At 46.3% G+C, this 112,131-nt stretch overlaps 1 protein-coding gene across 1 annotated transcript; it reads right to left on the reverse strand.

Annotated features, from left to right (window-relative positions):
• Nucleotides 1-477: 477 nt before the first annotated feature.
• Nucleotides 478-60,064, reverse strand: zeb1b (zinc finger E-box binding homeobox 1b). The gene is given in 9 exon segments (XM_012871198.3): nucleotides 478-3,463; nucleotides 5,787-5,967; nucleotides 8,769-10,316; nucleotides 10,318-10,466; nucleotides 10,914-11,019; nucleotides 12,064-12,266; nucleotides 13,117-13,278; nucleotides 20,733-20,888; nucleotides 59,935-60,064. Coding segments are annotated over 9 exon segments (3,234 nt in total). The 5' UTR covers nucleotides 59,993-60,064; the 3' UTR covers nucleotides 478-2,792.
• Nucleotides 60,065-112,131: the final 52,067 nt, after the last annotated feature.

Below are 112,131 nucleotides of genomic sequence, written 5' to 3' on the forward strand. Positions count from 1 at the left end.
TGGTCAGTTAGAAATCCTATCTCTTTTTGATCAAAATAAAGAGCATTATCTGCTGCAGGTAAGATGCTGACTGCTAATAATTACTAGAGAGAATCCCGCTTCCAACTAAAATCTGAATCATGCCCTTTGTGAACAAATAACCTAATACTTTAAACTCACACTGAATTAAATAAATATGAATTCCTCAGTATTTATGTTTAACATTTAACATATAGCTATATAAACTTTCATATGATTTTTTTCATACCACTTAAAATTATTTCATTTTCATAATGTAATCAAGGTAAAACAAAACAAAACAAAACAAGAATATAATCAAATCGTGTGAAATAAACTGTCAACATATTGTTGCCAACCATGTTCTTCTGGCTATAGATGCTAAAATTTCATTTAAAATTCTAAACATCATGACAGTGTACACATGTAATTGATGCATTTTATTGTGAGATGGGGAATCATAAAAAAATGGAAAAAAAAGAGAAACAAAAACATTTATTATAAAAAAGATGAGGGTGTTAAAAGGGGAGGGGCATAGAAAACTGGGCGTGGTTGTGACACTGATGAAAAGTAACAAATTGGCACAATAAGAACATAAGAACATACGGCATTATTATTTTGGCTTGGCAAAAACGACAGTCTATGTGGTTAGGGATCATCGTTCAATACGACAGCACACACTCATGCTATTAGACATACAATTAGTTTTCAAAGTTCAGTAGCTTCATATTGGGAGAGGGCAAAGAAAACTGACATGAGAGTAGATGCAGAGAGGTCACAGGTTCCACATTTTCTGGCTTGCATGGTGAGAGCTTTTTTTCCCCCAGAAGAAAAAAACTTCATTCGTTCAAAAAAAAGAAGAAAAAAAAACATACTTCAGTATGCCGGAGTCTTGTTTTCCAGAGTTGCAGTTATTCGCCTTTTCTTCTTTTTTTTTCATACTAAAATATATTATCGCATTAATACAAACTACAGTATTGTACACTACATTGTGTAATAAATAAGCGTAAAGAAATGTAAAAAAAAAAAAAAAGAAAAGAAAAAGAAAATAATCCGACACATAAATACAAAAGTTTTCTACAACTAAACAGACATACCCATCTTGTCGGGGGTTTGGGATAATACTGCCACTGTAGAACACGTACAGAACATAAACCAACACGAGGGACAAAAATAATACTGACAGGTAAAAACAGGCTTCAATGAGACTTCATTTAGTTACCTGAAGAGACAGCTGAGGATTCTATGTGTTTAAACAAGTGCGCCGAACAAGCTTAGGGAAGGCAGGATGCGGTTAACCGCGACAAACCAGTCGCCTTCATTGGAACATGCTCGGTGATTATTAGTCGCTCAGATTATGAGAACGAAAGACGCAGCTCTAAAATCCCATGTGTCAATCTGCAGGCTAAAACTCTACTCTTCCCGCAACAGTGTTCCGGTTTATTTGACCCAGACCCGGCACCGGCTGATCCCAGCTGTAAGCTTCAACAGCAAGATCCAATGGCACTTCTGATATGCATGCTTTCTTACACGTTTTTTTTTCTTCTTCTTCTTCACAATTATTTTTGCATAAGGCTCTACGTTTGTGGATGGGATCAAAGGAGGTGGCTAAGAAAGCAGACGTTTTGGCTTTTGAATTTTTGTTTTTGGGAACGACCGGTTAGCCAATTGAGACTGACCTGGCCTGAACGAGGCTTCCCCCCCATTAGCATCTCCTAGCTTCAGTAACTTGCTCATGTAATGTGCATGCACATGTAAAAAAGGGGGGAAAAGAGATAGAGAGAGAGAGAGGTTGCACCTTTTGGGAGGTCATAAGCCAAACTGTTTTAGTGTCCGCATTAAACAAATAAGACAAAAATAATAAGTTTATTAGTGGCTTTTAGTGATTCTGGCTGGTGGATTTAGTTCAGGGTTCCTACGCCGTCTGGAAAGGTCAGGAAGTTCATCCCTCCATCCTGTCCATCCATCCATTCGTCCATCCATACAGATTTCAGGTTTCATATTGGAGTATTTGTCATATTTACTTCTGTTGACTTTGCTTGGGAAAAGTGTGGAGTTCATGCCTGTTAGTGGCGCTCACGTTTATCAGACGGACGTGGAGTCGATCATGATTCAGCCAAATCTTACTGAAAAAAAAAAAAAAAAAAAAAGCAGACACAACACATCTGTGATGACATCAACACTGCCTGGTTCCAAAAACACGTTTGCTCTCGGTTGTTTTTCTTCGTAAGGCTCCCGGTCCACTCCGAACACCAGAAATGAGAAGCGTAATGCTAAACACGTGCGAGCATGATGGCATGGCGCGATAATACTGAAGGGTACAACGAAACTCAGGCCGTAGGTAAACCAAGCCACTTGTAGTGCACAGGATTTGTCTTTTTTTTTTCCTTCCAACTTAACAAAATACTGACTTTTTTTTGTTCATTGGCAATAAAAAGATATAGAAATATCTCCCAACTGTACAGCTTTTAAAGGTTAAAATATGAGTGACAAAATTAGTAACACTGATAAAAAGAAAGGACCCAAGGTTGTTTTAGTAATAAAACATTATCTAAAACGTGTCGGCTCTAGCTTCCATAGTCTGTATAATGCATGTCCTTCGTTCGTTAAAATTCCTCTTCCTCTTTTACGAGCAGTGAGAAACGCTCTCCTGCGCAAAAGTCACTAGTATTTTTTTTTTCAGGCACACCTGGATTTCTACACAGTAGTGAACTGTCAGAGTGAGCGGAGGCTGTTCCTCTGCGCGCGGCCACCACCGGTCTGATTGGGTCTCACGGAGGAGTCTCCTTCCTCCTTCAGTCTGTGTCTGCCTTCTCCTCCTCAGAAACGCCGCTCATGTTTCTTTCACTTTTACTTTCCTCTCGGACCTCCTCCTCCTCCTCCTCCTCGGTTGCACCTCCCTCTGTTTCCATCCCCTCCTCCTTATTGATGTTGACTTCCTCCTCTTGCTGAGCGCTCCCCACCGTCTCCTGCTGCCTTGTGTCAGCCTCCTCTTTCTCCTCCGTCTCTGATGTTCCTTTTTCCCTCTCCTCCTCCATCTCCTCCTCATTCCTCTCTTCTTTCTCCTCCTCCTCCTCCTCCTCCTCTATCTGCACAACCTGAATATCATTCATGTCCACCACGCCCTCCTCCTCCTCTTCCTCGCTCTCTTCGTCCTCCCTGGTGCTGCTCCCTCGCTCATCTGAGTCCAGGAGGGAAGGGGCCGTGTCCTGCCTCTGCATCTCGGTCGGGACCTCGCCGTCCTCCTCGGCGATCTCCCGGCCTCCTGCTTGGCTCTGCGCCTCCTTCTTGCAGTAGGAGTAGCGGTGGTTCATGTGCTGGGAGTAGGAGCCCGAGTGGGAGAAGCGCTTGCCGCACTTGTCGCACTGGTACGGCTTCTCCCCCGAGTGGAGTCGCATGTGTTCGATCAGGTGGTGCTTGTGTTTGAAGGCCTTGCTGCAGATGCCGCACTCGTGAGGCCGCTTCCCTGCCAAGAGAGGGGAAATAAATAAGCTCACCACAATCGCCCTCAAAGTGGATTCAGTCTGAGTAAAAGTGTTCCTGGTCTGAAGTACGCCACTGACGCTGAGTGGTGTATAATCCACACAGGCCAGAGATCCAGCTGGAAGCGCTTTGCCACCATCTGGTGGCGTTACGCCCCACTTTAGCAGGTTCAGTGTCTAAAGTGTGCTACATTCAAATGACCGCTAGCTACTAGCCCAGTCAGAGCAAAACCAAGACGCATTTTTTATAGAACTACATAAATCCAGGCAGGAAGGGGTATAGGGGTTAAACTCATCAAAAAACTAAGCAGTGGATCTTAAAAGATTGTGTGACTTATAAAATATTAGCTCATATTTTTCTCAATTCCTGCATGAGGCGGCTGTGCTGCAGGGCTAACACTGCCGTTGCCATTGGCCCTTAAAATATGGACAACGGCACATGAAGATGGGTGTTCCATATTACATGAATAAGTTCTGTGTCTTTAGGCTAGATTGCAAATCCACACTGATCTGGCATAACATTATGACCAGCTTTGAACAAGTTTGGCAAGCACAGAACTGACTGGGCTGTTTGCACGACACGCTGTGATGTCCTGTGTGTTGGGACATCAGTCTATCAGAACCAGCTTTACCTTCTTTGGTAATTTGAGCTACAGTAGGCGTTCAGACTGAGTCCTGATTTACATCATAGACACTGAACCCTGCAGACCAGAAACACACTCATGCCCTTTTGGAGATGTTCTGACCCAGTTGTCTAGGAATTGCCACTTGCTCCTCGTCAAACGGTACAGCTGTTGTTTTCTGGTGACTTTTTCAAGGTGTTTTTTATGTTTCACATCAGTTGTCAAAGCGACGTGACCTACAACTATCACAAACCTTGGCCACCAGAGTTCCTACCACATACCACCGTTCTGTTGCTTACAAGCACAGCTCCCAAGCACAGCTCCCAAGCAAAGTTCCAGTCACGTTACCCGTGACTGGAAAACAAAATACTGTTCTCTGCTGACAGACAAAAAAATAAACCTGCATACACATATTTACTACAATATGTATCTGCCTTAGTGATTGCCACCAAACTCACAAAGCGCCTCTGAAACAACTCAACCTGTTCCCAGCTCACACCAAAATGAGTCCAGAGATGGCTGAATACAGGTGTGAACGCACTCATGGCACATGGAGGACGTCTTCCCTCAGACCACTTTCATAGACATCACTACACGCCCCTATGGCAGCTGAATTACCTGGACAGCTGTGAGCTAAAACAGCTGTCTGTAAGCAGCTGTTGCTGCACTCATGTTGCTCTCCTTTACCCCAGGACAAGCCATCAGCCATCTGCCTGAAATACTGTTTACTTTTACAAGGATGATTCTTACACCTGTAGCTATCGGGTCGCTGTATGGGCGTGTTAGTCTTGCTCTCCAATTTGATTCATTCTGGAGCTGATTAAGCCTAATGCAATCATGCCTTTCTAAAAATACTCATGCAAAACACCAAACCTCTATATTCCCTCTATCCTCCTGTCTGCCTTGCATCACATCTGTCAGACAATGGTCCCAGTTAAGCCTACGGAGTATGTAGCCGATAAATGAAACTCAAACCAAGTTACTGTCTGAATAATGATGTGTGTGACATTACAGCAGACCTGTTGGTTCCAGGTCTGCTGTAATGTCACTGTTCAACACTGTTCAATGGCAGGTCTGAACAGTGCCCAGGATACAATCAGCACCGACACTGTTAGAAAGGTTCTCCTAAAGGAAGGGATGATTGAAAGACAACAACAAGAAACAAATCCCCCGCATTGCTGCATAAAGCGTCTCTCCACCCTGAATGCTGAGAGTGAGCTCTATCATCAGCGTATCCAAGGAGAACATTTCAACACAGGCAGCTAGTTTCACCTAAGATGAGGTCACTTGGAGCTCAAAACTGTGCTTCGGAGCCAGGTATCGGAGTAATAAAGAAGAAGAAAACGCCTCTGAGAGTGTTGACCTGAGCTTGGCCGTGGAATCATCATCTTGAAGTGCTCCAAATCACTACCAGAGATCGCCTGTTGCAACACACGGAGCTGTACATGGGAAACTGGCAGCGCGGCGTTGGGGAGTTGGTGGAAATAAATCCTCAGACCTCTTCTGTGAGTGTTGAGTAATACCTGCTGGAATGGAGGTGTCCACCCTTCTTCCAGCCCAAAATCCCCCTCTGCATGCACTCTGACTCATGTTTCCAAGCACAACAGCAAGTGATGGGTTCCGGTTCTGAGAAGCGGCCTGGTTTATGCTCTGCTCGTGTGTGTTTGATTTTTGCCACATTTACCTGTGTGTTCATATTTGTGTCTCAGCAGCGAGCTGCTCTTCTGGAAGATCTTGTCGCACAGGTCGCAGGCATACATGCCGCTGTCCGTCTTCTTCATCTTCTTCCTCGCCGGGCCGGAGTCGGAGTCGTTCTGCTCGTCCAGGGCTGAGTAGCCCTCGGAGCCCAGCTCCAGCCTCTCCTCCTGGGAAGTGAGACATCACAATAAAATGCTGCTCATACTTCGTTTTCCCCCAGCGCCGGTTCGGAGAAGCAGTGACGCTTTGCATGAAGCGATGCTGAATCACACCCTAGTCATGGCTCTCCATGAATAAACGCAACAAGCACTTCCTGTTGCGGACACACGGCTGCACCACGTGTATCCGCAACATCGATACTCCTTCCTCTCTGCCGCTAAAGCCTCTGCTGGAGCCAGAGGATGTTGGCCATCGTTTGTGTTGCATTTTACAAGGCAGATCTATGCCAATCCACTTAACACAAAAGTATAATACAACAACAGGAAATCGATGCAGCAGGCAGAGGTGTTGCCTTCAAACTGATCCCAGCAGATCAATGGGCCGTGTGCAGCTAAGGGTGGCCATGTGTCCTCCACGTGACAGCAGAGGCACAGCCCAGACGACCTCACATTTACACCCGTCGTTTCTGCTCTCATTACGTTTCTGGGCGCCAGGTTTTACAAACACATCTGCATACAGTGCCTTGCAGAAGGCAGATAAAAATCGGAACCGTGTGGCGCACATTTCCATGCAGCCCCGCTGAAAGGAAGCCCGGTTAAAGCTGCAGGCCTGCTGATGTGCCTCCCCGCCAGCTGTCCCCACGCAGGGACCCATAGGGTTGAGCACTCTTGCTTGCAACATGAGGCGGCAAAGGCAGATTAGAAGGACAACGAGCAGCAACTTGTGTTTCTGCAGATTTGGATTTGGATTTAGGCCTGGACTTTGAGTGGAGCAGTCAATAACATGAGCAGGCTTTGGTCTGAGACCGTAGCTCGGCCTGAATGTTGTCGAGCTGGAAGCTAAGCCTTCACCCCGCTCTGAAGTGTTTTGCCGCCTCTAGAAGGTTTCCTTAAATAATTGCTCTATATTTATTTCTATTTTAAATTCACACCCACACTGACCCTGGTTAATAAAATCATCCAAAAGCATGATTCAGCCACCACCTTGTTTTGTGAAATGGACCGTGTGTTAGGTAGAGCTGGGTGATATAGAAAAAAAAGATAGAACAGGAATCATATTGGTTGATATTGATAATAATCAAAATATTCAACACATACACTATATTGCCAAAAAGTATTCACTGCCTGCCATACTCATGTATGAACTTAAGTGACCTCCTATTCCTGATCCATGGGGTTTAATCTGATATTGGTTCACCCTTTGCAGCTAGAACAGCTTCAACTCTTCTGTCCACAAGGTTTAGGAGTGTTTCTGGGAATTTCTGACCGTTCTCCCAGAAGCACATTTCTGAGGTCAGACACTGATGTTGGACCAGAAGGCCTGGCTCTCAGTCTCTGCTCTCATTCATCCCAGAGGTGTTCTATGGGCTTGAGGTCAGGACTCTGGAGTCCAGAGGCGGCGTGCTCTACACCGCTGCAGCTGACGCTTTGCGTTGCTCTTGGTGATGTACGGCTGGGATGCAGCTGATCACCATGGAGACTCACTCCATGAAGCTCTCTGTGCTGTTCTTCATCTGATCTGATGCCACATGAAGTTAGGAGGTGTGTAGTGACTGACTGCAGAACGTTGGTGACCTCTTCCCACTATGCGTTCAGCGTTCACTGACCCCGCTCCCTCAGTTTATATGGCCGACCACTTGGTGGCTGAGGAGCTGTCCTTCCCAAACACTTCCATTTTCTGATGATACAGCTGACTGTGGAATATTTAGGAGCCAGGAAATGTCCCTACTGGACTTGTTGTACTGGTGGCATCCCATCACAGAACCATGCTGGAGTTCACTCAGAGCGACCTGTTCGTTCACAAATGCTTGTAGAAACAGTCTGCAGGCCCACGAAGGTCATGGAAGGGACAGGAACACCTGATTCCTATCATTTGGAAGGGGGAGCAAATACTTTTGGCAATATAGAGTATATTTTAAGTGCAGCCCTGGCCATTTTATGTTTAGATAAAGAACACTGAATTCAAACTCAACCCTTTATTCAACCAACTTTGTACCAAACCGCAAGTTTTAAAAAAAGAAAGAACGTGTGCTCTCTGAACTCTTTGAAGGGGGCGGAGCTTGATGATGCGTTCATGGTTCTGTGTTTGTGATTGGTTGGGAGGATGTAATGACTGTAGTATCAACCTACATGATAGGCTAGAATGCAAGAGAAAGGAAAGCTGCTCTTATATTTAACTTTTTATCGCACCACACGTCTGTCGACCGATATATATTGCTAATGAATTATCGTCCGGCACTAGTTCAAGATGATGTAATATGTTACTTTCTGTCAATAATATCCGTTTGCATTTTGCCCAAAAGGTTGTTCTTGGTCTCATTAGATCATAGCATCTACCTCTACATTGCTTATTTGCTTAAGTCTTCACAGAACCGCCTCCACTGAGTCAAACATTATTTCCCCTCCACAGTTATGCACTACTTTCCAGCATTTAAAATTCCAATTAAATATATCTGAATGTGAAAAGGTGTAAAGGGTTTAGATACTCTTGCAAGGCCCTGTACAGATTGGATTTTTGATATTTGTGGCCCTGAACAGTAAGTTTTGATCTGGACCATATCTGGACTGCGTAGCGTCTTTTCCAGTCTGCAGAACTTCTACCAGAGTTGCTAAATTCAACATGGAAGCCCCTCTGTAGAAGCTCTAAGTCAATGAGCTTAAAAAAAACAAACTGAAGTTGTTGTTAATAAACTGAACACAGCATAAGAATACTATTTTTAATACACAAGGCCATATGTTACCAGCAGACACCGTCAAGTCTAAATAAACCCCTGTTATCTCTCTGGCCTGCGCCACCAAAGGCCACGTACCTTGATTCCGTTGAGGTGGATGGTCTCGTTGGTCTCCGTCCCTGCAGGGCTGTTAGCTGTAGTGGTGTATGTGTAAGCCAGCTGGGGGATCAGGATAGTCTGTTTGCTGTTGTTGGTGGTTAGTGCTCGCAGGCATTGCATTGTGGTCACAATATCGAGGGGTTTGGCACTTGGCTGGTTGGCGTAGAGTGCGAGGGGGCTGCCCTCCATGGCTGAGAGTGGCAATGTGTCCTTCTTTGTGCAAGTTAAGTTCAGAGGTTCTTCCCCCTTGGTGGAGCAGGACGACGCAGAGGGGTAAACCCGGGCTGCAGGCACCATGCTCTCTGCTTCTTCTCTGGCTGGCTTTGGCAGTGACAGGTCCAGGGGTCCGTCAGTGCTCTCGGGGGTATCGGCTTGGGCGGGACCATGGGCTGTAAGGTTTAGTGGCGAGGGCGAGGCCGGCGAGCTGTGAGTGCCGTTGACCTCTGCTGGCGTGGCCTCTGTGGGGCTGTCCTGGCTCCCAGAACTGCTTATAGTGGCTGAGTCCTTCCCTGGGACCAGTGATACCACGCTGTGTGCTTCACACGAGTCCTCCTCTTCTGACGGAGGTGTTGGGGCACCCAGGGATATCTGACCCTGCTGCATTTTGTCGAACCACTTCTTTACCACGTGGACCGGCAGACTGACTGAGTCAGAGATCTTGACCAGCTCGTCCTTGGAGGGCTCTGCATTTAAGGCAAAATAGGCCTTGAGAAGGGAGAGGAGGTTCTTGGGGTGGTTGCAGAGTCCTCCGTCTGAGAGCAAGGCGGCGACGGCCTCGGATTTATCTAATCCTGCTCCGTTCAGTCTGAGTCCCTCTTTCTTGCAGTGCTTGAGGGCATGGAGTGCTTCCAGCCCACCTGGACAGTTCTCACACAGGAGACAGCTTTTAGTGGTCTTTTCCTCTTGTTGCTTTGCCTCATGGTCCCTGCCGCCTCGGACGGAAAGATCCTCGGGAAGTTTCTGGGACTTAATGGAGTCAGTGGCGCTCTGAGCCGGAGACACCGGCTCTTTCTTCAGGTTGTGGGGTGTGAGCTGGCCCTGGTTGGGGTCCAAACTGTAGTTTATGATAAGTTTGGCGTTCCCATCCTGCCCCACGATTGGCAGGCTGATGGCTGAGATGAGCTGCTGCTGTGGGGGGTGCAGCGTTCCAGTGGTGAGGCCCGAGTTTACCTGGCCTTTGGCGTTGTTTTCCAGCACCTGCCGTATGACGTTGCCGTCCACTGCGACCTTGAGGGCGTTCTGCAGGTCCGCCAGGTTGATGCTGATGGGGGACACCAGCCCCACTGTGGGCAGGACCACCGCCTGCACAGTGCCCTGCAGGGGGGCGGCAGCACCTCCGCGGAACACCCCACCATTCATAGCAGCCACAGTGGGGGGCGCTATTACCGCTGGCTTGTACTCGTAGTCCACGGGCTCTGTCTTGATCTGGTTGACGGGCAGCTGCTCCTGCAGGGGCTTGCTGTGCTCCAGTTTCTCCCTAAGCTGTCCGCAGTGGACTGAAGGGGACGCGGGCAGCCCTGGCGAGGAAGCCTTGGGCCTGGTTCCTGGTGCTCCCCAGGCGCTGTCTGCTGTTCACTGAGATGACGCCGATGCACTTCTTGCTGCTGATGTGGGAACTGTACGAGCCTGAGTGGGAGAAGCGCTTCTTGCAGTGGGAGCACTCGTAGGGTTTCTCCCCTGAATAAAACCACGGTTGAAGTAGAGGGAGAGAAAGGGGAGGGGGGGGGGGGGGGGGGGGGGGGAGAACGATTTCCATTAGTGAATGAAGCTAAATGAGCAAGCTAGGCCATAAGCAGTACGACAGGAAAAAGCTCTAATGCATTTCAATGATGCTTAAACGTTGGTGTAATGGCACCACTGGGAAATGCCCGTCTCTAATTGTTGTCCCATAATGCCAAAAGAAACATGATTATGGCACATTAAGGAGGAGAACACAACACACCGAGACTAGATGAAGGAGATCTAAATGCAGGGAAACATAAATAAAACATAAAGGCTACTTCGGCTGAGATTTAAGCATCTGTGGCCGGCAGAGGGGCACGACAACAACACACACACACACACACACACACACACACACACACACACACACACACACACACACACACAGATGTGGCCACTCACCGCTGTGGATGCGGAGGTGCTCCTTTAGATGGTGCTTGTACTTGAATGCTTTGCCGCATTCGGTGCACTTGAATTTGCGGTTGCCTCCGGACTGCGTGACGTGCCTCTGTGAGATAAAGGGCGAGGGGTCGTTCAGTCACACAAACAATGACGAGGCAACCTTTGAACTCTGCTAATTCACATCACAATGTCAGAAATCAATCAAGGGCTAGAGTTCATGTTTATTTATCGTTTTTGGAAGCTGGTAAGCTTTTATGGGGAGTTTCCTATAGTCCCTGGTCCTGCAGCACGTCTGCCTGAGTTAACAGCGCTAATGTACTAGAGATGTAAGGCAGAAAAATTAAGCATTGGATGAAGTTTGGTACAAAAATCTTAAGTTGCTCCTTTTACCATGTTGCTTTCACGGAGTCAACTTTTCTCTCAATTGCTGTAATTCAGAAAAGTTCTCCAGTCTTTTCGAGTATTTCCTCAGAGATTTCTTGTCTCTGATTCAAGGGATGAACCTCTGCTACCAGATTCAAAACACTGGATCATAAACAGCCAGGAAACGAGATCTTTGGGAAATGTCGCAGTATCAAAACAGGACGACATACCTGACTGAAGCGAAGCCCGTCATATCCGGGGCTCCTGCTTATTAGGAGCCCCGGATATGACGGCGACTCTTTAAGCTCGACACCCTGCATCCATGTTTCAGACTCTTATTTTGAAGGACAGGACCTGAGCTACACTCAACATGGATTCTTTAAAACAGAAATGTCTTAAATCCTTGTTCTGTTGTTTATAAACGCAGACAGGAGCATGTTCAAAGCTCTTTTGGGATAAGGACCACCTTAGATAGATGTGTGGATGGGTCAGACCATGTCTGAAATAATTCAGTTTAAGGACTCTTGAACAATGTTTGAAATAAAAAAATAGCAGTATTTTTTTCTCACACTGCTGCCATTAATCCAACATTGTATATTTCCTTGTCTCGTTTATTGATGGATTGTTAAAAGCGCACTGACAGCTGAACATAGAAAAACACAGAAGCTCTCCTTCTCTGCCTAGAAAGCTACCACAGAGAGCTCCTTAAGCTTCCAGGGAAGTCTCTCTCCTTGGAAACCTGATGTGAATTTGGCTACCAGCATCTGGGCAGAACAGAACATTTTACCTGATCCCGGCCTCCCTTGTGAACGCTCATGTGCCGCTCTAACTGAGCGCGGTATGCGAAGCTGTAGCTGCACTCGGGGCAGCTGAAGCTCTCCTCGGTCTTCTCGTGCCGGTACTTGATGTGCTCCTTCAGGGAGCTGTAACGCTTGTAGCCCCGTGCACAGTACGGGCATGTGAGCAGCTGGGAGAAGGAATCAGGGGTTCCTGGATGAGACGATAAAAGAAGAAGAGGAGGAGGAGGAGACGGGGTTAGAAACACATGTCAGGAAGCCCTTTGATGTCGCGCATGACCGGCCGCAGTAACACTGCCCTGTGATTTCACCGATCACTGCGAGATCCTCCCCTGCAGGTAAACAGCAGCCAGGTAACCAAACGGATCAAAGCTCACTGCTGATAAGTGTTTGCTGTCCTTGGCTGCGTTTGATTTGTGTTTCTGTAATTCTCGCTGAAACCAGGCAGAGAAAATGACGGCTTCAGACCCTTCAGATCCAATCATGTGATTGCCTATTGTGTTTTGGAGACGCGTGTGAGGGAAAAACGAGGCTGTTCAGCACACGCCGCCCACCTGCACCCGAGCCCCGGCCAACAGAGGGTCTTAGCTGTCCTCTTCCCACACAGGTAAAGCATTACCTTGTTAACACGTGATATATTAAGGCCTCCTGGGACGCAGGTGAGGGCTGTGGCTGGGAATGCACACACATTATCGCCCAGGTAGCTGTGAGTCAGAGCTCGCACAGACATGGCAAATTTACTCAGGTGTTGCTGTTTCTGACCCCCCCCCCACCCCCTCCCTCCACCCCCCATGGGAGCAGGTAAATGGCAAAAGCCCAGGAGGCGTAAAGGCGCCACAATGAGCCGCTCTTAACAACCAGCAGTGGCTGTCATGATGTCAGAGCTTGGTGCTAATGGGCTGAGTTAACACCTGAGGTGCAGCGGGGAGCAGGTAGCGCCGTCCCCTCTGGTGGGGGTAATTACCACGCCGGTGTTGTAATAGTGTGAGAGCCCGGCAGTACGAGCAGGGAGGTGTGACTCCGACAACAACGATGTGCCGTACCGTTCTCGTCGTGCACGCCGGCGTCAGGCGTGCCCTGGCGCTGAAGGTCATCGTCCGGGGCCTCCGGGTAGATGATGGCCGTGTCTCCTTGCTGGAGCATCTCCTCCACCAGGGCGTCCGTGCTTACGTCATCCTCGCCATCTGAAGCGCAGTCTTCCTTCACTGCAAACGAGCAGACACACACACGCGTTACAGACTCTCCTTCATTCATCTTCTGCGCTATTCCGGCATGCTTTTGCCGCGTGTGTGAAACCTCAGCCGTTCTGTGAAAGGGGAGGATCTGACAACGTCACGGGGAATGACATGCCTCTTACAGTCAAAGATCTTCATCGTCACATGTTCAGCAGACTTGAAGGAAAAAAACCCTCCTGACATTCACAAAAGGATGAGAAACCCCATTAGCATCAAAGGCCAGGGCAGAATGGATGAGCATGGCGGTCTGACTCGGAGCTGAATGCTAAGCCTCTATTAACCATGTTAGGTCAGGTACTTGTTGTGACTGCGACCGATAATTAGGTGACGGATCTCCCCCACGTGTGCTGCAGCCTACAGATATGAAGCGGAAACGATCCCACTCTCTGCTCTCAGGTGAGGCTCGGCCCGCAGACCGAGTTTGGCTAAACGAGCCGGACGTGTTCCTCCTCCTCCTCCTCGTCCCACTGGCTCGGCCCGGAAGTGGAGCGAGCGCTAATTACCGCCTCGTAACCCTGAGGACGGCGTTTACCAGGCGCGAACGCTTCCTTCCTTCTCCTGATCTCAGCTCTGCCAGTGCTACCTGAGGTGGCTGCAGGAACCAGGTACAGCGTGTCAGCAATTAAACAGAGCGCCGTTCCTCCGCGGGTGTGTTAGTGCGCCTCGCTGGATCATTACAGAGGATAATTACAGGGGCGAGCTCGCAGCTACGAGCGAAGTTAGCCTGCTGTGGATGCAGCGGTGCTGTTTACTGGCCAGATGTCGGATAGACTCCCTCTGCTTAGCTTAGCGGAGATTGGAGAATTGTGTTATGTGAATTGTGTACAGTATGTGTGTGTGTGTGTGTGTGTGTGTGTGTGTGTGTGTGTGTGTGTGTGTGTGTGTGTGTGTGTGTGTTGAGAGACGGGGCCAGATGTGTTCTCCTCAGAGACGGGAACAGGTGTAGCACTTCATGACTCACCGACACAGCGAATACCAGTGCTCTTCCAAACAGGGCTCGCTCCGGCTTCCTCTGGAGCACCTTAACAAAGCCAGGGAACAATACCACGGCAGTCATTTGTTGCTATGGTTATTAAAGGCTGCTGGAAGAAGCCTGCTGGTCTGCTGCGGCCCTCTGAGAGATCAGGAGGACAAAGAGGCCGTCTTTTTGTGAGCATGTCAGTGTGGGGGTGTGTAAAGCAGGAGAAAGCAGCAGGTGCTGAGAAAGTCCCATCTTAGACCTCATATCCTGTATTTTCCCCCCACACATCGCCGCGCTTCTCCCACGACCCGAGCAACATCAGTGAAAGGCCGACCTCGGCGGTCTGGGAAACATGCTCATTGGCTTTCTCACTGCCTGAGAAAAGCAACAAGTAGATGCGGTGCTTTGAAATATAGGACCATTCATGCCCTGTAGACCGGTCATCTAAACTCAGAGGGCATTAATCGGACAAGCAACCAGGTGACCCGTGGCAGCTCTGGAGGAGCTGTAAGGATCTACAGCTCAGGACAGCAGCAATCTGCCATGAGCAAACCTGTGAGTGAAGGAACTCTGGTCAAACGAGACAAAACAACCCCTTTTGTCCTACAAGAGAAGCCTTTTGTGTGGCTGTAAATCACCCCATGCCCCCTGAGTGGAGCGACACGGTGGATGCAGGATGATGGTCCGGGGATGGCGTTCTTCAGCAGGGACAGGGAAGCTGGTCAGGGTTAATGGGGAGATAGATGCACCTCTGGGGAAAACCTGCAAGAGGCTGCAAAAGGCTTAAGACTGGTGGAGCTTCGTCTTCTGGCAGGCTGAACGTACAGCCAGCCGAGGCAGATCCGGGTAAAACGGCCCAGTCAAAGTCCAACTGGTGAGCTGTGGCTGGACTTAAAAAGTCAAGACACTTGTTGACTCCAGCTGGACTTGAGCTAGTTTACAAAGAAGGATTGACAAAGCTTTCGTAAATCTGTAAAGGCAGCTAAAGGAGTTCTACAAGGTTCTGGTGCTGAACCAGATGAAAGTCTCTTGGAAACAACGCACCAGTTTCTTTCTCCTTCACATTTACGCACAATCCTGTGCTGCTTTCTCCCATAAAATACCAAAACGTAATAGAAGCTGGAGGTTATAACAAACTGAGACAAACGGGTGTGAATGACAGAATAACAGATTCGTGTCCGTTTTTACATAACGGCGGCGGTGAAAACGCGTGGCGTGTCAGGAAGTGCTGATCAGGCTGGGATTTGCTCCCTCGGCCGCAGTCAGGCACACGGATTCACCCCAAGGCTGCAGAAAGTGGAGCGTGTGTGAAGTGGAGTCCCGGTTGGGGCTCAGCGGTGCAAAGGGATGACAGGCTGTTGTTTTCACTCCCCGCCTGTGTGATTCCTTTGCCTCGCTCGGCTCTTTTTCAAGTACGGAACAGGGCCAGGAGGGCTTGCAGCCTTGCTGAGGTGGCTCTCTGTTATCAGACTGCCCCCCCCACCCCCCAACCCCCTCTCCCCCGACATGAAACATCACGCAGGCCGCTCACATGCTGACGCAGGGATGTGAATGCACCGCTGCACACGTGGCGGATCAGGTTAGAGAGCTCGGCAGATGCTTCAGGAGAGAGTGTTCATAGAAGAGCAGCCCACCACCTACTTGCCGTATTCTCATCCCACTCTGCCCACATCTCTGCAGCGTGATGCGGTTCTGCTCACCCATCATGCCTTTCCTGTCCTGACCCACCCGTGGCCCGACTACTTCCTGTGGTCATGCATCCACAGCGCCTCATAGATCCTGTCTCGGGGGGGCGGACATACATCAGTGAACAAGACGAGGCTTTGTAGAAAAGAATTTAGAAAATCTAACAGTGGAGGAGGAACAAACGCGTTTCTTTATCAGCAAGCCACGGCAGACAGAGTGAAGCAGAGACCTGAGGTGTTCTGAAATCAGGACAGGGAGGATTTGTGCTCCTTCTCTGCCCGTCCCGCTGGAGAGCCTTGCTTTCCTGTTCCTTTGTGACGCTGCAGTATCACATCCAGCAATGTAACAGGCTCTTTAATTAGACTTTTTCTTTCTATCACTTTCAAAACAGCTCTCAGTCAACCATTTAAGAACACCCTTTTTCAAGTCTTGCCCCAGACCTGTGGGCCATTCTAACGCAGGAATGAAACCATTCTGTGGTAGCTCTGCTTTCAGCTGGAAGGCGAACCTCCGCCTCAGCCTCAGGTCTCTGCGGCCTCTAACGGGTTTTCTTTCAGAACTACCCGCTGTTAAGCTCCGTCCATCTCCCAACCAGCTCTGACCAGCGTCCCCGCAGCATGACGCTGCCACCATGTTTCCCCGTGTCCAGGGTGATGTGCAGTGCTAGCTTGCCACAATATGAGCAGAAGCTAAACGTGCGTCTCATCTGACCAGCACACTTTTCTCCACGTGGCTGGTGTGCTCCCTCGATGATGTGCTAAACTCAAACATGAGGCGTGAATCTCTGCAGCTCCTCCAGAGCTTCCTCAGGCTTCTCGGTTGCTTCTCTGATGAATGCTCTGCTTTCTCTGCCTCGGCGTGGAGGGGCGGCCATGCCTTGGTCGACCCTCGGCCCTGTCTGGTGCAGCAAAATGTGAAAAGGTCCGAGGGCGGAGGAGACGTTTGCAGGCAGAAAGAGTTTCACCATGCTTTGGCGCCTCTGCTCTGCAGCTCCACCCTGCTCTTTCCCTCAGATGTAATCATTCTCTCCTACTCATTAAATGTAAAGGAGAAGCCCTCCTGGGTCCTCACTCCCTCTCCGCTACCTGTCCCTCCCCCTGTTCCTTAAAGCGCCAACTCTGGGCCACTTCACCGCGACATAATCATTTAGGAGTGAATGAGTAATGACAGTGGGGAGGGGGCCCTTCATACCTTCTAATCAAGAGGAATGATTCAGAACAAGAGCAACGGTGGGGAGGAATGAAAAAGAAAAACCATGTGAGGTAAACAAAGTTAAAGTGCTGAAAAACCACCTTTCTGGGTTTGGAGCTCTGAAGTCCCGGGAGACGGGGTGTCAAGGCTTTAATTTGGAGCAAACCGCGCTATGCGCAGAGCAAGATTGCTGGGTGGTGGTCAGTTTTTCAAGGCCACACCAGAGAATCTGTTCTCAGATTAGACGAAAGATGGTTTGTTTAAAGAGCCGAGGCTTTCCCCGCGCCTCAGCGGCCCGGTCCAGACTGACAGCTGAGATGCTGCTTGAAGTATGAGACGAGGGCTGGGGCGTTAGGAGGAGCAAAAGAGCCGATCAGGCACAACCGTGGAGCGCAGCCAGCTCGCTGAGCTGTCTCAGTGCAGCTCAGGCTTTTGAAGTGTTTAATGTTCTCTAGCCCGGGCCAAAACCAATGACATTATTCTTCCTCCAACTTTCCTCTTATGCAAGGAGGTACAGCTGGGGAGCAGGGCTGAAAATGACAGCAGCGCCTGTGTAGGGTGGGGGAGGGGAGGGGAGGGGGCGGCCGCTCCGTGCACAGCTCTGCGGTCGGACCGTGCGTGTGCAGCCTGGGAGCCAGCGCAACCGAAACCGTGAGGCCGAAACTGAGGCAAATTCATCTGAGTGGAATTTCTAAAAAATCTCTCCAAACCAAAAGTGAGACGTCACTGGATGCTTCAGACGGGTTAGCTGGAACAGACCCCACCCTGCTGCCCACCTATACATGTATACACATATATATGTGCATCTGTTGCCACCACCTACCACCAGACGCCTGTGATGTTATAGCTGATCACCTGCCATGTGTGCCATGTGAGCTGCTGGCACCGGTCTGAAGCTACCTAGGTGACCTCATGCAGCAGAGGGGCCTTGAGCCCCGCCTCAAACGCCGACGTCCTTCAGCGCCCGCCATTGTTTCGGAGACGGCAGAGGGGGCGTGACGTCGGCGCTTCCTGTGGCACTGAGCTGCCCCTGATGCCACTTCCACATGCTGCGGGGCTAAAAGGAGTTCACGGCGGTCCCTGGAATGCCCACCAGTGCTGTAAAGCTCTCCGCCGACACTTGGCCTGAAAGGCTATTCTGTGTGTCTGAAGGTCTCTCTGTGCGTTGGCATTGTCTGTGTTTAATACCACACTTCCTGCCTTAGTTTCAACCCCTCTGCATGGAGTACCTGTTTCCTTACTCTCTGTTTCACAATGAGACAAAGCCGCCATGTAACCGCGCGCAGATGCCAGGGAGGCATTTCTCAACGCAGACTCCATCTGTCCGGCTCGCACCGCAGCGGAGCAGAACCCACCTGCACACAAAGCTGTCCTTCCACGCTGGGTTACGCTGCGCCTACAGACTTCAAGCTGTTTTACTGGGGCTCTTTCTGTGACAGAAACCAACACAGGGTGGTGAATAAACATGAAATGGAATGTTTAAAATGGCCAGCGTCCATCTGCATTTAGTCCTATTTCCCTGTAAATAAAAGGCATTGCAGCCGACCTGCTTCAGGTGCAGCCTAAGTAGTAAACTGTGTGTGTCATTGCATCTCAGCAGGGATGCAGTTGCTCTGTGAAGGGCTCAGAGGTTTGACAGAGAACATCAGAGGACAGCCGCCGTCATGGAGACCGAGCAACACAGCAGACGGGTCAGGGAGAAGGTTGTGGAGAAGTTTAGAGCAGAGTTAGGTTAGAAACCAATGCCACCAGCTTTAAAGACTGACTTCTAAAGGCTCCATCATCTGAACACAGAGACCTACTATAACTGTCTGCATACCTAGACTGACAGGCCAGGCAAGGACAGGATTCATGAGAAAAGGCCCATGGCAACTCTGGGGGAGCAGCAGAGATCCACAGCTCAGGTGGAGGAATGTTGAGAAGACAACTATTAGTCCAGCTTTTCAGAAATCTGGCTGCAGAAGACGTTGAGACGGTGGTGGAGGCTCACCTTCCAGCAGCACCTCCTCCCTACACATACAGCTACACCTACAGTAGAATGACTTAGAATGGGGCTGCAGTAATCCATTCGTCTATCGATTTTCCCCCCAATTAATCGATTATTCTAAAAAGAGATACTTTTAGTAAATGAACATCCCTCATTAAACAAATACGTTGAACATCAAAACATTTAATGCACATTATAAATGCATTGTAACTGGTAAAAACATGTAAAAAAAATATCCAAATATATATATATATATATATATATATATATATATATATATATATATATATATATATATATATATATATATATATATTTGGATATTTTATATATGTATATATATATATATATATATATATATATATATATATATATATATACACACACACACACACACACACACACACAGAAATAACAATTATTTTGCAAGGTAATTATATGATTGACAGCTTAATAATCAGGTAGCAATAGGTGCTTAATGGGGGATTTTGTTTATTTTTACAGAATTTGAACCAGTTAATGCTAACTCTATGCAAATGGAAGAGTTCTGGATAGAGCATCTTAAATGTATAAAAATGTATAAACTTTGTTGCATTTTTGACAGAATACCACAGGTCTCTTGGGAAAAGTCACAGTGAACATGTGTTTTATAGATTACATACTGTATATATCAGCTCAGTGTTCCTTCGCCTCCCATTTTTTCGGCACTGCTCTTCTTGTGTCCTTACCTTATGAGTCAACAGTTCCATTCAATGTATTTTGTTCACTATTTTCATCCAGTCGTCTTGTGTTGCTGATTCTGACTTATTCCATTTTCTCATTATTGCTTTTTCACAAGCTGCCGGTAAATATTGGTCATCTTTTAGATAATTCCTTCTTTCATCCAAAATACAGAAACTTAGACTTACACTTGGATTTATCGTAGCCCAGAATTCTGACAATAACAAGGTGAACAACCTCCCACTTTTTGCACATTCCTGGTTTAATTACCACTCTGCGTGGGCTTTTCTTTCCTTAAACAGCCTGTTTTAGAGTCTGTTTGCTCCAGTTAACAATTATTTCACTACTAAATTATTCGATTATTTCAATTACCATTAATCCAATTAATTGTTTCACCCCTAGTTTAGAATCTAGATCAAAGCATATTAGTCTTACAATGGCCTAGTCAAAGTCCCAAACCTGACTGTACTTGGGAAGCAAAACTTGAGACTTGCCGTTGGCAGATGCTCTCCATTAAACATGAGTGAGCTTGAGCTGTTTTGAAAAGAAGAACGGGCAACATGTTCTGCCCATACATGTGCAAAACCTGACGAGACAACCCTCAGAAGACTAGCAGCTGTTAGTGTGGTTCTACTGAGTACTGAACCAGGGGAGCTGAATACATTTCCTGGTTTTCATTAGGAGGAAAAATAAATCATTCTCCTGCCACTGCTGGTCTGTCACATGAAATGACATTAGTGGTTCGAAGGGGACAAAATGTGGAGAAGTTCAAAACGTGGGACAAACCTGGTTAGTCACAACATTATGACCACCCACGTCATGGTTAGCAGCACCTTTCAGCCTACAGAGAGTGGCGCTGGGTGCAATGCGAGGTCTCACCTGGGTCCCAGCTGGCCACGCCTGGGTGCTCGTCGTCTGGCAGGGTGCTGTCGCAGTCTGCCCCGTCCGCCAGGCTGCCCTCCTCCTCCACGATGTGCAGCTTGTCCTCATCGTCTGACTCCGAGCCCGCCTCCAGCACATTGTTGTAGTTGGTCACTGCACAAGGAGAAACAAGGAGGTCACAGCTTAGTGTGAGCCCCGGGCTTTCTGACTGAGCCGCGCTGTAGTCTGGGTTCTCTAACAATCACGGGGCGCACAGAGTGGGTTCTGTTATTATGAGCGCTGGAAGTGAAGGGTTAAAGGCGGGGCCTGGTCGTTTTAATGCCACAACTAGGACGGGTTGTTGAGGCAGAGGGACCTGGGAGCTTGAACAGATGAAGACCTGAGAGGACCTCCACAGGGAAAAGGGTGCTACAGCCAAGACGCTGACAGCCTGGTGGGCACGGGCCTGTGCAGATGGTTGTGACTTGGACGTGCAGACGCACAAGCACAACTGCTGCGTGAGATCACTGGACTGCAGGCTGAAGTGGTTTCAGTGCTGCGTGGGAGGAGGTGTGATGCGGTCGCCTGTGTCATGTGGCGGAGGAGCCAGGGGGCCCGCGGAGAGAGATGGTTACTGCAGGGAGTACCCTTTCCTCACGCGCTCGTCCGTTTCAGCTGCGTGCGTTTGCGCGCCGAGTGTGTGTTTCCGGCAACTTCTTTTCATTTCCACAGAGGTCCTCCATCTCTCAATTCCACCTGGGTTCCCCTCCTCCTCCTCTTCCTCCTCCTCCTCCCGCTCCCCTCCAGCCTCACTCTGTTCCGCTGAGAGAGCTACACATCTTCTCAGAGGCCAAATCAATTCTCTGGTGAGAGCAGCTCAGTCAGCAGAGGGCCCGGGCTGCGAGCGCTCCCAAACAGCTCTCGCATCGACACTGGCGCCTCACGCAGTGCTGGCACATCCACACACCACCTGCATTCACTCACTGAATGCGGCCTGCCAGTACAAAGCACCTGAGCGTAGTTTTTTTTCCCCATCTATCTCCACTCTCCCCGACCCTCCTCGCCCACCTCTTTCTGAAGTGGCTGAAGGAGGAGGAGGCGTAGCAGGTAGAATCGGGAGCCTACGTTTCAATCAATGAGAATTGTTTCGGCGAGGTCTCTGCCTCTCTGCCAGCGCCGAGCGGGTCGTTACAGCCGGCTGGCATCCGCGGAGGCTCGGTGGACGTGCAAGGTTCAGGCTGAGGGGGAGGTGTGGGGGCGGGAGGGATGGAAGGAGGCCAAGGAGGGGGGAGATGCGCTGTTATTTCTTGAGCTATTGGTAGTGGTCACTGCCGCTGTGCTGCAGCTGTAGCTGCAAAACCTTCTGGGGGTTCATACGGAGAGCAATTTCATTCTCTCCTGGATTCAACAATGACCCTGTACTGTTATAGTTTCAGGTCAGAGATAAAAGATTCCAAATGCTTCCCAAATCCCGTCTCTTTTTACTTTGGCACCTTTCAAAAGTCACCTTGTCAGCAAACAGCACCCCTGTTTGCTGACAAGGTGTAGAAACCTGGTCTCCATGCAGCGGTTCTATGAGGGGCTCGACCCGGAGCTGGGTTATAACCAAAGCTTTGAAAATCTCACCGAGCTCTCTTCAACCCATCTCCTGAAAGTGGGAAGAGAACGGATCAACCGCAAACCTACCAAGACAAGGCTAAACCCACAGGAACGACAAGGCGAGGATTAATCTGAGAAGTAGGCAAGAGGCCCGTGTTTACTCTGGGGGAGCTACAGAGATCCAGAGGCAGGTGGGAGAGTCTGGTGACAGCCTTAGCCATAAACCCAGAGCTGCACTTGGGTATTAGACTGGTCTGGCTCAACTCTAGACCTAAATATAAATGAGAATATGTGGCAAGACTCCAAAATTGTTATTTAAGTTCCATTCAATCTTAATCATATATAGCGCCAATTCACAACACATCTTCTTATTCATATTCATAAAGTAGCGTATACTATTTTGAGTCAAACTGATTGTCTCTAGATGTGCAAAGCTGATAGAGGAATACACCAAAACACTGGAATCTACCTGCTGTGGAAGGTTTCTCTACAAAGAACTGGTACAGGGCGCCTGTGTTCCTTCTTCCTGACACTGCTCCTTCACTAATGTCCTCTAACAAACCTCTAAGACCCTCACAGGGCAGCAGGACTTGTACCAAAAATAAAGTACACGCAGGTGGACTGTACCGCATAATTACGTGACCTCTGAAGGCTTGGAGCTGTAGCTGAAACAGGTGCTTCTAGTAACAACCGACCCAGACGGCTGAATTTCAAGGCACGGCGCACTTTTAACATTTGTAATTGGAAACCATTTCATAAACCATGTTATCCTTATCCTTTCACATGGCAATTAGGTACTACTTAATGTGGGATCATATGAGATCTTGTTGAAACACATTGAAGAGTGTTGTTGTACAATAATAAAAATCTAAAACAAAGGATATGAATCCTTTTGCAAGGCTCTGCGTTTCTTTCCCATGTATTGCTTTTCACACTGTGTGAGTTACATTTTACATGTGTACAGGACTTGTCAGGAGAACAACTGATGACCTGAGAACAGCATCATGTGACACTAGTCCACACACCTCCTTTCTCCATCTCTTGGTGCCTTGCACCACCTCTTTTCCCCCCCTCTACCCTCTTCTCTCTGGGAGCGACTCTGCCAGGTGATGTATTGTCTGTTCAGCAGCCCCAACAGGGCGCAACACTTCAAATTGAAACAGAAGGTACTTTAGAATGAGTCTGAGAGGCTGTTTAGGGCCACAGCCACTCAGGTGTGGAGCTGAGGTCAGCGATTACAAAGGCAACACTCTGCGCCAGCAGTGGCAAGAGAAAATGATCAACTATAAAGCTGTAGAGAGAAAAATCAATTTGCTGGTGTTTGCAGCAGCAGCAAGTGGGACAATAAAGGCAGGTAGCCTCGAAGCGCGGCAAAGGGACTGAAGAAAAGAGGCAAAAGATGGTGATGGTAGTGGTTGGGGGTTGGAGGGGGTCATCCTGTGCCAAATGGTCGGCGTTGTTGAAACAAGTGTGCGTTTCTACAGAAGATGTAACACCTTGCACCAACAAAGGCTGCGTTCCCTTTTGGCTGACCGGCGGAGCGTTTGGACAGCTGGTCTCATTAGCGCTAACATGCTAGCGCGCAACAGGAGGACGCCTCCTACGCATCTCAGAGAGAAGGCATCAGGAGGTGGAGGAGGTGATGCGCTTACTTCTGAAAAGTTTGCTTTTCTACATAGGCTGCAATGTGTTTAACACCTGAGAAAATAGCACGGCTCAGATCCCAACTTCACAACACCCACACGCAAAGATCACATCCTGTAGCTCTGGGTAATAAGACTCTATCAACACAAGCTCTGTGCGGCACATTCCCTGATAGGCTGAGCTTTTAGCTGGTTAATAGCTGCACTTTTGGACTGGACCAGAGAGTCCATGTCAGACACACTTAAATAAGCCTGTGGTAGGGGGAGGAGGGGGGGGGGTGTTGTTATGGCACCTGCCAGGATGTATCGGTTACCAGCACTGGAACGGGTGACAGACTGAGCTGGTCCTAAAACAGGTCTGACATTACTCTGTTGGGTGGGGGGGGGGCACCTTGGCCAACTGTCAGGAGAACAGAAGACGAAACGCCGTATGTCCCTTAGTCCAGGTTCCCATTGTTGGTTCTGCCTGACTCCCCCTGATTGTGTGGACTCTCCAGGTCTCACTGTAGGGTTCTGGTTATTTGATCCAGGCCTGATTGGTGAATCATTTCAGGAATTTAAACGCCCCTGCAGAGGAGGTGTCAGACTGCTGCACATTGCTCAGTTTGGGTTTTCCAGTACCAGATAAGATGGGGATATCTCAACCTCTGTGGGAGGAACCTGTCACAGTGCTTGGAGATTGCTGAAGTGTGAGTGACTGGTCTAATAATTTGGACACAGGAGAACACGTATAGCCTGTGAAGATACACATTAGGGTCTGAAAACAGCTTGCAGTTTCATTCATTACCTTTAAGGACATCTGTTAGCAACTTGAAACCTACACCTCTTCTGTGCAGCCCGATGGTCCTGAACCAGAATGTGTAGGAGGTATGTCTGGAATGTCCAACCAAAACACTTTTCTCTGGGTTCGACTCTTAAAGCCACAGATCAAAGCCTTTGCTTTCTTCCTCCACCTAATTTCATTCAACTCACTGACAAATATTACATATTGTAAGGTCTGCTGCTGCCCTGCCTGTGATTACACAGATTGACTCACTGTAAGCAGCAGTGACTGCTTACTTGCCCTTCTACCTTTCCTCTGTCTCTATATTTAGCCTTGGTACAGGCTCCCTCGTTGAGGTACGCCACTTATCTCATTCTGAGCTCAGGGCCAGGCAGACAGTGGTAAAACGACCACAGACATCCTCATAGAGGGCAGGCTCTGCCGTCACAGAGTCTGCCCTTGCGGCTCTGCAATGCCATTTTCTCAGGAAAGGCAACCACTACAATAAACCCAACTTCTAACCAGAGTAAAACAAAGCCGCGCCATTCAAAACCCTCAAGTATGCCGTCTCAAGGTGAGGCGCCTCATTCAGCGCAGAGGTAAAGGCTGACGGTTTTTGTTGAAACAACAGCCTTCCTCCTGTCGAGCCAGGAAGGTCGGCTTAAGTGCCGATAACGAGGGAACAAAAGAATTGGGGATTCTCGTGATTAGCTTGTTCAAAGGCTCCTTAAGATTTACCAAGTCCCCACACACTGGGCAGACAGAGGGCGCTAGATGGTTTCCGGCAAGTTTAGCTGGATCACAGCTCAGAAGATGTATTGTATGGCCCCTATTTTCACCGCTCTACTGAGACGTCTCTAAAACTTCCCCAGGCAACATCAAGTGATTCTTACTCGTTAGGCTGAGAAAGCAAAAAGCAGAAGCTTTAGGGTAAAAATAGCCCCCAGCACTGCTGAGAATTAGTCACCCTTTCATTCCGCATTTACCTGCTCCACGTCTACAGAAGTCAAAGCCTTTCTGGATATTCACTAATAAACAAATGTTAAGTCAAAATCAAAAACCTGTGGAGCAAAGCTCTCAGTAGGGAGCGTTTTGGAGGTGATCAGGAAGACAATGGACTCTTGTCTTCCTAATGAAGCTGATCAAGGTTCCAGCATGAGAGCTAATGAGCCTCCGTGGGTCATTCGACCACCATCTGATGAGCACTTTTCATGATAACACTAATGCTAATGGACGCTATTGTTTTCTTAATCTGCATGATGAGACTTGGAGCTGCAAAGAAAGTCAGTGGGTGTTAATGAGTGAAAGGAAATGGGAAAAACACTGAAGAGTTTTTCAGATTAAAGAAGAGGTTTAAGCTGGCCTGTTGCTGCGCTCTGCCCGTCAGGCCATGTGTTTTACCCCTCAGGTAGCTAAATGGTACCCAGACTGTATTTCTACCGAAGAGAGGCAGGTGTGAATAAATGATCGTGGCTGCCGACTTTTCTTTTTCTTTTTCTCCAAAGATAATGAGCACACACACATTCTGTTCCACTGGATGTCCTCTAAGGGTTGCTGCTCCTGGCTCCTCATTGCTTTTCTAAATAAGGCCAGGTGGGCTGGTAGAGACCGCCGAGTGTCTTCACACACACATAAAAGCAGCGCCTCGGCCACCAAGTTTACTCCAGCCTCCCAACCTTTGTTTATGTTGGAGGTGAGACAGCCCCATCCAAGGTAATAACTCCGCTACACCTAAGTCAGAGTGTGTGGTCTGCATGTTGAGCTGGTAAGAGGCATGGCATGTACAAGGTTCCCAGTCGTCACGGGTGGTCACATGATCAAGGCTGCAATCAAAGTCATTAGTCTCACGGATTTTCCAAACACTGATTTCCTTATAAACTGCTGACACCCTAAAAACTGGAGCAGAATTACAAAATTTAGCTGATTCTTTTTTTTTTTGCGACTGACCGAAATTAAAACCCCTTTTTTTTATATGAACCCTACCGGGTGGCACTGACAACAACGCTGCAAAAAAGGAAGTAAAAACAAGTCAAATCTTCTTGAAATGAGTGTATGTGTCCCTGATTTGACCACGTAAATAAGATGATTTGCCAATGGAATGAGATTTTTGCACTTAAAATAGGAACAACTCATCTCCATCATCTTATTTAGAGGGCATAATATCTAATTATCTTATTTTAGGGGTCAAAAAACTCATTCCATTGGCAGATCATCTTATTTACCTGCTCAAATCAAGGACAAGTACTCATTTCAAGAAAATTTGACTTATTCTTAGTTCCATTTTTGCAGTGAACACCCTTTGGAGTGGTAGCCATTACTGAGTCCGAAGGACTGAGTAAGGATGAGTTAGGTGTTTGAAAATGAAGCAACACTGCCAGTTCTGAAGGTTGGTCTAAGCTTAGAATAAGAATGAAAAATTAAAAAATAGCTAAGTCTGTAAATAATGCAAAAATGCCAGTAGGCATAAACTCAAAGTTAAAGAGCAATTTGTTTATTTCAGTGTGACAGAATTTCACTCTTTTTGTTGCTGTAATGTTGCAGCACTAACACCGAAAAGTAGAATAAAGTGTTTTGGTTTATTTCAAAAGTAGAAATGAGAAAATACTCGTGGATATGACGACATACTTCCACTGTACTAAAGCATCATTAAACATCTGAACTGTGCCGACAGCAAACTGGCAACAAGATCCTTTTGGTCATCAGAGACGACATTCACTTTGTTTTCATGACTTTAGAAAAAGGCAGGCGTTTAAGATGAGTCGTAATCTCAGAGCAGAACAGCTACACTCATACGGTAGCAGCACTCCTCTGATCGAGCTGCTCATAACACAGAGAGGATGCAGAATACACCACAGGAGCAGAGTTTCATTTGTATTAGTTAATACAAATAAAACTTTTTAACTTATTTGTATTAGTTAAAAAGGTCCAACGATTTTCAATCTCAATGTATAACGTTGAGATTGAACGTATAGCTCACCTAATAGTGACAGTCTTGGCAATCAACAAGCCCCGAGCTGGAAACCAGCCCACAGCACAGTTTTAAAAAGCTTGTCAATCTTGTCTCAAACAGCCCACAAACATCTAGAAGCATGCCACAAAACATTACATTTCACTCTTTGTACGTTGTTTAGATGTATTTTGGTTAAAACATGCTCACTGGTCCTCTCTTTCATCCTTTAGGAGAGTCTAGTTCTGTCAGTCAAGGGGCAGACTGGGTTGGCTAGTTGTCTGCAGTCTTTTGGAAATCTCAGTCATGACATGGGTTTACTTAATCTGCTGGAAACACATGATTAGCAAAGCTACCTGTAACAACCATGCTAACTGTGCTCATCGTTCATTTAAGACACTAAAGACAATTTACATGGTGACCTGTGTATTCATGTTCTTAGTTCTGGAACGTCAGTGATAGCTCTGTGACTCTAGAGAAATTCTTCTTTTCTTTTACTAACCACACTTTAGTATTGAGACAGTTCAAATTTCATCCAGAAACATGGTCCTTGGTGCTTATAGTTTTAAGAGAGTCTTTATTTGACTAAAATCTGTATGGTAAAGTCAGGGCCCTACAGAATGATCCCATCTGTTCTCAAACACACACCCAAACACATGAAGCCAAAGTGGGCTCTGCCGTCCAACACTACCTGGATCATCCCTCCCTCCCCATGTCCATCAGTGAAGAGTCCTGCCCCAGCTGTCCAACACTCAGCGACTGTGTGGGGAAAGAAAGGCGTGTCCAGCAGGTGAGTGTTACAGGAGGAGGGTGAGGGCTATGACGACGGAGAGGCGAGGAGAGCAAACATCTGTCGTGGTCCCACTTCTGCCACCCACCTTCTTCTGGCTCTCGCCTTACTCTGCTCCTCTTTTAATCTGTCACTATCGTTCCCTTTAACAAACGTGCTAAACAAACATAATGTAAGTTAGCTGAGCCGTCCTGTTACAGTGGATCCAGCCCTGAAGAACAAAGAAACAAAACCCAAAACCAACATAACAGAGCGCAGAAAACCTTCAGCACACATCTGGGTAAAGAGTTGCTTCCGTCCTGCCAGCGGCTGCCTCCGCCTCAGCAGGGCTGGTCAGGAGGAGCAGGAAGACGAGCGAACGCCAACCTGCCTGGTGTCGCATTAGCCTCCATCAGATCTCATGTGAGAGTCGCCGGCACCACAAAGTGTCCCTGCCACCTCTGCTGTCAGACTCCATTCAGGCGGCGCGGGCAGACTGATGGCTTTTGAAGGCTGCGCAGTGGTACAACACGACTTGTGTCCTTTGATTTAGCCAGTTTGTGTTTGGGCTTGACATTTTGTGCGGAGCGACTATTATTAGAAAGAGCGCTGAAAGGCATCCGACTCGTTTGAATGTGGCCCGTTTACATCGGTAGCATCAAACTTCATTACAGGGCCTGTTCCCACTTTTTTTCTGCTGTCACTTGAGCTCTGGTGACAGCAGCCCTGCTGGGTCAGCAGGCGCTGTGTGAAGGCAAACGTGTCAAAATGGAGCACTTTAGGGTAACCTCAGGGTAAAGAAATGCTTCCAAGGTGAGACTGTAATGAACACAGCCCCGTATGGGTAGTTAAGCTATGCAGGGAATAAAAACATCGGAACATCGTGTCACCTTTAATGTTTTGTGGGGGACCTGCATGTGAAGTATAAACAGCTCCCATAAATGTGCAGAGAAACTAGTAATTACCTCTAGGGTGTGTTTCCATCCCCACAGCATGTTGCTGCCATCACCTTTCAGGACGATGTTTAGGCCCACGTATAGTGCTAGGTCCAAATGTTCTGTTTTGGTCCCAGCCGACCAGAGCCCCTCCTTCCACGCTTTCGGTTTCCTACTGCTCATTTAGGGGACACTGCAAACAGTACGTCTTTGGTTCTTTTCAACAATTGCTTTATTTTATTTTTTTTTCTTCTCAGGTTTGCATAATGCATGAAAGATCTGTCGACAGAATCTCTTTTGCTGACGCTCTGATTGATAGTCTGTATCCACCGAAGCGGCTCCAGAACCTGTCTGCCTTGCTCCTTGTTCTATACGGTGCTGTTTGTTCTCCAGTGTTCTTCAGCAAACCTCTGAAGCCTTCAGCCTTCTAGAAGCTGACTTCTAGAAGCAGGCTGATGCGCTGCAGCCTGTTTAGGGGAATCGGCGTAAAGAGGGGGAATACAAACGCAAATCCTATTATTTATTACTACGCAACATCTTTAAAAATGTCAATGACGATCCTTTAGCTTCCAATGAATCTCTTCACACCTTTGTGATGGGCCGTGTTTAGGGATGCAAACAAACATCTACCTTCAGCGAGTGGCAGATCAAAATGTCATGGAATATGAGGACGCACCAGACATATGTATGAAAATAACCACAAATCTGGAAAAAAATAGAATAATTGCGCCGAACCGCTCAATTAAAGCCTTGCAAAGATGTGGTGCTGAACAGCAGAAGCGGATCACGGTGAGGTTAGTGTTTAAATATATGCAATGAGCAATAACACTGTTATCCAAGCAGGTTGTGCAGTGCACAGCTATATTAGGTTAGTGTAGCACAGGGCTGTTGCATTTTAGGAGCAGGTGACTGGACATTCCTGCCTGTATTAGGTCTGACAATTTACTGTGGGGGAGTAGCAGGCAGGGAGAGCTGCTCTGGCCTATGAAGTGGGAGGCAGGGAGGGAGCTACAAGACTAAACGCTTCCAACAAGAAAATCTCATTAAATCCTGCTTACCTGGACACATACCTGACTGCACACACTCGCACTAACATCGCTAAGTCAAAGTTCATCTCATCAAGGAGGCCGGAGCTCGCAACCCTCGGCCATCACGTATTTATACACGCCATTCTTCACTCAAGAATGTGTTTGTTAAGGAGATTAATGGAGAGATTGCCAGTCAGCAGCCACGCAGGCTACAGGAGAAAAAAAGGGGGAAGAAAAGATAAACGGTAATGGGGAAAGATGACAAAGGTGGGAGGGGAAGGAACTGCTAATGCCCTAAAAAGACTAAGCTGGCCTGTCACATGCGATGCTCATCGGACCCGATGGCCGCCCCGGGGAGGGAGTGTCACCAACTGTCAGCCTGACTGAGGGAGGAAAAAAGGAGAGAATAGCGCTGGAAGATGGAGGACATGAAAGGTTGAGAGGAGGACGCATGTTGCATGAGGAAGATTAACAGTAGAATGCAACAAAGACTGATCAGGGGGTGACAGGATGAAGGTAGCAGAAAGGTAAAATCTTTCTACAGGTGTGTGAGCAGCTGAGGTGAGGCCAGGTGTAGGCTCAGTGCCACGTAGGGGCGATAAGCAGCACACGGTAACACCAAAACAGACAGAGAGGCACTGACTACATGGATCACTCCGCTTAATCTCTATGAAGAGTCAAAGTTTGACTGGATTAGGGAATATTAGCATCCTTTGGAGCATCCTTTGGAAAATAGCACCGTCAAGCTAATATTCTAACTCCACACAGACGCTAAGCATGCTAATCAGCAATATAAGATGCTAAAAACCATTTGAATTGTCAGCTCTCTATCATTTCACCTTTGTTTTGAAGTATTAGTAAAATCCTGCTAAACTGGGGGGATTGGTACTGACAGCTAACACGGCCTGTGCTCCTAATTGGTGAGACAGTTCTTAAGCATTCTCTATAGTGACAGTAACTGAACAACAAAGCCTTTGGTTGGATGAAAACAAGATGCAGGGTTACATGGAGTTACAGTGAGGCAGCGTGGTCACTGGGTTTAGTTTGAACTGAAAACAGAATATTCTTGAGAGGGTTCCATGTTCGATTTGTCCGGACAGTAACAAGAGGTCTTTGGCTGTTATTTTCAGTACTCACAGCAGAATGAGACAAAAAAAGGAAACGGCGTCAGCAAGTCAGAGCTTTCTAGAAGCGGTGATCAGGAGTTGGGCAGCGCTCACGGGGAGCTGGGGGGGGGGGGCAGGGACGAGCCAGGGGAGCCTTCCTGCATTACGTTTTACAGCGCTCTACGTTTTACAGCAATCAGCACGTCTGCTCACCTCGGCCGACATCTATGCTGACAGCCTAGCGTGGCTTCACTAATTCGGACACTCACACACAAAAGTGGACCGAAAGCCCTTCTCTTTCTGTCGCTGTTGGGAACCCTTGGCTTCTCTTTGTGGCATTCTGACAAATAATGAACGCTCTCCAGTTTCCAAAATGTCAGCTCTGTCACAAGACTCCAGAGGCCAGACGTCCTGTGAAACCCCTGACACACATAATCAAACGCGCCGCCCGAGGGGGGGGGGGGCTGCTGCTCACTTTGTCACACTCGCTTTCTTCTTATTCATGTGAAGCCGGAAGAGAAAGGGGTTAACACAGTAAACTTACATCCACAAAAGCCCCTTTGTCACCTTGCTCCTCCACTCCCCCCCAGGGCAAACCGGCCTTTCCCTGACTGATCACGACTAGTTAGCTTCCCCCCCCCCTTCCCCCACAACATCTCCCTCCAGGGGGACTCCAGCCGAAGAGCGGTCAACCAGCGCCGCTCACACCATTACCCTGCTGTTAAATGACCGTGAGGCTGGAGCGCCTGTCCAGCGGGCGGCTATGAAAACCTGCTCTGCTAAATCAGGCGAGCAGAAGCCTGTGTGTGTACACATGTAGGTGGACCTCATCTAAGGGGGTCAAGTCGGAGCACGGTGGCCGTTCTTCCCAGCTCGTAAACGGGGATTTGTAGAGCGGCGGAGGAGAGAGCCGGGCCGCTGTTAATGCATCCTCTCGGCGCGGCGCTGGCTGAGGCAACAGGTAAAAGCAGCCGGCCGTGCGCTGATGTATTGACCGCGCACCTTTTTGTCCATTACACCCATAGGTGCCGGGATGGTGCGTGGGCGTGTGTCTGGCTGCCAGCAGCGCTGAGAGGCCATTAGTTCAGTGTGTCAGAATACGAAAGGGAGTATCGACAGTCGGGCCGGGATAATCGATAGGAGCAGATCTCTCACTCCCCTCTGCCATCTACGGTAATGGAGCCACGGTCCGGCACGGCTCCTCTGCAGCCCTGCACGGCACACAAATGAACCTTCAGAGGAAGCCCGACTATGAGTGGTTCGGATTGGCAGCTGATTTACTGCCTTTGCTGTTAGTTTCTGCCTTTCCTCTCCCTGGTTCAGCTTTTCTCCGCTGCTATGGTCAGAGGCTGGTTTCTGCTCCCGCGGGATAAAAGATGGCGGCCAGAGTGGGGTTTGTTCGCAGCCAGCAGCCAGCAGGGTGGGGCTTTGATTACTCAAGCACAGTGCAACTGGACTGAACTCTGGGGACTATCCCATCTGATGTCACTGTGAAAGGCTAATCACTGAAACATTTCCATGTTTCAAGGCTAGAGTCACTGTTTTTTTCTTCACTCGGCTCCTCCTGAGCAGAAACATCAAAGGTACTCCGGTCTGAATGGCCACGTCCACGTCGTCTGACTTTTATGTCCCTGCATGAAACGCGCTCGCAAATCTGGGCTGGAGGCGGGAAGTAGCCGGACTGAAGGTGACCAACGGACGTCATCAGCGTGGCAGATGTTGTGAGAGCTGCCCTATTCCACAGCTGCATTCTCTCTGCTCGGAGTTGCCAGTTTCAGCTGCGTCTCCTCGCTGTGAACGTCGCTCTTACAAGCAAATCACATGGAGAGGCTACTCCCTGTTCCTGGAGCTGGTCCCTCTTTAAAACAAAAGCCAGACCGCAACAACATTCACAAAGATTACAGCTAATGCGGGTTTTCCTGCTCAGGTTAACTGGAGCACCTCCATGTTTACCTCTGTAAACAGAGCACGGCGCATGTGACCTCACGTCTCCTGCGCGTACCGGCCACTGTGGCTCGCAGCTCACCAACGGTGGGTTTCAAACTCTAATTGCTGGCGGCCTGCTGGTTGCACACTATAACTGGTCGTTCCAGACCACACGTACCTCCAAACAGCCAGACCTTTCTTGTAAGTGAGGTAAAAGAGCAGTGGCCTTCTTCAAGCCAGCTGACCGGCAGTGCGCAGATACAGGCGGGCTATACTCTGTGTTCCATATAGCCAAAACAAAATGCAGTCACTCTGGCATTTCCTCTGGCTTCTAGCTGAATGGACCTTAAAACATACGAATGGTATGACGGAGACCAAAATACCAGTAACTGGGGATTTCCCATTTCCTGCCTCGTGCCCATTAAACAATTTCTTCCAGGTTGTAGTTGTACGTGCTGATATGATTTGCTTGGACAGACAGACACACAGCAGACAGACAGAGCCTGTTCTTTGTGTCCCTGTCAGAGCGCTGACCATCTTGGGTCACACAGCTCTGTGTTTGGCCTGTGAGGGATCCCTGCTGGGTCTGGGGGAATTCCACTGGGCAGTGCGTGACCCTGAACACTGGCCTTCCTGTCCCACTGCCGTGATGTGCCTGTGAAGCTGAAAGAAAGGGAAGAACCCCCCCACCCCCTCTATCCAAGGACTGGCTCTTCCTTCAGCCATAGAGTGTGAACTGTGCCAGTTGCAGGTATAGACGAATGCAAGTGTGGTTGACTGTTCGTGTCGGGCAGGTTATGGACGACCTCCTGCCTTTTAATAGGCTCAGCAGCAGTGTGTGGCTCGCTGAAGTGGCCTGGGATCGATGCCGGCTTTAGCCCGGTAAACACATGCACATGGTGACAGGTGGAGAAGGTGATGGACATACGTAGCACTGCTGCCATGATTCCTCTGCCCAACACGTCCTACATTGATAAGCCAGGGTGGGGGGCGAGTATGTGACACCTTCACGCATAACTGCGCACGACGGAAGTCACAGTAACCCAGCCTGCTAGAGGTGTTTTTCTTTTGTCTTGCCCTCCTCCAGTTTGGTACTTCCATCATGGGATTATTTCAGAGTGAGGTAGGCTGGAAGAGGGCGGCTGAGAAGGATGGAACGGAGCAAGGGAGCAGGCAGGGAGGAGGAGAGCTTATTTTGGAGTCTCTGAGCTGTAATCACCACCTACAGCTGCTTCCTCCCAGGTGTTGGGGTTGGACATCAACAAAACGAGGGAGGGAGAAAGCCGAGAGGAGCCAGCTCTCTTCGCATTTGGGAAGCGCTGCTTGACCGGTGCCTGCCTTGTTTGCAACTAGCCCGAGTTTCCATCCCTCGCGACGTAGCTGGTCTTCGCTGCGTTTGGATGGCTCCCTTTTCCCCGGCAAACAGACGGCAGAGTGTTTCCACTGGTTTCCTCCTGCTGGGCCTTCACAGGCAAGGAGGAAGTGCTATCTAAGGAGGGAGAGGAAGCTGAGGGGGATATCACAGAGCTGACACAACACTTCCAGTACCTGCCAGAGGAGACGGGACAGTGACTGCTCTCAAGCGACGCCAGTCTGACTGTAAACACTGACCAAAGCACGTGATTCACAGACACTGAGTCATAATTAGTCACCCAAGCTCATTTTTACAACCATTGTTCCATCTGTCATTTATTTGGCTGAATGGCAATGAATTCATTTATATTAGCTATCAAACCAAGTAGCAAACCTGGACGTGAGGTGAAGCTGTGGAGCTACAATGCCTTTCAAAGGTATTTGCAACCCTTGAACTTTTTCACTTTAATCACATTACAACCACAAACTTGCCCACATTTTAATGGGACTGTACATGACCAGACCACAAGGGTTGCCAGGACTGCTCTGCATTTAGCTCCATCCGTCTCTGACCAGCTCGTCTGGCCCTGCTGAAGGACAGCGTAGCCAAAGCATAATGCTGCCGCCAACATGCTCCCCTGTGGGGAGGCTACCTTCACTTTCAGCCAGACATAGCAGCTGAAGCGTTAGTCACAAGGTTCAGTAATGCTTCAGGGCCAGAGCCTGGCCACAGCAGCTGGAAGATACTGCAAGAGTTGCGGGGGTGTGAATACTTCTGCAAGGCTCTGTGCTTGTCATTGTTAATCTAATCACACAATATTGTTTACTTGATCCCAAGACCTTCAGGAACACCGGGCGGTCATAACAAGGCGTGTAAATGTTAAGCCATGGAGCACAACTCCATATGTGGCACCGAGGAAGGGCCCTGACTCTCAAACGCAGCCCGACCGACACAAAAATACGCCGACACGTAGAAATGACTAGATGCATTACTGCAAGCGCTCCAAATGCTTCCAGTATGAGGCATGTTTCAGAAATCTACCACGGTGCACGCACACACCCAACAGCCGCACCCAGACCCAGTTAGACCGTAGGTGTTGCTGTGTGCAGCCGGCGACGCCAGAAAACACATCACGCTGTGGTTCAGACGGCTGTCAGCAGAACCGTCCCCGTTTCTTCACCGCCTCTCCTGTTCAGAGGACAGCCGTCCATATGGAAGGCTGCGGGCGCGTCCCTGTAAGCCCTCGGCAACGGCCCCAGCAGCCTGGAGTTATTGTCCAATAAAAGCAGCTGGCACCATGTGAGCCATGCACGTCGCCACAGAGCGCTACCACTAGAAAGATCACAAACATTTCCAGCGCACAATGTGCTAAATATTTAGATTTATACAAAAAAAAACATCACCACAGCCGGAGTCTGAAATACCTGTTCCTGATGGATCCATCAGTCCTATCATGGATGTAGTGGGAACCTCCACTTCTGAGAGAGGTATCCCCACAGCATGATGCTGCCCTCACCATGTTTCACTGAGCAGGAAGTGTGTTCAGGATGTCCAATGCACTAATGTTGCTCCCTCTATGACCACAGCACCTCCTTCCACATGCCTGCTGTTTACCCTACGCACGCTGCTCTGGGATGCTCTTGATCACTGACTCACCAACACATATCTGCATCCCTACAAAAAAAACAAAAACTCCAACAGGCGTAGGACCGAACGTGCCAAACTGATTCTCCCTCCGAAATGCCTGTGCCTGATAAATCCGCCGATCCGTTCACGCGTGAACCGACAACATACCAGCAACAATAAAAAAAGAAACAGGGCATAGCTGGAAAAACAAGCAAAGGTTAAGCCGGCAGATCCGTTGTCCTGTTAAAACCAGCACTTCCAGCCTGGCCAAACAAAAGCTGTCTGATAAGCACGGCGGCGGCATCAAAGCCTCCCAGATTACAGATTACCATCAAATCAGTGGCAGCGGTGGACGGGCACCTGCTACTTTGCTGTAATGCCCCTGAATGGGAGGGCTCGGTGATTAGGGCGGCATCGCAGTGACTCACTGTGTATGCGTACCTGCGCTACACACAAAAGCCTGGCTTTAATAAAGCAGGGCTCCATGAAACAATGGGGAGTGCGTGATATCTGATTACATCGGGTGTTCTGAAGGTCTTCTGATATTCGCTTTGCTGCGATGTTGTCAGATTTTTTTTTTCCTGTGCGTAAACACGTTGGCAGATGAATCCACGGCTGTTCTTTAATCTGCTATGTGTTTGTTTTGTTCTCTGAAGCTACTGTATGTTTGCTAAATCACCTGGTTCTATTTCTTAATTGGCTTTAATTGGCGTCTGATGTTGTCTCTGTGGCCCAGTGCCAGGGTCCCCCCCCAACAGAAATGTCGTGTTACAGTGAGCCGTCTAGCCGTCCCTCGTCCCCCACCTCTGCCAGCAGCGGTGTGAGGATTAAAGGTAAATCCCAACCTTCTCAGCCACCCCTCCGTAAAGCCGGCGCTCGCTTTAAAAGGCTAGTGCTACAGTATCGGCTTGGATTACAGCACAGGTGTTCACCCAGTACCGCCTCTGCAGGACACAGACTTACAGCACACACTTAAAGCATTTGGGCCACTTGGGGTAAGTGACTGAGTTACTGCCTGTCCAGTGTGGTGGGCAGGATCTGCTGATTGCACAGCATACACACACACACCCTTGTTTAAAAAAACAGAGTGAGGACCGTGTCTTGACTTCCATTCATCTTCAAGCTTTTCTATGTCCTAACCCTAACCTAAACCTAACCCCTAGACCAGAAAAAAGTGAGGACCGACATAAAGGTCCTGGCTTTATATCAAAGTCCTCACTTTACTAGTAAATTGAGCAGGAAAAAGTCTTGCTCAGCTGCAAGTATAAGAACACACACACACCCTCACAATTCCATGAGTGAGCCAGAAAGGCTCGCTCCTGTCCCGTCTTCTTGTTGGAGTCGCTGGTGAAGCACTTTTTTTTTGTTTCGTTTTCATCGCCGCTCATAACCTTTACCTTGATCCTCTCCTCCCATTGTCTCGTCTTCCTTTTTATCAAAAAGCAGACCTCCGGCAAAGGATTATGGCTGTAAAAGTGCAACATGCTGATGCCGTTCTTTGTTCCACGCAGTATGAATAATTCAACGTGGTGGCGAGTGCTCTTAGATTAGGATTTTGCGTTCTAAACAACCTTAAGGAAGCTTGAGACCCGATGTGATGGTCAGACCCGGTCCGTTAACAACCAGAAACATTGCGAATATTTCAGCCTAACAGAACTAAAACTGCTGAATCGTTTTGTACCGCTCACAGCACCCCTCAATCCTTTTTCATGACATCACAAACTCAAACTTCAGTGTATTTCATTGGACATTTATGTGATAAACAACTGCAAGATAGCAGATAATTGTGAAGTGGAAGAAGAGAGAATATGCTTTTGAATTAAGCAATTGAGCAATGTACTGTATGTTTACAGCAGAAAGGCCATAAGGCCCGTGTTATCACACGGCGGACGCTCAGGTGTCAGAGGGCATGTTTCATCCATGGCCTATCATTGGTTATGTATGGAGGACTTTGTAGGAGCACTATCCCAGCAGCTGTTTATCTCTGTAATGGAGGGAGAAACAGCAGAAGCTGCAGAGAGAGAGAGAGCCTCTTATGATTCTATAATGGGGATGAATAAAGGATGGGCTGAGGCTCAGACACCAGGTTAAGGTGCCGTTTAGCACCTCTGGCTCATTGCCCGGTGTTGTAGGACAGGAGGGGCAGACGATAGAGGGGAAACAAAGACGGGGATTAGAAGAAGAATTAAGGAAGAATATCAACACTAATGGATGAGGTGGGGAGAGATAAACTGTTTGGACAGTCGGTACTGAAGCTGCTCCGGATACTACTCAGGACTATATGTGCAGCAGATGAGGGGGTTTTCTAAGCAGCAGAAAAAGCTACTTGTTGACTTGGAGTCTGATTCCATACGCCTCCACAGACCCCTTCCCTTTGATCCACCTTAGAAGAAAATGAAAGGCAGTGGAAAGAGGGGGGAAAACAGAAAGAAACAGCAACCCGAGAAAAAAAAAGGGATCTAAGAAAGAAGTTTGAGAGCTAGTGATCCGAGGGGCAAGGCTGCTAGGACATTGATCCAAGAGAGCCGTGGCTACGGAGTTACTATGTGGCAGTTGTCAGTTGGTACACATGGTGGATTGGGAACAGATGTTGAGCTCCTGACGGTGCCAGTCTGCTACCTCCAAGGCAGTCATAATGGGGGCCACCTGCCCTGAGTTACGACACCCAGAGAGAGCTTGTGGCAGCAGCCGGCAGCACCTGTGCTCAACAGTCAGGTCACCACATCAAACTCAGCCTGAAGGTTCAGGGGGCGTGGCTGAAGAAACAACGAATGGAGAAAAGGCTTCTCCTCTTCTGCACTTGGATCATTGTAGTGAAAGAGGTGCAGAGAAGCCTGAATCTATCTTTAACTATGATTATTTGATATGATTAAACCATATTCAGACGTAGAGTTGTGTGTCTGCCTAAAAATGGGCAGGACAAGGCTTCACACGCCATCATACACCTGACACAATACTGACAACAGAGGAAGGTGGCAGCTCAGAGACGCTGCTCTTGGTGTCATAGAAAAGAGGTACACAGAGTAACAGCCTATGAACTGTCTATCTGGAGCATTTAGAACTTTCATTAGAAATACAGCTTTTGTGAAGGCCTTAAGAGGTTTGATGGAGATCAATAGCGAACAAACTCTGAAAACACCAATTCCAATGTGATGCATGGTGGTAGCAGCATTATGCAGGGGATACTTTTCTTTAGAACGGATAGGGAAGCTGACCAGATTTAATGATCTCCACGTGTTTGTGTTTTCATCATTTCCCTGATGTTTATGTTCTAAAGGTCTTACCATATCCTGTTGATTTTTCTGTGTTCATTATTGTCACATGTTTAGTTTCTTAGTTTATTTTTGCATTCTGTTCTTTGTACCTTTGGATTTATTTAGTCCAGATCTCTGTTAGTCCTTTCCCCTAGGTTTAGTAGTTTATTTGTGTTTTAATTCTGCTCCATTTGTGTTAATAAGTCTCCCACCCTTAGTCTCCCTACTTTTCTTGTACCTCACCTGCTCCACATTATACCACAATTAAGTCTTCTGCATTCAATGTCATTCTCCACTCTTCCCTCAGCATTTAAGCTAATTGATTGTCATTGTTCTTTGTTGGATCCTTCTGTAGACTGTTACTGTTGCTCTATGACACTGCCCGATTTTCGGTCTTTGTTCTAAGACATGTTCCTCCTGCCATTCAGGAGCATTAGGTATTAAGGTATTTGGTTAACCACAGGTGTGCAAAGCTAGTCGACATATGCCCCAAAGACTTGTAGCTGTAACTGCACTGAACTGAAAGTAGTCTTACTGAGTATTAACTACACATGCATGTGGCACTTTTGCAATTTGTATTCATGAAAAATGAAAAAAAAAACGGAATATTGTAAAAACCATGTACCTATTTCTGTTAACGCCATATAGGTCTATCCCATAAAATCCTATTAAATTATATTGTAATGTGACCAGATCTGAAAAGGTTCAAGTGGAATGATATCCCCTGGAAGGCACAGTGTGCTGATGGTGGCCGTGAATGCGATGAAACAGCACTTTCTTCCTTAAAAGAAAATACCAGAATAATAAAAGCACAGCCACATACTGGCATTCTGAAGTGTTTAAAGTTGCTGAGGTATTTCAGGAGCTGTGTGCTGGTGCCATGTGACACGGTGTGAGAGCAGAGAGCATCTTATTTTAGAGTTGAGATAAGGTGTTACAGAAAGGGGTGGGACAGGAATGCCGGGCGCCTGTGCATGGCAGACCTCCGCTCCCATCCCAGGGCCGGCTCTCTGATTCAAAGCACAACAACAATCCTCATTATTACATTTATCCTGATTCAGACCATATACTGCACAGGCCTATCCTCTTGTTTGACTGCATCTCTCTCTCTCTCTCTCTCTCTCTCTGTGCCCCACACACAACAGTTTACTTAGCTGCCATGTTTACATTCCTGCTCAGTCAGCCTCTCCCAGGGGAAGATGACTGGATCTGAGCTCTGTAGCTGAGCCACTCGCTCTCACATGGCTCAAGTCAGACAGAGCATGGCTGCTACGCACAGCTGTGTGTGAAACACGGAGGAGTAGGCTCCAGATTGGCAATACCCTAGTCGACGACGGAACATGTGAGGGCAGACGTGCAGCAGTCCGCCCTGAAGTAAATACATCACTGGATCGCGAATGAAATCACCCAGGCGCTCCTGGACGGTAAAGAGGAGCAGTCTGTCACCGTGACAGCGACGCTGGGCGGGGCCGGAGGTGCCTAATTGGATGGAGCTGTAGGACGTCCTGAGCACTAAGGTCCCCGGCACTTCACTGGCCTCATCATTAGACTGACTGGCTCCTGTGGCCTCCGGCAGAGTGCTGTCTGCGCGCCCTAATGACCGCTGACTCACTCGGCACGAAGCACCGCCGCTGCATTAGCCCAGCCCAGAATAGCGCCAAATAAAGAGAGATGAGAGGAGGGCGGGGATGTTTGGCGCCCCCGCAGTCATGTAAGACATAACTCTGGCCTGGCTATGTACAATATTTGTAGTTCTTGCTTAATCAGATTACAAAGTCTGTTTTATTAACCCGAGCAAGTCCAGTCCACCCAGCCAATGACTGGAACTGCTGGTTAATGAAGAAGTCGGTTGATGTTTGTGTCGGGAGCCATAATGACTCCCTGCCATGGTCAGACATGTTAACCAGCGAGCTTCTACTTGTTCAAGGTGCTTATGATAATAAGATTCCAGCAAAAGCTAAATAAAAAAGATGGAACCGAGTCCCCTCGACTCCCAGAACAGCTTCCTGCAGTGCCCGGCCGAGGAAGAGAACTGCCACAGCAGGCCTTCTGAATGAAAGCACTGCCCGGAACAATATATAGAGCCTGGTGGAGGAGATAGCTGAGGGTTAACGAGGCCGTGAAGCCCACATGACGGCCGGACAGAGGACGGCTCTGTGTTCAGCTGACCACACAAGGTAGGAGGAAGCAGCGAAGTGGGCCGAGGACAGGGAGAGGGTTTGTGCTGTTGTCCTCCCCCCGCCGGGCAGAAGAGAGAAAGCGGTAAATCGCCTCCCTCAACACAGCTTCTGCCACTAACAAGTGTTCAGGTCGCACAGCAGGTGGGGACGTGAAGCTAGGCTGAATAACTCAGGGTTCCTACAGTTTGTCCTGTTCAAAATCTCATCATAACATGAAGGCTGACCTGACCACAGCAAGGTTCTCTCTTATATATAACTGAGCTCTCAGCCTCTATGTGTCATGGAACATGCTGGATGTGGAAACGTTGTACAGCGTTTAGGGAAGCTCATTGTTAGGGTACGGATCTATACTCTAGAATGTACACGTTTATATCAATCCTAGCTGCGCTCACTAAGCTAACAGCTAATAGATTATCATTTTGTCTTAGTTTCAGAGCAGTAACGCTTGCTTTGTGTGATACCCCTTGTACTCTTAATATCAATAACGGATGATTTTTGACCATTGTTTTTGCACATTCCTTACTTATAGCTCTAACTGAGAGCTTGCAATGGGCTGAAATCAGTGTAGAAGGGATTTAAAGAAATTGGCAATCAGCGTCTCTTCATTTTTTGTGTAATATTACCTTTTTTCCTGTTCCACCCTTATCCATACTTGGGCAAGGATTCAACCTACTTCTATACTGTTTGTAGACTTCCCAGGACTGCATAAGACGCACGTTACCTGATAGCCTCAACAACCAAAGCGGCTGAGACAGAGAAAGCAAGAAATAAAAAGAAACATGACCTACGTAAAGTGAGTGCAGTATCAGCGATGGATACTCCTCCTACCAAATCAATGCGACATATTGATTACTTGTGCACAGAGCTTACGCAACATCACCACTTCAGAGTACAATTATGGTGTAATCACAATCCACCAGGGCTCTGGCTTTGCTGTGAAAAAGGACAATTCTAAGCTTTCTGAGTCCTTAAATGAAGATCTGGGGGGTTTGTCCTCTCAGAGGAGCGAGGAGAGACAGGGAGACGCAGCCGTGTTAAATGTTAGTACAGCTCTGTGAAGGCCCCGGGGAGGAGAGTGGCTTTGGGACGACAAGCCGTAAATCTGAAAGTAATTCACGGCAACGTGGGGATGAGCAAAATGTTTACTTAAGGAGGAAATAGAGACACAATCATCTTTCTTCCTCTGCTACTCCTTTTCCTCCTCCTCCTCCTCCTCCTCCCTTGAAACCCAATGCAGAGCCATTTCCACCGGGACCATGATGTGAGCTCGGAGACGGCCGTGCTTAATCGATAGTGCCAGGTTGCCAAGACGACGTTGATTTCCTGTCGCCGGTTTTGCCGAGCGCCGGTGATTGCACCGGGTGTCCGTTGCACCTGCCGCCCTCTCCTCTCCTCTCCTCTCCTCGCCCCCTCCTCCTCTTCCCCAGTATCATCGAGCTCCCCTGTCCCCCCCGCCTCCCCACCCAGCAGTATACATCCACCGCGCACAAAGGAGGACGACAGATATACAAAAGGGCAAAACGGATCCGACCCGAGATGTTGGCTTTGAACAGTCCCATCCAAGTGCTGGGGCAGCGGGGCCGTGTGCGCGCAGATGGAATCTGAACAAACACCAGCGCCTCCCCAGTCCCCACAAAGGCGAGGCGATTTGACAGCTATCATGTCCACCTTTGCAAGATGATGTCAGTGCACCTGGGGGAGCATTTACTCTTTTAGCACCCTCCCCATCCTTCCTGCAGGAGGGGCTGGCACCTCCACTTTTTTTTTTCCATTAATGGAGAGCTCATTAATCGTGTCTGATAACGAGGATGTGGGACAGGGACATGATTAAGGGGATCTCTCTCCTTTAGCTGGGCGCCCTTGGGGATAAGCAGCCCTGCATGTGTGTGTGTGTGTGAGTGTGTGTGTGTGAGTGCTGCATGTTAAAACAGGTAAAGGACACACACACACATACCCGCTATCTCTAGGACATCTGCGGGATAGGATACTACACATGTTTTCCTTTTTTCGTGACGCCAGCCAAGGTCGGTTTTATTCACTTAAGTCCCGCTGAAGGTTCGCTCGTGTCTGTGTGTTCGCTCACCTTCACTTCAACCAGCGAGTTTGGCCTTAGTTTGCCTTAAAGCTGCGGCTTAACAGTCAGGGAAGTGAAGCAGAGGCTCAAACATCTGTTAGGTATCTCCTCTGTCCTGGGGAGTGTAATAGCAAGTCATAGAAATTGCTGACTTTGATCTAATAATGTGTCACAGGTTTTATGATCAACGGGCCTAACTCTATGCCATTTGGATCTAAATCTAAGTGGTTTCTACTCAGAATGATTTGTATTGTATTTGGACCAAACCTAGTCTTGAAAAGTGCCCTGAGATCACATTTGTTGTGAACTGATGCTATATAAATAGTCTGAATGAAAAGGCACAAGCCAGCCAAGAATGGGTAGCTGCAGGACTCGGCCAGGACTGCGTCAAAGCCGTGTAGGGTCGGACAGAGAACGCATTACTCCCAGCTGATGGCGACTTCATGCAGGAGAGGATTTACAGGTGTTTTATTGTATTTTTGTGTGCCACAACAGAAAGTGAGAAGATGCCCTGATCTGAAGCACTCCACACCAAAGCCAAGCAAGCAAAGGATTGTTTTAAATGAGCTGGGGGTAAGATCTACTGGGCTCCTGTTGATCTGTAGCAGCAACAGGAAGCAGGCAGTGTTCGTGCAGTGTTCCTGAAGCCTAATAACATTAGTGTCATTCATTTGGGGGGTTCACTCTAGAAGACATTTCAGTTATGTGTTGCACTTTGCTTTGCTTAAAGTTGAAGCCAGCCTGATTTAAACCTTCATTTTTTTATTTGTATTATTGTTTTCTTTATAATTTTCCCACTTGGAAAGAGACTTTACACTTTATACTTTTGCTTGGGCTGCAGGTGCGCTTAGTTCAAAATGGAAGGAGATTTTCAAAATGTTTTCAATATGCTATGGGATCATCAATATGGTGTAATAAGTAAAAAATAAGTAAAAGTCATGTGGGAAAAATGGGTGAAGGCAGGGGTACTATAGCTGGAAGATCTATTTGATGGGAAACCCTCAATCTCTTTTGAACAATGTATTTCTAAATGTGATATCCCAAGCAAAGATTTGTGGAAGATCCTTCAGTTAAGAAGCTGTGTCTGTTGTACTGAAGAGCTATGGCGATCAGGCTGGAAAATTAAGAGGGACACCCTGATTATATGACGTTTAGAAAACATCAACCCCCAAACTACGAAGGTGCTAAGCTAGCATGGGAGAGCGTTCTTGGAGCACCTATTGACTCAGAGGTCTGAGAGAAAGTACTTAGGTCTTGGTGCACTATAGCCACAGACATGCAGATCTACTGGAGCCCAGCAACAGTGTCTAAGTTGAGACTTAGGGGGAATGATGAATGCTGGGATGTGAGAAGGAAAGGGTTACATTGGTACTATTGGTACCATTGGTACCACTCAGTTCTATGAATATGAGATAGTGGCGGTTCTCCAGTGTATCAATAAGGTACTGGAGGTAGAGTTCAGGTTTATGCATTCTGGGTATTTTTCTGATGAAATCTGGCCTATCCACACAAAAGCACACATGGGTGAAACTAGCTCTCGCAACAGGAAATAGGGTAGTCTTGAGACACTGGAAGTCAAAAATAGATCAGTCTTAAGGAATGGAGAGACAGATTAACCAAGATAGCTTCTTTTGAACAGCTAATTTACAAGATAAATAATAGTATTTATCTATTATCTTATTTAGAAAAGATTGGAAAGTGATAATCATAATGGCTATTGCCCCATATATCTTATATATGTGTGGGTTCAAGGAGTAGACATGCCATGTAACATTATTTGATGATGAAAATAAGAATGTGCACTTTATTACTTGTCTTTAAGTTTCTTTTGTGTGTTTTTTGCTTGTTACTGTTATGTTTGTTCTGTTTTTTTCTCTGAATGTTAACTTAAACTTATTTGTAATGCTTAAGTCTATACACTGGTTCTGTATTTGAAAAGTCGATAAGGAGGCTAAATCAAAAAGAAATTCTCAGTCGGTTGAACAAACAGTAACACACAGCTGACCCTCCTGCAGGCTGAAACAACTACATGCTCTCCTTCACGTCCAAGACAGCTACATTCTAGAGACAAAAGATCAGCATGTTTGGATCAATTAGAACCAGTGATTTCTCCCAGCCTGAATGAACTCTGTAGATATGGCAGAGGAGGCCGTTTCCTTACATCTCTGTGCTCCCCTGACTTCATGGCGAACACTTTACTCATGCTGAAAGTTACTTAGAATCTTCTCGGCTCAGTCAGAGCTTCCACACCGCATGCTGTTGCCAGCGCCACCTGTTGGAGCTTAGTATGGTGTGTTCACTGATCGGAAAAAAATATCTGATTTTGCAGTTTGTGCTGGTCGCCACTGATTGAGCTAACATTGACTGTTCACACAGAATCTCACTGGACATCTCCGATAAACATAGCAGTTTGTTGGCTGTTAGCGGGCGTAAAGAAAGCACAGAGAGTTCAGAACCAGAGCAGAATCAGCTTTATTGGCCTGGTAAGTGTTCACATACGAGGAGTCGGACTCTGGATTGCACAATGCTGTAATGTAGTAAAATCAAACAGTCTCCAGTATAGACAGCAGTATACACTATAAACAGATGGACAGATTGGGACAGTAATGCATTGGTAAATAATTATCACCATTATAGTTATTATTATTATGTACATGTAGGAGCTGAAAGTGACGTACAGGTGCACATACACATACAAACAGGAGAATTCTGCATTCAATATTATATGCAGTGTTATGTATGTGAGGAAGTTGGATATGGTATACATTTTTTATAATCTGACAATATGAACAGCACTGAAGTAGAGAATAATAGATAAATAACTGGTAAATGGTAGCCGGCAAACAGCAGGCTGAACAGAGGCATCTGGAAACGAAAGATGTGCCACCCCTGTACCTTCTAGGTAATGCTGTTAATAGCATGACCAATAACCAGCCAGCTAGTTATACTGGTGATACGCTTTGTCTATGTCCCAAAATAAAACAAAGGTAAACATATGCCATGGATGACATTTTACGCCGTCACTCCATGTAAATCCCACGGCGGTTTTCTCAAGGTCCGCTGTGTGAATCTCCTAATTGATATGCAACAAAAACCGTGATTTTGTGGCATGTTACGGGATGTAACTCATCCCCAAACACAAACAGGATGCGACTGCAGCAGAGCCAGAGAGCAGAGATCAGCCTGTACATCCATGCGGGCTTTGTGGCGCAGCCATCGTTTAGTCTTCCACGCGCATTAAATCCAATCTGTCTGGACCAGGACCCTAATCCCCTCTGCACGGCCCCGCACACAGCAGACACTAATCCTCCATATTTGTATATTAATAGCAAAGAGCCACTGAGGGGCCGCTCTATATGTCGCGATGTATGTTTTATTAGCGGCTTAATCTGCTTGTTGATCAGAGGGCTCGTCTATTTGAACAGCGGTTTTAATAAAACGCAGCCGGCCCCGCCGGCGGGCTAAGCTCCCCAAGGACGGGAGGAAGAGCCCGCCTCGCTCCAACACACTCATCATCGCCGTAAACAGCTTTACATCTATATCTGTCACGGCACAATACAGTTATTAGTGGGAATTCAACTGCGAGCCAAGAGGAGCGCTGCGTAGGTCTACTTGTTGCAGGCTTTCTCTCACACGTCTCTATCGCTCCTGAGGATCTGTCAGTAGCCTCTCTGGCCTTGGCACGGTCGGCGGGCGCTGTTAGGCTCAGCCTCCGAGATGAGATTCCTCCACAAACCCTCCACCTCTGGTCCCGTATAGACGCGCTGCCGCTGCCACTGCCGCTGCCGCTGCCACGCCCTGCCGGACGTCTGTCCCGATCCATCAGACCCGTTAGAGGGACGCTGCTTGAAATTAGCTGGAGGTCGGCTGGACGTCGCAGCCACGCCAGCTAAAACGCTGACTTAGAATAGGAGCTGAGCTGCAGGGATCAATTTGTATAACTCTCTGCTGTGGTAGACAGATATGTGGCACGGGGATCGCAGGTAGTGTTTTATGGTCGCATCAATCAAAGTGGCTCCTACGGAGTAAACAAACAAATAGCTTTTAAACATCTGCTTAGGAGAGATAGAGGGAGAATGATAGAGGCACCCTGGGGAGACGGGAGGTTTTCCTCTGAGATCTTTAGATCAGCACAGAGGTAGAAAAATGCAACTAAAAATAATAATGAAGAGAGAGAGAGAGAGAGAGAGAAAGTTCACCGCCGGGTCAGAACCAAAGGAAAGATTAGGAATGTTTTCAGTCAGCTCCGTTTGACAAACCGAGCCGCGCAAAAAAATAAATAGGGAGAAAGGCGGTGTGTGATTGCAACGCTGGCCGGCCATGTGACTCTCACGGGGTAATCTCATGGGAGCATCCCCCACCCCTGAGCTCCCCTGACGGACTGTAACAACAGGAAGTCAGCCTGGCCTGCATCATCCCACCACACCCACAGCTAACTGCTCCCTCGCTCACACTCTCTCCATTCTGACACCGGCGTGGAGGCCGTCCTCGTCACAGATACCTCACGTTCACCGCTCCTAGTCTAATCCCTGGGACTGTGTCCAGGGATGGGGCAGAGGCATGGATGGCAGCGGGCCCGCTGCTGAGGGCGAGCTGCAGCCTGGCACTGACACAAGAGGAGGCCGAGGCGGGATGAGGGGGGGTGGGGGTGGGGGGGACTGAATGGCCCTTGTTTATCTAGGTCCCTCTGGGAAGTCAGGACACTGCAGTGAATGGGAGCCAGTTGGCAGCTATGGCATAATTAGACCAGAGGGAGGATGGGGGTGATTGAAATTCAAGGCAGACTACAGTGGAGACAAACCAGCCCTGCCAGCTGGGGCACAAACTTAAGAGAGAGGGGAAGTGTTTTCTGATGCTAGCAAAACAGCCACACAAGGTTCGTGGCTGAGGAAAGGAAGGGAAGTACTGAAGCCAAGTACAGCTGAAGAGGACGGTCCCAGACCCGAAGAGTCATGTAAAGTTAGCGCCGCTGATTAGCTTATCAGCCGTCCTTCCCGGCCTGTAAATAAACAGATGAGGAGCCTGTAGGAACTGTTCGGCTTGGTTCAGGCAGCGGCGTGCGGGGGCCGCTCATCACTATCACCTTACAGACGGATTTTAAACACCACTTCACCTTTGAGTCGTCCCGTTCCCACCGGCCCAACGTCTGCAAATAAGATGCCAGAAAACCCGCCAACATGTCTCCTTCTAGTTACGTAGAGCATAGAGTAACGTGGGGTCCCCCCTCCCCCACCTGTTGCGGCACACTGCCAGTCAGTGTTGTTGCCCGTTTATGATCTCCCATTTTTAAGTTCTGAACTGCCAAGTCTGATTGTCCTTCAAGAACAGTGGATCAGTCGATGGCACTGTTGCCTGGCAACAAGAAGGTCCTGGTTTGAATCCTGGCCTGGGCGCTGAATGGAGTGTTCTCCTTGGGCACGTTGTACTTTTCACCAGGTACTCTTAGTTCTTCCCACTGAGCTATGGTGGTAAATGAGGACTAATTAACATTACCACTTCTCGTCAGCATAGCCATGTTTGAAAGCTGTAGCTGGCTAGCTACAAGCAGCACTCTGTTAGCTAGCCAACAATAGGCGGGCTACCTCAGCCCAGCTAATTAACCAGCTATTAGCAGCTAGCTCTGCTAGTGTTACTCTTTACACACCGTCAAATGTTCTGCACTTAAAAATTGATTCTAAATTTAGCAGGTCATTATTCTAAGTCTATGAATGTATTAAAGAGGAATTAACCTGGGGTAACTGGTGTTTTTCTGTTTTAAGTGAATACAGTTAGAGCGACTATTTAGTTCTGAATTTTTCAGTTCTTACCAAGTGTAGAGGCAGGCCTACATCTAAAAGGGCAAGTTCTCTTTTCAAGGCTTTCATGTTTGCTGCCCCCCTGGTTTGTGGTCTCCACTCCCCCTGATCCCTGATGAGGATCCCTAAATAGGCTGCCACAGGTGCCGGGGGCCCGGCTGGGCGAAGGAAGGGGGGGGAGGTGTCCTGGATGGGAGCAGGTCTGCAGGAAGCCCCTTGTTTTCACAGAGATAAAGGGCTTTCAGGTTGCATCCTGGGCCGTAATCTCTCACGCGCTTCCTGGTTTTGTTCACGGTGAGGTAAGAGAAAATGACAAACTAACCTTCGCCCCGAGAGGCTGATCGATAGCTTCTGATGAGGCAGGATGTGTACGTGTGTGTGGATTTGAAGAGCAGAAAATGACAAACACACAGCGCTGGTTTCATTCTAGGCTTTGTTCATTAACGGCCCTTGATCAGAGCGTGATTTATGGCCTCATTTATTCTGAGTGCTGGTTCATTACTGACGATGATTGTAAAGGTGTGCATGGAAATTCTTTTCTGACCTCTTCATCTGCTTTTAGTGCACGGTTAACATTGTTCCAAGCTCTTACTTCTTAATTACAGAAAAGATAACAGTCGTTTCCTTCCCATCTAAATCCCCACTTAACCAGTCACTTAGAGCTGGCCTTGAGTTTCAGAAACATCCACTTAAGTCAAAATTTGCATAGACGGTTTACAGCAAAGTTGGCCTTGAGGACAGCTGGAAACTGCCAATGACAAGCAACATTCACATTTTTACCGAATGCTAACATTTTCCCCCTGACCATGAACACCCCCCACCCCCGCCCCGGCTCTCCTGCTGGATGAAACTTGCAGTCTCTGCCCCCCCTCTCTTCACGCTGGCTGCAGTGCTGGCTCTCTCGTGCTTTTGTCAGCTGTTATTTATGAGGACCGTATAGCTGAGTCGCTGCATGCCTTCAGCACCTGCTGCAGCCGACGAGTCAGGGCCGAGGCAGCTGCCAGAGAGAGGAATGACGGAGCCGGACCCGACGAGCGGGACTCCGCAGCCACAAATGCAGCGGCGTACTGGAGATTCCTGCTGGGACACATGTACCGGTGACACCACCAGGGATGAGCGTTACATAATGTACGCCGGCAACATCATCAGTCGCCAACTGAGGATCCTGTCCAACTCCAGACATGCCTCAATGACGTGTCAGCAGAGGTTTTCACAAGAATGAGGAAGGCTGCATACCCACACGTAGTTTGAGATGTGCGGCGCTCGGCCTGGGAGCAGGTGAACGCTGACGGGGCGAGCGACGCCAGGACAGGTGTGCTTAGAGAAGTTGGAGCTGGCTGGCTCAGAGCCAGTTTCCACAGTCACACCTGCAGGGCCCGCGTCGATACACAGCATCTTCCCACACATCTCACAGGGGTGTATGACAGGAGACCTACATATGGTGACAGCACATCCACAACTAAAGGCCACAACTATGAGGAAAAGGTGCGCCATAAACAACTACTGTCTTATTCCACAAACCACCAATAGAGTGTAAGACACGCAGTGTCCAGAATGAACTTCCTGATTCACCGGCCAGGCTGGCCGATAGTAAAGCTCAACCGCCCAAGCATATTTTTTAACCGCCAAAATATTAATTTTGACTGACCCCGGCTAATTATCCTGCTACGTAATTAGCCTGAGCTAAGCGCTAGCTGTTAGCAAACGGACGTGACGTAGTTGCTGTAGTTCTCCCGTCACACGTGCGAGTGTTTGGTGTACCTGTACGTTTGTTGTCAGAGGAACATAGAGAAGCATCCACCCCAATGATGACTGAAAAACACCATTTATGTGGTACAAACATTTACTCGCCATGTGGCAGCTAGCCCTCTGAAACTGACTCGCCAGACGGAAGATTTACTTGCATTTGGCGAGTGTTAATTTGAGACCCTGAAGACACGCCTGCAAACCAAGCAGGACACGGCTGTCCACTGAACCCGACAGGCCAGCTAAAGAGAGCATCCATCCAAGAGGCCCACGGTAACTCTGCTGTGTGCTGTGAGGATGCTGCTTTTCACCAGCTACAGGAAAAGCAGTTCAACATGAACTCAGTAAATCTAGGTGTCATTGAAAAGTGTCAAGAACAAAGCCAGTGTTGACAGAAATCCACAAGAATAACCATGTGCAATCTACCACGAGACATTGAGAGGAAGGACGAAGGCGCTCTGGTCTAAAGAGTCCAGATCTGAACTGTCTGGCCTACGTGAAAAAGGACATGTGTGGCAGAAACAGGTTTCCTCCAGAATATGGGGTCATCCTGGTAAGAGTTGCCATGGTGGGCTGCTGGAGGAACGGGGAACAGGAAGCGCGAGTGTGCTGCTGCAACCCATCAACCGGGTACCGTAGTGTGCGTCATGCTAATAACAGCTAGCGGCAGCTTATGTTGACCAGGAGGTTCTCCTCCAGACGAGAACTTTACTGACCATTTCACGTTGCTCTGAAAGATTGAGGCATTGAAAATAAACAAACAACACTGTGCCTGGTGGGAGGGGGGCTTATAATACAGTGGGGGAAACCTTGAGAAAAGCAGCATTGCTCACTATCCCGGTGGAGAAAACAAAGTGGTGGTGCCATGATGCTGTGGGGACACAGCTCTTCAGCAGAGACAGAGATGCTGGTCAGAGTTGGTGGGAAGGTGGATGGAGCTGAACACATACAGTAAGACACGGATGAGGCTGTGCCTATGTCATTTCTACAATTATATATGAAATAATTGTAGAAAAAGTATCCTGCTGATTTATTGTGTTACATAACTCTATGTACAACAACAATTGTCCTGTCGTTGGAGTTTCCATTGTCCTGTCCTCTGCCTCCGTCTGTCTCCTGGCTGCCAGCTTTGTGCAGATCCACGCGTGGGGGACCTCACCAAATCACTCATGGGTTAAATGGGGCAAAGTGGATGCTGCATGCTCCCCTCCCTCTTGGTTCAGGCTGTCCATTCTTCCCTCATTAATCCTGTGTGGATGTTTATCCATGTTGACATTCAGCGTCGCAGTCGGCCTCCCCTCCGTCTCACAAACACGGTGACTAAGGGTTTTCTCTCCCCCCGCTGCAGCTATCGCTGGCCCGGCTTCTCCTGGCCTCCTCAATAAGTCCGTAGCACTGAGTAGTGAATCTGTTAGTCACTATGGCCCCTGGGACGTCACGGCAACGCTGAGCCACCGGGACCGGGATGTGAATATGAATGTGTGGCCCCTCAGGAGGGCCATTATCAGTTCTGTGTGCTATGGAGAGGAAAATCAATATGGTCATCATAAAGGGCTGGCAAATCGCCAGGCTGGGCTGCTTTCAAAGCGCCAGGCATGACAGTGAATTACTCTTCATCTGCTGTCATCTCTTTTCATCGACGTAGACAGAAACGCTGTGGAACCGCTGGAAGGTCAAGCGCGTCTCAAAAGGCCGGAGACATCCAACATGTAGTGAAGGTAGAGAGACAAAAGCAATGCGACCGACATGGAGATGGTCTAAACTGGGGCTGCAGCAGAGGCTCCTGAGGGAAGGGCCCCTCGCCGTGCCCGCCTTCTGCCTATTGTGTCGGCCCAGTCTTTTTCATTAACCGCTCCACTGAGGAGCCCGAACAGGGGAGGAGACGGGAGGCCATGTGGGGACGAGGAGGGGTGAGCAGACAGAGCCAGAGGCCCTCGGTGTGGGCCCGGGGAGCCGCCACCAAGCACGTGATTAAAACGGCTCATCGACAGACAGCACACGCGGGATCTAGCCATGTCAGTGTGGCCTCTCCCTCGGCGGATACTGTCTGTCAGGGAGGGGCTGAGGGAGGAGCGGGGGACCAATGTTAGTTTAGGAAAAACTGAGGAGAATGAAGAGATGCCGTCTCACTTGTCTGCTCACTTTGGGGAGCAGTAAGGAGTGGTTTGTGCTCCCTTAGACTGGATTATCCAGCTAACTGAGCTGTGCTGCGCCTCCTGAGCTGCTATCTGTGTTCAGGGGTCAGCACGTCTCACTGAACAACCAGCAGCACGTCCGTGTAGCTGTTGTGTCGCGCCGGGCAGGCGGCTCCGGTTACTACACCACCGAAGGGACCCTTGGTGCTGGCGAGGGACAGCTATGTGCGTGTAAAGGGGGGGGGGGGGGCATATCTTGCTTCAGTGCGACGGTAAGGTGTTTCTGCGGCTCAGAGACCTGACGTAAGCCTGCAGCCACAGCCGCCTCCTACCTGTCCTACCAAGGAGTGACCCACCCTCTGCCGTCCAGGACGTCTCTGTCCTTTAGCTGGCCGTCTCATCGTCAGTAGCAACGCGTCCTGGACCACTTCCTGCCTCATGGAGCAGGCTGAGAATCTACAATGGAGACTGCTATTAGATGTGGTCTGTGCATATCTGACCAAGCTGGAAGAGCGGTGAGAAGAAAAGCCCCTGGTGAAGGAAAGCCACGTGCGGTCCTGTTCTCAGTTTACCACAGGCCATGCAGACAGCCCTGCCAACACAGCAAAAGCCTTCTGGTCAGTCAGGACCAAGACGGAGCCGTTTGGCCAACATGCCAAACGCCGTCCATGGTGGAATGAGAATTTGGCATGGAAGCCCTGGCTACTGCTTTCTCACCTACAGTCAGAGTACTAGACTGAGATGTTACATCAGTCCCAGCTCGGACCAAGATCACCTGGATGGGGTAGAAATACAGAGCAATCGTGGGAAAAATAAACTGTTCCAGCTGACAAAAAGCCCAAAGACCCCGCAGAGGTTTACCTTCCAGCAAGGCAACCGCAATAAAGCCACAGGCCGACCGGGGGTCAGCAACCTTTTCACTCCACAGAGACACTTTGCCCCCACGTTTGTCTGGAGCCATGAAGAACAAAAATAAGATTTTAGAAATGTGGATGAAATGAAACGTTTTACTTTGAAAGCCAACATAATCAAACTAACATGAATTTCTGTTTCCAGCTTTCTGAACAAAGTAAACTGTTCAACTTTTACAAAAGAACATACATATGGAAAAAGAAGAACAGTTAGCCCACTTAAAAATATAAAGCACATAGCTGGAAGCTAAACACATGGGATGATTTTTAAAAGTGTGGGGGATTTGGCTTATAAATAAAATCACAGATTTTACACCAAATGCGATTAATCTATTTTTCCCCTCCTTTTGGTTTCACAAATAAATTTGCAAATTTGCGATTTTTTTTTTAACTTGCTTTTATTTCAAGCATTTGGTCTGGGAGTTGACCTGAATTCAAAGTGCATCTAATTACAAGCTGTGAAACATGCTTGTAAAACAAGATGGCGGCCCTGCCACTGTAAACAATGAAAATAGAGCCAAATGTTTGCTGCTGGTCGTGCTACACAATGAGCTAAGAACCGGCTTCTCTTCACTTGTGTAGCTTCAAACTAACTTTAAAAAAGTATATTAAAGTGCCTTATGGAGAAAAAAGTTTCCTCTTGACAATATTTTGACAATAAGTTCTCCTAAACATAGTCAGCATTGCAAACTATTCTGGATGAAGCTATTCTCTTCATCCAGATTTTCCAAAAATGAAAACTTTGAAAATTGTAAGTTGGAATTCATCTATTAAAGGGATTTAGGGTTAGGGCCCTAGTGGAGACAACGGTGAACTTCAGTTGTGGAGATTTTCTGCAGATATTGCATCAAAAACTGCTAAAAGCACCCTTACTCGCTACCTTGATAACTAAGGATTTTTCTTATTTGGTCACAGGGGGAGCCACAGGCTGCAGACCCCTGGTAGAAGACAGAGCATCTCTATGTCTCAATAGCCCAGTCCAAGTCCAAACCTCCAGATCCACAATCTAGAATTTTGACAGAGCTGCTCAGGAGCTTTAATCCCGGCAGCTCCTGAATCTTTGGTGACCCTGTCTCAGTCCATCATCCCGGTACTTGGTGTTCGCCCATCACATGACCGCTGCTGCGGGGCAGCACACCCATGAGATGCCGTTGGGCTGCCGGCCACGGTCACGCTGAGTGCTGTAGCGCAGGCCCTCAAGAGGCCTGGAGGCCGCGCCAGAGAAGGATCTCAAAAATTCTGCAAGTGTTCCACGGATTCCACCCTCACAGGGACCTTTGCGAAAAGAATGGGTCATATGCAAATGGGAGCGCACAGTGTGGCGGAGAAGTTTCCCACAAGCTGAGTGTGAAAAGGACTCTCCCTCCCCATGCCGGGCCCGCTGAATGGACCTTTTCTTCTGCCGCTCAAAGTGTATGAGGTAGAGCAGGCGAACTGCAAAGGTAACTAGGCTCTTTCTCCTCGGGCTGCCCCTCACCAAAGCCCCCGGCTCACAATGCTTCATTTAGCCATTCAGCCACACGGACCCCAATAAAGCACATCCGAGCGCAGTTAAGGGGGTTACTGAAACTGACTCGGGGTTTGAAACTCCCTCTTTATGAAGGGAGAGCACCTTTTTATAGGCTAATGCTCTCCTCCACCATGGGAGCAGCTAATCATTAAGCTGCTCGTACATCACCCGGCCTGACGACGAAGCGCCTCTTCTTCCCACCTTCACGGGTTCCAGGCGTGGAGAGACAAAGAGCAAGCCACGAGTATTTCTGCACGATCTGGACGAGTTGCATGTCATACATCTGCCAGAGCAGATGCTTCTCCATTCGTCACCTGTTGCCCCCACCAACCCCCCCGGTTCCTGCGCCGCCCCCCGTTCTTCAGCTGGGAACATGGCGCTCCTGGTTTAGGAGAGGAGGGGTCAGAGTGGCAGGGCAGGACAGAGGGAGGGAGCGTAGAGTCCCCCTCCTCCGCGCCTCTCTCCCCCCCCGTCATTGAACAGACTTAAACACAAACACAATTGGACATGCTGGAAGCCACACAATGGCACAGAGGGGGGAAAGTGAAGTCATACTCTAAGAACGCATGGGTGCCCAGGTCAGGGGGCAACCAGCCCCCCCCTCCCCCACGCCCCCTTAGCTACTGTGTCTTAACCTTCCCTCCCTGCCCGCCACCCCTCTCTGTTCTCCAGAAGAAAGCCCGAGCTCTGGAAGGAGGAGAGCGAGGCGAGGGACGGGGCGAGCGCTGGGGCACCGTGGGGGCTTATCTTCTTCCTTGGCACTTTCAGACGCAGCTCACCGAGGAAGCTGCTGAAAAGCTGCGAGATAAATGAAAAATTTCCTCCTCGGCCAAACTCCTCACACAAGCAGGGGTGGACCCCTTAAATGTAAACAGATGTCTTTCAGAAGGCAGGGGTGGGCATGTTGGGGGTTTGGGAGGGGGGCGCTACCGAACCAGTCCCAGCCTCCCCCCTCTGTGGCTTCGGCTGTGGCCCAACAGGTTTCGCTGGCCGGGACCGGACCGGACCGCTGTTCTTCTCTGTCCTCCCTAAAGCTCACATCACGTGACCGTGCTCTGAGTCTGGAGCGCGGCGTTTAGGTGGAGGGGAGCTTCACCGGCAGGCCAGTAAACATGCGCCACGCTGTTACATAAGTTTTCTGTTTTTAAGTGTCAGTGGGTGATTTACTGTGTGTGTGTGAGTGTAGACATCAGGAAGAGAGCAGAGAGACAGCTATCTACATTTTTCTGGTCAAAATTCTATCGTTTGGCCAATAGGCCACAAGAAAAGCCTGCAGATTAACAGAAAAAAAAAACCACACCCACTAGAACAGATGCTGGTCCACAAAAGGTCAACCGTGGCAAATTCAACTCCCACATCAATTCCGGACTCAAATTCCCAGAGTTCTCATCCCTCTGTTAGTCAATATATAAGGCATGTGGTATCTAAAACCTCATTATGAATGCATTGGCAAATATTGCTATGGAAGCTGGAACGTTGAAAAACCACAGAAGGTAAGGAGGATGGATGGATGGATGGATGGAGGATAAGTAGATGAGAAGGGGAATCATGTCTGGAAATAGAAATGTTTTGCCATGTGCTATCTTTTTCTCCACCACGTATCCAGATCTACGAATCCCATCGACGTGACCAGAACGCCATGGCTTCGCCCCGTGCCTGGCTGCAGAAAACTGTGGAGGACTCTCTGAAAGCACCTCCAGAGCACGCAAACCGAAGCTAGCCCAGCATCCCGGCCCTGTTTATTTTTACAAAGAATGTTAATGCCCGTCGCATTCCTCTATTCCCAAATCGCTGCGTTAAATTACCGTGGCAGAGGATGGCTGCTGCTCCCCATGGAGGCTGGGGGGGCTGACTGGTGGGGGCTAAGGTGACGAAAAGGGAGGCGACTGGAAACACCTGTCGTCCTGCGGGCTGTTAACACCTCTCTGTTTACAGTCCGAGAACGGAGCTCACCTTGATCCCCCCCACCTGTGCCAGCCAGGGACCAGGACCAAGGGACCTGGACGGGGCTGACTGGAGACTGGAGGCACAAGCTTATTTTAAACCAAACTTTTTTTTTTATGAAAAAAGAAACACAACTCCATCAGATCACTTAAAAGCAGGGAAGTTGATCTACATGGCAGAGCGTCAGCCCTCACAGGGGAGGGGGAAAGTCCTAACAGCTCTTTGAGGCAAAAAAAAGGGCAAAGCAACAGGAAAAGGCATCTGTTTGTCAAAGGGGTGACTTTGCATAACAATAGAGCCGTGTCATAATTATAAAAGGTTTAATAAAAACAGAGTTAACTTAAAGGAGGGTATAAAAAGTGATAAAAAAGACTTCCTTCCAACAAAGCTCGAGATAGAGTCCTTTCCTCGTCAAAGGAGGGGGAAATAGTCAAATACGACCAGAAAGAAGTAAAAGAAAAGAGCAGAAAAACATTCCTGCTGCTTCTTCTTCTGCTGCTGCTGCTGTCCACAGAAAACTCCCAGGACAGCCAAGCCCGCAACACACAGCACCACGCGGTCGCATTTTTCCCAACCCACGGATTACTGTTATAGCAACACGGGCTCACAGAGAGCGAAACAACACCAGACAGCTGCGTTACCTCAGTTCCTGTGAGTTACACCCGGCGAACGGGCGGGCGCATGCGGGACAAAAAGATAGCGAAACTCTGCCACAGTAAAAAAAAAAAAGAAAAAAAAAAGAAAAAGAAAAAAAAAGCTTCCTCCCTTAAATAAATTCAGACATAATAAAGAATATACAAATTGAATTCGTTTTTTTTTTTCCCGTCACGCATTTTAATGTTCCAGAAATGTTTAGAGAGCTACTAATTTCACACCTTTTAGGTGAGCGCAGTGACGCAGAGCTTCCTGAACACAACACGGATAAAACGAGGTGCTGTTAGCGAGGACAGAAACGAGAGGAGAAACGGAAAAGTGAGCGCGCGGAGAAAGGTTCGCTCTAGCCCGTGGTCCTGGGAGAATCAGGATTCCCGTCGCGCGACAGGAGAAGATCCGCTCTCCTTATATGGGCTGCGCTCAAACAGCGCGTGAGATATCCCTCGCTCTCCGGAACCCCGGTCACCCCGTCCGTCCGTCCGTGGTTTCTGCTGAGCTTTCACTCCTTACTTTATCATTTTCAACAACGCGAGGAAAGTCAACTGAATCAAACACTTTTCGGAAACAATAAGCAGAATAGCTAATGAGTTAGGCGCTGGTAACAATGGCAGCTCAGAACGGGGGTTTTAAACACAAAATACATTTATTTTTTATTCCTTTTTCTAAATTTATTTAAAACATAACTGTGGTACCGTCGAAGGGCTAAAGAAATTTAAAGCAGCCGACAGGGAAGATAGAAACGAGGCAGACCGTCCGCCCCTCGGAGCTCAGCAACAGTCTACCTGCTCAGAGTGGACTAAATAAGAGCCCCCCCAAACTGTTGTATTCCTGTTGGTTCACGACACATTTCCAGAGCGTTCCCAAAACAAAAACTAAATATTAAATACTGTTTCTTATTCCAAACTGTTTTAAGACCATCGGCGAGCAACAACCAGGTAGCGCATTACTCCTCAGAAACAGGTCCGAGTTTAGTGGTGGGATCCAAAACTCGACGGAAGACGGCTAAATTCAATGGATGCTCGCTGGTTTCAGGTGTTAAATGTGCGCCGGGCTGTCTAAATGAGAGCAAAGTGAGCAGAAGGAGCCGCCGCGCTCGCAGCGCAGTGAGGTGCGCGTATAACGGTCCCCCAGCGCGGCGGACCGCTAGGCGGAGGGGAGAGTCGCGACCCAGGTATAACGGTGCACCACACCGCCACTTCCCACCACTTTCAGCGTCAGGAAAACAGCGCTCACACACCGCTCAAGTTTCCAGCCACATTACCCGGCGACACGGGAGCCTCCGGAGAGGGAAAACTCCGCGGAGGAAGTAGTTTTTACTCACCGCTGGTCCTCCTCGGGTTCGCCTGCTTTCTGCGCTTACACCTGGGGCCATCCGCCATGATCCTTTCGTTGTGTCTAAATGCTGCCGGAGAGTCACCTCCTCTCTCTCCCCCTCTCCCCCTCCTCCTCCTCCACCACCACCTCCCTCTCTCCCTTTACCTCCCCTTCTTCTCCGCACCTGGTTTACGACAAAAAGGCTTTACGGCATTCCCTTCCCTGGCCGTACCTCGCCAGAGAGCCGCTGAATGCGGGAGAGCGGGGCTGGCTGTGTGCTCGGTTACCTGCCTCGCTCTCTAACGTCCTGGGTGTAGGAAACACGCTGTAGCGGACATTTTAAAGGTGGTGCACTGCTACCTACTGCTTGTGATGCTTTTAACTGTAGGTGACCAAAAAGGAAGAAACTGCAAACAGGGCCGGCCCAAAGTTGTATGCGGCCCTGGGAAGAATTTAATTTGGGGGCCTCACCTCAGTTAGGTCAACACCAACCCCCTTTTAGAATTCCCATGATTGATTTGTTTTGAACATTTTGTCCAATCTACACGAAACACAACGTTTTTTGTAGTTATTGAGTGAACCGACAATTAATTATAATTGCCTTTTTCACAGGATGTGTTATGCTTTGCAATTACACCAGTCACTTCACATTTTTTAAAAATAAACAACACTTGGGATAATTTCTAATTCAATGAATTGTGTGGGTTAATACACTCAACAACGGAACATTTTTACTTATCCACTTGTGAAAATGCAGCCTCCATAGATAGAAACCTTAAAGGTTATAGCTACAACATGCAGGGGCGGATCCAGGATTTTTCAAAGGGGGGTGCGCACCTAAGGATCATGTCAAGACAATGTGAGGCTAAATGACCAAAGAATGGCATCTTTACTCTTTCACACTACCCTAATTATTCATCTAAACGTTTTTGAATTGATAATCATTTTACTGGATGAACATAAGTGGAATTAGCATGATTACATTATTTTAATTGAAAGAGGATTTTTAAGATAAAATCTCTCGGTTTTTACAGCATGCACAAGGTTAAAAAGTAGTTTAAAGAAAAAATTATCCTTATCGACAATTAATTAAACAAAGGTTTTATTTATTTCCAGAAATGATATTTATTTAGCAAAATCAAATAAAAAGACCCATGGACATAAGAACAGTTTGGTATGGTTCAAGTGATAAAGGATTTTTGAATATACATGTATTTTCACAATATATTTCAACCAGATAAACTATATTAAGAAAAAATGACTTAAAAAAACCCCAAGGACTTAAGAACAGTTTGATATGGTTCAAGTGATTAAAGATTTTTGAATATATTTTAACGAGATAAACTATGTTGAGAAAAAAAAAACTTTAAAGTAAGTTAAACCAATATTATTACTACATCACCTAACATTAATAAAAATTTTTGATTGACAAGAAGGATACATTAAAAATAATATGTCTTTTTAGGCCTAAAATAATAATTAAAAGGGTCGATTTCGAAATTTATAGCATTTTGATTTAATCCATCTGAATGCAGTATTTACAACCCATACTCTGATTGGATGGGGAAAAAAAACCTGTCTGTGATTGGCTGGTGGAGTGGACAGTTTTTGAAGTCGCCAGCACAGAAACAGCCGAGCGAGCGCACAGCTGGTGAGCATGGAATGAGCAGGTCGAGCGCGCGAGCAATGTCGTGCGTGAGCAGAGATGGAACTGAGCGCGAGGACAGTGGGTTGAGAAGAGTTTTTCAGAGATGAGCGCACCAGACCAGTTTTGAGCGCGTGCTTGTTGTCTCACTGTGTCCTTGGATTGGTTCCTGCGCACTCAACCAAAAGCCAGAAGGCACAAATATCGCTCCATACCGCCCCGGCGCCAGCGCGTTCTAGATGACAGGTACTGGCTATTAATCTTAATTCCATGAAGGATGTTTAACATTTTGGGCTCTAAAAAATAATTTTGGTCTCCAAAGGGGGTGCTCGCGCCCCCCTCGCCCCTGCCTGTATCCGCCACAGACATGTTCATCAAAACGTTGAAATTCTCAAAAATAACACATCCACACAACGTCTACAGTGGTGCAGCATAAAATTAATGATTTTAATGAAAATTTATATATATTATATAAATAATTGTTTATGTCAATTTTGAAGGGTCCAAAATATATAAATATTTGGCTCAGCAACAGTCTGTATCTCTGGTTACGATGCCAACGTCGACACAAAAGTATTCTGCACCAACAGGTAGGCTGAAGTCACGTGAGATGGAGCTCAGGCACATATCATAATAGCTCTGTGACAGCGCTGAGAAATGGCTTCTTCTCTGCGTTACTTTTCATAGGTTAGCGGACCAAGAAAGAAGCAAAATGAGGGTGAACATCGGTCAAGTTTTAGAGTGTTGTTGCTGACTGAAGGAAGCAAAGGGGCGCTAAATCCACGCAGAGGTTGCTGCTTTCCTTCTGGACAGGTAAGTTGAATGCTTCCTAATGGTAACCATTATGCTAATGCCACTGTGCCTGGAAGCCGGCTGGCAAACAGTACAGTTGAAGGTGGGAACGAGAGCCGGTGAGCACAAGTATGCCACCTGCTGGCCGGGAGGAGCTAAACTTATAGGTATCACCTTGAACCAATGTGTCTGTATGATCTGATTGAATTGGTTTTGTAAAGCATCCTGACATGTGATTCATATATGTCTATATATATATGTCTCTCTCCCTCTCTCTCTCTCTCTCTCTCTCTCTCTCTCTCTCTATATATATATATATATATATATATATATATATATATATATATATAGACATATATATATATATGTCTATATATATATGTCTATATATATATATATATATATATATATATATATATATATGTCTATATATATATGTCTATATATGAGAGAGAGAGAGAGAGAGAGAGAGAGAGAGAGAGAGAGAGAGGGAGAGGGAGGGAGAGACGGATGGATAGATACATGGAAATATAATTGAATTGAAATAGTAGCTTCTGCATCCTTGAGCTTGGACCACAAAACACAGCGAAAAACATAAAAAGGGCAGATGTGTGAAACAGGTAAGCTGGAAGTCCATGACCTTGTTTAGCAGTGCTGCAGAAATTGTTCCAAAGATGTAAAAGAGAATGGTGAAAACTGAACCGCTTGAAAAATATGACCCAAACAGAAAATAAAGATATCTATGCAGCACCGGGAGAGACTGCATTCAGATTCTCTGCTCTCCTAGAGACTCCAAGTACACAGCCAAATGTTTTTAAGGGCTAAAAAACTGGAGTTTGCATGATATGTTCCCCTCAAAGGTCAAGAAGAAGGCTGTTAGTGCATTTAAAAACAAACTGTAAAAGTTTAAAATGAATTCTAAAACATACAGGAAGCCTGTGTAAAGAATATAACACACAGGTGATGTGCACAGGAGAAAGGTCATTTGCTCCGTCACTAAATAAAATCTGAATAAAAAAACATATTTGTTTTATATTGGGAGAATTATGAATCTTAATTGATTTTGAATTAAACGCTGACCAGTAAATTTAAATGTTTATTTCCATAGTAATTCTATAAACTTTCATATAATTTCATTTCTATCCCTTGATTTTCTCCTAATTCTTTTGGGAAACACTGAATGCAATGCATTTCATAATAATAATGTTGTTTTTTTCTAGCAGTCATAATGTGCATACATTTCTTTCCCCATCTCAGAGTAAATTAGCAGAAGTGATTAAAGGAGTTTTAAAGAATGATCCCGACCGGCAAGAAGCCTAGGGTAGATGTGTTTTTTTAAATAAATGTGTTTTTTTTGTATCTTAATAAATAACTGACAATTAAATGTTACTAATAAAGTTGTATCCAGTCACCAAACAACATGCACTTTTCTCTCCCCCTCTAACCTGGCAACCTGTTTGTGTTTGTATGTGTGTGTGTGTATGTGTGTGTGTGTGTGAAGCATGGAGGGGTAGTAAGGCAGCACCACGTGTGTTGTAAGGGAGGAAGAGGTCATGAGACTGTCATCACTGATTCCATCCTCCTCCTAAAGAAAGACCCCGCTGTTCTCCCCAGCCACGCTCACAGACGCGCTGGTGAAGAGGATGGTGATGTGCGAGCACCGGTTCAGACTATGTCCAATCACACTAATACCTTCACGCGCACATACCCCCGATCACAGCGTCCTCTGTGTCAGCGAAGAAGAAGAAGAAGAAAAAAAGTCACCCAGGATCACATGTTTGGAGGTGAATTCCTCTGGATGCTGCTAGTGATGAGGGCATTTAGTTTATAAACTCACCACAGTGCGGGAATGATGCTGGAGGTCCCATGACTAGCAACAAAAGGAAAAAGTTGCTGCTGGGCTTTAGCTGTTCTAGAAGCAGATGATTGATAGGCTTCCACTGCATGGACCTGTGTTATGTGAGATGTTCAGCGTGTGTGGAAATTACAAGCCGCGGTGTTCTTAAAATAGGTGAATCTTGACTCAGATGGGCGGCAACCCAATACACCCAGTCGTGGTTGGTCTGAGATCCTCACTGTAATAACCTAAAGGTGTCCAAACTCTGAATGACAATTTGGTTCCAAAGAACCAAATAGTTTTTTTTTTTCTTTTCAGCAGGGGAAAGTGTAATTGCCTTTATTTCAGCCAGTTGACCAGCAGTGAGCAGCAACAATTGGAGCAGCAGAGATTTGCAACTCTATGCTCCAGATAACAGGGGGGGGGGAACTCTGGCAAATCATGCTTTACTACATCATGTTATACTTTATTTGCTCAACCTTTATGTAATGAACAGCAACTTTGCACGGCTTTCCTCCGGGGTTAGGAGGTGCGTAGTTTCAAGATTATGCTAATAAGATTAATTGACAAGCTGTTTAATATCAATTACAATCAACTCAATGTATTCTGGTGTTTGTTTACACAATGCCGGAGTGGAAAGATAACAGCAGTTATTGTTGTACTTCCCTCTGGAGTACAGCTTCAGTCTAGAGCTGGGATGTCCAAACTTTTTGTCACAGGGCTCAAGATTGTGTATTCAAGAAATATAAAAAAAAATATTACAAATTACCCCAAAATGATGCTGTGTTCCACAAAACATTTGCTTGCAACATTTTAATGAAACAAACAAGTCAGCTTTTCTTCAGGAAAGGGATATGTAAATCACTGTAGATAAAGCCTGGCCATCCAGTTCACAAATTCTTTTGTGCTTGATTGAAAAAAAGAAACTTTAAAGAAAAAAATTTAGTCTGTTCTCAGCAATATGAACAAAAATCGAGCAAGTCTTTGAAAGCACTTGCTGTAATTTAGGCAATTTTAATATGTAAGTAAGTAGGTATGCAAGTAAAAATTTTTTTGCAAAGCACCTTTTGCAGATATTAAATCCACAAAGTGCTTCACAATAAACGCAATATAAGTTAAAGCACGAGCACGCTACAATTCCATCCTAGTTAAAAGCTGTGAATTAAAAGCTAATTTTAGTGCATTTGAGTCAAAGTCATTGAATATATGTGGTCTTGTTCACAATGAAATTAAAGTGAATGTAAAAAGAGAGATTATTAAAAGACAACTACTTTGTACCTAACGTTTTACATTGCAAGAAGATTTTAACGTGTGTAATAAATTAGCTCTAAGTAAAGCTAAAAAGTCTCCATCTGCATCAGCCGCCTGTGCTGGTGGGCCAAACCATTCTTGAATGGTTTGGCCATTGGGGGCCGCACAAAATCGGTCAAGGGACTGCACTTTGGACACCTCTGGTCTAGAGTGAGAAAGAATGTCCAGGAGTGGGAAACGTTCAACACTGGGAATCTTAGAAAGTAAAGCCTGAGCTTGTCTGCTTGGAACCGCTCCAACACGAGCCGCTGGGCATGTATATAATCAGAAAAATCAGCGTAGTCCCTTGTCATGGTGATAATTACAGTGCAGTTAGAAACAGTTCAAACGGAAAGTGGCATTTAATTTTGGATTTGCAACTCTTACTGAATCAACAGGAAGCATTCTGGACCCATGTCCTTGACCTGACTAGTGAGTAGCTCACCCCATGGTGACGAACAGTGTTGCACTCACAGGAACCTGGGCCCCCTACAGTCGTTGAGCCAACCATGAACTACTATGCATCGCCCAATGATCTAGAGCCAAATGGCAGGCTATGTCTGACAGCTAAGGCTTGGGCATAAATGAATTATCAACAGGACAAGCATCCTCAGCACAGCAGCAAATGCCATATAGAATGGCAGAAAAAAAAAATCAAATATACTGCAATGACCCAAAATTTGTATCAAATGTAGTTGGAAGTAGATAAAGCTGTTTTACACAAATAAAACCTGACATGGAGCAATACCTCGTGTTTTGATGTTCAACACAAAGTGCCATCACGGATGTCCCTTCACAGGTTTCAGATCATCAAACTCATTTTAACATCAGACAAGAGTACATGAGTGAAAACGGAAGAAAAAAAAACAGTTTTCAAAGGATTGTTTCATTTCTTAAGGGGAAAAAATCTATCCGAAATAGCACCCTATATAAAAGAGAGATTGTTTGAAATTCTGTAGCCATACCCAGACCTAATTATGCCCGACCTGTAGGATGAAGATGTCACTTAACTAGAGGTTGTCTGACAACGTGAAGTAGGCTTAATGACCTAAAGAACAAACAGTGCCTCATACACTGAGCTAAAGAAAGTCTCAACCAGATGAGAGACACAGTTGTTACCCGTGTTTCCATCCCTGTTTCTATGCACATTTTGAAGAATCTCATCAGAAAAGGTTGATGGAAACTTCCATACAACTTCCTCAGTTTCACAAAAACGATTTTACTCTCGCTCAAGGTTTTTTGAAAAATATTAATGCACAAATTGGGAGACAGCCATTTGCTGAATAAGCTCTGATGTAGCGAACATTTTACCTGACATGACTGTTTCTGATGCTGTTATCCTCCCAGATATTCCCATGATGCACATAGAATTGCATTTCTTTCTCTACGTCTCCAGACTGAATGTAACATCACCATTACTAGTTGACATGACAACAATTACAACTTGTCCAATAGAAACACATTCATGAGAACCTCTCCTTTTTTCTCAGATGTATGGTCCATGCTAGTCTGCAGCCTCTACTTCCTGTTTATTACAGCTATGCATACTTCTGATGAAATTACGCCTTGGCATGTTTCATTTGCTCCAAGACAGTTTGCTTCTTGTGCCTCTGAGCCACGTTAAAAGTATAAAGTGAGAGCAGCGGAGCTACAATGAACGGCTAACACCGAAGCTAACCGCTAAGCTAACCAGATACATAAACATTAGAAGTTCACATGCACAGCCAGCAAGCAGAAACTAGCAATGATGGAGCACGCACACTGGCATTGCGTGAGGCATCAGAATGATTGGCATGTGGGACAACCAATAGATAAGGTGATACCCGAGAGACAGAGGTGGGTGAGAGCAGGACCAAAATATCTAACTAATCCATGCCAGAGGGATTGGTTTGAGTTTTTACAGGCCTGCTCCTCCTACAGAGATCTAATTTTTTAACCTCCTTTTTCTGATTACATAACGTATTGACTACTTTCAGGATGGAAGGAGGATTTTACCCAGTATAACCGAAAGTGTTTCTGAACAGGATTACCAAATACAGTATAGCTTTAAGTGAAAATCTAAATTGTGCCCAATAAGCCATTTCTCCTCCTCTGTGTCATGTGACTTGTAAACATTGTAAGGTCTCAGTTGTGAATGAATTTGGTGTTCTCACTCTCAAACCCACTCTCTCATGCTGGTCACGGGAAGTTCATGGCACCTCATGGCAGAGAACATGGTCAGGATCAGGGTTAGCCTGTCAGTGCTCAGACCATACGCTGCACACCGCATCAAATTGGTCCGCATGGCTGGCATCCCAGGAGGAAGCCTCTTCTAAAGATGACTCCAAGAAGGTCTGCAAACATTTTGCTGTAGGCAAGCAGACTAAGGACATGGACGTGATGAGACCAAAATAAACTTATCTGTTTCAGTTGGTTTAAAGCATGTCTGGCGGCAATACCCACACAGTAAGCATGGTGATGGGAGGGTCATGGTTTTGGGGCTGCATTAGTGCTGCTGGCTGTGGGGATATACAGTTCAATGAGGGAACTGTGAATGCCAACGTCCTGTGACATACTGAAGCAGAGAATGTTTTTGGATTTTCTCTTAGGGGTGTACTTACTTTCGTTGCCATTGCTTTAGACAATAATGGCTGTGCATTCAGCTGTATTGAGGGAAAAACAAATTTATACTGTGATATAAGCTCTACACTGACTACTTCCTATTGTATCTAAAGTGTCATATCTTGAGTGTCGTCCCATAAAAAAATCTAATAAAATATTCACAAGAAAGTCTGAGGTCTACTAATATTTGTGAGTTACTGTATTTTTAAGATTTTGGGACTCCAGTGATCCAGAGGGAGAGAATCATTGTCAACAAATGGAGAAAACATGGAACCATGGTGAACCTTCCCAGGAGTGGCAGGTCTGCCAATATTTCTCCACGTGAAATCAGAAGCTCATCCAGGAGGTGAGAACCACATCTAAAGCCCCGCAGGCTTCATTTCCCTTAGTTAGGGTCAGAGTTCATGACTCAAAACTTAGAAAGAAACTAGGCAAAAATGGCATCCATGGTAGAGTTATATGGCCAAAACCACAGCCGGAGGAATAGAAAATATTTTGACGATCTCCAAGACTTTTGGTAAAATGCTTTTTGGACCGACAAGACAAGGCAGAGAATCCTGAGGGATAATGTGTCGCACTAATCAATGATCTGAAGCACAGCAGCAGGTCCTCCTCTGAAGGGTTCAAAGTAAAAAAGCCAAATGAAGACTTGAAGTGTCCTAGTTAAAGTCTGGGCAAGTGTGGCATGACCTCAGACAGCCTATTTACGTCCAAACATCCTCCAGTATAGCTAAATTGAAACAATTCTGCATACGAGGTCCTCCACAGCGACGTTAAACACACATTACAAGATATTTCAAATGCCTGATGGCGGCTGCAGCTGCCAGTGGTGGCATAATGAACTGTTAGGTTAAGGGGGCGACTAGTTTTCACCTTGGCCCAGAATGGGTAGGTTAGCTGTTTAACTTAGTAAATAAAAATCATTAAAATCTTTGCCTGATGACAACCTTTGTTTGGTGATCCGAAACAATGTACTGCGAAGAGGGAAAATCCATTTCCACAGCACTGCAGGTGGTATTTCCCTGACGATCAGACGGTCTCTTTTTGTGCCAGCTGAAAGGCTGGAGCTCGTGGTGCGCTCATTTCGCTGCGACAGAAAGAAGAGAACAGTAGTTATCTTTTGAGCGACATTATTTGGATCACCTTAGTTAGACTTCATGATTAAAGCAACCCCCGTCATCCCTCACAGCTCGATACAAATGTTGTATTTGCAGAGACGATGCAACAAAGTCCTGGTCTCTGGACAATCAGCTTATCATTGGGCTACAAGTGACAGCTTGTATACAGAGGATGGCAGGTCTCCTGGGTGAATAATTCAGTAGCAGCAGAGCGCTCCAGCACTCGGGGCAGGCTGCCCAGACAGAGAGTAATAGCTTTAGCATAAACAACACATCCAAACTTGCTCCAGGTGGCCTCTACCACCAGTGCAGCCTGCCTGCCTGCGAGATGGGGACCGGGTGGGAGGGGGGTGCCCAGCTCTTTTGCTCTGCAACTTTCCAGATGAAAGAAAAAAAAAAAAAGCAGGCCCCGAAAAGAGTGAGCATCAGCAAAGATCAATGATGAGCGGTCCAGCTAACCGTGCGGTCGCAGGGTTGCTCGCCCCTGCTCACAGATCCTGGAAAAAATGGGATGCTCGTCACCCAGTGGAAACAGCCGTCTTTCTTATTTTCCTTGGATCAAAGCGCTATTAACATGAAGTTGTTTTAAAGCCTCTTTGGAAAACCAAGAAAACTGAATAAAACGAGCCGCAGAAGTATTCAAACTCTTGAACCTTTCACATTTTGTCACTTTTCAGCCAACAGCTTCAAAGACTTTATAGGTATTTTATTTCATATTGGTGACAGACCAACAGAGCGTAATGCACGATTATGAAGTAACAGGAAAATGATACATGGTTTCAGACTGTTTTAACAAAATAAAAAGGTGTAATGTAATGTAATTAGAGGTGAGGTGCGTGTTTGTAGTCAGTCTTCCTGAGTCAACAGCTTTTGCTGAATGTGGAGCTACAGTTCTTTTGGGCTTTGCCTCTCAGCCTTGCACATCTAGAGACTGAAAGTGAGGCCCATTCTTCTCTGCCAGAAAGGACTGTGGAGCAATTCACAACTTCTGAACTTTGACTGGAACGCTGCAGCACGTGTAAATGCTGTGGTTTAAACCATAACAGTGTAGCAGTGGCTGCATGTCTAGGGCTGATGCGTGGTTACAGGGTGCACCTCCACCTCAGCCTCCAGCCTGCTGCAGCCTCTAACAGGATTCCCTCTGGGATTGGCCGGTATTTAGCTTGATCCACCTTCCCACCAGCTCTGACCAAAAAGCCCCCCCCCCCCACAGCATGACACTGCCACCATCCCGTTTCACTATGAAGACCTAGTCTCATCTCACCACAGCACCTTCTTCCTAATGTTTCAGCAAGTTCTCCAAACCTGAGCCATGATTCTGTGCAGCTCCTCCAGAGTTACCGTGAGCTTAAACTGCTTCACAACTTTCTCCTTGAGCCGTCTGCTCTGTTCTCTTGTGTTTATGATGCTGTTTGTTCACTAATATTCACAAAGCTGAGGCCTTGCTAGAACAGCTGGCTTTAAACTGAGATTAAATTACACACAGGGAGGGGTTTTGCTAATCGACTTCTGGAAGCAGCTCGGTGCACCAGGTTTTATTTAAGAGTATTATAGAAAAGGCAAGGCAAGACAAGGGAAATATATTTATATAGCACATTTCAGTACAGGGACAATGCAAAGTGCTTTACATGATTAAAATACAGGGGGAAGAAACACAGAAAAGCAAGTAGGAATAAAATGTAGAAACAAAACAGAACATGGAAAAATAGAAACTAAAAGCAAACAGTTGGAGTACAAAGTTGAACTAATGATGTTTCAGTAAAACAGTTTAGCTAGAACGTTCAAAGGCAACTCAGGCTTTCTGCACTTTTGCAGTTTTCTGGAAGTTTGTTCCAGATAAGTGGAGCATAGGAATTAAAGGAGAAAAGTGGATTGAATAAAAAAACTCACACCACACTTTTCAGATTTATAGATAAAAAAAAAAAAACATTTTCATTCTACCTGACATTTTGTGTTGGCCTGTCACTTAAAACCAATGCAACAAAGCTCAGTTAGTGGTTGTCATGTGGGAACGTTTATTTGGAGTAAATGTTGCTGAAGCAGCTGGAACTAAACTGAAGCCACCTCCGATTTGCCTCCAAACCAGTTTGAGTAAAGCCGTTTTTGGTGTGTGTCCGTCTGGAGCAACCAAAGAAATGGAGCCAGTTATGGTTCTCATAGGTGACCTGTGACCCGTCTCTCATCTGGATAAATGGGAGTGCACAGAGGCCAATTACAAGACACGGATCTGATTTAGTAAAACCAGCCAGCTCACACTAAAGCAAATACCTCGGCTAATGAAGATGGAGGTGGTTTTTATCACGGGTCCAGCTGCAGAGGTGCTGTTCACCTGAGTGATGACATGTGTAATAAAAGCCAGATATTGGTTTAACCGGAGCGCGCCTTGGAACGAAATGAACGGCTGACTCCAGCTCTTCCTACGGGGAGTTAAAACAGAGAAGAGCAGGACGGGAGGGGGGTAAAAAGTGAGGGGCGAGCAGCTATCCTCCACTACATTAAGGGATCATGCTGCTCCCTGAAAATGAGTATTGATCCTCTTAGGTCCGGGATCGTTTAGGAGATTAATGTGAGTGGTGGTTGAGCTCCGCGGCGCTTCCACACGGGATCAGCTCAGTGGGACGGCCCGAGCCGCGGCGGCCTATCCGAGAGCGGCGCTGGTGTGGAGCTGGGAGGCTGTGGGGGGTGGTGGCCGGGCGGCTAGCTCTCTGCCATCTGGGCCGTGAGCTGAGAGAGCCGGCTGGATGTCCTGAAGTCGCAGCGGACTCAGAGCGGGCTGAACGGATGGGAGGGAGAACAAACCAGTGGAGGAGCAGGGGAAACGAGAGTGAAAGAGAGGAACAGAAAGTGCAAAGAAAGGAGAGCGAGAGACAGACAGAGAGAGAAAGAGAGAGAGAGAGAGAGAGAGAGAGAGAGACAGAGAGAGAGAGAGAGAGAGAGAGAGAGAGAGAGAGAGGGAGACAGAGAGAGAGAAGGTTGAGAGGAAGGAGCAGCAGGCGGTGGCAGTGATGGAGAGAGACTCGGCAAAGCCTGAACTGCCTAATCTCTCCCCAGAGACGGCAGCTAAATGTGAGGTCCTCCTCCCCTCTTCACACAGCCAGACCAACCAACCCACCCCCCAACACAGCAGCATCCCAGCCGCCTCTGCTCGGCTGCAGCCGGGCCCGCCGTCCAGCTAAAAGACACATGCACACGCACGCATGCTCCCAAAGTGCTCGGGTCGAGCTGGGAGTGCAACTGATACTGTGGTGATGAGAAAAGATCAATCTCAGCCCTGGAGAGCAGGGAGACCAAGCGTAGGCTGGGTGAAAAGACCCCCCCCCCCCCCCCCCCCCTCCTCCGCCCCATCCCCAACCCAACAACTATCTGGCTCGCAGCAAATAAACACATCCTGATGCAGCCTGAGAGTTTTCTCTCGGCGGTCTCCTGAGGTCAGGCCGGCCCCACGGGGAAGACTGCTAAAATAAATAGTTCAAGTATTCAGCTGCAGCTGAATGCAACTTGTCAGGACTCTGAATGCCAACAATGCAGTGTTTTGGGGACTGGACGTCAGGCTAAAGACGCAGTATTCTTCGCTCACTTCCGTCTTTTTTCCCCCCCAGACAGGAAGTAGCTGACGTGTTCCTCTGAGTTAGCCGCTCCTAAAACATCCGAGTTTCAGGAGAAAAGGGAGAATGGAAACAGCACTCGGACCTTCACCACTGTTTTTACATGTCTCCTAGAGTAAAGGAGCCCTCAAACGGTCACAGGGGATGTTTTTCCGGCAATGAGAAGTTTGTCTCAGGTCAACAGAAAACAGTGGCGTGCAGCTGCATTCAGATCATCTTACTCTGCCGTCCCTAAATAAATAGCAATGCAACCAAATCCCTCCAGAAGGCACCTGATTAGTACATATAGCCCGTCTGTGTGTGATTTAATGCCAGTAAAAATCTGCCTGTTCTGTGAAGGCCTCTGAGTTTGTTGGAGAACATAAGAGAACAAGCAGCATCATTAGAACAAAGGGTCAGGAAGAAAGTTGTGGAGAAGTTTGAAGCAGTCAGGTTATAACTGCGGGGCTGGACTGGTGACCAGGTATTCTGGGACCAATACGCTTTCTTATTTTGGGTCTGTGTATTACATGTCACTTCTGCGCCAGGGACTCAGAGAGACAGACAGAGTTTTGAACCACCAACCTTTGGGGCCTGTCCAAGACACAAGCACCCAGCTCTCTAACCATTAGCCCACCCTAGATTAGGGGTCTTCTACCCTGGTCCTGAGGACCCACTGTCCTGCATGTTTTAGTCGTGTCTCTGCGGCACCTCTGGGTTCCATGATGACACTAAAGACTCTTGATTCTGTGATGTGATCTCATCCGACCATGCTCTGGCGTTTGGCTGGTCTAAACACATCCCTGCCTCTTGTATAGACGCCTACCTGCCCACGCACACGCCGACTCACATGGGCCGTTTTTAGGGCAGCACTGAGGCAAATACCGATGGATGTTTGATAGACTTGCAAGAACTGCTAAATGTTTATACATATGAGGTCCAACTCTGTAGACCGGGTTGTGGTAGGAATGCACCTGGTCTTTAGACTCTTCTTCTTCTTCTTGTATTTCCTGGTTTTTATTGGCAGTTGTCAAACAACACATCAGGGTACCACTGCCACCAACCATGCCGTGTGGTCCACAATGTCCTTTAAGGACGAGCTTCTATCATACAAATGCATCAATCTAAGATAAGAATCTGGCCGACAGACTCTTCCTCTGTCAGCAGGTGGTGAATATAGGCAGATATTATCTCTAGCGCCATCTACTGTTGAAATCAAGAGAAATTCAACAGCTATCTGCCTTGACTCTCTCTCTTCTTCTTCTAGTGATGATGCTGTTTCACATCAGCTGCAGTAGAAGTGGAGCCTACGGCAGATGCATGTGTAGTTTCTGCAAATTCAGCGGCGTCTGGACGTTAGCCGTAGTGAAGGGAGAGCTGGCGACATAAGAAGTAACATTAGAACAACAACGAGGGAGGCAGTGACGGCCCTAATGCTTTAGTCATTGCAAAGCCAACTTCTGTGCTGTATAACTATCATGTTATTTTTAGTAAAGTAATGCAGACTGCATGCCATGATAATAAGGTGCTGACATTGATGCATAGATGTAGTAGAGCCTGCTGAGAGAAAAAGGTTTGAAATTGAGCTGATGCTGATTCATCATACGGCATCATGTAACAGAGACAGAGACCGGCTCAAATTAGGTACGTAATACAGTACTTATTACTGCTATTAATATAAAATACAAACGATTATAGTGTGACATACATACAGAGTCAATAATACAGCCAACTTTAAACTAATATACTTAGTTACACCAAGAGGTATAATGAATATACTCAATTTGTTAAAATTAAAACACATAGTACAGTTTTAGTTTGGTATTGCGTTTCCCTGGATGTATACATGGAAAATTATTTCAAGACTATGTTTTGGTTTCAGCAGACAGCTTTATTTGCATTTCGTAGAGTTTGCATAAGGAGTTAAACAACTTTCCTAACCTTTTTAAAAGGTTGTCTGACCAATCAGTTTTAATTTTTACAAATAAAAATCTGAATGGGACGACATCCAATGGTTTTGGGCTACATGTCAACACTCTGGGTTGCAGAAAACTAGCACTGCACATCACCCTGAACACACTAACTCCACAGCGAAATGGGGTGGGGGCTGTGTCATGCTGCGTGGAAGTATTACTTCAGCAGGGACAAGGAACCATGAGAGGCGATGGAGAGGTTAGAGGTTAGAAGGTCAGACGCTGCAAAATACTAGAGACAGGGGTTGGGCTTCACTGCGTGGATGGACAATAACCCTGAACATACAGCTAGAGCTACACTGGAATGATTTAGACCAAAGCATGATCATGTGTTAGAATGGCCTAGTCAAAGCCCAGATGTTAATTCAATTGATAATCTGTGGTAAAGTTTGAAAATCCCAGACACTCTCCATCCAGTCTGACTGGGATTGAGTCATTTTGCAAAGATGAATGGTTCGATATTTCGATCTCTAGATGTGGAAACCTGATAGAACCACACCCAAAAAATCTTGCCGGGGACTGAACACAAATACTCTCTTTTAATTTCTAAAGATATTGAAAACTACGTATCACCCCCCTTGTGCTGGTGTGTCACATGAAATTCCAATTCAACACAAACTTCAAATTTGTGGTTATAACATGCCAAAATGTAAAACGAAAAAAAAAAAGCTTATGGGGTATTGATAATTAAAAGTGACGGTGTGTATATTATGTTCTTTACTACAAAACAAAGCATATTTTAAAGCCTGTTATCACTTTAACCCCACGGAACAGTGGGTTATTTAAAAAATGGGTCAGAAACATTTCCAAAAGAAACAGATTCAACGTAAACAGACTGGAGTAAGAAAAATGTCCCTCTTTGCTTCCCTATGCCCTGACTTTGTGGCCAGCCACCAATCAGGGTCTGATAACCCCCTGAGGGGAGGATCGGCGCTGAAGACGGTAATGGAGACAAAGCCCCACACTCCCATGATTCCTCAGGGGTGAGTGGCTTTGGGCACAGAGCTTCCTGACCTGTAGGTGAGGGTAACACTGCCTCTCGACATGGCAGGCCAAGATATATACTTGTTTTGGCTATGGATGTGTGTGTGTGTGTGTGTGTGTGTGTGTGTGTGTGTGTGTGTGTGTGTGTGTGTGTGTGTGTGTGTGTGTGTGTGTGTACGCACGCCTCCCAGGACTGCAGACAGACCAGCTCCAGCCTGTCCTGTGGCTGTCAGAGGCAGACAGCCGCTCTCTGGAAAGCCCAGTTTAAATTTATACTGTATTTATTGGAGCTCCTGTTGCATTTTACTGCTCGTTTGTCCTTGTGGCTGGAACAGAGTTCTTACACTGCGAAGACGTCAAAGTTAGTCTCTGAGGGTGTTATTCTTGGACTTGTCTTCTCTCACGGCTTCAAGCTGTCTGTGGTGAATTAATAAGGGTGAGGTGTGGACCGTCTCGTTAAGCACGGTGACGTGGCAAACGCACGTTTCCTAGACCGCGTCCTGAAAAGATCCGCCATTTCTCGCCTCTATCATGGTCTTTCTTTGATTCAGATTGACCTTTGTCTTCTGGACAGCTTGTCTGTTAGGCGGAGCTGACAGACAGCGTTAGGAAATGACATCTATCTGGAAGGCTTTTCTGTCAAACTGCTCAAACTGTGACGCTGCAAACTCTGAGGAAAAACACTCACTGTTTGTGTCCAGCCTGGCCTGTTTTCTTTAAAGCTCCCTTATTTATGTTATGATTTATTTCCTTCTTTTGGCCACTGGACAGGCTGCAAAACACACTCGCGTTAAAGCTGCCGCGTTAAATACGCGAGGCGTGAAAAAAGAAAAAGAAAAAAAAAGGGTCTAAAAATACTGGCCTCTTTGGGTGTTAAATTCGCAGGGCTTCTTCACTTTGCCATGTTTCCATCCCACTTACAGGCCGATCTGAGACATTTAGTCATTTCTCTCAGTGGATTTCCGTTGGCTGGGAGCAAATAAACAAAAGCCCTCAACATCAAGTACATACAGCTCTGGTACAGAAGTTTATAAACACTTTGTTGACATGATTATCAATAAGAATATGCACTCTTAATTATGCATTTGAAGGATTTTTTAGAGATTGAAATAACACTATGAAAACTTGAATAGATTTTAAGAACTTGGTTCTCAGCTCAACATTTTTTGTTGATTTTTTTCATCCACATGGTCACGATTGCTCATGCACTCTTACAACATCGATGTTGATGTGTTTGAGATCCTCTTCCAGTTGGAACTGTCAGGTTTTGACTGGCTCACTGCTGGTTTGAGGGCAAGTTGAAGAAGTTGAAGTAAGTTTTTCATAAATCAACCATCTTTGTAGAATGCACCAGTCCGACTGGCAGCAAATCTTCCCCCTCAGCATGATGCTGTTGCCAATTCAATTATATTCAATTTTATTTATATAGCACCAAATCATGAAACATGTCATCTCAAGGCACTTTACAAAATCAAGTTCAATCAGATTATACAGATTGGTCAAAAATGTCCTATATAAGGAAACCAGTTGATTGCATCAAAGTCCCGACAAGCAGCATTCACTCCTGGGGAACCGTAGAGCCACAGGGAGAGTCATCTGCATTGTACATGGCTTTGCTGCAATCCCTCATACTGAGCAAGCATGAAGCGACAGTGGGAAGAAAAACTCCCCATTAACGGGAAGGAGAACCTCCGGCAGAACCGGGCTCAGTATGAACGGTCATCTGCCTCGACCGACTGGGGTTACAGAAGACAGAACAGAGACACAATAAGAGAGACAAAAAAGCACAGAAGCACACATTGATCTAGTCACCATACTTGACAGATGGTCAAGTGTTTAGCCTGGCCTTAACTCCATCAAACACTCTTTTTGTTGTTATGCTCAAACAGCTCAAGCATTGTCTTGTCCAACCATGAAGCCTCTCTCCACATTTTGTCTTGTTATTGTGGCTAGTTGCAAATTTCAATCAATCTTAATAAAAAGTTGATTTCAGAACATGTGCTCCTTTCTTTATTGGCTTCCTCTTGGTCCCTGTTGATGCTGAATGTGCCTCGCTGCGGACACGGGCCCTGGGGTTCCAGCATTCATAGTTCATGGCAAGCTGAAGAAGCGGAGGCTCCTGGGTTCTTCTGAAACATCCCAACCAAATTCCTTTGGTCTGAGGGGGAGAATTTGGGTCAGATTAAAGGTGCCTGGGCACAGTTGGGTGGACCAACAACAAAACAGTCCCTAAACCATTTGTGCAATAGATAGTTATTTGATAATCGGCTTCTGTGATGGCGCTGACCTCAACCCTAAAACGTTTCTAAATCACCTTCATGCTCTATAGAAATAACTTCTTTTCAGGTTGATGTGTGCGAGCCTGTCAGCTTCATACTTACACCAGTTTTTTCACGTGTACAATGAATTTGAACATCTAAAAATGCAGTTTTTACGTCAAGGAATCTGCACCTAAAAGGTCTCTATACAGTTACATTATGTGTTTATAAATGGTCACTAGTCATCATTCCAATAAGGAGCGTGTGTCTTTCCTCTCAGAAGAAATGTCATCACTGGACACCTTTAAAAACACTTGTTAAGATAGATTTTGGGGATCTTGCACATTGTTTGATAGATTTTTATTTTTGGAAAGAGTTTCAGTTTTTGGATAAAATGAAACATAAACCTGTAATTAAAATGACCATAGAGGTCTGAGAAGTGAGTTTCTACTCACACAGTTATTTCAGTTTCCAGCGATGTTCATTTTAGACGGTAAGAAGAATTATGGACATTTGGAGTTGGAATAAGTCACAGTAATGGCATTTAGGAGGGAGGATATTTAAGAAATCTGAAATATTGATCAGTAAAATGATATTCTTAATAACTAAAATATTTTCTGACTCGGATGGCTGGAATGATGTAAATCCGCTTTAAAGAACTGGTTTATTGTGCAATACATCTGTCATGTTTGTACTGTGGTGAGGACCCAAATGCAGAGAGGAGGGAGCCAGAGCATGGTAAAAATATAATAATAATAATAATAATAATAATAATAATAATAATAATAATAATAATAATAATAATAATAATAATAATAATAATGAAAACAAAACTTTGAACGTTCAGATGAGCAGAAAAGCAAAATTCAAACTGAAAAGCCAAAAGAAAGCTAGAAGGGATCATAACCCGGAGGCTGGACATGGAATAAGTCTGGGTAGAGAACGGGGAAGGTAACAGGAAACCACCAAGGAACCGGGGAGGACAGGGGGGTTTATAGCTAAAACAGGGAACAGGTGGGATGGATTACTGAATGGGAACAGCTGCGGGGAAGTATAATATATGGCTAGAAATAATAAAGAGGTTCACTGGTATGAAGGAAAAACAATTAAGCTGAGCATGATGAAACAAGGGAGTGACAAAAAGCTTAGGCACGGGTGTTAGAAAGAAAACAGGAAGTAACAAGAACCCATCACACATGAAACCCTGGACTACCAAAATAAAACAGGAACAAGAACTAAGCCTCCTAAAAACAAAGGTCAAAACCACAAAATAAAAAAGCAGAGTTCTAATGATGACTAATTTTATGGCTGCTATGGCAACATGATTAGAAAAGTGATCTCTGTGTAAAGATTAAATTGTTGACTGATTACACATTATGTGGGGCTTTGCTTTAGAGCCGTAATGTACTAATTTTCTTTAGGTTAAAGTTCCACGCTTTTAACATGTATGAGTTAAAGAGAGGTTGAGATTTGGGCTGTGGTGTTTGGACTGGAAATTGTCAGATCTGGCAACCTTGAATCCTTCCACCAATGTTTTTCAGATAGTTTTAGGAAATAGGCTCTTAGCAGATAGAGCTTTTTTTGCATTTGCCACTGTGAAAAACTTTTACAAACTTTAAAAAAAATCTGGACTCTGTTGGGCTAACAGGGTTCATGGTCAGAATCATTGACCTCCTAGGATTGTCAAGATAATTTGGTGCATATTGAGTTTTTTCAAAAACATATTGGCTTAAATAAGATTGACATTTGATTGCCACAACCAAAATGATAGAATTCAAGCTATGTGTTTATTAGCTGTTTGGTGGAGCGCTGGGTATATTGAAAGCCTCGTTAGTTGCTTGCATTTACCTTGTGATTGATGACGCGTTCTGTTTCTACTCAGAATTCTGAACTTCCAGGATCCACGTCGGAAAAACAGAACGGCCCGTAAAGCTGGATATCCTGCTAGGAGAGTGGGATGTCTCCGCGTAGCCCTGAGTTTAGATTCAAATCTCACTGATCTTCTGATGTGCAACTAAAGCACGATCAGTCAGGAGTTTCACATCAAACTCCAGACCTCCGAGCCAAATTGAACACATCAATGACGTGTATTCCTGAACTATATTGGGAAATGGAGTACCCGGAGAACAAATGAAGGTCTTAGCTGAGGCTGAAACTGCTGAGGTAATTTATTGGAAAAATTAACATTTAAGCTGTTCTGTCATCAAACACCTGTCTTAAACATTACTTTTACTGTATTTTACTGTGTTTCGTCTGAAAATTATCCCTCCACTTGGTGTAAATGTGGAACCTTAGAAAACAGCAGAATTCTTTATTATTGCTCTACAGGTTCATGGTATTTGACCTTTCAGTACCAAGAAACCCTGTCACGAGATGCGCCTGACGATACCAATCTCTGTGTGGCGTCACCGCTTCAATGAAGCCCAATGGAGAGTGTGTGGTTCCAAGCATAGCGGCAAAGCTGTATGAGCAAACGGTGCGTGGGCGGTTTATGTTTGTGTATGTCCTTATGTCTCAATCTGCGAGAGCCCACTGCTGTTTTCACTGGATGAATGTGAATGCCACACACCTACTCCTTTCCCACATGCACTCACAGAACATCAGAACATTTTTCTTTCCACACATAAAAAAACAAACAAAAAAAAAAACAACCAAAAACACCGAAGTGCTTTAAATGAACATCCAAAATACCAGCAATTACCATGGTGTCCCTTTACTCCACCTCTCCAAATTAAGCCCTGCTTGTCAAACAGATTGTCTCCGCTGCAGCGAGCAGCCTTCGCTGCAAAACGGGTTTTCATTAAGAGAGGATTGCCCCGGGCCCTGGGCTGCTGGCTTAATGTGATTTCACAGCTCGGCATCTGAGCGACCAGTTCAGGGTCCAACCGTGGCCACCCACACCTTTACAAGAAGCAGCCAGAGGTGCAGAAAGAAGGGGTGACGGGTTGCTGGGGAGTTTTAGCAGACAAACGGAGCCCTGAAAGGGAAATCCTTCCCAGGAAATGACTTTGATAATATCATAACATCTAGGGAGGCTTTGGAAGTAAATATTTACTTCAGCTTAAAGATAGAGCTCATTTATGAAGGTTGTTCATTCTGTAGAATGCATCTAAGCACCGTGTGGGATGCTCCCAGTTATTCTACTGAAATTAAAATGGCAAGACTTTCCTAAACACAGAAGTATTCTTGGCAATACTTAAAAGGAAAACCTTGTTTTCTTATGCTGTGGGCCTGAAAACATCTTACAAAGCTGATCAAACTGCATAGATTTAGAATAGTAAACTTTACCGGGTGTAGCGGACCGCGTTTGCCCCCTTTACAGATATCCACTGCTTTTGTCTCCTTGTTAAATGTAAATGTTTCAGATCATCAAAAAATGTAATATCAGACAGATTTAACCTGAGTTAAATTTATTTGGAAACAAAAAGCTGGTTCCAAATTATGATTTCCTTTATTAGAGGGAAAAAAAGCTACTTAAATAAGGTTGCCACCATGTGAAAAAGTCATCCCCCCCTGAACCTAGAAGCTTGTTGTGCCACATCTTGGTGGAAAATGCTGCCATCATGCTTCTGTGGTCGCAGGCAATGAGTCCTTTTACGTCGTTGTGGGGGAAGCTTGGCCCTCCCTTCTTTGCATTTTTTTTTTTTTTAATTTAGCCTCACTGGAGGGTTTTTGAGTTTGAACGCCCTATTTAAGTTCATGCTGCAGCATCTCAAAGTTATATAAGTCCAGACTTTGACTAGGCCACTCAAAAAAAGTCATTTGGAGGTGGCTCTGGATCATAACTCAAATAAAAGTTCCACTTTTGTCTGATTAATCCACAGAATATTTTCCCAAAGATTCTTGGGGCTCATTCAAGGTGTGTGTTTTTTTTGCTGGTTCAGAATGCTTTTGCCTCCTAATGATACCAAAAACAGCTTTGAGTATTTCCCTGGGTTATCTTTTTCTGCTAATACTGTATTTGTATGATGATCTAAACCATTTCACCGGGACCAAATAAGTCAGTACTGTAATTAATTGGCTGCTTCATTCTCTGATGTGTTTTCAGACACAGATTTAAATGCCATCTGACTTGAGGCTCTAAAAAGTAATCACCTCCAAAGTGTCAGCCAAGCACGCAGCACAAGTTCCCATTCAAGACTCGGACAGCACCCTGTATATCAAAACTCGGTGTGACATCTGGAGAAACCTGAAAGTGAGACGGAGCCATGTTTCATTTTCATGTTTTATAGCTTTGGAGAGAGCATGAGGGGCTTGACTTCAGGGCTTTGGAATGGTGATGAGCTACAATGCCAGTTGAAAAATATGGTTTTAAAAGGCAAACATATGTGCATAATATGAAGTTAATATAAGGCAGATCCTCTAATAAAGATGTGCTGGGCCTTGTAAAGGATTCCCAAGTGGATGGAAATGTTATTGCTTTGCTATATGTCCGTTATAATATTTATCCTGTCATTTTTGTTTAAAATACTGTGAAAGTAAATATACTCCAAAAGTACGAGAGTCAAAAAATGTATATTTCTCTTGTCAGTTGCACATTGAACAAGTGTTCTATTGGTGGCCCTATGCTGTTATTTATGCAGACCCTGAATTTGCACAATTTCTTGCATTTTGATTGGTTAGAGGGCGGCAGAAGGGGGCGCTCACCCGGGGTGCCATTAATGCAGGAACTACTAATGTGTATGCAACTCTGATCATGCATGTAAAATGTAGAATAAATAATTTGAACACATTAAAATCAACGCTTCAATGAGGATGTGCTTGGTCTAGCCAACAGCCAGCAGCTTGCTAACTCAAAAAAATTAAGATTTCCAGCTAAAAACTCCCTTTCTGACCGATAGCCGCTGTGTCTAATATGCTGTACATTAGAAAGGTAGACATGTTTCATATTCAATTCATTTCTAAATCAACCTTTTTTTTTAAACTAGCTCTCCTTTTTTTCTATATGGCCACATAGATGCTTTTAGACTGTTGATCTTTATTAAGAATAAAAATAATATTAACACTTAATATATCATTGCATACTTTAAATTTAAAAAAAGCTGGGACTGTTCGAGACTTATGAAGATATTTTCCCCCAATTTTGCCATTGCTCGTTTAACATGCAAATTAAGACATCACTACTCCACAAATATGAACATACTTTTTCTAAAGCAAGAACAAAAAGACATGGAGAAACTGACAGACAACTTTATTTGTCATTTTGTATGCACAGAGTGCGTACAGAACGAAATTACGTTTGCATACAGCTTGCCAACATAGCTTAGCATTTGGATCAGAAATAAGAATAAACAGCTTTGCTGACTCTCCCCCAGTGTACCGTTAGCTGGGAATAACTAAACACCAACATGTGAGAGTGTTGTCTGATGCTAACCCCCTTTTGAACTCCAACGTTGTAATTACAGAGGTCCAGGTTAAACTGACACGCTGAGCAAAGTGAGCTTTGATCACAGAAGCAGCCATGATGAGGTCCATGGAGCGGCTGCAGGAATCTGTGGAATCGGCCAGGAGAATATGCCCAATGGACAGCGAGTAATCATGTTCTCTGTAACATCTGGCCAAAATGGTGGCTAAAGAGGCGCGAGAAGAAAAACATTGCCCTAGGAAAGCCCCAAAAAGACCAAAACAGAACTTTTTGGCTCATATGCGACAGCTGAGAAAGCTAACCCAGCACATCATTGAGTGGGGTTGTGTCTGGCCAATGAGCGAGAGAGGTAAATGCTTAATAGCTTGAACAGCTGACAACGGAGGAATCTTGCAGAGAGAAGCACATTGCTTCGTTTTGGTAGGAGAACTGGAGTTTCCTGGGAGAGGCGAACAAGCCACACAGACTGCGGGAGGTGTTTGATGGCTAGTAGGAGCAGAATCACTCTTTCCTGTTTCCAGGGTGGGTCGTGTGGCGGAGCAGTCGATGTCTGAGGGTCAACAGGCAGGTGAGCAGGAGGTTAGTCGCTGAGTGGAGGAAGTGGTCGTTCTCTGGAGGTTATTTCCAGGAGTAGACGGCAGAATAACAACGGGATTCACACAGAGAGGATCCCCTCTGATCCACGGAGCTAGAAACTGATCACCCAGGGTAAAGGAGCTCAAGCTTGAGCCTGGGCAGATAATGGACCAGGTATAGGCATAACAGGAGCACTGGACACTTGAGAATGCAGACCCGATTCCAAAGCTAGAAGAGCTAACCAGCTGGTGTCTATCCCTTGGTTCCCTGCTCCTTTTAGGCTCCTCCTGATGATTATTTTCTCAATAGCTTATTTCCCTTAAAAACTAAAATCATCATCAGAATCTGGGATGTGACCTTACAAAATGTCTGGCAGTAACACACTGGGCCCCTCTGCCACAAGTCACAGCATCAGCTTTTTGGACTTTCTAATCGCATGAAACAATTTCAAACTAAAGACTAATCAGTCTTTGTTGATTTAAAAAGAACTCATGGCTACAACAGTGGACAATGAAGCGCATGAATCAACCAACAAGCCGCCCAGCCTTCCCCTCCATGAGTCAGGAACCAGAGATGCTCATGCTTATTCAGTGTGCCCACTGAGGTGTGCAGCTTCTTCATTTAATATTTCCATAAGGTTGCATTTGAGTGTATGCCAGGCACTTGCCGTAATAAGGACGTAATGTATTCTGCGCCAATGGCATAGAGGTACGCCCGGAACATGCCTCAGCAGAGCAGCGGCTTTTCAACCTGACAGTGGACACATACATAATTAAGCCAACTACAAAGGATGAATATTTCATCTCAGAGCATTTTCATCTCCAAACATCAAAACACCTCAACGTCTCACGTAATGAGCAAGGTGGGTTACTTTTATTCACAGAGGGAATAGGAAAAGAGGAGCGCCCGCGCTGAGATCTCTGCTTAAAAAATACATCAGCTTGACAAGAAAAGAAAGGGAAGCACTTGGACCATTTATTTTGCTTTTTGCCTGAATTTGTTCTGCGGCTGAAAGACTTCATCGACTTCACCTTTCACCAAGGTCCGATTCTCTCCAACAAATGTTTGCCCAAAGGCTTTCTCTAACCTGTAACTGTGTAAAGGTATATTAGAACATTTACCTTAATGCACCGAAGGCTCGCGCGGCTTTATTCCACAGTGACCTGTAACCAATGACATGTCATCCGCGAGCTGCCTCGGGCCTTCTGGGCACAGCTACATGCCAATAGGGAGGATGAATCGCTCCGCCGTGCTGCAGTGCTGCAAAGTTTATCAGCCTGGTCTATTTTCGTGTAGCCCGACCAGAATTTCTTCACCTCTGAATGGCTGAGCGTCCACTGAGCAGGTCATAAGTCATTTTGCAGTGCTTTCACAAGTGTGCTACAAGGGGGGGAGAGTGGTTGCTGAGCGTACACAGAGCCGAAGCGGCAGCAGCACTCTGCAGAGAATCACTCTGACCGTCCGACCTGACTCAGGCTGTACACCTTCATGGAAGGGAATTAACCTGCCACAGCTAGAAACGCTTTGCTGAGCGCTGGTCGATACTGTCATTATCCAAAAGCAATTCTTAATTCTATTTGGCCCTGAGCTAAAGATCCTCGTATTGATCACAAAGTAGGGATGCCACAACTACTTCTCTCTATGCTGAGGACCACCGTGTGTTGTTAAAAAAAAAAAAAAAAGAAGCTGTTTGCCCCACAGAGGCATTGATAAACCTTAAACCTTTTCCACATTTTTGTCACAATACAACCACAGACTCCACTGGTTTATATTGAGCTTTGATGGGATATAAAGGGACACCTAACTCTGAGGTAAAAGTAAATGTTTTCAATAATAATCTGAATGGTATGGCATCCGTTCACTGTGAACACACCATCTCCACGGTGAAACACGGTGGTAGCAGCACCATGCTGTGGGAAAGCTTTCCTTAAACAGGGTCAGAAACACTGATTAAACATGACGGAACGTTAGATGGAGATATATGAACAGTGAAGGAAGGATTGAGCTTCCAGCGAAGCAGCAACCCTAATGGTGCATTCAGACCGAACGTGATTTTGAGTGTCAGGAGCGTCTGGTTTTCACGCAAAGTCTATGGTGGCGTGTCTCGCAGCATCCAAAGGTCCTACGATGCTTTGGGTGCGTTACGCGTGTTACGTCAACAGATCAGAGAAGCTCCGCTTTGTGACGTAGAGACGTATTTTATCATGGGACGGAAGGACCAGGAAGGACGTGGGAAATGCCACAAAGTGAAGACAATGGAGGACAACCTTGTCTGTGCACAGCTCCTGAAGCAAATGCTGAAATTCCCCAAACTCTGAATGTTTCTGAATTACCTGGTGAATCTAGACGTGGCACAGAGGTGCCTGACGTTCTCTTGCTTTATTCAGTAAACCACGCCGAGCCATTGTAAAAGCCTTGTCGGCGGTTAGACGCCTTGGCGGACACTGGCTCTTTTCCACACTTAATAACGAAACATCTTGTTGAAACAGAAACTGTTCTTTAACACTTTTTCATCTAGACAAGCCAGATAAATGGTTGCACGACTCACTATAGAAGCCAAGCACCTTCTCCAGGCTCCTCCCATTGTTGTCAGTAGAAAACATCTCACCACTGGGTATTATCTGCTAGACTGAGCAATGCACGATGTCCAAGACTATCCAAGTGTACATGCTGCCCTGAGATAACTGCCCTGTCCCTTTGTCCTTGTCTGTGACATACATAGCGTCTGTATAGATTATGTTATTATCCCAATAGCTGCTTTCAACAGCCCTAACAACCTGAAGCTTCGTGTAATATCTGATACCGCTCTCCCAAATTCATCTGCCATTGTTCACAGAGAGACCGGCAAAGGAAAGGAACGTGTGTCAGATACTGCTGCGTCTGTCTGTCCACACTTTGCTCAGCGTTTCAGACGCTCTAGAAGCGCGTCTGACTTCAAAGCGCCAAAGTTGAGGCGCTGGACGCCTTTTTTGACACGCAAAACGCATTGGGTATGAACGCACCATAACCCTACAACCAGCGCTACGACAGCAGGGCTTCAAAGCATGTTCAAATTTTAAAAATAGCCCACATAAATCAAACAGAGGGTTACTCTTCACAGCAGCTTGTGACCCAGCAAGCTGGCAGATGTCCTCAAAGACCTGCCGCCGCAGCAAAACGTGGCTCTGCAGAGTACTGACCCAGCACAGCCGAATGTAAAGGCACGCCGCACTTTTCTGATTTTTATCTGTAGAACATATGGATGGACTAGTTGTTGTTGGCCCATCACACACAGTCCCAATAAAGTGTGAGTGGGGTGCAGAGAGGGGGTTAATCCTTTTGCGAGGTGCAATCTTATGTTTCAGAGTGATACCCGAGGACGTGATCAAAGGTTACAGGCACGAAACCCAGATGCTAATGAGTGGGACTTCAATGTTTTGTCGAGGGCTGCAGAAAAAGGCAGCTCTCTTTCATTTCCTGTTTTGTGAGATGACAAATATTGATAGTCTGCGAGCACTATCAGCATGAAGCAGAGGCTGTCAGAAAAGCAGCAGTGACAACACCTGTACTGAAGCATGACTGTTCCCCGCTTCTGCTGGGTTTCAGTTTCTGGGTAAGGGGGGGGGGGGGGGGGTGACAAACAAACAGAAATCCTAAGCAGCATGGTGCTGAATGCATGTTTTTTTTTTCTGTTTCTTAATCACACACACACACACACACACACACACACACACACACACACACACACACAGAGGGCATCCTCACCTGCCACTGCCACTGTGGCCTGTGACAGTGGTTAACAAAAGAGGACATGTGTAGCCTCGGGTGACTCAAACTGCAAAACTAACAACGCCACGCTTCAATGCACCAAGAATTCGGTGTGGAACACCAGCAGAACGGTTTTGTGTTGGTGTGTCAATTTACATGTATGTCTTGTAGGTGCGCGTGTTAATGGTTATGCAGTCGTGTCACAAGAGATCCATCCTACATTAGCCGTGTTGCAATTAGTATGGACTTCATTTAGGATTGTCTATGCAGCCTGCAGGGAGAAACAAATATGCACAGCTTGGCTAAAATTCTAATATAACTGAGTTTTGTTTTCAAATAACTTCATGTAGAATTGAACATCATAAAAAAAAAAAAAAACACTATCGCCATAAACCGTTGACTGTATGTAACTGTTAAAGGAGTAGGAACCCTGGAAGACGATAAATAACTCTTTGTTTGCCTCTTGAAATTAACAGTAGAAATCGCTCAGCTTCCAAAGAACGGGTCAGAGGACATGCAGGAAGGATTCACAGCAATGACATTTTTCCCCATTTTGTTGTGTTTATTCCACTAGGGGCTCCAATCATTTTCCTGCTCAGACTCCTAGACATGGAGAGAACAGTTTGTCTGAGGTTTTAGTAAATAAAGATAAAAAACACATACAAAACACATAAAAAAGAAAGAAAAAAATCACTTGCAAAAGTAGTCACGGTTTTTGGCCCGACACTCAAAATTGAACTCAGATGCTTCCTGTTTCCACGGATGATCCTTCAGAGCTTCGATAAACTCAGGTGACTGAAGGTGACTTAGAATAAACACGCGTCTATGAACTGTCACAGCTAACATGCATTAAACTGCCAAGCCTGTGACACAAACTAAGAATTTGACTTCAGTTTTAGGAATTTCACCCATAGTGAAAAAGATTTCTAAGCACATCAAAGAAAAAAAAGAAAAAATTGAGAGAGAGAGAGGCAGAGAGAGGGATTGTGTTCTCGACTCTTTGAAAAATCAAAGAAATTTGGACCCACCGCCTCCCTGCCTAGATTGCACCTCCTAACCAAGCTGAGCAATCAGAACAGAGAGTGCTCAATCTGTGAGGTGGCCAACAACCCAATGGTCGCTCTGGCTTCACTTTCCTTCTGGCAATAGGAGAAGCATCCAGTAGGTCAACCACTGCCAAATCCCTCCACCAATCAGGCCTTTATTTTGTAATGGCCGAATTTAGCAGAAATGTAGCTTAGAGATCTGTTGTGTTTATGAGGAACTTATAAGAAGGGATAGATGCAAACGATCTTTTATAACATCTCCGTTTTCATCTGGACAAAGGGTACCTGACTTGATGGGTACCTGATAATCTTGTAATGGCATGTGAAATAAACCTTTTGGTGATAGGATAGAGCACCGAGAGCATTCACCTTATCCAGCCCTGACTAATGCTAACATATAAAGGCAGTCGTTTTTAAGGACCTTCTTTTTTACTGACAAAGACGTTGCGTTTTGTTAAAAAAAACAGGATGGGCGGAATTCATTGGTTTAACACTACACCATGTCATATACAGGTTGTCTGCCAATGCATCACAAAAGGTACCCATCAGCGTAACTGTGGCAACACGCCAAGGAATATTGAAGAATGCATTGAAACAGTTAGCCCATTAAAGAAAGATTGATGGGGAGACCAGCCAGCAAATGTAATCATTTGAGTTATGTGTGCATAACATTTCATACATGGCCATAGAAAAATTACTAGATGTTTTGAATTGAATTGAATTTTCTGTGAAGCAAAAAAAAAGGTTGTCTGGTTGGATAAGAAAATTGTCAGTGACCTAAAAGCCAAAAAACAAGTTTTTCTTAACACCAAGATTAACAAGGTTCTTGTTAGCAAGCTGGCAAGTGCTTCCAGCCTCTAATCTAAAAACCTGCTACTCATACGGTTCGCTGCTGTCATAAGTTTGCATTCAACATGCGACCGCGGCCGAATTAGCACATACTGTAGATATTATTGTACGTTTTTGTGCAAGACAGCACAGGAAATTCAAACTATTTGAAATGGTAAAATTCTGTGTACGTCTGTACAAAGCATTATCAGCAGCCTTAGACCTAGATCTTAGGCCTAGATATGCCCAAGCACAGGCCTGGTGGTGTTAAAAAAACGAAAAAAAAAAAAAAAAAGACTGACGGTAACAGTAACAAAAACTAACCTGACATGAAATGACAAAAGCAGGTGAGGACAGGATGCAGTCCTGTAAATTAGCAGATGTACCATTGCAAGTCCTCATTTCTGAATGTGTTGTCAGGGTTACACTCACTGTTTCTTCCCAGATTGGAATAACCTCTATCCAATATGGCTTCCACAAATGGAAACGTTCCAGGTGAAAACTTTTAATTTGCCCTTATGCTGGCCTGTATGCCATTAAAGCAGCGGAACATGTAGTGCTGTACAATATATGTAAACCATTCATGTAGTGTTCGTATACATAAAAGGAAAAAACAAACAATTGTTATTGTCTGGTATGGCACAACAGCAATGCCACAGCTTTACAACTCATAACCAGAACGCGCTGATACAGCGTGACGTCATTCCTTCACGAGCGCTCCGACTTCGGAAACAACTTGAACGCTTCAGAAGCTCAGAACAGAAATATATTCTTTGTTTCCTTCAGCAGTATTTGCAGAAAACTGTTATGCACATCTTTGAGCAACAATCTAAAAATGAAACCAAAGTAACACTTGTCTCAATAATAAAAATAATAATAAAAAACATTTGAAAAGCAAAACATTCACGTCACAAAGTCGAAACTTCTGGCTGAGACTGTTCAGGGCGGACCCAGGCGGAAGGTCCCTTTAAACTTGTCGGTTTTGTTGTGAAAATGTTGCCGCTTTTGAAACGAGCTGCTGGCTGTTCCGTCGCTGGAACCTCGTCCTAAAGTAACTCTCTCCCGTCGCGTGCTGTGTGTGTTTCGTCTCAGCTGGCCCGCAGCTCCAGCTGTTATGCTCTTACAGGTTACTACGGGGCTCCTGATTGGCTGCCTACTCTCAACACAGCAGAGTGGGTCTGCGGTATGCCATGGACCGTACCACCTCTGCCTGCCTGGGGGTGCGGACTCAGTCAAACGACGGCAGTGCTTTGTTTTTAGCCACCTGAAACCCGTGTTATGGCCGAAACGGTAGGAATAAGAGTACATTTGATTTAATTCCTGAATTACAGCGTGAATAAATGGCCGCAATTCGAAGGTTTAGCCAAACTCTCGACTGAATGACACCCGCCGGATCAAGTTGACGGTTTGGCTCAAGATGGCTGGAGAGAAACAGTTATGAGGATCGAAGGGTTTTCCAAATTTCCAGGGGAAATGAGCGGCTCTGCGCCCTGAAGACGCTCCCTCTCGGTAACCGGGGATCCAGGTGAGCTACGTCTGAACTCGCCACAGCGCTTCCGCCCCCGCCGGAGCGGCGTTTAGCCCGGGACAACCGAGCCCAAACGCTGCTCGGTTGCAGGAATCTGTCGAACAAGCCTTTTAGGAAGCCTTCAGGAATATTCTCTGCTCGCTTGGTTTTCCGACCAGGGGCGGCTGAAACGCGCAGCAGCCCGCTTAATGGAGACGACGTCGCGCCCGTAAAAAAAAAGGCATGAGGAATGGGCGGAGAGGTTGCTCCTCGGCCGTGAGACAGGAGGTGTGCAGCTAAGGCAGAGCAGGCCTGAGGCTAAGCTGCAGCTGTGCAGCGCAGGTAGACTTCACGTCATGCAGCCGGGCTTCCCTGCTCTGAAGCTGCTGCACAGACGCGGAGCGGGGCTGAGGGCTGCAGCTGTGCAGTCCCTGCCCTCTGTCTGAGCCCCTGTCTGCCAGCAGTGCTGGAAGAGCAACTAGTGGGGGCGGGGGGTGCGCTGCTGTCATTGCTTCCCTTTTACCTCTGCGTTGCAGCTGGCTCACCTTGAAAAGCTTCTGCAGTGGTGCCCTGTAGAAGCTGCCACCCCACTCCCGCTGCAGCGTGGGTTATTGGGCTTTTCTGTGACTGACCGATGCAAAGTTCTGCATCCTCTGGAAGGGGGAAGGCTGATCATAGCTGATTTCTGCATTTGAGTTCAGCTCCACCCGACTTGGAGCTTTGCAGAACCACCTTGTCCTGCAGGTGCAGCAGCAAATCCTGGACGCCTCTGCCTACGTTGCACAGCTTAGGGACAGAAACGATCTACCTGGCTGAAAGGCTCGGGCTCAGTCAGACTGTATGGAGAGTTTGCCAAAGAAAACAGGTCAGCATGGCATGTCAGCAGTACACAACCAGTCGGTAGACATCTTTAAAACACCTCCATCGTGTTAAGGTCACAGAACTCCTGCAGTCTGACCGACACCTGTTGCCCTCTGCCTCTTCATGAACCACTCAAGTTTTCCCCCGAAGCGCCGGTTCTAGGTTAATCAGTCTTCCTGTGAATGAGGCAAGTGTAGGATCTGTTCTAGCAAAGGGTAAAGCTACTGAGATCACAACTCTGCAACGTTTGCTCCTGTGGAGAGAGGAGAGAGAATTAATCGGCTGTTTGAGCGCTATTAATGGCTATAAAATCTCAGGCTCCACTTTAAAACATGCATTAGAATAGAGCAGGAGACAGTTATAGGGTTAAAACCTTATGTTTATCTGTTATTATCTTTTAAAGGATAATGAAATATATTTAAAAATCCATTGCAGTCTTTTTAAGCATTTATTGCTCGGACCGAACTTCACTAATGTCAACGTCCCACAAACACAATTACTGCTCCTAAAAAGACTTAAAAATGAACTAACCCAGCATGGACTACTTCTGGGCTATGTCAGGTAGTCAAGCACAAAATAAATTCAAATTCAACTTATATTTTTTAAGATATTGACACTTCCATTTTTATTATTATTTTTTTTTTTACAAGAAATTAAAAAGAATCAACCCCAAAGTTTCAATCTAAAACTTTTATCAAGCTAAAAGTATCAATCCCAACAATCTTTCTTGTTTTGGGGGTTTGCAAACATCAAGAGGAGTTTATGGGTTTCATGATAAATAAATAAAAAAATCAAATGACTATAAAAAGACTTCCCAATAACAATAACTGGTATGATAATTGCCCCTACGTAGTCATGGGAGCTGTAGTCCTAAGCAGGACCCAGCAGCAGAAACATATTCAATTTTTTCAGGGGGGGGGGGGGGGCATGACTGTGGCTCTGTGACCACTCCTACAGTGCTGAGAAAGTGTAGTGTAGTCAGAGTTGCCAGATTGGGTGGATTTCCACCCAACTGGACTTCTTTTAAACACATTGAGCTGGAAAAAAAATTTGCTTATTGGCTGGTTGTAAACAATTTGAAAAACTTTTTACAACATTTGGTGGGTTTTTAGAAAGAATTAGTAACAAAATATATCAAAATAGTTGTCATTGTGTGGCAGAAAACTAAAAACTGCCAGGTTTTAAGGGAATGCCATCTCAAACTCATTTTATAAGTTACTTTATTTTTTAAATGAGTGGTCTGTCCTATCTGACATAAATAAATAGTGTCTGGTGACAATCAAGTGTCACTATTAAATTGTTATGGCCAATGTTAAAAACAAGTTCTACTGATCAAATTAAACATGTCATGGCTGTGTGAGAAAGAGAAATGTTAGATAGATTTTTATTCCCTGAGAAAAAAGAGTATTATGTTAGATTTACAACAGAAGTTATTATAATAAAAAAAGCCCAGTTGATAAAAGTGATCTTGTGTTATTTGGTTCCCTGATTGCACATTTTGTGGGAGCTTGTATGCGCTACGTTTTTTTGCATTTGACCAGGGTCAGTGTTGCTACTGGTAGCATGATCCTTAAGTCCAACCACCAATGGTCTAGTCTGGACTTTGACTAGACCATTCCAACACATTTAAATGATTCCCCTTAAAGCCCTCTAGTGTTGCTTTAGTGGTCTGCTTCAGGCTTTTTGTCCTGCTGGAAGGTGAACCTGTGTCCCAGTGTCAGATCACAGACTGACAGCTTCTGCTCCAGAATGCAGAAAGACATCTCCAGAGCATGCTGCTGCCACCCGCATGTTTCACTGGGGTGATGGGATATGTTGGGTCTTCACCAGACATCATGTTTTCCCTGGAAGCTGAAAAGTTCAATCTTAGTGTCACTTGACCAGAGCACCTTCCTCCATACATAAGGAGAGTCGTGAGGCGTGCCTTTTGGCAACCGTGCCTTCTTATTTTTAACACCAAGTAATGTCTTTTTTCTGGCCACTCCTCCATAAAGCCCAGCTCTATAGAGTGTACGGCTCATTGTGGGCGGCCCTTTCTTGCCAGCTTTGTCGTGGTACCACATGCTTTCCATTTGAAGATGATGGATCTGATGGTGCTCCGGGGGAAACATCAAAGATTTTGGATGCTCTTTCTAACCCCACCCTGACTTGTACTTCTCCCTGACTTGTTTGGAGAGCTCCTTGGTCTCCACGGTGTGATGCCTCCTGTAGTGGTGCTGCAGCCTCTGGGGCCTTTCACAAAAGGTGTGTTTATACGGACAGGTCATGTGACACTCATGTCACAAAGGTGGACTTTTGAAGGTAACCGGTTGGACCAGAACATTTTATAGCAAAAGGCAACGATGATATTTGTGCACTTGCCCGTTTTCATGTCTTATTTCACTTCACCAACATAGACTATTTTTTGCAGATCCATTATTATTATTATAAATTAAGTAAATACTTTTAAACTACTGGTTGGAATGTAGATGCTATGTGGGCAGACAGCAAAGGTATGCCTGAAATGCAGCAACAGGACATGTGGGAGGAAAAAACACCCAACAGCATAAATGTAAAGTTGAGCCAGGCTGGGTTGTGCATGGCGGGGCTTTTGTAGAGCTAATCACACGCGTATATCAGCTTCATCTGGAAAATGACTTATCATCACCTTCACTGGGCCTTCCAAACAGCAACTCTCTGCTCATGTGGAAAACCGGCGTGCCTACACATTTCTCTTCTACAGACTTGGTATTTGCTGACTAAGAACGACTCTCAGGCTTATAGATGAGTCGGCGTGAGGAACACCCTCTCTCCTGACACATCAGAGCAGAGCCCAGTTTGCCCGCGACAGCCTCCCTTCATCACACAGCCCCCCCGTGGGAAACGTCTCGCACGCTGAAGCTTCATCGCTAGCCGGTGATTTAAGAATTAAAAAAAAAAAGGAGGAGAATTACGCAGCAAGATAGGGTCTGTCCACATAGGAAGAGCGAGGGGCTGGCGCGCACGCCCGCTATCCAGTGTAAACGCGTAGCGGCGCGGCTGCAGCGTTCAGCCGGAGCCGGCGAGAGGCTCCGGTGTGGTTTCACATGTGGCGAGACGTGGAGGGCTGGGAGCAGGCGGAGGAAACTGAGATGCTTGTCTGACATTTCCGCTCAGTCATAACCAAGATCATCTTACCATAACACACACAGACCCACCAGGCTTTGGACCCCGGCGCCACTCATAGCAAAACCTTTTGAAGTCGAGAGGTTTTTTTTTTTTTTTTTTTTTTGTTGAGAACCGCCTCACAACAAAAACCAAACAAACAGAAAAACTTAAACCTCGCTGACATTTCTAACAAACTGGATGTAATAATGCTGCCAAGATGTTCAGTCTGGGGTTCTGCACGAATTTAGCCAGCTTGGCTCAGGGAGATCATAATAGTTGTTTTTTTTCTAATGCATGCTCTTAATACTTTTATATTATACAGTGCCCGCAAAAGTATTCACACCCCTTACACTTTTTGCAAATCAAATAGGTTTGATTGGGGTTTTTTATATTATAGACCGACACAAAGAAGGTCATAGTGGTCAAGTGGAAGACAGCAGATGTCAGTGTTTGTTTTGTTTAACAGACACTATTCTAGAAAGCATGGTGATCAGATGGATTCAATCCCCTTAGAAATGACACCCAGTGCATTTAATTTGCTGTAGAAGCCAATCCAGTCTTCCTGTGTGTAATTTCACCTCAGTTTAGCCAGCTGGTCTGTGAAGGCCGAGGAGGCGTGTTTGAGAAGGGACCCAGCACACAGGTCAGGAAGAGTAATCCACTGTTAAAGGAGGGACCCATGGTAACCCTGGAGGAGTGACAGGGATCCACAGCTCTTATTGGGCAAGAAATATGGCCGTAATAAGTCCTGTTTGCACATGTGATCAAGGCGCCCTGGTCAGATGACTCCAAAGCTGGCGGCTGTGGGCTGGATGCAGATGTGTGGAGGGAAAACGTCCGCTGCACACGGCCCTGAATGTTCATCCCGCTGTGAAACACGGCGGTGGCAGCATCATTCTCTGGTCAGAGGGTTTCCTTCTAGCAGGAGAACGGCTGAACGCACATTCATGTGTTCAAATGGAGCAGTCAGCCAAGAAGAAGAGGCCAAACCCAAAAGACTTGCTGCTTTAATTGCAATGAAAGGGGATTCTGCCACGTTTTGACTCAGGGGGACTGAATATAAATGCATGCATTACAGATGATCAAAAACAACAAAAACATTTTCCTTCCTTCAGCTGTGCTCTGCTTCGTGTTGAGCTGCCGCATAAATTCAATGGGTCTACATATAAAATACTAACAGTATTATGTTTGAGATGTACCACATAGGCACCAGAGATGGCTACTAATATGTGCTCTCTACCCTAACAAACCACTTACATCAGGGCTGGATTGAGGGATTTTTCAGAATTTTTGGAAGAAAAGCTGAACGAAAGTTGAAAAGCCAATTTAGCCCATTTTTTTTTTGTCTTTTAAAGCTCCAGATGAATTTATGTGAAGTGCTGCCCAAAGAATTCAGGAGCAGCTGAGTGAGGAACAAGGAAAGTGCATCTCCAGCTTGAATAATAAATGTGGAACATATTGTGGATGGAAAAGGGAGGATGTGGTTCAGTAATAGCCGGCTGAACGTTTCTTTCTCTGCTAAATTGTCGGTCTTACTGCACTCGTTTCTAAGAAAAGTTAATGAAAGTTACACGTGAAGCCCGACGGCGGACTTTTACGGGACTCGCAGGCGGCGGGGGTGTGGTATTATATTGGGCTGCTGAGCATTAGCGTTGTTCCTGGACGTGTTCCACCTCTTGCAAAGGATTTGTGTGAGGTTTGTAATGTCATCGTGTGGCCGCAGCATAAGAGGTTTGAGGGGAGCAGACGGCAGCATGTAGTCCGGTTAGAAACGTCAGGCTCTGCTCTACAATGTTGGAGATCAGCAGACAAAATGCCCCCCCACCCCCCAGCAGGAAGCTGAACCTCGGAGCAGCTACCAACCGAAACAGCCGGGGTTCCACCCGTTAGTTTCGGGGAACTCTCGACGGGTTTCCCTGTGAAGCACCAGCTGAGTGATTAAAGCCTGCAAAAATGGAAGTTGTGTTCTCTTTGAGTCATTAAGAAGTGGCCCGCTTCTATTATGGGATCTGCTGCTCAGGGGCTTTCTGTGGTTTATTATTGAACAGGAACTTTCAGATGCATGTTTGCGGCAGTATGTGGAGCTGGTTTCTGTTTTCATTTTTCATGGCAGGGTGTTTTCTTGGAAAAGGTTTTCCTTCACATTTACTGTTTGCAGGTTGCTCTGTCCAGTGTGTCTCACTACTGGGGTGTGTCGTGTTTAGAAGCTCTGCTAACTTTTATCCACTCTATGTGGACCGCACCAATCTTCATCAGTGAACATGCTAACTTAATGTTGGCAACATGCTAACTTAATGTTGGCAACATGCTAACTTAATGTTGGCAACATGCTAACTTAATGTTAACCCCACAGCATGATGCTGCCACCACCCTGATTGACAATTAGAACCATGCTGCTTGGGTTTAAAAGCTTCACTCTGACTCCTTGGAGCATTTTTGTCATAGTGGCCCAATGAATCGTGTTTCCCTTTCTGATGGAGCCTGCTTCTTAACGCCACAAAAACCCAGGAGTGGACTATGCCCCCGTCCACATGGGGACGGTGACCTCCTCCAGATTGCTGGCAGTTATCTCTGACCTCTCGTGGTCTTGCAACATCCAAGCAATGACAGCGAAGGCCCAGCACGGCTACACTTCCTGCTAGTTCTTAGGAAAACAGAAGCGCTAGTGTCCTTCTGTTGTGCCTCTGTCAAGGGTGGTATAACTTACTGCGTCTCGGGGTGGTATGCTGGGAGCAGAGCGGCAGATAAAACGGCCTTGCAGAGGATCATAAATGCAGCACAAAAGATCACTAGATGATGCCCTCTGCCCTCCCTGGGGGAGATTGGCAAATCCAGACGCATCAGAAGAGCCACAAACATCCTCAAAGATTCCTCTCACTCAGCTCATAATCTGTTCAGCCTGATGCCCTCAGGCAAGCGTTACTAGTCCATGAAAGGCCGGACCTCCCGGATGAAAAATGTTTTTTATCCAGGGACCGTCAGAGCTGTAGCCATGACAAGGAAGATTCACGCGTACTGCGGTTAGGGACAAATGTCATGTCAGGCATTAACTCATACTGGGAACTTTTCTGACCAGAGCAACTTTGGTCCGGGGCTACCATCAGTCCCTGTCACTACTGAAGAAAAAGCAATGTCGGCTTCAAGAATCGGCCCCAAAAAACAATCGGCATCACATATCGGAGATGGATTAGACTGATGTCAGAATAATCGGTATCGGCATTGGCCTTAAAAAGCCTGTATCAGACAATCCAATGACTATCCTATCTATGTCTATTCTTACCTAACTATTTTTTGTATATTGAAGCGTAGCATGTGCTATTCTTTAGCTATTCGATCATAGTATCGTCTCATCATCTTGGCTTGTCCATGTGGGCAGCTGTAACGTTACATTATGGACGCCCCAATTCTTGTTTTCTAGAGCCATCCCTGGAGACGAGGCGGTGTGCTTTGTGGGATCAGCAAAAGCTAGGGGAAATGACGAAAGGGAAAATGTTGGCAGTCAAAACAGCAAAGTCTAACCTTCCCTCTAGAAGTCATAAAGCGTAGGATGATAGAAGTGTGGCTAACTACCGTGGCCTTCATAAAGAGGGATACGGCTGTTTATGTCTAGCAGCCTCAGTTTCTCAATTAGCAGCAGACACGAGGGAAACCAGAAGTCATTTAGGGCCTGTGTGTGTTTGGGCTCTCTGAGTGGGGCTCGTGAACCTGAAACCCAAACCCACGCTTCGTCAGCCCTCCGAGGCTCCTCCCACTCGAGCCTTGCACGCGGCGGCACGTGCACGAAGACCAGAACAGAGGTGTTGACTTTCACCCCTCTGTCATTTGGCTGTCTGTCTAGCACGCAGCTCCTCAGCCACCGCTCCTTGGCTGCGCACGCCCTCCCCCGCTCGGTTCCTCTGCACGCTCTGCCCCGCTGAAACCCTCATCTCCCCGTGCATCGTCCCCTCCAGACACATAGCGTCTGCCCTCCTTCTATCCCACAGCCATGATTTAGGCGTCAGGGTTGCTCCTGCTCTCTTCCCAGCCCTGGATCAGGTTACCCTGCCATTACTCAGTCGTTCCCCCGGCGAGGGTGCTCCGTGTCGGGCGGAGCGGAGCCTGCTCGCTGGCCTCTCGGAGCCTGCAGACTGGCTGAGCTCAACCACAGACGCCCCTGGTCAGTGGAGCCCCTCCAGCTGTGGCACAGGCTCGTTGGAAAATAACGTAAAGAGGCATTTTTAGGGCTGTGTTTTCAATTTTCAGTGGGATTAAAGCAAAACGTAGCACTCAAGACTGTTTTTACATGTCAGCCTTACAGAAGACGTTGCATTGCAGCAGACCGTTGGCATGGCTGCGAGCACCACAACAAGGCCAGCGCCTCCAACTGCTGATTTGTGGGCCTCATCGTTTTACGGTCATGTAATGTCCGTTCTTTGACGAGCTAAACGTCGCGTTAAACCTCCCGCTGCCTTGTTTCCATAAAAGCGAGCGATGCGGGTGCCCCGCTGTCCTCGACTCCCGTCCTGCTCTGAACGTCCCCCCCCAGGGTGGAGGGGGACGGGTTCTGTCAACTCAGCCCAAGCATGAGTCTGCAGAGATCCAGTGCGGCTGCATCACTTGATTACCGCACATAGAGAGAAACGGCTACATTAAACGAGGAGTTTGTGTTTTGCTTGTCTGATTTATGGTGATCAGCAAAGTTTCCCACAGGCGACGGCAGCATTTATAACTTCCTAGGCCTGTTGTGCTCTCCAGTGAAGCCATGACTCCCACTCCCTGCTATCAGCACGCCTTCAGCTCCTCTGATTTATTCCGGTTCGATGTCGGGCCGTCCTGTCTGAGGCAAGGTGGCGTTTTGCTGCCTGTTCAGGCTAGGCTAATCCTTTGTAACGGAGGGCCAGGCTGCGTTGTGGGCCAGCGGCTTGCATGGAGCTCATCTTATGGTTTGTCGGGCCTACAGAGCAGAGCTGTTGAGGAGGGACAGTCAGACTCTGCAGCCCGAGGGTTCAGTAGGACTGGCGCTGATAGAACACCAGAGCTGGCAGCTTGTTTCCTCCTGTATGCGCAGAAGGATTTGATTTGACCCAAACGCAGCTTTGGGAGGAACTCAGATTGGAGACGCAAGTTCCTAAATATTTCTTTAAAAATTGAATTGTCAGAAAATGTTTCCAGTGTTTTCCCCCAATATTTTATACATTGAGCTTGAAATTCAGTATGGATCACCTTAGAATTGATCTCACTAACTTTGAATGTGTCTTTATGATTGGATGGAATTAATGTTTTGTAAAACCAGGGAAAACCCTGTGGAAGTTCCCTTTTTAAAATCCAAATGACGGTGTGACAAAGCACCTTCCATGCAGCGAGTTGGGTCGAGCCAAGTCAGAGGGAAAGGAGGGTGGGACTGAAATTCTGCTGTTATATCTTCTCTGGCTGGCTTACGGTTTTTCTCCTTTGGTTTGACTCATTTCTTGAAGCAGAAATCACATTTCCAAAATAACCTCCAAACCACTTGTCAGTTCTCTTTCTTTTCATTAAATTGCAAATGTGTTTGTTCATGTCTCAAATGTCTCAGTGCATCTTTCCAAATGATTAAGTACAGGTAGCCTACATTTAGCACATTTTCCAAGTGAATACATCATGGTGATAAACTGATTAGTTGATTCCCAATCTAATGGGTCTTCTCTCCAGAATATGTCAGCTTGATTTCATTGTATAAGTCATCACATGCACAATAGTCTGTTGAATTGTCAAAATTAGCCAAGGACATAATACCATGAATACCATACATGTCTCTTGAACATTTGATAAACAGCAGTTGACAGTCAGGTGAAACTAAAACTTTACGAAGGGGGAGTTTCATGCATCTCAGTTGACCAATCAAGCGGTCTGAGCAGTTAGTTACCTTTATAGGTGCTGTCCATGATTGTGAGTGTTGCCAAACGTGGGCCAACATATACAGCTTGAGCAGTACAATTTCTGAACACAAATATAGACCATGTGGTCAACCATTGCCTCACAGTGGCACAGGCAGGTCACCAGATGCAGTCTAATGTGCCGCGCTCTACGGTCTCCTCCATCACCCAAACCTTTTGAAGGGAAAACAGGCGTGTACAGTACTCAGTCAATGGTGGAATCTTTTAGTTTTATGCTCAATTGTATCCCATTGGGTAGTCCTCTGCAATGGTGACAAAACATCTAGACATTTTCACTTGCAGTGCTCACACAATGTCAAAGGGTTAATGCATTTTGGGGGCGCCGCCTATTTCTGTGAGAGAGGAATTTAGTTTTGACACATGGGTGAACTGTTTTGGGAGAGATGTGGCCTGTAGCAGGTGAACTGTGGCGTTGTGCCGAACAATCCAGGCTATTTTGGCAGAAGCACCAAGAGTTTTGAGAACGTCTGGTGGTCTGTTTCAGAAAATGAGCCAAAGCAATTGAGAAAGATCTCTGCCATTTTGGTAGCACTGATTATTTAAATGGGAAAGGAATTTAGTGAACAATTTTGGGAGAGATATAAATTTTTGCACGTAAGCTATGGTGTTGTGCGAAACTGTATAACTGTTTTGCCAAATGATCTCAGAGTTTTAAGAATGTAATTTCTGTTTTAAGAAATGAGCCAAACCAATGGAGGACTGGAAAAGAAAATCACAATGACTTAACAGGGACTTTGTAAATTAGTTGGTATAGAGGAAGCCATCAGATTTCTATGGGTTAAGAAATGGGGCAGCAGAAATGGAAGCTTGCACCCCCACTTTATGAAGGGAAGAAAAGCTTCTCCACTGTTTGCTGTTCTCTAATGTTCCTGTAATCTGCTCACATCTCTCTCCAGCAACCTGAATGAACCACAGGCAAGTCATAATAATACAGTTTCCCGTTAAATGACTTCTTATGCCGAATTCTAGAAATGGCTAAGTCATGTCTTCCTACCTCAGCAGAAGCAACCACACAGACCTGCTGTTTACCCTGCCTGGTAACTCATTGCCATGATGCGCTCACTGATTGTAAATTTAAAAAATTTGAGTTTCCAACCAGGCCAACAAAGCTGATAATACACACAAATACTTCTGTATTGCTCACATTTGTTCTTAGTTGTACAGTTCGTTCACTAGCGACATGCTGCTGAAGAGAGTGTTTTATTTATATCATAGACTTTCTGGAGAAGTTGTCATGTTAACTACTGCAAATGATTTGATGACATGAGCACCTTGGTGAACTGCCTTTAAAGCCGTAGCTGGTGGGTAAACGGATGACAGCGGAGGATCAGGGATTGCCATGGGTGTTAGGTGCATTAGGGGGAACCAGCGAGGACACTGATGATCAAAAAGATTATCAGCTACTGAATGGTGAATCATTAGTGTCATGTTAGTGTTAGTCATAATTTTAAATGTACTTGCCCATCCTTGTCCCACTAGAAAATTTCAGGGTTTAGATATGGGCTTGTGTGGGGGGTGTTGTGCGTAGTATCTGTCTGATGATGCTTTATGCTCTACAAGTTGTGGAGTTAGGTACAATGGGTGAGGCTGGTGCTTTTTCTCAATGTCATTACCACACCACTAACAGCATGTCAACATGGTGAGCAACACTGTATTGCCGTGTAGAACAGAGAGTCAAGTCTCAGGTCTGAAACAATTAAAATAAACATTTTCTGATTAAATACATGAGATCTAGGGATACTTTAACCCTGCGTCGCTGTAGGTTAGGAATCCAAACCTGGACAGTTTGTCCCCAGGCCTTAATTACCACCAGAACATCTGATGATTGTCTTCCGGTCTTTTAATACTTATCAACAGTTACCTTTTATCTTTCACAGTAAAACCTGTGCAGCAGCTGCAGTCTGTTGTTTGCATACCAGCTTCCTTTCACTCTTCATTACACAAGATACAAACCTTTCAATAAGAAAGTGTCAGACTTGTGCCATAAAGTCTATAGACTTGACTTGACTCTTGGTCTAAGTTGAGTCTGAAGCCTTTTATTTTTGCAACTTGTATCACTTGAGTTGAAGTCTCCAACTTGTATATCTATCCCTGGTGTGGAACACATTACAGTATCCATCCATCCATCCATCCATCCATCCCTCCACCCCCCTCTTTTGCATACCAATGCCATTATCAGATCATAGTTTTGTAAAACCTACACAACCCCGCTGCCCAGGATCACAGGCTGTGTGTGCTTTGCTTCCACATCCTGCAGCCGGGGTCGTGGCAGTATATACTGTACAGGAACTAAATCAGCCTGAGCCCTGCGTTGCAGTTAAACATAATTTAGTTCTTTAAATGCAGGAAAATGTGCTGGGCATCATGTACCCATAACATGTTATCTGTACCAGATTTTGCTCACCAATCAGGCACTGGTAGACATTTGGTGGTTGGGTCCTGCCTGCCCCCCTAAACTGTGCTGTTGCTGTTGCCTTTGCTCTGTGTTATATCACTACATCACAGTATTACCCTGAAACAGTTCATTGTGCCCATGTATTTAAAAAAAAATATTACCAAGGTGAATCAGGGGCGTTATATTGATGGGTTGATTTCAACCCTCCATTCTGTTTCAGGAGCTTTCTGTCGACCACAAGGCCTATATAGAATACATCTCGATCATGAATGAATGGATGATGTGACAGAGAAGTAGTCTCTCTTTTTCCCTTTTTCACTCCCTGGCTTACCTGGTGCTACATGATGTGGTCTGCAGCTGCACGGTTGATCCAGCCGGACTCTCTAAGCCCCCTACAGTCCACAAGAGACCCCTAGTGCTTTTCATGACCCGAAAGGATACTGCATCTTTGGAGAAAGATGTTTATTTGATCTTAAGACTTTGCCTAGCTACACATATAAAAGAACACTCCCACTCTGATAGGTATGAAACCGACTAACCTTGGCACCAGTTCTTGGTGATTTAAGGTTAACACTAGACAGTTGTAATCCGTTATTCGGTTGGTTTCAGTGCACAGATAGCAATGGTTCAGCATGTACCTGTCACTACTAAATGATTGCCTATTTCCTGCTTGGACTGGGGGGGGTGTGGGTTGGTGTGGAGTAATGGCAAGCAGCTGCTTCATCTGGACCTTACCTTTCCTGTCTTTCAGCCGGCTGTTCTCAAGACAGGGTGCTTGCCAAAACGCCCACTATTCTTCAGGTTGTGCGGTGCCTGTTGAAGAGGCCGGCCGCCGTAGGTGGCGTGTAATCATGACGGAGCAGGAGTAAAAGCTCAATCCCCTTTGAAGGCTGGAACCCGCGTCGGGGTGTTGGACAAGGCCTTGCGAGCAAACAGAAAGCATTATTGTTTGTCCAGCAGGCTCACTTAGCGCCTACCGCTTATGACAATCCCCTCTTCTTCCTTCTGCTGCGGCTTTCTTCTGTGATTAGCTAAATGCCCCATCGATCCTCCAAGTTGAGGCACCCGAAGCGAGGGAGCCATATTTATTACACGGTGAGTGGAGCGTGCAGGATGTTGCACCGGCTGTCCTTCTTTCATTGGAAAACGATAAACATAAATCTGAGGAATGTGTCCGTCTGATATAAACTCCATAGTGTGTGTGTGTGTGTGTGGGGGGGGGGGGGGGTGCAGGAAGAAATCTGCTTTGTTTTCTACAGTCAGGAGAAGTAGGAGGTTGGAGCTCTTTGGGATTTGCTGACATTTGATGTGGGGAGGGGGGGGGAATAACTCCTACCTTTTAATGTCTTGTCAAGTCGGCAAAGACAGTTTAAAATGTGGGCCACAGGTAAAGAATTGGTGCTTTTAGAAGTTCAGGTGGATGTGTTTGTGTGGAGCGCCCTCAGCAAAACAGAGGGACTTCTCCCTGTGAATCACAGCTAATTAAGGAAGCAATTAAGATTCAAATCTTTGCTTAGAGAAGGACACAGATTTGTCTATACTTTCAAATGGGCAATCAAAGGACCCCCCTCTCCATTCATGAAAGGGGCAAATGAAAGCGTTCACATCCTTTGCTTTCAGCTATCTGTGTGGTGTGTGTGCACAAGGGACATCTGTTACAGAGAGCAAGTAGCACTGAAGGGAGTTAAAGCTCTCTCCATTCCCTCAGAAGCAAAGTTCATCATTCATTTGTTTGACACAATTTAACATGAGAAATTTGCTTTTAGAAAACTGTCTGACTGAAATCAGACCATTTTCTGCTCTATATGCCCTCACCACTATCTAGCTGGTGAAAAACGTACAAACCTGGGCTCTCATTTGGAAAGCTTGGGTACGCACGTCACTTCCCACGCAAAGACGGTGGCCCATGCGTACGTTCGATTTGGAGACGGAGAATTGGTGATGGAGGTGGTGATGTGCTGAATTGCAGCAACAAGACTCACTTTTTAACAAGTTCCTTTAATGTGGGCAACTTCTGTGCTTTTACCTCTGATTTGCTCATTTAATAAAGACCTTTCTGAATTTTTTTAAGTTTCTTTGCTCTTTTCTTCATGGTAGCCATTGTTAACCATCAAATAACGACAGCTGACTCATTTAAATACACGTTGCCATTCATGAGGTGCTTTGCATTGACCGTTTATAGTTGAATGTGAGCCTGTAGAGGGCAGAACATGAGGCGTTCAGGTGCAGCTGGGATTTATAAGGTGAAATTGCTTGCTGGTGTGCATGCTCATGGTTTTATAAATCCGGATTTATTTGTTGTATTTTTTTTTTTGTGGTGTATACCCTTTTTTGGCTTTTTGGCATACGCAGACTTTTAGTATAGATTCTACGCAGTGTTTTATAATGAGACCCCTCGTCTGAATCGTTGATTCAGGTTGAGACATAGCAAGAGAGAGCAAGACTTTGAGCAGATAACAGGAAGGCTCATCCGAGTACAGCAAAGTTGCTGTTTTATCCTTTTGAGCTTCCATCCTCTGTCATTGAGCATACTGGATTTGGTAAAGTTGGATACCTTTTATATGTATAAGTTAAGGTAAAGAGGTCCATGCTGACTGCAGTTGAGGACAGTTTTAAAATGTGAGCTTTTATCTTTGTTTTAAGATATTAGTGACACTTACAGGAAGTGCTCTCTCACACACACTGTAATTTCTGCTTCTTATACAATTACTGACCTCTGTGAGCAACATCGCACGTGGACACTGAGGCTACACCAGTATTACTCCTGTCCAAAACTTGAGAATGTAACAGGTCACATGGCTTACTAAAAGAATCGAATTACATCAATAGTTTTTTTACATTACTTAATTTAGACACAACTAATTTAACCTGAAAAAGAGAAAAGTCTTGGAATTTTTTGTGAGCGGTATAGTATGTTTTTATGTCGGAGTAAGAGTCTGAAGAAGAACCCAGAGACATGTACATCTTTCAGAGTTCAGATTTTATTGCAATTAAATTATTAATTTCATTGCAATTAGATTCAGAACAAGCCTGTGGTACTGCACAGTCTCTCTGTCAGTTTGCTCCAGGGCAGCTGTGACTACAGTGTAGCTCACCACCATCAGGGTGTGAATGTCTGCGTTAATGGGTGAATGACTAATCAGAGTAAAGTGCTTTGGGTTCCTTGGTCAACAGGGGGTGGGGGACAGGGACTAAAGAAACGCCCAGGAGGCCGGGTCAACATATTTACGTGCAGGTCGACTGGCGATTTTTTTTTTTTTTTTGTTTTATTTGTGAAATCTGATCTGTTGTAAAAACAGAGCGGAGCCAAAAAGCAAAGCTCCTGATTTAATGCTCAATGTTCCTACCCTCTCCTATAGTTGTGAGATATGGATGTGGACAGAAAGGAGATCCTGGATAAGTGTGGCTGAAATTAGCTTCCTAAGGGAGCTCTGTGTTGAGCCACTGCTTCTCTGCTTTAAAAGGAGTCGGTTGAAGAGGCTCGGGCATCTGGTTAGGATGCTACCTGAGGGCCTCCCTTTGGAAGTTTTCTGGGCTAGGCTAACTGGGAGGAAGCCCGAGGGAGCCCAGAATTACACTGGAGGGGCTGTATATCCCTTTTAGCCTGGGAACACCTCGAGGTCTCCCAGAATCAGCTGGAGAGTGTTGCCAACAAAAAGGTTGTCTGGGTTACTCTCCTGGATTTGTTTCCGCAGCGACTCAATGTTAAATGAGCACAACATGATGAATGGATAAACTGCTTTGGCATTTACATGTATGCAGATCGATGAAGATTTTAAAAGATTGGTCCACTGTAGCTAAGACAGACTCCTTTTGAGGACACTTTTAAAATCTGTACCTTTTTAGGTCATCAATGGTTTCACCGACTGATAAATACTTTTTAGCTTGGAGACCAAAAGAAACAGCGCTGTCTCCCTCAGTTTGTGCTGTGCCAACGGAGCGGCAGAACATCCCATCATACGTTTCATCTCTACAAAGTGTAATCTCCAGAAAGAGAAGCCGCTGACGGGGGAACGTGAAAAAAGTCTGCATCACGTTACTTTCCTCTGCCTCATTGCCACCGCTTTTCTTGTGTCATGTCTGAAGTGTCGGGTTTTTGTGGATGTCTTGTTCAAGAGAAATGACGCTTCAGAAGTCTGCTTTGTAAAATTAGCAGGGGTAAAATCCCTTCTGAAATGCTCTCTTTTGGGTTACAGTACGACCTCGTCACATTAGCCAAATCACTTCCTCTGTGCTCCCCTCATTCTGGAAGGGCTTGCTCTCCGTGTTTCCTGTGTAATTCCCAGTGCGCCAGCAACATTCTGATTGCTCTCTTGATGTTAAACATTCCCAGGCTCCTATAACCTTTTGGTTTGCCTCCTCCATCCAAGACCCGTCCCAGGTGAACGAGTGGGCGAAACTCCGCTTTTTAAGGATAAAATCTTCATTTTTTTTTTCCTCTTTCCTCACAGGGGGTGGGAGAAAAAGGGGGTACTGGAGGAGCATGGAGCCGTGCGATGGGAAAGTATTTTTTCCTTGCATTCCATTTAATTGTTGTAAGACTGTGGGAAAGCATATTTTCCCAACCATGGCTCACTTAGGATTGTGTTTTCGTGTAATTTGAGCTGAAGGTTTGATTGTGAAAAAGAAGAACCTCTCCATCCTCCTGGCTAACACAACTCCCACCCAGTCACGCACTCCCCCCACCTTTGACATGTGATCGACAGCTGAGTTATGTTCTCTGCTCTGAGTCTGCGTAGGGTCCGCGTCGGTCATAAAGCAGCCGGGATGCGGGTATCTGCGTGGAGGCCGGCGTGTGGATGTGACCCCGCAGGGGAGCCGGGCCTACACGGACTATATTTAGCCCAGCGATGATCAGGCTAATTGCCCTCCCAGGCCTAATCATTTCCAGCCTCTGCAGCTCCCAAACGACTGGAGAGGAGGCCAAACACCCACTAACCTCATGTTACGGGGATGTCGGCATCAATGGGGCTGTCAGGGTGCTCCGCAGACAAGACAAATTAGCACGTTATGCTTCCTCCTCTTATGTTCCCAGATCTTCTCTAAGCGGATTGGACCGAAGCGTCCAGCGTTTCTGTCTGCTGCAGTGCATTAATAGAATATTTTACGTTGCTAATGTGAAATGTCTTGGCAGCGTTTCCTGTGAGTGACATTGCAAGGTTGAGTCCTTAGTGAGCATCTTTATGACTAATAAATCCCTCCTACAGCCAGCTTACCTTCTCTTTGGGGGGGGGGTGCTCCAGCGCCTCCACCCCTGTGAGTTTTCTCACCATCCGCTGCATGAATTCCTGTTTGAGTCCACTTACACTGCTTCCTCTGTGGTTCCTGTTCAGGTTAAGCGGGGGACATGTGATGACCCGAGTCAGAGGGTGAGGGTTTTTTGTGGCGAGGAGACGGTCAGATGGACGGGTTGGTTTGCGTTTCTGCCCTCTAAACGCAACGAGGTTCCTTCCTGATACGGTTCCCAAAGGCATGCTGGGTGAGAGAGGGGGATTCCAAGATCTGTTCCATGATGCACCAGGTGGTCCACTGGAAATAATGGAAATAATGGACGTTGACTCAACCTAACTACAAGAATTTAAAGAGATAGTTTTGACCATGTGTTGTATTTGAATTAGAAAAGCTTGCCATGTTCTGCCTTATTCTCAATGAAGGAGAAGAGAGTTTGTATTGTAAAGCAGCGGTCCCCAAACATGTTCACAAGACCTGAGGGTTGTAGGCCCTGTGCACATAAACAAAGATCCATAAAAACAGAGTTGTCTTACTGTTTTTGTTATCATGTCTACATGACAACGTTTTAATTGTGATCTCCATGCACAATGCACTATTAGAAATGCTAGAATCCGTGTAGTTTCCCTGCCACGCCACTGGTAGCCGGTATGTTCTCTGAAAGTCAGCAGACGGTGCTGAAACGGCCCCACCGCTAAACAAACTTTGAGATTAGCTGGGACTCTAAAGTTTATAGACAGAAGACGGGGTTCACCTGCTGCTTCACGTGACTGAATTAGAAAACAACCACCTTGGTTTTTAAACTTTTCACCAACCATTAGCGTGTGTGCATTCATTTCTGCTGCTTGCAGTCATACTGCGCATGTGGCACGGCTTCCCCATCGAGAGACATTCTGTTTTCCCTGTGTACACAACACTATACATATTATCTGAGGTATAACATGGTCAGTGCCTCTAGAAGTCTAGTTCCGTTTCCTTTTTCTTCCTAGCGCTTTGGTGGCTTCTCTCGTTTCATTTTAAAACACCTCACCGATTCTGTATGTAGCTTCTTTTTCACCTGCAGGAACAACTTCCACAGGACTTTTTGTTGTCATCGTGGCCAGGTAACTTTGAGTTACAGTGCATTCACTGATCATAAAAAGATCAGAGAGTTGAGTTTTGGGCCAGCTACGTGAAATAAAATCATCAGATTCCAGTCAGTCACAGGCCAACTGTTGGGCACTTCTTTATTATTTGTTGATTGATGTTTTTTTTTTTACATGTTGCTGCTGTACAGAGCAAAAATGTTCAGAGGCGGAAAAACCTGCTGCACAATCTAAGTAAAGCTAAATCCATTTAGCAAATGATGGCCGTGTTGTCTTCCTCAGCATTTCAGCTCTAGTTTGAACTAATTATGGGGCTGCCCTAGTTTAAAAATACAGATTGTGCAGAGTATGCCTGGTGCATTGAGCTCCTTCACATTTGGAAACGTGTCTCATGCCAGAGGGACTCATTGTAGTTAGAAATTCAGGCTAGCTGGGATTATCTTTTTATTTTGAGTGTTTAACTGTTGAAGCCATCGTGCCGGTAAGAAGAAATCTGCATCGGGTTTGAAATAAGGAGTGTGTGTGTTTTGGCTGTATGTTTGTGTTAGCCAGTGGTATCTAACCCATCAGGAAGATCATTCAGGTCATTCTATCAACCCGAACGAGAGATCAACAAGTGAACTAACCTGCCATGTGCGCGTTTAAGAAGATTATAGAGTAGCTGACTCTCACTGAAAACCTCCCATGTGTATCTTAAAAGCAGGGAGCTGCTTTGTTATAAGGTGTATTCTGAGGAGAAAGAAAAGTGAACTGTGTTTGTCAGCTTTTTAAACACTGAAATTGATTCTTTCTGTGTGCTCTTTTATTCTACTGACAGCCTAATCTCTTTCTCCTGTTTCCTTCTGTTATAAATAGAGGTTCTTTTTTGCCGGCACAACACTTTGTTCTGCTTCTCAAAATTAGCCCACGATGAGTATGCTCGCTCAGCAATCAATTCGCTACACCGCGTTCCTCCAAAAAGGTTACCTGTAAGCAACTGAGCCGCTGCAGCACAACTCTGGCTTCGCTTTTCCTGCCAGTTCGTATTCAGCTAATTAAATAAATGGATCTGTCTGGGAGAGCCGGCTATAAAAACTGTTGAAAATTCTGAGGCTGGACTGCTGCTTGATTTCAAGGCATTTGTCAAGGGGGAGAGCAAGTGGTGCACATGGATGAGGGGTTAGCGTAAGCCTCGGGGCTAGTTTAATAATATTAGCAGAGATTTGCTTATTTATGAGCTGTAAGTGATTCATGCTCAGCTCGAGCAATCCATCACAGAGGGGTCTGGTTGGTGTAGCCTGCTGCAGTGACACAGCTCAGAAGGCAATGATGATCATCATGGTACTTCGTTTGTGACCGGTTTTATAAGATCGGTGGCTCGGATCCGGAGCTCGAGGACAAACCTGGTGATTCAGCTGCTTCATGATCAAGTGCCTTGCAACAGAAATTCCTCTGCTGTTTCCAGTGTCCGGGGTTTCAGTGTGCGTTGGCCGAATTTTGTGTTGTGGCAGGTCGTGCTGATGTCGCCTCTCACCTGGTCCATCTCTAGCACTAACTAACGACCTCAGCGTGCTCGAAAGGAACGAGAACAACTGTGTGTGACCACATGTGAAGGTGATAAGCTTTAAGAACTGTTCAGAAAATCAAGAAGTTGAAGGTGATGCAGTCAACTCGCTATGTTGGCCTCCTTCGGATGTCTTCCCACTTCCTCGCCGGTCCGCCCTGCAGTAGCCTAGTTTTTGAAGTTGTCTTTGACCTGATGCTGTGAATCCCTGACAAGAAAACAAGACAACAGAGATCACCTTAGATGGTAGAACCCTCCTCCATACTAAGATATTGTTGACAACTTTCTACAACAAACAGTCCATGATTTCCCTGCAGTGGATTCTTTAATATCCAGAAATTTAGATGTAAGGCTTTGATGGTTCTGAGTAACTGATATTGGACGAGAAGAGCCTGGCTGTCAATCTTTGTTCCAATGCACCCAAAGGTGTTCTGTGGGGTTGAGGTCAGGACTCTGTGCACCAGACCCTGCCGTCCATGTCTTTATGGACTTTGCTTTGGGCTCTGGTGCTCAGTCATGTAGGAAGAGGAAGGGACCAGCTCCAAACTTTTCCACAAAGTTGGGAACATGGAATTATGCACATTTATTTGGTAGAGTTCCTTTCACTAGAACTAAGGGGTCCAGCCCCTTAATAGCAAATCCAACCCGTTTATCAGGCAGACCACTATGACCAGCACGGGTATCGTGACTGATCGGCGACTATGCAGCTTCTTGTGGAACAAACCTTAATGTAAGTGTGCTCTGACAGCCTTCTCTCAGAACCAGCACTCACCTCTTGGGTAGTTTGCGCTCCAGTAGCTCATCTGTGGGGTTGGACCACAGCCAGCTGTCACTCCACTCATCCATCAAGCAGTTTTCCTTGGATAGCTTTTGAGAAATACTGATGAGGGATCGGGGGAATG

This window comes from Fundulus heteroclitus, chromosome 21, assembly GCF_011125445.2.
Source record: "Fundulus heteroclitus isolate FHET01 chromosome 21, MU-UCD_Fhet_4.1, whole genome shotgun sequence".
Classification (NCBI taxonomy): domain Eukaryota; kingdom Metazoa; phylum Chordata; class Actinopteri; order Cyprinodontiformes; family Fundulidae; genus Fundulus; species Fundulus heteroclitus.